Genomic DNA, 139,265 nt, shown 5'->3' with positions numbered 1-139,265 from the left:
ACATCCGGCTGTGGGGTGGCGCGCTTGCGGCGCGATCGGCGTTTCCTCCCCGCAGACGGCTCCGACGGGCCGGGCAAGATCACATCCGGCGAGTCGGGCAGCGAGGCAGGAGTGGCTGAGAGAAGGTGAGGTGTGTGCCGGAGAAAAGCCTGTATGGTCGGAGGAAGTGAATTCAGTAGCCATGGCAGGCCGGAAAAGAGACGTTGTAGCCGACCTTCCACGGCGCGGCGAAGCTCGTACGGAGGATTCTCCAGCCACAGCCCGAGGAGGATCTCCACATTGTAGCCGATGTCATCCTGGAGCTCCTCGGACGGATTGACTGCCGCTGGGTCCATGGTGGCTGGTTCGTTCTGTCACGGTTTGCGGGGCAAGCCGTGTGGATTTGTAGTAAGGACCCAAAAGGCGGCAGCTCTGGTGCAGGTGAGTGTTTATTTACAGCAGTGGGTACAAACAGCAACGGGGTGTGAACATGAAACCGAAACCTAAACTGGGTAAACTAACAACACAAACCAGGAATGACGGTGCAGGGAGGTCCGGGGAAATACATACAGGGAGACCGAGGGGAAACAACACAGACGAACCAGCAACTACTATGACAGAAGACACAACTTAAATACACTCAGAGAACACAGGGAGATTACATACAGGTGGGAACACAGCTGGGAGTAATTAACATGACGAGACTAGGGAGGCAAACTGAAAACACTCACATAAGACACAGACCTTCACAATAAAACAGGAACTTACACATGAAAGGACACAAACTAAGAAACGCGGACTAGATACAGGAACACACGGGCAGAACAGAGTAAACACTAACCAGAGGAAGAACAGAACCAAAATCGCGAAGAGAAAACACAAAACGCTGGGTCAAAAGGACCCAGGATCATGACAGTAAAGAATTATTGCAGCCGTGGAATATTTCAGACAGTAGGCTACTGAGGACAGCTAACATAAGAGTTATGAGTTATAAGATATAATCTAAGTCGTAACATTGCTGTATGGAGCTGCAGATTTGGTTGCAGGTTAACATAGCTGGACTGGCCATCGGGCATACTGGGCATATGCCCGGTGACTTATTTTTTATTATTTTTGTAACGGCATGAACAATGAGAGGTGGTGGGCTGGCCAGATGCAGGTCGATGTGTAAAAATAACTCAGTGGTTTGGTGGTGGCTATGGCGGGGCTTCCACAGAGGCCAGCAGGTGGATGAGGGAAGGGGAGGCAGGAGGAGAGCCCCGAGGCAGCCGCCAGTCCGAGTGTCAGGTGAACTGAACTTCAGGGAAGAAGTTATGACCTGCAGTCTATCTGGGTCAGATATAAACCAAGTTTAGGTGGAGTTTATTTTCGTTGTGCTGACTTTTTACCGTCAGTTGCAATAACTCGTACTGCGTTCTAGCCAGCTTGATGGAGTTTTTATACAGCTGGGTGGGTGCTATGATGTTACTGATAGTGAACTTTATTTTATTCATAAGGTTAGTAGAGTTGCCAACGGCTCCTTAAAAAAATGGGATGGTCCCTCATTCAGAGAAAATATTACACGTTTCGTATTGAGCTGAGAAGAGATGCAGTTTGTCCAGGACTTTAGCTAGAATGGAAAAAGACACAAAGCTGGAGTTATTCTGTGTGTTTACGCTACACAGCTGCCTCTTCTTCTCTCATCCTCTCACCCCTCCCTCTCCTGTTGCTACTTCAATCATGAAACTGATCAATGAGCAGCTGATCGGCTTTTCTCTCTTGTTTGTTTATCGCCCACTTTGCGCCAGAAAGAGGAAACCAGCGGATGTGGCGCTAAACAACAGCAGCACGTTTAAGCTTGATCATCTGTTGTCAGAATTTATTTAATATTAATTTCTAGTATCAGCTGATGTTTGCTGGAGCCACAGCTGTAAAACTGCTGGTCATGATGTCGGTTTGTATATGTGGTGAGAGGGAAACATGAAGATGAAACCAGGAGATGTCCTTACTGAACCATCAGAGCTGAACAGGTGATGGAGAAACAGATTTACCTTTTAGGTGACATGAATGAGTTGAAGGGAAGTTATAAACTGTTTCTGAGAGACAAATAACACCAGGATCCTTTTTCTACGTAGCTGACAGCTGGTAACTGTGCAGGGGCGGGTCTAGGAAGTTTTTGCCAGGGGGCCAGGTAGGGCATTAACAGGGAAAGGGGGCACAAAGAAATACTTTTCTTTCTTATTCTCATTTAAAATATCTAGCTTTTATTAAATAATTATCTAAATCTTACAACCAAAGTTTTTATCTGACGTAAAATGTATAGAAATCATACATATACCAACAAGACGGTGTACATCACTGTCACAACAGCATTTGTTTTCATTCAAAGTCTTTATGGCTTTAATACCTGGTGGGCCGGTCTGTAGTCAAAATGCCAGATTTTCTGTCCCAGTCCAGCCCTGCAGGTTATACTGGCAGTGTCACCATGCCAGCTGACTGTATTTCATCATCAGCCAGTGTTGTTCTTGATCAATATTACCAAAGTTGACCATAAGGCAGCATAGAAAGTATTTACTTGCTTTCAGGTTTTATTCAAATGTTAGTCTTTTCAGTTGTTTCCCCACTTTTTTCCTGTTTCAAAATCAAACACCAGTTTGTGAGAAGATTATCTTCTTTTCTTAATAGGCAGATAAAGTTTTGCATTGGAACTGGCTAATTTGTCAATTGTTTGTTACAAATGTTCGTATTTTAATATTCAAAAATGTTTTTGCCCAAAACATATGTGCACTACATGTCAGTAAAAATACTATGCAAATATTGCTGTCCTTGAATGCTGAGTAAACACTGACAAAGCACTGATTGTATCTCTTGTACTTTATCAACGCAGTATCTAAAAACTTTGCACCGTAGTGGTTAAAATCTCATTCTAATAAGAGTTAAAAGTGCATTTGGTTATTAGGTTTATAGGGTTATTGAATTATGGTTAATGGTTGGTAGAATTTTTTTTTAACATTATCTACCAATTACATCTGCCATCCTTCTCCAAATCTGTGCCCCTACCTGGCCCCCCCAACAAAAATTTTCTAGACACGCCACTGCCTAGGGGGGGCGCAGAGCAATTGCAGGGGAAAAAAACAAAACAATGCTTGGACACTGCTAGCATCTGCACCTCATCTGCAAATGTTAAGTAACTGAAGTGTTCACACTGAGCTTCTGCATCACTGTTTACAGGTTGTAACAGGGCAGAGCATGCAGCGGTGAGTGTTCCTCTTTAAAAGAAATGCTGTTATTGCTCTGATCTGTCATTTTAAGAATAAGAATTGCATCTTGATTTTTTTACACTCGTAAATTATTCATAGAAGAGATTTTCTTCTAACCAGGGGTGCAAAGCACAGCTGTAGCTGTGGATTTCCTCACCACCTTGGAGCTTTTAAAGGAGACACCTGACATATGATCACATCACACCCTATATCAGCTTTTCATCTTCATCTTTGAAGGTGTCAGAGAAAATGATTGTGTGTGTGTGTGTGTGTGTGTGTGTGTGTGTGTGTGTGTGTGTGTGTGTGTGTGTGTGTGTGTGTGTGTGTGTGTGTGTCACATATATACAAAAACACCAGTGAAAAGAATAAAGTCTCAGATTTTACCATCAGGGCCCTATTTCAGGAAGCTGGTTTAGAAAACTTAGAGTGAAAAACGATACGCAGGGTTGAGTAACCCCGAACTGTCCAACTCGGAATATTCGGTTTCAGAAAGGCTGATAACAATTAGTTCAATCAACGCGGAGTTGCTTTAACCCCAAGTGAAGCGCGCGCACGAGGATACATAAAGCCCTGATAAGCGGAGCACAGAGTAAGCGAGTCACCATGGAGACGGAGGGAAAGAAGGCGCAGTCAATGTATTTCACAGCGCTTGAGGCCGAAATTCTGATGGCAGCATATGCTGATAACATGCAAATTTTGCAGAAAAAAAGGTAACACAGCCTCAGCTGCAAAAGAAAGGGAGCATGCATGGCAAAACAAAGCCGACAGAGTCAATGCGTGAGTGTTAATATAAACATTGATCTAGGGATTTCCACCCATTTAACACGTTATTTTATCATATGTTATTTTATTTGTTATTTTATACATTTTATTTTGTGATGTGATGTGAGCGCAGGTGCAACCCAACCGGCCCCAAACGTTCCTGGCAGCAAGTAAAAATGAAATATAAAAATATAGTCCAAACAGGTGAGGTGTAATTGTATTATGAGCCATAGTGCTTGGTCTGTTTGTCCCATGTAAATCAATTGCAGTTAGAGGCTACATTAATTTTCTTTCTGTAAGCACTTATTGAAATTATCTGAGCACATTACAAGTACATATTTGCTTACTCTGTATGCTCAAATGTGACCCGTTATAGCCAACAGAAAAAAAGCGGAGGCCCGAAAAACAGGTGGGGGTCCTCCACCACCACCACTCACAGAGGCTGAGCAGTTGGCCCTCAGCCAAAACAGTGGGCGCCCTGTGGCCGAAGGCATCTCTACGGGGACATCCTCTGAGTCAATAACCCCGCAAGACACAAGTGCCTACATAAGGGGTAAATTCAAAATAATACATGATGTGCATACATCCTTTCTTCACAGTCACCTTTGCAGTGCGACACATTCATTTGATAAACTCTTTACCATAATGGATTATTTTGTAGTGAAGTTATTTTCCTACTGATTTTGATTCCCTCAGTCTTGGTTGTCTTTGAGAGCATAATGACAATGAAGTGTAAGGTGCTTGGTATGTTTGTTAATTGCCATTTGGTCCCTTGTAAGTTATAAGTGACCTGTATAAACCTCATATTCTATCAGTTGATGGTGGTGGTGTACTGCATCTGGTGCAGCCTCCTGTTGAGCCAGACCAACATGCAGTTGTGAGTAATACTCCACAGATTATATGAGTTTACAGTAGAACAGCAATGTTGTTTATTTCTTTACTACAGGAAAATAATGAAGAAACATTGACAGCTGTTACAGAGGAGGAAGCAACAGAGACACTTTATGAGGTTTACATCTTTTAATACTTTGTGTACAGGAAATACAGGCGACCAATAAAGCCAGTTGAACAAAAAATCTGTTTATTCTTCTTTCAACATGTTGAGGTGATGGGTCAAAAGAAATGATTGTGACATATGGTGTATCTGACTGCGCTTCCATCTTGTATGTCCGTGGGAGGGTCAGGATGTTCATGGTTTGGATCACTGCTGATGTCTGGTTCAGAAGGACAGTGTTCTCCTCTAATTGTGGCAATGTTGTGAAGAATCACACATGCCACAATAATGTCACATGCCCTTTCTGGGGTGACCCTGAGTCTTTGCAGGCACTGGAACCGGGCCTTAAGCATTCCGATAGTCATTTCAATTCTGGCTCTTGTCCTGCAATTAGCCAGATTATATCGCTGCTGTGGGCCCGGTTCAGGGTCAGGGTAAGGGGTAAGCAAATAGGGTAAACATGGATACCCCCTATCACCAAGCAAGTAGCCAGTGAACTCTCCTAAGACAGAAGGATACACTTCAGTTCAAATGTCCCTGTAGCAATTGGTCTTTATATATTTTAAAGTATTTTCAACTCACCATGTCCAAATTTTGTGCTCAGTGTACATTCACGGAATATTTGTGAGTCATGGACAGAGCCTGGCCACTTGGCTTCCACATTTGTGATAATGTTGGCAGCATCACATATGATCTTCACAGTGCAGAGAACACAAATTAGCATCCATTACTATAATGAAATAATTTGTTAGTTTGAAATGCTACAGGGAACTATGTACCTGTACATTAATGCTGTGGAAAGACTTCCTGTTCACATAGTCTCCTTCATTTACTGAAGGAGCAATGATTGGAATGTGAGTGCCATCTGTACAGCCAATCACGCCTGGGAACCGTGAAAATAAATGTAAAATTTAAGTAGTAGTTCAAGTATCACCACATCATAAATTAAGTTTTGGTCATCCTGATACCTGCAATTTTGTGGCATCCCTCTTTGATAAATCTTGTGGGTCTATGACCGGGGAACACCACACACGAGTACAGGAGACGTTTCAGTGCAACTGTAACATTCCTGACTGCCCGACAGACGGTAGCCTTGGAAACGTGCTCAGCGTCACCAATATTGTACAGAAAGCTCCCGTTTGCAAAGAAACGGAGTGCGGTACAAAGAATATGTAATGGACTGAGCGCATGTCCGCGATGTGTCACATGCGTAATATATGGCCTGAGGATGTTATCCAAATAACTTATTGATTGTGCTGAGAAACGGTAACGTTCGCACAGGAAATCATCAGGTAATGATAAAATGTCCAAACGCGCTCTGATCACTCTCTCCCGGCGGAGAGCTCTGCGGAGTATTTGGGCTTCAACATCTACTGGCTCTTCAAGGAAGGGACACGCCATATCTGACACTTCCTACTGTCAGGTTTCCGACAAAGAGGCGGGGACAGTCAGGGTTAGTTGAAGTAAACCTGCTAGGGGGCAGGTTAGCTTCACGGAGTGTGTCATCATAGTGACTCACTCAGGCTTCAGCTGAACTCGCTTTGTGAAACCGAAAAACCAGAGTTTTCGTTAACTCAGGGTATACTTAGTCAGACTTTGCACTAAACCGGCTTCCTGAAATAGGGCCCAGGACTCCTGCTGCTCTTTATTGTTCTTGTTTGTATCTGAAGAGCACTGATTTTGAAGTGTCAGGGTGACAAGTTGCTAAAGGTTCTCACATGTCCTGTCCTACCTGGAGCCACCAGACACTCAAAGATCCTACAAACTAAAACACATCTTTTGTTTATTTATTTTTCAGTTGTCATTTATTGATTAAGAAACAAAGTTTGGAAAGAAAAAAAAACATTACCACTTTAAAATATTTGGAATATTGAATTCTCAAACAATTCTGATCAAAGTTATAGGAAAACAGTAAAGAAAAGAAAAAACCCCTCTTTGTTTTACATTTCTTTACCGTTTAACTTTCACTTTCTGAGTGTTTTTAATAAGGTTCTTACACATTTTATTACACTAATAAAAGGCCGGGCGGTCTTTATCCTTCAAGCTCGGGTCCTCTACAAGGGCTTGAGAGTCTCGTGCAGTATCTTAGCTGCGCTCTTCTGGACAGATCTCAGATGTTGTTTCTGGGATCTGCCGAAGTCACTCGTCTAGCTTGGGCGTCGCTGCATGGACTGCTCTGATTACTACACGGACCACTGTTCACCCTCCACATCTTCTCGAGCTCTTCTCTGAGGCCTTGGTACTTAAAGGCAGACCTTCACAGTTTAAACGATCTGTAATTGAAACTAGACCATTTAAAGCTGCTGTCCACCTCGTCCTCATCAATCAATCAATCTTTATTTATAAAGCACTTTTCATACAAAAAAAAAATGTAGCACAAAGTGCTTTACATGGTTAAAAGCAGCCCACCCCACCCCACCCTCCAAGTCACTCCCCACACTCTCATTAACATAAACGATGTGAATGCACACATACCCCCCCCCCCCCCCCCACACACACACACACACACACACACGCACACATGCACACTTAAAGAGTAAAATTGGGCTGGGTACGCATGAGCCAAGTGAGGAAACACTATAACAGGGAGCCGTCTGCACCGGGAGCCGGTCACAGACCGCAGCCTCCAGGCTGGGCACACAGCAGGAGGGAGGCAAAGAAGCCCCCCAGCCAGGCTGAAAGGACCCCAGAGCCACAGCAGCCACGGTCGGTCACAGCTCCGGTACAGAGAGCGCCCTCCGAGGAAACACTGGAGATATGACACAATAGGATATATACAGGGTAAAACGATAAAATAAATAAGAACGGGATACAATATAAATATAAATAGAGTAAGAAGATTAAAAAATGAATAAGAATAAAATCAATAAATATTAGGTAAAGCCTAAATTAATAATAGAATAACAGGATAGAATAAATAAGCATAAAATAAATAAACGTTAAGTAAAAGCTAAATTAAAAAGGTGGGTCTTGAGCCGGTTCTTAAAAACATGTACGTTCTCTGCGGCCCTGAGCTCCTCCGGCAGGCTGTTCCACAGACGAGGACCATACCACTGAAAAGCTGCCTCTCCGTGAGTATGTGTCCTGACTTTAGGGACGATCAAAAGGCCAGCACCAGAGGACCTCAGGGTCCGCGAGGGTTCATATGGTAGAAGCATTTAACATTTAAAAACCAATAAAAGAACTTTAAAATCGATCCTGAAACACACGGGGAGCCAATGCAGCGATTCTAAAACCGGTGTAATGTGGGCCCGCCCTATGGTCTTCGTCAGCACACGAGCTGCCGAGTTTTGTAAAAGTTGTAAAGGTGGAATATTCTTTTTAGGAAGACCAGAGAGCAGGGCATTACAGTAATCAATGCGACTGGTAATAAAAGCATGCATCAGCATCTCCGTGTTGACCCGAGAGAGAATAGGGCGGACTCTGGCTATATTCTTTAGATGATAAAATCCAATTTTGGTTACATGTTTAATATGTGGGAGAAAAATGCATTTAGTCAGACAATAACAAACACTGGGTGTCTGTGACAGATTCTGAGATAAAATACATTTTATCATCCATTACATGGTCACATGAGGTCACATGATATTTTAAATCTTTATACAATACTTTATATATGTTGACAATAAACCAAAAACTTGTATGAACTATAATTTTTAGGTTAAGGGGTTTTTTTTTGTTGATCCTGGTCCTATAAATCATTACCTCAGTTTTGAGTGTCTTGGCAAAGGCAGTAAACACTTATGTACATGTTGTGTTTTTGTTTTGTATTTTTTAATAATAAATCCATTTTGGAATAAGAATGTAGCAGAGAGCTTCATTTCCAAAACCAAGCAAAACGTTAAGGATTTAGTTCAAGCTGTGATTGGGGTTATGTCATATCATAATATTAATGATGTTTCAATAAGGAGAGTATTGAGATTATCAGCGTGGGAAAGTGGTAGTGATGTAAAGAATAAAAAAAGCAGCCTAACAATGACTAATGACACTTTCCACTGATTCCTTTGCTTCCTTACCTGAGTGAGTCCTGAAGTGCATTTCTAGACTTCCTTTAAATTCTTTCATGCAGACTTGACATGTAAATTCTTTCCTTTCCTTCACATTTTAGCACTTAACCATCAATCAGGTCAATTAGGTGTCAAAACATGTTTGTGTGTCCCTATATGGAGGACGAACAGAGAACATTCAACAGGTCCAGAGACCATAACCCTGTCCACGTATATATACACACACAAACATCTTATCTCCTTTCACTGTGTGCAGCTGTCACAAAGCAGCAATCAGTGGCTTTGCGATCTTTGTTTCTTGGACCCAACTGGCACCTCTTTCTCTTCTGCTGTGTGCTTCTTTCCTGTTGCCAGATCGGAGCACTTTTTGTCCCTCCACACCTTCCCATTGCTTTAGTGATGTAGGTTGGTAGGGTCGGGGTACCTTCCAGTCGACTGTTCATGTGAGGTGTCACAAGCGACATCAATCATGTTGTACCAAAGCACCGTGGGCCACCTTTGCGTCTGGCATTTGCAAATGTAGTTGCCAACCATCTGGTCCATAGTATCTACTCCTCCTTTGGTCTGGTTGTAGAAGAGAACTGCTTCTGGTTTTTGCTTCGGGCTGTTTTCATCCTCCATCTCGCTGTGGTGCTGAGCAGCAGAACAGCCGTTCCCTTTTTTCTCCCATAGCTGATCATGGTCACACTGCCATTGAACCCATATTCAGTGCCGTGGACCTCTCTAGACCTGGAAGCCTTCATAACTGGAGGAGTGTCTGGCTTGTTCTGTCGCAAAGTTCCCACAATAGTAAGACCCTTCTCCAGGAGATGCTCTGCAAGAGGCACGCTGGTGAAGACGTTGTCAGTGTTGATGTTGCGACCTGTGTGTCTGAATCCACTACACAACTGATGGACAATGTTTTCCCCCAGATTCTTCTGGATGTCTTCCCCTGGTTGTCTCCCTAGGTACATGATCCCATCAATTGCATATGGGGTGGGTGCATCACACACCCAAAAGATTTTAATGCCATACTTGGCAGGTAGATGTCTAAGGGGGACAGTCAGAGATGCGAAGAATTAAAGGTTCATAGAAGATTCCATAGGAACTGCTCCGGGTCATTTTTGACACCACTTGTGAAAGAGTGAGGTAGTGATACAAAAACTGCAATTTACTTAAATTAATGAAAAAAATACATAATTATCAAAATGGTCTCATGTCACAAACTCATTTTATGAGGAATACCTGGAATATGAATATATTACACTGGACTGAGGTGAAGCTTGTCCAAGGAACAGTTTAGCAAATATAGAGAAGTATAGCTATAACAAAGGCATGTTAATAATAGAGTCTGAAACTTTTGTCATCATCAAGCCTCTCCAACAGTCACTGGACCCATCTGTAGCAGTTGTCACTATGGAAACTTCAACCACAGATGCCACAGAGGTCAGGTCTCTCTCCAGAGAAGAATCAGTCTACTTGTTCTTATTATTAATGATGCAGAATAATCATATAGAAATAAAAAACCTGAAGTTGTGCGCTATTTGAGCATGTTGCCTGACTGGAACACTAAAGGACTCGGCAAGAGACATCTGTCTCTCCCTAGCAGCACCTGTCCCTCTCCTCCTCTTCAGTTCGCCTCAACATAAGCTCATCATATTCTGTGATATGATTTGAGGTTTTTGACGAGGTTAGTGGTGTTGCCACCGCGTCTTGGCTGTTTGTGGAGGTAAAATACGTCCACACATGACTCCGTCACACACACATTGTTGTGAGTGCGCACGCCAAGGGGCTGCGACACATTTATACAGCCATATTTTGCATATGACTGTGAAATGTGTAAGAAGAAGTAGTTCCTTCTAATTTAGACGATCCGAATGATATAGTTTCTTTCCACTGTGTTCCTGTTAAAGAAAAACTACAAATTTTCCCCAAAGTACTAAAATATCAATATTTTAATACGAGAATCGATTCTAGAACATAAATTACTGGTAAAAAAAAAGTCAATATTTCAATATGCCACTAACGGGCAGCTGACCCAATCAACTCAATATGGAAAATGATAAACGCACATTGGCCCTCTCAATGGGAAATTTGAGTATTTAAAACATAACAAGATGGAACAATCGACCAACATAAAGTATTATGCACGTTGTGCAAGAAGGAATTTTCTTTTCACCGAAGCACCTCCAGCTTAAAATATTAGTGTATACTTACTTATTAGTACATAGTTTTTTTAAGGTATATTTCACAGCAGAGAACCTGTGCTAAAAGATTGAAGAAAACTACACAAATCCTCTTTGAATTTAAGCATACATTCTTTGTGTTTATTCTGCATTTACTTCATTATATTGCATAAATGTCAGTTACAAGCTTAAATATAAAGTTGAAAAAAAATGTATATGCAACCAGGCTGTTGATCAAGTATATGCCATTAATCGTGATTAATTACAGAAAATTGTGAGATTAATTAAGGTTTGTTTTTTTTAATCTACTGACAGCAATAGTTTGTTTATACAACATATGTCTAAGAAATATGGACCAGAGCCAGAGTTACTCAGCGCAATGTTTACTGTGTCCTGACTTCTTAGTTCTTTGGGGGAAATTCCCAACAATTATTAACTCGTCCAGCAGAACACGGCTCTTTACTCTGCCTTCACATCGTGCTTTCATTGCTGCAAAATGTGTCTCAGGACTCTTGGATTTGTCCTCGTTTTGTTTCCTGGATTGCTTCAAGGTAAGAAGATTCAATTCTGTTATAGTTTGTAAATGTGAGACTTATGTGGGATTTTAAACAATTTTCTTTATTGTACATCAGCACAGGGTTGTGATCCTCCCAGACTGGTTCATGGTAACTTTCTCCCCAGACAAGAGACTTACTCTGACAGAACCACGATCACTTATTCCTGTGATAACGGATATAAACCTGTAGTGGAGGGTTGGTGGGCAACCAGTACCTGTGAACGTGGGAAATGGTCTCATGAACCGCAATGTATAGGTAGGTCAGTCCCGGGAATGGTGAATTCTTTTACCATCTTTTACCAAAGATGAAAATGAAATTCTGTTCTTAAGGAACAATGTAATTAGTTTAGATTTGCTAAAAAAAAAAAAATCAACTCAATTGAGGAAAAAGAACGATGAAATCTGATTATTTCAGTAAATAAATATAAAAAGCAATAAAATCCAATTGAAGAATTGTGAAGTTTAATTTAATGTTTTTGTGTCAAGTATAAAAAAATTATATTATCGTATTTTTTAAGAATTACAAACTAGGAATTTCAGTCTCTCACAAGGAATAATAACGAAAACTTTCTTCCAGTAATTCCTTGAATTAACTATTCACAACATTTAATGCGGCATGTTGCTGTTCGCAATCAGAAAGTTGTAATTATAGTTACTCTGTAAAATCTCAAAGTGTTGATGGTGACTCTGGTCTGTTCTTCCTCAGATGAAAGCGCCTGTTTTGGACCAACTATTCCCAATGGAAAGTACCCTAAAAACTCAAACGGCTGGTATGAGGATGGAAGTACACTAACGATAACATGCGATGGAGGATTTGAGCACCAAAACCAGATCAACACCACTACCTGTGGAAATGGAAAATGGTCCTCTGCACCAGTCTGTGAGAGTAAGTCTGCCACATGTTTGACTCCAGTTAGCTGTTCAACACTTTTTTTCTGCTTCTATTCATGACTTTTTCTTTTTACAGGAAGTATGAGTGCATGCAGTGCACCTCCTAAAATCCCCCATGCAGTCATCATTCATGGATACCAGGAAGTGTTTGCAGCAGGTTCAGAAGTGCAGTATGAGTGTGAAGATGGATACACTGCACACACCGAGAAATCTGTTTGTATACAGGGAAACTGGACACCAGTGCCAACATGCAGTAAGTGGTCATGAGTTAAAATTCTTGACTCACTATAACATAATATTATAATAATATAGTAGCCACGTAGTACAGATCAATGGTGTGACTTGATCTTCACGGAAGAGCATTTAGGCACCATTATTGACAAGTTTGTACCAATAACTCCTCTCAACCTGCAGACAGAGGAAGTATTAAACCATTTATTTATTCTCTTTATAAAATATAGATATACCTTGTAGCAATGTTTTGAAAACACTCATTCACACATCTTTCTTTATTTTGACTGACAAACAAGACTTGCAAATCATTAGTTATAGAACAACACCAGTTAGTAAGCCACAAAAGAAATACAAATGAAAATTGGGGGTGGACTCAAACCATGAAGTAGCCTGGGAGAGAAACAGAATAGGAATGTCCTTAAAGCAAGCACATGTGTATAGTGTTGTGGAGGTGAAGAGAGTGTCAGACAGGGTCCATCCATCCATGCATCCATCCATCTTCTTCCGGGGCCGGGTCACGGGGGCAGCAGCCCAAGCAGAGAAGCCCAGACCTCCCTCTCCCCAGCCACCTCCTCTAGATTATCCGAGGGAATACCAAGGCGTTCCCAGGCCAGCCGACAGATATAATCTCTCCAGCGTGTCCTGGGTCTGCCCCGGGGCCTCCTCCTGCTGGGACATGCCTGGAACACCTCACCCAGGAGGCGCCCATGAGGCATCCTTGTCAGATGCCCGAACAACCTCAACTGGCTCTTTTCGATGTGGAGGAGCAGCAGCTCTACTCAGAGCCCCTCGCGGATGGCTGAACCTCTCACCCTATCTCTAAGGGAGAGGCCAGCCACCCTTCAGAGGAAGCTCATTTTCGCCGCTTGTATCCCCGATCTCGTTCTACTACCCACAGCTCGAGTAGGGACGTAGATCGACCGATAAATTGAGAGCTTCGCTTTTACGCTCAGCTCTCTCTTCACCACGATGGACCGGTGCAGCGTCTGCATCACTGCGGCCGCAGCACCAATCCGTCTGACAATCTCTCGCTCCCTTCTCCCATCACTCGTGAACAAGACCCCGAGATACTTGAACTCCTACACTTGGGGCAGGAACTCATCCCCGACCCGGAGTGAGCACTCCACCCTTTTCCGGCTGAGAACCATGTTCTCAGATTTGGAGTTGCTGATCCTCATTCCTGCCGCTTCACACTCGGCTGCGAACCGTTCCAGTGCATACTGGAGGCCTTCACCCGATGAAGCCAACAGGACCACATCATCTGCGAAAAGCAGAGATGAGATTCTGAGGCCACCTAAGTAAAAGCCCTCCGCCACTTGGCTGTGCCTACAAATCCTGTCCATAAAAGTTATGAACAGAATCGGTGACAAAGGGCAACCCTGGCAAAGCCCATCACCCACGGGAAACAAGTCTGACTTATTACCGACTATGCAAACCAAGCTCTTGCAACGGTTGTATAGGGATCGAATGGCCCATAGCAATGGGCCAGACAACGCGTACTCCCGCAGCACCTCTATGTCTCAATGAAATATATGCAGCATGTACCATATAACTAATGAGTTATCTGTTCTCATCAAGTAGAGGAACTACTGGACATCAGGGAGGTACAGCTAGCAGCAGGACTCATTTATAAGTCAAAGAAGTTTATAAAGTGATTTCACTAACAAGGACCACATCCTTGGTAACAATGGGCGATGGGGGATAAGGAAGTGTGAATAGTGCTGCAGTACCAGATAACTAATGAGTTATCTGTTCTCATCAAGTAGAGGAACTACTGGACATCAGGGAGGTACAGCTAGCAGCAGGACTCATTTATAAGTCAAAGAAGTTTATAAAGTGATTTCACTAACAAGGACCACATCCTTGGTAACAATGGGCGATGGGGGATAAGGAAGTGTGAATAGTGCTGCAGTTTGGGGAAGGCCTTTTTTTTTTCTTTTTTTTTTGGCCTGTCCCGTTTGGCTCTTTTGCCATCAGAATTGTTGTCTAAAGGCAAAGAAAGATGCCCAACGGATTTACTTTACCAAACTGACCATCCCAGCCTTGCCGTAATGGTCCATTTGATTCACCTTTTATTGTTTATTTTATTTTCACTTACTGAATACGGGACAGACTTGACTGGGGGAAAGGAGGGGAGAAAGAAAGAGGGAAAGAGAAACAGCTGAGAAGAGGGACGGGGGAGAAGGGCAAAAGACAAAAACCAACAGAACGGGCAGAGAAAAAAAAAATGCATATATCAATCACCTGGATCACCTGCTGAGAAAGAAAAAAGAAAACAAGCAGAAGAGAACAAGAGTAATAGAATAAACAACATCACAATGATATATGGGAATATGACAGTAAATACTAAATGTTAAACATTATTGTGCAGCACATAAGATCAACAGAACACAGTGTGCTTTGAGGTAGGAGCCAAAAAGGGTGTAGTTTGTGGGTGTGATCACCCGTGTGTACACCTGTGAGCATGGACGCGTTTGTTTTTTGTTTTTTAAAAGGTTCCTTCATGTAATAATCTGCTAGAGGGTGTGGGGGGGCCACAGCCCCGTCCTCCAGGGCGTGAAGCAGGTGTGGAGATCAAAACTCCAGATATCCAGAGGCCCCCAGAACACAAGAGACCAAGGAAGACCAACAGAGGGGCAGCCGCGCCACTGTCCCGGAAAGAGCTGAGGAGAGTCCCAGATGAGGGCTCACTCAGCAGCCGCGGAGCAGAAGCCAGGGGGGAGTTGCATTGACACGCCCGTGAGCTCCGCCGGCAGCCAGCCGCGCCTGAGTGACCGAGCCCCAGGCCGGGAGGCCGGGGGCACCCCCCCTCCGAAGTGGCCCGAGCGAGCCCCAGGCCCCGATAAGCGGCCGCCAAGGAGTGAGCCGGTGTGTACCTGGACGCCCATCCCCGGACACAAAGAACCACCAACGCACCGATGTCTGAGGGGGTCCACCACTGGCAGGGGAAGTGGTGGTAGGGGGAGATAGGCCTCCAAACCTTGCAGCATCCACACTTGTTCCAGTTGCCCCCAAATCACCACAAAACAGTTTGTTATGGTTACAAAACACACAATGAAGTAACTTAAACAAATGTTAATGTGGAATAAAAGTAAAACATGAGGAATAAAAGCAGTCTGGCTCTTTAAGAACAGAGAGGATTTTCCTCTGTAGGTTTATCTTTGAATGCAGTGAATCAGTCCTCACTGATAAAGTTTATGGATCTGAGCTTCTAACTGACAAACTATCTGCTTCTTTTTTATTTTTTTGATTTATTTTCAAACAAATATAGTTTCTTTGAAATAAATGTGCTTGATGTTTTTCACTCAGCTGTTGTTTGTTTGTGTTTTAATCAGCCTGATTGCAGAAGATTCGGAGAATCCTACTGACAACACAACCTTTCTGAAACACTTCAACCAGAACCTGCAGAGCAACAATGAAACATGTTTCTTTTCTTTGTCGAGTTTTGGGGCTGATTGTTCTCTAAACACCAAACTGTCCATAAATGATTTGAACTTTTCATGCACTCAGTACATGATGTGTACATTGAATCCATAAAGTGTCGATGGCTGGCTGAGGTCTGAATAAAATGTTTCGTCATCAGAGACGTCTTTGTATTGCTTTGTCTGCTAACTGTGTAGAACAGTTCTTTTACTATGCACACCAAAATATTATTTAATAAATAACAATAACGGAAACACTATAGTAAGCAGACAGGAACAAGTTTATTGATTTGTTTTACTTCATGATGGTGTTGGCTTTGGTTAGTGACCAAAGCATGCAGAAGATTCAGTAAGAGCATAGGGAGATATTTTATTTTAAGCCAACATGAAAATAATCTCAGGAAATAATTTAAACAGATATTATTAACACATTTATATTTAAACAAAGATTTTTAGTAGATATTTGTCCAACTGATATTTAGGCTTAAAATGTCAGAGGTCTGTGATGGCAAAAAAACACTCATTTGGTGTCCTGGTCCAAGAAACAGGAGCAGAAGATTTAAAGAACTGACCATCAGACACAGAGAAAGTTCTTATATCCAACCCAACATTTGAGCCAAGCCCAAAGATTCTTGTGCTTCACAATATCAAAAGCAGAAAGCAGCTAATGTCCAAAATAATGAGGGCTGTGATATCTCCTGAATCTAATGTGAGTCACAAATAATTGATCACCTTCAACAAAGCTTTTTCAGAACTATGAAAAGCTCTGAAGTCTGACTGAAATAGTTGCTGTATCTCATTTGAGAAGAAGTCATAACAAAATCACTTTTCCCAACACTTTTGACATTAATTTACAATTTGTAATTTATGTTAACAGGACAATGATTTCTTAGACTCAGCATAAAGGTTGAATTTTTATGTGTAAACCCTGAAATACAGTATTCTTAAAACATGCAGTGCTTTAAAAAATTATTTTCATATTGTAATATTCAACAAAGATATCCTGAGTAAATACAAAATCCACTTTTATTAAGAGATATAAAGCTATTCAAACCCACCTGCCCCTGTGTGGAAAAAGTAAAAGCAATTAGATCAGATTAGATGATTGGAGTGGAGCAATGATGTCAGCACTGACTAGGACACCGTGAAAAAGTGGAAGTGACGTGATGAACAGACTAGCAGCCAAACAGCCAAGAAAGCAGACAGATGAACACTTACAGATCGTCCTTACTGAACATACACATGATAACGTAGGTGTAAGTGTAAAAATGTATACAAGTGTAAGTATACTGAATTAAACTGAACTGAATTAATACGCCACAACTGCAGACAGACTGACGACCTGTCCAGGGTGTATCCTTCTCTCACCCTTGGATCGGGCCCAGCACCTCCTTTCTCCACTTAATGTACTCATAACATGTCATCTTCATTCTTTATTATATCTTATCATGGCAGCCTCTGAGTCCTGCATTTGGACCCTAATGAATAAGCTCACAGTGACTAAGATGCAGAAATGTTTCACAGCTCACTTTTGCATGTACTAAATGCGTGGTACAGCCACTAATTTGATGTGACATTAAAGTTTCAATCCCATGGCTGTTAAGCTGTGGCCTGTTAAAGGCATCACGGTGACCGAGTCCCTACTTGAACTTTTTCTAAAATAAACTCGGCCACAGGTTTATAAAATCCAGCACTCAGGCATGCAGACGTCAACAAACATTGTGAAAGAATGAGTCGCTCTCAGGAGCTCAGTGATAGGATAGGATGCACCACCCGTGCAACACGTCCAGTTGTGAAATTTCTTTGCTGCTAAATATTTTACACTTAGCTGTTATTGGTATTATAACAAAGTGGAAGTGATTGGGAACGACAGCAACTCGGCCACAGAGTGGTAGGCCATCTAAAATGACTTTGAAATTTGGACTGTAAATAGTTTCATTGATTTGATGTTTCAAAGTAAATATTTCGAGTCGCTTCAGAGAAAATGTCCCAAACACAACATCCACTGTGTGATTAATAAAATCAATGCAAAATATGTGTTGCTCTATTCATTCAATACGCACTGAAATAATAAATGTCATGAATAATGTAATTTGAAATCACTATGTTTAAACCAAACTAATCGGCAAAGTAAAACCAACAATTTTCTCTTCATTTTCTGGGTGATGAGAAGTTTTGTAGACATCGGGAAGATGTTGGTGTGTGCATGAAATCAACAGATGTAACGATATGTAACAAAAGCACTGAGAAAAGAAGCTGTGGAAAACCCCAGTCTCGATAAATTAGCTGTAAAAGAAAGAAGTTCATGAGTTTTAGATCAGAGCTCTAACATTTATATATATTTTATTATATATATATATATATATATTTATATTTATTATATATATATTTATATTTATATATACTGGTTTTTCTCCCGTTCTTTCTCAAAAGTTGTTTTGGATGTGTACGAACTTTTTTCCATCCCACAAAATGGGAAGGGCCAAGGTGATTGCACAAACTTTCGGGTGACAGTTGTGATAAGTAGCTGGTTCTCATGTGGATTACCTTTAACTGCTGGTGCTGCTTTGTTGTTGGACGATTTAAAAATGTGCATCAAATATTTTGCATTTGCTCTTCTTTGGTTTCCTGGAGTGCTGCACGGTGAGAACAACAAGTAACTTCACAGAAAAACATTTACCCTGGTTGATAATGTTTTGCACTTACTTCAGTGTTGTGTTTCAGCACAGAGCACCACACAGGCCTGTGATGCTCCCACACTGGACGGTGGCTTCTTTGCCCCAAAGCAAGAGACTTACTCTCAGGGCACCAAGCTGAGCTACACCTGCAACGAAGGACGCATGCTAGCAATGAAGGGTTGGTGGGCAACCAGCACATGTCACAATGGAAAATGGTCTCATCAGCCACAGTGTATAGGTAAGTCCTGCCAATAGCTCTTCTTTCTTTGCTCACCCACTTAAAGAAATCTGGTCGCCTTCTTTCCAAGATCCTTAAACTGCTAATCTTAAAAGTAGAGAGGGTGTCTGTCTCCTCAATCTAAACTGGGAGCAGGTTCCACAAAAGAAGGGCCTGATAGATGAAAGTGCTGCCTCCCATTCTACTTTTAGAAACTTTAACTCTTTATTTAAGACCTTTTATGTCAGAGGAGGAGTGTCAAATTTAATTCTGCATTTTAAAGGAGCCAATAAAGGGAAGATGATACAGGAGACGTATGATGATAGTACTCTTGCTATAGCAATTTGGATTAACTGCAAAGTATCTGTAAGTATCCGGTTGGACACCACAGTCTGCACACTATGATGAAAACTATTGGTCAACCAAATTAATACTGGTCAACACAGAACAAATTTGAGACCAATGCTGTTAATAAAGGCATTTTATGTAATTTGTTTACAGTAGCAGGTCCTCACTTTTCTTTGATCCATAACTCAACTCACAGGAGTTTTTATGATTAGTGTTTAAGGACTGTAGGTTTTGTGGGTTTGATCCTGTGAATAAGCTACAAACAAACGGCCCTGCTCTGGGATTAATAACGTTTTTGAGTCTAAATCTAATTTTACAGAAAGCATGAATGCGTGCAGCGTGCCTCCTAAAATCCCCCATGCAGTCATCGTTCATCAGGACTACCAGGAAGTGTTTGCTGCAGGTTCAGAAGTGCAGTATGAGTGTGAGGATGGATACACTGCAGAGGGAGCACACAACACAAAATCTGTTTGTACACAAGGAAGCTGGACACAAGGCCCGACCTGCAGTAAGTGGACATGAATTCAACTTCTTGACACACTATAACATAATATAATAATAATATAGTATCCATGTAGTATAGATCAATGATGTGTCTTGATCTTTACAGAAGTGCATTTAAGCACCATTACTGACAAATTTGTAACAATAACTCCTCTCAACCTGCAGGCAGAGGAAGCATTAAACCATTAAACCATTTTCTTGATCATTAATATGCAAATTGTCATGACCATTGATCAACAACTACTGATCAAAAACCATTGATCAATGGCTATGAGTAGCATTCACAGAGAGTTGGGGAATGGCTGCAATCACAGCACTGAAAGATGCTGAAAGATGTACCCTTAGGCTCCCCCCTCAAATCAGAGATGGTCTTTCCCTTTTCACGTAAATGGCCTCCTTCACACCCCACTCAAACCAGCGTTCCTCCTGGAACGCCAGGAAGTGAACCCCCTCATGTCCACTAGCATGTAGGTGTTAATAGACTGCAGAGTCCTGGCCTGACACTTTCACTCTTTGATGTACCAGCAAAAGAACTGTGATAATGCAGGTGGAAAAGTAAAGATGCAACGAATAGAAGTAGTAGTGGAGATACCTTGGGTCAACCAAAATAACAGATGGTGCAAAAGAGAAGTGAAGAAGATTGCATGCAGGGTGGAGTGGGTGGAGGTGACTGTCTTGTAGTGAACTCTGACACAATGATAGCAGCAAGAGAGAAAAGGAAGGTTTACCAGACAGTAGTGATACCAGCTCTGATGTATGGCACTGATAAAAAGACAGGAGCTGGAGGCATCAGAGTTGATTTTCATTAGGAGTGCCCAGGAACAAGATTTGACGAAATGAGTGCATCATAGGAACAGCTCAGGTTGCTCAATTTGGAGATGAAGTCAGAGATCTAAGATGCTGAAAATGGAGCTGCCAAGCAGGGAGAAAAGAGGAAGACCTCAGCTCATGGACGTGGTGCAAGAGGAGATGCAGAGGGTTGTTGTGACAGAAGAGGATACTGGGGACAGGATGATTCACTGTGATCACATATCAGGGAGGTACAGCTGGCAGCAGGACTGATTTGTAAGTCAAAGAAGTTTATAAAGTGAAGCTGACTGATGTGTTGTCTGTATATGTGCGTTATCTGCTCTGTATCCTGCAGCATCTTCTAGCACCTCTGATTCAAATAACAGAGACAACAGTCTTATACCAATAAACAGTAAGTTGCTCACAACCTTTCCACTTAATCAGCATATACATCAAATTCAGTTTATATATTTAATTTAGTTATATGAATGACAACAAGCAGCTGGATTGGAGTTAGAAGCCAGCGTTAATGAATGAATGAATCGTTGATCACTGCAGAAATGATTGATGTTGATTGGTTCAGCACGTTGTACAGGAATTCAAAGATTTGGAAAACTAAACAGCTGAGTAAACAATGATCATTTTGTTACACTCACTTTCTTTTATTTTAGTTCAGTCGTGTGGAGCCCGCCCATACATTGAAAATGCTGTAATTGTGGAAGAAGGTCCAATGCATTTGAAATACCAGTGCAATCGTTATTACAAACTAGCTGGTCCAGAGGCTGTGAGTTGTTACAGTGACGCTCACTGGTCCAAACTACCCACCTGTGAAGGTATCAAAAAAATAATTTTCACTCTAAAAGTTTATTAAAAATGTTCTTAAAATTCTTTTTATGTTTGGTTTTTACTTCTTGTTGTTTTTGCAGAAGCGTTCTGTGTGGTGGATCCTGCTAGATATGCTCGTTATGGTCTTGTAAAAACTTCACCTGAATACATGCGGGAAGGAGAGACGAAGCCTTTCCCTTGTACAACAAAAGACTATTATATCAATGTTCGGTGCACTAATAGAAGAATATTTCTGAGCACATGTAAGTATATAAAGGATCTCTTGTTTTTCTTTCAGTTTCTTTTTTCCTGTAACAGCTAACATACATAAAACTTCATTCTCCAGGATCTAATTAACACATCATTTCAAGAAGAATAGTAAGAGAAAACCAGTAAATAAACATTTCCCACACAGGAACATAATGAAATAGAAACCTAACATTGCTGATTTGTGAAAGGCTGCAGCTGATGTTTGCCTATAGAGTCGTTCCCAACTTCCAACAGCCAAACTCATGTCATGTCAGAGACATTATTAGACAAATATTGAGATAAATATAGAGATATAGGTATAAATACAAACATAAATATATATATAAATATAAAATATGTGTGCAAATATATGCTATGGTGTACAAAAGTAACAGAGTGCAGTTAGGTGTGTTTGTTCTGCATGTGTGGATCTGACCCAAGTGGATGAATTAAAGAGTCTGATAGCAGCAGGAAGGAACGGCCTCCTGTAACGTTCCCCTCAGACAGTGAACTTGAAGAAATCTGTTCCTGAAACTGCTCTTCAGATTGTGCAGTGTGTTATGGAGGGAGTGGGAGTCATTGTCTATGATTGCAAGCAGTCTTGACAGCAAATGATAATATGGAATAAAAGTAAAACATGAAGAATAAAAGCAGTCTGGCTCTTTAAGAACAGAGAGGATTTTCCTCCACAGGTTTATCTTTGAATGCAGTAAATCCGTCCTCACTAATAAAGTTTATTGGGTCTGAGCTTCTAACTGACAAACCCACTTTGTTGCTTTTGTCTCATTATGTTTAGGTTGTCCAACAGCTGACATTTTTTATGTAAGTGTAATTCTTTGATTTACTTTTCAAATATATACATTTCAAAGAAGGATATTAAATTGTAAGTAACATTTACACAGCAGTTTGAAAAATATTGTTTTATTTGTAATTTAATCAGGAAGTGTGCAGAGTATTCAGAGAACCCAACTGACAACACGACCTTTCTGAAACACTTCAACCAGAATCTGCAGAGCAACAACGAAACATGTTTCTTTTCTTTGTACAGTTTTAGTGCTGATTGCTCTTTAAACACCAAACTGTCCATAAATGTTTTGAACTTTGAATGCACTCAATACATGATGTGCACACTGAATCCCTAAATTGTTGACAGCTGGCTGAGGTTTGAATTCAATGTTTCATCATCAGAGACGTCTTTGTTTTGCTTTGTCTGCTAAAAGAGTGGAGCTGGGGGGTTTGTACATACCTAGAACATCTACAAATGACTGTTTAAATATTGAAACTAGTCTTTTAGGCAGTTTTCGAGTAGAGGTTTGGATTGTGAGTTCTACACAATGAACACTTTCATAGATGCTGCAATGTCAAATTCTTCATGTGTGTACATGCACAGACCACATGTGCATGTACATGTACCACAATTTGTTATTCTAATTTTAAAAATGTAATACATATAAATTCAATACAGTTTTTAATAGACACCGTTCAGAACACAGCCTGTGCCTGATTCTCATACTTGTATTCGTTTAGTCATAATGTGGAAAATTTTCAGGAAAAAAGCAGATGAGCAAATCTGTAGCTGCCACCTGTCCTCTAGGCTTCACCTCCGCAAAACCTGTGTCTCTGAACTGGATCTCAACAGTATTTGTGGTCTCATAAGCTCTCCTGTGAATTTTAGTTTGCATACTAGTTTGCATGCTTGGAATTATTATTATTACAGGCTTTTCCACAATAGATATAAAAGTAAAAGTTAGTAAACCTCTATTAAAGTCTGTTGTTTCTTAGATTCAGCAATGAAACTGAATTTAAAACAAAACATAGATGACATTCTGTCACCTCGGCAAACACCATGATCTCACTGCCTAAAGTCATTCAGTAACTCTTATTGGAGAGTGTTCATTAACATCTTTCACTAAATATCAAAGTTTTCTACCTGCCCTAGTTTAAATTATAAAAGAAATTATTATGCATGAGAATCTCTAGAATGTTGAATACTTTTCCATTAAACAGTCATCTTCTACTTTAGTTAGGGTTTTTAACAACCATTTATTAAACTTATATTTTGCTTTTGCTTTATTTTTTACTGCAATTTCTGTACAGTAGCTTTTATAGTGTTAAATCAGTATATGCTACAAAATAAAAGCCTTTCCTTTACAGTAGGTTTGTAGGCATTTTATTTTGAATTGCTCCAATCATGGCACTTCAAAGGAACAGCCCGTGATGTCAGAGTGAACATTCTACTGGAAAAATCCTTAAATAGGAGAGAAACTCAACCAACTTTAGTGGATCTCGGATGGCAGAAACACACAACAACCTGGTTGTTAAAACTAAGATAAGGCAGACGCAGAGAAACGCAGACACAAACGCTGAACCATCGACAATGGCAGAAGCACAAACGAAAATGGTCATTGCAACAATGAAAACAACAATCCTGCAAGGACCAAAAAATGAGCTTGAAAAACCCGGAAAACCAAATACTGAAAAATCTCCCGTGGCACAAGCTCAAACAGAAACGGTCAAGAAAACAAAGAAAGCAAAAAAACAGCAAAGAGTGGCTGAAGAGCCAAGAAGACCGTTTACTCAGGCAACATCAGTCCAACATCAGTCCAATCCCAGATTTAGACCCCATCAGGGCGCAGTCCAGTATAATCCATGGGACGAGATTGCTGCTCTCAAACAGCAACTGCAAGCCTCCCAAAACTATCAGAACGACATTTATTGGCAAATGGTTGGTGCTAACAAGAGGGCCTCTTATCACCAGTTTCAGCAGAGCAAACTTCATGCACAAATGTACGACAACAACAGAAATCATGAGGAAACAATTAAAGACCTCATAGAGCAGCTGGAAGAGGCTTCTAGAAATAAGCCCGATAACAAGAGTGAAACAGAGGCTCTCACAAATGACAATCAAGCAATTGAAACTGGATGAGGTGATGCTATCCCTGCAGGACCAAATCAGCCACCCTACCACAGAGCAGTGTGTGGAGTCTGCCACTCCAACCGCAGGCACTTCACACGCCGACTCTGTAGGCCTAAAGTCCTCTAAGGAGGCTGAATTGGAGGTCCAATGTAGGAATCAATGAGAGCAGATAGAGATGCTCCAGAAACAGCTGAAAGAGCAGGCCATTAAACATAGCCAGGAGAAGGAGTCACTCAAGACAGAAATCAGTGACCTGAAATCCCAGCTGCTTTCCAACAAGGCCCTTCATGATTTGAAGGTAGAGTCTCTTGACCAAGAGCTGAAAGAAGCCAGAGCTTCCTACCTTGAAGTCACAAAGAAGCAAAAAGAACAAAATTCTGCCGATGCAAATAAAATGCAAAGATCCGAGCTTCTGAAAGAAAATGGCACTGGAGGACAGGAGAAGATAGAGAAAGAGGACTCGCTACCATCGACTGCAATGTCTCTGCAGGAGACTCTGAAAGAAGAAGACACCCGACGACGAGAAAAGAAAGAAAAAGAGGACTGCATTGTGCGTCCAGGAATCTTTGCAAAGGCTACGAGATAAACAGAAAATCCTTACTGCCAAGGTGGCTGAACTCGAAACCGAAGTTAAGAGCCTGCCAGAGATACCGCAAATTAAGAAGAAGAAGAAGAAGAAGAAGTGGAACTGGCTGCTTCGGCTTTTCACCTAATTTGGTCTCAACATCGTGTCCTAAAATTCATATTTATATTTGGGGCTTTTTTAACACCAACCACTTATAAGCCCACTGGCATCAATTTTAGGACAATATGTAAATGGATGGAACTGAAGAAAAAAACACGTCTTCCTCCACCTCTGTTCCATCTTAATTTTCACCTCTCCTCTGTTCTCTCCCATCTCCGTCCCTTTAACTCCTGACACCTTCCCCATCTCCCCCCCCATCTCCCTCTCTCTCTCTTTTTTCAACCTCACCCCCCAACCAGTCCCGACAGTTGACTGCTCCCTCTAGAGCCTGGTTCTGTCATAGGTTTCTTCCTTTTAAAGGGAGTTTTTCCTATTCACTATCGCCAAGTGCTTGCTCAGAGGGGATTGTTGGGGTTTTCTCTCCTCTATTCCCTCCTTTCTATCCCTTTTTTACCTCTTTTTTCCCCTTCTAATCTTCTTTTACCCTTTTCTTTACAACCCCCACAATTTCCTCCATCATCTCCCTAACCTGTGTTCACTTTTGAACAGACAGGTTAGGGAGGTGGGGTGGAACAATAAACACAATTGGCTACATTTTACATGTGACTGATCGATGTATTCGTTCAAGAATAAGTTGTCTTAAGTATAAATACAAGAAATGGGTGATAGCTGCATGTGTTTGTATGTGTGCATAATATGAATACTTGTTAAATCCAAATCCCAGAAGCAATTAAATAAAACAAGAAGACAAACAAAACCAAAACAAAAATACAAAGAAAAATCAGAGAGCTGTTTTATTTCTTTATAACATTTGTATTAATAAGATATTCTTTTGTGTGTGTTTATAACTCTGAACTGGTAACCAAATTTTCTTTTTTTTTGGGGGGGGGGGGGGGGGGGGGTGCGCACGTGTGTTTTAATTTATTTTCATACTTATGTTGACCCTGTCTGTGTTTACTTTATGGTTAAATGGAAAAACACACACACAAAAAAGAAGAAGACAATTTTTGAAATGAATTAAAATGTACAGCTCTGCTACCACTTCCAACATAAATGAAGACAGAAAACTAAACAGCAGTGGCGTTTGCAGGGTTACTGAAGTTGGACTACCTGGTATATAATGTTGTGCTACGTGATTGCTAGCGACACAGCTATGTTAGCATAACATTAGCACAGTGAAGCTGGAGGATGAACACCAACATTTTTTCCACTCGATAAAAGTTAACGTGAGGGATTCTGGTGGTCAGGGACAAATGCAATCGCATAGCAGGATGCTATCCGGTTGTTCAGTGATGACACGACGAATCCTACTTTCGGGCCTAAAGTAGTCTGCGTTTAATATGGCTTTTGTGTTGTTAACATGGTTAATGTTATGTATTTTCTTCTATTTAATCTCAAAAAGCTCTTAAAACAGTCAGTGATCACTGTTGACCTCCCTCGGCTTTTATTACCGCTAATCATTTGTTTAAGCTCAGTTTTTAAACCCTTAGGATGTAACTACAGCCCAGCCCATGCAGCAGTATATTAATGACTAACCTCGTATTGTGGATGGATTATCTCAGTTGTTCTCCTGGCTGAAGTTTGGTCCTTTTACAGCATCCTGCCATGCGATTACATTTGTTCCTGACCACCGAGAACACTCACGTTAACTTTTATCGAGTGGAAAAAAAGTTAGCTTGTTTATATTATGCTAACATAGCTGTGTTGCTAGCGGTCACGTAGCACATCATTATATACCAGCTAGCCCAACTTCAGTAACCCTACAAACGTCACTGCTGTTTCGTTTTCTGTCTTCATTTATGCTGGAAGTGATAGCAGAGCTGTACGTTTTAATTTGTTTCCAAAACCCTGCAGTCAGGACATGCTATATTGTATTTAGATAGAAGCTAGCGAGCTAACTCCCTGCTAACTTCTAACTCCGTTAAATGTCATAAATTCCGTTTTCATGGATGCCTGGATGTTAAACTCAATTGTTACACCTGGTAGAGCAGAACGCTGATCATTTTATTAAAGATGAAAGACTTTAGACAGTTTTTCAACTCTCAGTAATGCCACAGTGATCGTTTGATATATGGACCTGCAGCGGAGTTTAGGTCCAGACACGGCTAGTGACGTCAGACTGAACAACCGGATACAGGGGCCAAACTTCAGTCAGGAGAACAACTGAGATTATTCATCCACAATACAAGGTTAGTAATTAATATACTGCAACAATATGGGAACAGAACAGCTGCGAGAGATTTCAACATTAATGAATCAATGTTACGGAAGTGGAGGAAGCGCAGTTTTTGGCTTTCCCCATATTTCAAAAGTGCTTCATCTCTTTGCTATGACTGTCACCATAATTTGCAGACGATAATAGTTTTAGCCGCCGCCATGCTTTCGACCAAAACAGGCGCAGCTTGAGGACATCATCAACATGCGCTATCGCAATAGGGCTTTGGAGTTGACGTCACACCGCAGTGCATTGTGGGATCGCGGCACCATGTCAGAAGGCCACAAATCAAAACAAACACACTGTGTTGGAAGCGGGACTGGCAGAACCTTGCTTAAAATCAACGCAAAAGACAAAGGGCTGTATCGCGACCGATTGCGCCCAGACGCCAAGAGATGGTACTTGGAAAAAATAGCGTGCATCGGTAATGTGGACCCATATGAAATAAGGCAGTGGAGTGGAAACCCAGACAGCCTACCGCCGTTGTCCTATCCCGATATCTTCGCTTACCCGGTCTGTGGAGTCAGCGCATACACGGCGAATCATTTTCGGAATTATAAATCCCTGGAGACACACATCTAGTTCACAAACGGTTGGGTACAAGATTTAGCCGTTTTTAAGCCTCCATGTTGTGAGTACATTGACCATATGACCAAGATACAGCCAGGTTGCCAGCTGTGCGTTGCCATGTAAATAGTTTGCATTTCATGTGTATGTACTTGCTAAGTACAGGTGAACAGATCTTGAATAAAAGAAATAAACATACTTTTCTTTTCTGTTTCATATTTCATATGCTGGTTTGCCTGCAATAATGCCAAATAATAAGCTACTCCGTCAACATGACGTGATTCTATAGCATCACACATTACGATGTTCTATCTAATTATCTATGACCTCAGCGCATTCAAAATACACTAAAAGCCTATTAAGAGAGATATGAATTTATTTAGAACTCATCGGAAAGAAAATGCTGCGAGCAAAACAACAAAATAATTTTTAAAAAGAAATGTTCATTTACCTGTTACTACCACACACCAAATCAGGTCGTTGGTACTTGCTGGCTTGTGTAGCCACTAGGTAACAAAAGCTCAACACTGCCCCTAGCATCCTAGAGCACTTCTGTTGTCTTTTGTACGTGTTTTGAGTTTTTATGTGCTTCTTAGTTTTTACGTGTTTTGCAGTTTGTACGTGCTTCGGAGTTTGTACGTGTTTTGGAGTTTGTACGTGCTTCAGGGTTTGTACGTGCTTCAGAGTTTGTACGTGATTTGAAGTTTGTATGTGCTTTGTCTGTAGGGGCCACCGTAAATATACTTTTATTTATTCACTCCACATAAAATGTAATAAATAAATCATATAATACAAAAATCAACTATTCCCAGTTCAACTTTGAACTGTTTAAATTTTCAGCTTTTTCCTTTTACAAATTTAAAGTGAAACAACACAAAACACTGCAAACCACAACACAATTAAATATAAATTATAATATGAAAACAAAAAGAACATGCATATTCTCTGTCATATGGACCTGCATAAATAAACTTTCTGAATCCTTTATCATCTGCAACTGAAAATAGTTGTGGATGATTACTATACCTTTCTAATGTGACGTTGTTGTCCCTGGCTCTTTCTCTGTCTCTCCCTCCTGCTCTGTTCCTGTGCTATTGAGTGTAACTACCGCCCCTCCCCCCTCTTCCCAGCGTAAAGCACAAGGCTCATGCTGAGTGAAGCGGGAAAAAAGTGCGAGAGAGAGGGTGAGAGAAAGAAGAAAAAAACAACAACCCATGGCTCGCCATAAGGACCCGGCTCTAAGAGCCATTTCATTCGCGACCGACCCATCACTAGTCAAAATCTCTATCGTTGGCCAAATTTATATCGTTTCTATCGTATATCGTTTATATTGCCCATCCCTACACTCATTGTGTAATTAGGATTGGCTTATGTGACAGTACATCACTGCAAGCGCCAGGCACAAAATGCACAAGAGGCTTACATGTATCTAAATCCAGATTTTATACCGAAATTTTGTTAACCATAATGGAAATATATACTCCTTAGCATAAATTAACCACTGGATGTAAAACAACATATACAAAAGAAAAAAATCTGAATCACATTTAGTGTTTTAATTCAGTGTCGCAATCATTCTATGACTGAGTAGTTTAGAAATCCAGCAGTTAGCAGCACTAACTTCAGCTGCTTCAATTCATTGACATTTGCAAGCAATCCTTGATACACAGCATTTCAGTCAGGTTAAGGTCTGGACTTCCATTCTGTAGATTTGCTGCTGTGCTTGGGGTCATTATCCTGTTGCATGGTCTAACTTAGGAGAAGCTTTAGCTGTCAGACAGACGGCCTCAGGTTTGACGCTAGAAAACTTTGGCATACAGAGGAGTTCGTCAACTGCAAGGTGCCTCTCTCTTGTGGCTGCAGAACAAGCCCAAATCACCACCCTTAAACCAGCATGCTCTACATTTGGGTTGAAATATTTGGACTGTGTTTGATTTTTGCTGAAGGTACTGCTGTGCATTATGGCCAAACCTCCACTTTGGTCTCATCTGTTAAAAAGACGTTTCTCCAGACGTCTCCTTCAAGGGCCCAATCACTTGTGTGTGTGTCCGTCCCCAGCTACTCAAGCAGTTGGTTTAGTTCAGCTCTGGTTTCTAGCAGTCGTCACAACATGTCAAAAGTACTGTTCCAATGAGTGGTACAATCCCAAAACAGAGTTTTGCAACACCTTTTGATCATCTCTTACAGCATGTACCAGTTTTCTTGCTTTAGTTATGACTGAATCAGCAGTTGGGTGTTTCATAGCATCGTTCATTGTGAGTTGGAGTGTGCGGTAGGCACGGCTTTCTGTGGAACTTGCTGTTCATCCCATCTTCTTGCAGCTCAAAGTATTAAAAAAAAGAAAAACAGTTAACATTTAAAGATTATAACATTATGAATGTAGAAGCAACAGTCTAAAAATGTTATTCTATTTCCACTTGAGGTATTTATTTCATTAAATAAAAACTACTTGTTAAACTATGGTCATTAGTTCCAGTTTATTCCAGATTATGCTGCAGGTATCTTAAGTAAGCGGACCTGTAAGCGGCAGAGGAGAGCAGCTTGATGACATCATCACCCGGGGCAGAAGAGAGCAGGTTGCTGACATAAGCAGCTGATAAAGATCTGTGGCTATTCATAGTCCACCAAAGTAATTAAGTAATAAATTTTAAAAAAGGAAAAATTTGAAAATTCATGCCTTTTCAATATTTTCAATATTGAGTATATAGAAACTTTTTAGTGGGCCCAGAAAATATATGGGCTCAAAATGTGGTCATAAATATTTTGTACTTGTAAAAAAGATTTGTATGTGTAAAAAAGATTTGTGTGTGCGTAAAAAAGATTTGTATGTGTAAAAAGAATTTGTGTGTGCGTAAAAAAGATTTGTGTGTGCGTAAAAAAGATTTGTATGTGTAAAAAAGATTTGTGTGTGCGTAAAAAAGATTTGTGTGTGGACTTAGAAAAAAAAACCCTGCAAGTTACAAGTACGGATTTTGACCCTATTTTTCTTCCTTTCATCTGATTGGTCAATGTCATGTCAATCACAAATGTAACAATCCAATCAGAGAACAGATGGGTTTGGCTGTCGGAGGGGCGCTTTTTTGAACTGCAGGTCCTTGAAGGGTGATACAGTTTGAAGCTGGAGGATCGCTATATAAATATCTGATAGCAGCTAGGTCCCCTAACTTTCAGTAGCTGTTGAAAGGAAAAAGTTGTGGTATATCAGTGGTTAGAAATACCATTATTACTTTAGGATTAGTTTAACACAAAGTCAGGGTTGACCCAGGACCATTGCTGTGAGTCACAGTGCGCAGCATAAAAGTCCTTTCACATCGGACGCAGGATGTGCTGCTAATGCTAACTGCTAACTAAAAGCAAAGGATCCAGAATTTGTTACGCTGGCTGCTGGGCTCTGTGGGTTTTTGCAGCAGATCTACCTGTACTAGATGCACCTGCTCCTTGTCTTTTCTATCTCTGACTTTATGTCCTCTACAAGAGTTTGTTTTTTTTGCTAGTTCTTCAAATGTTCAATAAAAATATGTATGCTAATTCATAACGAAGAAAGCTTTGTAATGAAGACTGTCATTTCCAAAACACTGCCCGCCCCCACCCCGCGGTCCGGAAAACGCTGGGTTGGCATGTAAAAGGGCATTTATTCCCTTCAAAGACCTGCAGTTCAAAAAAAGCGCCCCTCGACAGCCAAACCCATCTGTTCTCTGATTGGATTGTTACATTTGTGATTGACATGACATTGATCAATCAGATGAAAGGAAGAAAAATAGGGTCAAAATCCGTACTTGTAACTTGCAGGGGTTTTTTTTCTAAGTCCACACACAAATCTTTTTCACGCACACACAAATCTTTTTTACACATACAAATCTTTTTTACGCACACACAAATCTGTTTTACACATACAAATCTTTTTTACGCACACACAAATCTTTTTTACGCACACACAAATCTTTTTTACACACACAAATCTTTTTTACACATACAAATCTTTTTTACGCACACACAAATTCTTTTTACACATACAAATCTTTTTTACGCACACAAATCTTTTTTACACATACAAATCTTTTTTACACGTACAAATCTTTTTTACAAGTACAAAATATTTATGACCACATTTTGAGCCCATAGAAATAGGACAATTTCTTTGAATTCACAGAAACGATCTTGTTTTATAATTACTGCACAATCTGGGCAACGAGCTAATTTAATCAGCCAATTTTCTTTGGTCATTTTACACATTTATTTATTCCAATTTATGCTCAAAGAGTATCACTGAAATATTTATTTCATTTATTACAGCAGCATTTTTTTATTATGTGGAAAAACTTAGTTGTACTGTTCAAACAGTCGTTTGTTTTTCTTTCTTACGACGTCTCAGTGCTTTAAATTTTTAACTAAACTTCTTTTCACCGATGGACAGTTTCACTGGTCGAGCCCACTTTAGATCAGTGGGCTATAGTGCCACACAATGTAAGATGAGTTTGACATCCCTGAATTAGACTCAAACACACTTCACAAGATTAATGTTGGATTCTTTTAATATGTAATACTGAATTTAATAAACACCGGCAGCCTTGCAGAGCACGCTGACAACAAACTAATAGTAATTAATAAAAATGATGCACAGGTTTTAAGACGCTGTAACAAAGCCTATATTCATCAGCATAGCGATGTGTCAGGATCTAACAATTTATATAAACTGCTGTCCTGTGATTCCCCTGAGATGTCACATTTATCCAGAGAAAGCTCCGAGCTCTCAGCCAGCTGTCAATAGAGTGAGAATAGTAGGAAACTAAAACTCATATGTAATTCATCCATTACTATTTTGTTTTTTTAAACAGCTGTCCTTTTACTTAATTTTACTTCAATCTACCCAACACATGTCCCTCAAAAGAAAATATAGAGAGCATGCAAGGATCAATAAGAACTGAATCTTTCACCGCAAAACAAATATCATGATAACAATATTACTGAACACAGTCAACATCCTTTTTGCTTGTTTTGTTTCTGGCTTTAGGATTCAGTCTTTGCTGAACGTCTGTGCGTTGACGTGGCTGCTGTTTGATGTTTCACAATGTTGAACTCTGATTACGGCTGTCCGGGAAGTCAGTTTGAAATCTGGACTGTAAATAACCTCATAGATTTTTGTACAAAAACATTATCTGACAAATGCAGGAGGAAAGAAATAAATACAAGCAGTTCCAACTGAGCGGTGTTTTCTTAACGTTCACTATGTGTACAAAATGTGTGTCTGCGTACTTTGTGTGCATTTGTAAGGACCCCAATTTAAGCTCTATACATTTATAAAATGTGCACGCAGTGTCTATTTGTGAATTGATTTCAACAGCAGCCAGAATTACTCAGCCGTTTGTTTACTGTTTCCCAACTTTTAGGCTTTGATGACTAATTATTAACTGGTTCAGTAGAACAAGGTTCTACTCTGCTCTGCTTTGTGAATTAATTCCTGCAAAATGTGTCTCAGGTCTCTTGGATTTGTCCTGATTTTATTTCCTGGAGTGCTTCTCGGTGAGGACATTTATTTATTTATTTGAAGTTGTTGGTTATATATCTAATGTGCGTTTTTATGGGGCTTGTTTGTTTGTTTTTATTGTATTTCAGCACAGCGCTGTGACGCTCCCAGGCTTCATGGTTATTTTATCCCCGAACAAGAGACTTACTCTGACAGAACCACGATCACTTATTCCTGTGATAACGGATATAAACCTGTAGTGGAGGGTTGGTGGGCAACCAGTACCTGTGAACATGGGCAATGGTCTCATGAACCACAATGCATAGGTAAGTGTTACATATATATGTCTATACTGGGAATGGTAAATGTGCTTAAAAACTTAAATAAATATATATATATATATACATATATTATTAAAAGATTGTGTAATCAGTTGTCTCAAAACATAAGAAATAAGCTAAAAATCAGACTGATCAGCAAATAAAGACAATGTTCAATCTTATGTCAGGATGGTGAAGCTTTCATTTTAACTCTAAAAAAGTTATAAACTAAATAAAAAATAATATTATGAGGTACAGGACATACAAATCAGAGTTTGGGACTCCTAATTCTCTTTGAATTAACCGTTCATGCAGGGACACATTTTGCTGTTTGTGGAGTTTTAAAGTTAAATACCACAAATCACAGAAGTCCAAGCCTGTCAAGAATCATTCTGCCACGAATAAAAGAAAATTGCATTTCTTCCAAGAAAATACGTGTTTGTTAGGGTTTTTGTTTTGTTTAGTTTTTGTCTGTTTGTTCTTTTTTTGTTGTTGTTTTGATTTGTTTTGTTTTGTTTTTTTCCCCTCCACTGTGATTAAGTTGTATTGTTGTTCATGTTGTATAAATAAGAAAACCAATAAAACATAAATTATAATTAAAAAGAAAATACATGTTGCTTGTCTTCATGGTTAAGATGGGAATTTGTCATTGATCGTGACTTTTATGAACACTTACACTAACCCTGAACCCCAACAGTTAATATTGTTAAACTGTTGATGGTGACTTTTGTCTGGTTTTCCTCAGATTTAAAGGAACAATTAAAAAAAACTTTCTTCCAGTAATTCCTTGAATTAACTCTTCACAACGTTTAATGCGACATGTTGCTGTTCGCAGTCAGAAAGTTTTAATTATGAATGTAAAAGTTACTCTGTGAAATCTCAAAGTGTTGATGGTGACTCTGGTCTGTTCTTCCACAGATGAAAGCAGCTGCCTTCCACCAACTATTCCCAATGGAAAGTACCCTAAAAACTCAAATGGCTGGTATGAGGATGGAAGTACACTAACGATAACATGCGATGGAGGATTTGAGCACCAAAACCAGATCAACACCACTACCTGTGGAAATGGAAAATGGTCCTCTGCACCAGTCTGTGAGAGTAAGTCTGCCACATGTTTGACTCCAGTTAGCTGTTCAACACTTTTTTTCTGCTTCTATTCATGACTTTTTATTTTTACAGGAAGTATGAGTGCATGCAGTGCACCTCCTAAAATCCCCCATGCAGTCATCATTCATGGATACCAGGAAGTGTTTGCAGCAGGTTCAGAAGTGCAGTATGAGTGTGAAGACAGAGACACTGCACACACCGAGAAATCTGTTTGTATACAGGGAAACTGGACAGCAGTGCCAACATGCAGTAAGCTGACTGTTTAATGAGATCTGCATTTATGTATTTACTTTTTATGAATTGGCAATAATCCACAGTAAGTTTAAAAACAACTGATTACATGACACTTGTATCAGTGCACAAATGAATGAGAATGTTTAGTAAGATAAGATAAGATAAGATAACCTTTATTAGTCCCACACGTGGGAAATTTGTTTTGTCACAGCAGGAAGTGGACAGTGCAAAAGTTATGAGGCAAAAATTAGAATACAATAAGAATAAATACAATAAGAATAAATACAATAAGAATAAATACAGTACACAACTGTACAGAATAGAATAAAATAAAATACTATATACAGTAGAATAAAATAAAATAAATATACAATAAGATAAAAATAGAATACAAATACAAATACTATATACAACTGAGTAAAAATACAACGATGACAGAAAGGATTATTGCACTTAGTATTATTGCATATGTATGGATGTGTGTGCTTGATCAGTTAAAGTCTTTATTATGGAGTCTGACAGCAGTGGGGAGGAAAGACCTGCGAAATCTCTCCGTCCCACACCGTGGGTGCCGCAGTCTCCCACTGAAGGAGCTGCTCAGTGCTGTCACAGTCTGCTGCATAGTGAATGATCAGGTGGTCAGAAATATAATAAATAAAAAATAATAAGTAGTCTGCAATCAATCGAAGTTTACAGTCTACAAATGATGCACGTTTAAACAGGAAGTGGACTGTCAGTGTCTGTTTACAGTCTTTTCTGCTGTTCATAGTGAAATTTAATAAAATACAAAAATACAAAAAAAACCAGATATTTAATACATATTACAGTGACTTTATCCTTTTATTTCTGGGTGTTTTTGAGCAGTAAAAGTTCTTGGATGCATATGTAGTGTGTGTAGAATATGTGATGTATTTTCTGTCTCTCTGACAGAGATTGAAACCAGACCAGGTGGTGAACATACTGAATCAACAGTTACAGAAACAGGAGACGGCAGTGTGATACAGCCAGGACATGGAGGTAGGTTATGATTTACATTATGTCTCAGTGGGGGTTAAAAGTTCTCTAGCATGAATACCTTGTTAACATAAAAATGACTGACAAACTTTATAAAATAATAATAGAGAAAATGTTCAAATTGGCCTAATCTCAAAGCAAAATAACTGTTTTGTATCTTTCAGGATCTTCAAATGAGGGAGATACACGTCTTCGTTATACAACAAGTAAATAAGTACATTATTTTCTCCTTGAATTTATTCATGCTGACCAATCAGAATGTTAAGTGCATTACCTCGGCCACAGTTTGGTATGTTTTCAGAAATATTCCTGCGTTTTCATTTCAGTTCAAAGTTGCGGAAACTTCCCTGTTATTGAAAATGCTGTTGCTCAGCAAACTTCACGATACCATTTGACATACCGATGCCAACGTTTGTACAGATTAGTGGGTCCAGAAAGAGTGAAGTGTATCAGCAGTGGCATGTGGTCAGACTTACCTGAGTGCAGAGGTATAAACACATCAATGATAATCATTTTTAAGGATCTCTTAAAGCGTTGGGGAGAAATTTTAATTTAATGGTTGTTTCTTGTGTCCAGCTAACTTCTGTGCTGTCAACACCAATGACAATCCTGAATACAAATCTGTGGGAACTGTGCACCTAGAAAATGGTGAGGAAGAGAGAGTGGAGTGTGTGAAACCACACAGGTGGTCGTTTGAACATTATTCTAAGGTTCGATGCATCAATGGAAGAGTGGAGGCAACTAACTGTAAGTATTACTGTAAACTCTCTATGTTTGAACGTGTCAGTCAGAAAAGAGTTTTCAGTGCTGTGTTGCCTACATGTTAACACGTTTTTATTACCTATAAGAAAGAAAACTTTGAAATAAATAAAACAACTGAACATGAATCGTTTTAATAACAACTACATTTTAAAAGCACTTAATGTCTCTGTGTGTCGTCATATCCAACCAAGCTTTTACAACTTTAAACTCCTTTAAACACACAGAAAAAAACTGCAGCAACTCTGCTGATTCACTGATTCGTTGTTGCCTTCATTACTTGTCACCAGAAGTACTGCACAGGCACCTGTCACACCTTGTAGTGTATGCTGCTGCCCTGACAGCTTCCCTTTCCCTGAACTAATGCCTGTGATGTGGAAATTATTAAAATGAGTAACAGATATACACAATAGATCTTATAGACCCGATGAATATGTATTTCTTTAACATACACAGGAAAGCTTTAAACAGAGTTTACTGTGTGATCACCTTTAATGAGGCTGATAAATATGTTGTTTACTTTGTGCCTCGTGTAAACACACGGGACTATTTAGTAAACAACCATATCCACTTCTATAGAAACTTCTGCCTCATGCAGTGATTTAAACAGTATCCCAGTAAAGTCGATTCAACAAATTATCAAACCTGATAAAAAAAACTGCCAGCAGCTTGTAGACATGTAGAAAACTGAACACACCTCATCTGCAAATGTTAAGTAACTGAAGTGTTCACACTGAGTTTCTGCATCACTGTTTACAGGTTGTAACAGGGCAGAGCATGAACTGGTGAGTGTTCCTCTTTAAAAGAAATGCTGTTATTGCTCTGATTTAACGATGTTTCAATTGAAGAATGACATCTTGACTTTTATACTTAGTTTTCACACTTTCGTTATTTTCTCCTTTGTTTTTACATTTTAAAATTATATTTGTCATTTATTCATAAAACATCTGTTCTTCTAACCAGGGATTGTGTGACTAAACCTGTAGCTGAGGATTTGCTCACCACTTTGGAGCTTTTACAGGAGGAACCTGACTTATGATCGCATCGTCACAGCCTGTGTTAGCTTTTCATTTTCATCTTCAAAAATTTAAGAGAAAATGGTTTGTGTGCTCTTATTTGAGACACAAACACCACCAAACTGAATAAAGTCTCAGATTTTACCATCAAAACTGCTCCTGCTTTGTGTGTGTGTTTTATTTGTTTAGTATCTGAAGAGCACTGATTTAAACCTAGCTGTTGTCAGGTTTATATAATGGATTGTCATTTATGCTTAGAAATATTTACTCATACATGCTTATGTAACCAGGGGACTATTTTGTAAACAAACATATCCACTTCCATAGAAACTTTGTAGAAACTTGTAGACATGTAGAAAACTGAACACACCTCATCTGCAAATGTTAAGTAACTGAAGTGTTCACACTGAGCCTCTGCATCACTGTGTACAGGTTGTAACTGGGCAGAGCATGCAGTGGTGAGTGTTCCTCTTTGAAAGAAATGCTGTTATTGCTCTGATCTGTCATTTAAAGAGCTTTCATATGAAGAAACACATCTTGGTTTTTTGTTTGTTTGTTTTTTTTTTGGGGGGGGGGGTGTTTTCTTGTTTTTTGTTTTTACACTTGTAATTTATTCACAAAATATATTTTCTTCTAACCAGAGGTGCAAAGCACATCTGTAGCTGAGGATTTGATCACCACCTTGGAGCTTTTAAAGGAGACACCTGACATATGATCACATCATCACATCTTCATTGTCATCTTGGAGAGTGTGAGAGAAAATGATTTGTGTGCTCATATATGAAACAAACACCAGTGAACTGAATAAAGTCTCAGTATTTACTATCATTACTCCTGCTGCTCTTGATTTCAGGGTGTTCCTTTTCAGGGTGACAAGTTGCTGAAAGTTCTCACATGTGGTTTTCTTTTCTGGAGCCTCCAGACAGTCATACACCTACAAACTCACACATTTCTCTTTGCCGTTTGTTTGTTTTTGCAGTTTTGATTTATAGATCATGGCAAAACGTTTGAGAAAAACTTCATCACTTTTTACAAATGTGAAGAATGTTTAAACTATCGAATTGTCAAACAGTTCTGACCAAAGTTACGGGAAAAGCCTCATAAAAATAATAACTTTGTTTTTATTTCTTTACTGTTTTTAACCCTTTAAAGCCGGTCGGAGCGGGCACGCTCTGTTTTGCGTAACTATTTTTAAATCCTGGTAGCACTGCAACCACTTAAGCTAGCGCAATAATTTTTTTTGCATATGAAACCGGAGGAGTTGTGCTTACATCTTATGCCATCAGCTTGTCCTAGGTCACAGTTTCCTTCCACATATAGCTTTGCAAAAACTGCAGAAAAAGCGCTTGCAGCAACAAAAACATAATATTCCAGAAACACGCTTTGCCGATCCGATCAGCTGTTTGTAACACTTCCTACATTGGAATAGACATCAGTGCAAACTTTTGCATGTCCGCCATTACCTGCCCGAAACCGGAAGTGACGTCATTTTCGCGGAAATGTAGTTTTTTACCATCAGGGCCTCATGAGTCTATACTGGTGTTTTTAAAAGTTATCTTTGACTTTATGACTTTCTGTGTCGTTTCTGGGATGCTTAGGACTCATATTGCACTGCTGGAAATAGTTTATTTTGATGCATATGCTGCTTTTTTGCAAATTTGCAGTATAATATTTATTTTCGTTTTTCCTGCAGTGTATAAAAATTGGTGTATTTCAAAAATAAAACTATGAAGACACTCAAAATAAATTTCCTGTGGGAGGAAACTATTTTGAGCAACTTTTTTGTATTTACAGTTTTGAGGGATAAGCCTCTTAAATTTCTCTATTATTAGAACAAGCTCTGAGCACAAGCTCCATAGAGGCTGGGGTCTATCACACCAGGCAAGACCCCAGGTGCAGGCTGTGTAAAGATGCCCCAGAGACAATCCAGCACATAACAGCAGGGTGCAAGATGCTAGCAGGCAAGGCATACATGGAACGCCATAACCAAGTGGCCGGCATAGTGTACAGGAACATCTGTGCCGAGTATAACCTGGAAGTCCCGAGGTCAAAATGGGAGATGCCCCCAAGGGTGGTGGAGAATGACCGAGCTAAGATCCTGTGGGACTTCCAGATACAGACGGACAAAATGGTGGTGGCTAACCAACCGGACATAGTGGTGGTAGACAAACAGAAGAAGACGGCCGTAGTGATCGATGTAGCTGTTCCGAATGACAGCAATATCAGGAAGAAGGAACACGAGAAGCTGGAGAAATGCCAAGGGCTCAGAGAAGAGCTCGAGAGGATGTGGAAGATGTCCAGAAGAGCGCAGTCCTGGGAACAGCCAACATACTGCGCAGGACCCTCAAGCTCCCAGGCCTCTGGTAGAGGACCCGAGCTTAAAGGATAAACCGCCCGCAGGGGCGTGCTGGGTGTTTTTATATATATATATATAATATATATAATGGTTGTATTGATGTATAGCAACTTGAAATGCTCCCAAAAATTGCACTACAGCATTTAAAAATATAATATAAGCTCTGGCGGACTTTGTTCTATGGTAGGTCTTAAAGGGTTAAAAACTGAATAATTTCCCAATTATCAAAACACTTTCTGAATGTTTAAAAAAGGTTCTTAAACATTTTATCGTACTGTGTGTGTGTGTGTGTGTGTGTGTGTGTGTGTGTGTGTGTGTGTGTGTGTGTATATATATATATACATACATATACACACATATATATATATATATGTATATCTGTATATATATATATATGTGTGTATATATATATATATATATATATATATATACACACACACACATATATATATATGTATATGTGCATATAAATAAAAAAATTCACCTCTCGCCCTGCGGGCGGTCTATCCTTCAAGCTCGGGTCTTCTAACAGAGGCCTGGGAGCTTAAAGGTCCTGCGCAGCGTCTTGACTTTCCTTTAAATTCTTTCATGCAGACCTCACACTGATGCACAGCAACTTTCTGCAGTATTTATTTATGCAGACAACAAAAGAAAACAACACTTGCCAAAGTTACAGGCTACTCTGGAAAGGAGAGAGAGAAGCCGGTGACAACAACAACACCACTGCACTAGAGAACCAGCCCGTGGTTTGTATAACATACTTCTGCCAGACTTTCTCTCCCAGATGAACACTTCTGTAGTGGACTGTCAGGTGATCATGGCATCTAATGCACTTGCCACACTCCTCACACTGGTGTGCTTTCTCACCTGTAATAGAAATGGGTACAGTTAAAATACTGTTTTTAAGTGTTTTAACGCTGTACCATGTGACTGTGTGGAGGCAAAGCCACGAAAGTAACAAGTAAAACTAGAGAATAGCACTGCCATCCCTTCCATGCTCACCAGAGTGTATTTTCTGATGTTTGGTCAGGTGATCGTGGCGTATGAAGGTTTTCCCACAAACATCACACTCATACCGCTCGTCATCATGGTGGACTCTGAGGTGAAGCCTGTCCAAGCCAATATAGAGAACTATAGCTATAAAAACGGCATATTAATAATTGAGAGTTTGAAACTTTTGTCATCATCAAGCCTCTCCAAAAGTCACTGGACTCACCTGTAGCAGCTGTCATTATGGAAACATCAGCCACAGATACCACAGAGGTCAGGTTTCTCTCCACCCTGAATCATCAAGTGCTCCTTTAAGGTTGTCCTGTGATGAGAACATTTCCAGCCATGTTCCAGTTACTCTGGTATGATGATTTTATAAATGTTCAGTTTGGCGCACCTTAAAGTCTTCTTTCTGAAAAATGGGAAAAACACAGATTTTGCCAAATCCTTCCGCCTCATATGAATTTGGTAAAAACAAATGTTCTTACTATACACCTGGAAACATTTTTAGTTGCTAGGCAGCCACGCCAAACCTGTTGGGATGCTGTAAACTCAAGTAAAGGAGAATCTAACTGTGCTTTCTTATATTTTCCCTCATTTTCCCTGATATCTGTTTCTTAACAAAAACACAGAGCTTGTAGAGATCTAGCTGACAATCAGAGAAACTCTGATTTTAAATCAAACACACATTAACCAGAAAACCTGTGCTTCTACATGTTTGATGTTTCGTAATGGTGACCTCTGATTACAGCAATCCGGGAAGTCTCTTTGAAATCTGGGATCTGTAAACAACCTCATAGAATTTATCCAAAACATTTTCTGAGAAATTCAGGATCAAATGAATAAACATGGACTTTTTCTGCCATATAAAAGTGAAATACTGAAGTGTTTTCTTGACAATGACTGCGTCTCACGGTCAGAAGGACTAAATATTCACAGTAAATGAGACAACAGGAGTAAAAAAAATATGAGTCTTTGTGCATTCATTTGTCTTTATTTTAGTCCTGTCAAAATTAACGCATCTGGAGTGCAGAATGACTCAAAATTCCTGAAATGTTTCTGTCAACGCCTTTCGGGCAGTTTGTCCAAACAGAGTTACCTTCGCACATGCGCAAATGGGCAGTTGATCTGGTAGTGACGGGCAGCTGAACCAATCAACTCAATATGGAAAATGATGAACACACATTGGTCCTCTCGATGGGAAATTTGAGTATTAAAAAAATAACAAGACGGAACAGTCGACCAACGTAAAGTATTATTATGCACATTGTGCAAGAAGGAATTTTCTTTTCACTAAAGCACCTCCAGCTTAAAATATCACGGGGACGCAAAGCATACGTTAGCCGGGGATGCTGCTAGGACTTTGGTTAACGCGTCACTCAGCTTGCTACAAACCACTCACGGAGCATCGGGGACTCAGTAAGTCTACCTCGGAAATATTGACTGACACAATTGCCAAGTGGATTGCAAGAAACTGCATGAATGATGCATTGAATGATATTTAATCGTGATTAATCAAAATGAATCCACAGTAACCCTGTGATGAATCTGATTAAACATTTGTTTGACAGCAACAATACATATTATATATTAGTGTAAACTAACCTATTAGTATATAGTTTTTTTGTTTTTGTTTTTAAAAGTTGTATTCCTATGTTCTGCCTCTTCAGCAATAAAGCTGCCTTTTGAGTTTATTCCCTCGTGCCTGTGAGTTTTGCATTTTGGGTCCTCCTCCTGCCTGCCACACAGCCGAGCCTTGACAGTGTTAGTACAATACACATAATGACAAAATATCCTTTTCACTACACAAAATAAGTGTTTCATCTAAATAAATGTTTCGTTCACAGTTACTGCCTTTCATAATGTTATCACTATAAAATTTTTGATTTGCATCTCTTATTATTCAGTTTAATACATTTGTCTGTCATTTAATTCAACTGATCTTAATGTTTAATCAATGAATCCTTCATTATGTCCATGGATTTTCAACTTGACTGATTGTTGTCTGGTCATTTGTAAGTTACACATTGCTGCAAGAGCTTTCAATCTAGAAACACTATAATTGCTAATTGTTTCCCCCTGATGATCACAATTAGTTACCATATAAGTAGAACTGTGTTTGAGACTTTGCACTGTTCAAATATGGAGCAGGATAGACTCGTAGGGAGAGGAAACCTTCATCGAAGAGGTGGTGATGCTCCTCGACAGAGAGGTGGTCTTCAGAGAAATGTAGCAGAAGACAACGCACCATCATCTCTAATGAAGTCCGGGCCATCATTGTTGACCATGTGGTTAACAGAGGCTTTACCATGGCTGAGGCTGCCAGGTTGGTACAGCCTAATTTACAAAGGTCAACTGTCAGCTCTATCATCAGAACTTTTTGCCAAGAAAACCGATATGTCTGCTATAGCAACTTCACTTCTAAAATATAGTACTCTATTGTATAGATGAACAACATGTAATTGTCAGTTTACAGTAATGTAATTTGTAATACTTCAATATTCACAGTATATGATTGTTCTCAGAATTAACAGGAGACAACCTGGTGGTGGTCGCCCACGTGTTTTGACTGACCAACAGGAGTTGGCTGTGGTGGAAATGGTCAGGGCAAGGAATGACATGCGGCTAAAAAAACTAACTAAATTATGATTTTAGTGGGTGATGGAGCTGGACGCTGCTGTGAATCATCACAAGTATATTTTTGTTGATGCGGCCGGTTTCAATCTGGCAAAAACTAGACGCAGAGGACGTAACCTTATTGGACAAAGGGCTACCATCCAAGTCCCTGGACAACGTGGGGGAAACATCTCTATGTGTGCAGCTATATCTGAAGATGGTGTGGTAGGCTGTAGACTCTAAGTGCCCACAACAGCATCAAGCTTCTCTTGATCTTATCCATGCTGCGTTTGATGAGCACATTTTGAGAAGTCACAACTTGTGCCACGGTTTCAATCACAGCGGGCAGCCTTGTGGGGCTTTGATCAGCCATTTCCGCTTTCTTCAATTTCCGATAAGCTAGGGCCAAGCCAGCTCCGATCAGCAAGAACCCCGTTATCATGCTTCCGAAAAGGTAGATGTCTTCAATGTCCTCAATCGACAGTCCCGCCAGGCACACGACCCTCTAGTTCCTCCACCCATCCATCGTGTATCCGGCGGGGAACGTCCCTCCAGGACACTCGGGCTCACCCGAGCCCAGACTTCTCATTGAAAGGAGAGTGTGAATTGCATTTAGGGACCAGTTGATCAAATCTATAATTCCTCTTTAAGGTTTTAACATATGCAGAAAGGCTTTAAACAGAGTTTACTGTGTGATCACCTTTAATGAGGCTGATAAATATGTTGTTTACTTTGTGCCTCGTGTAAACACAGGGGACTATTTAGTAAACAACCATATCCACTTCTATAGAAACTTCTGCCTCATGCAGTGATTTAAACAGTATCCCAGTAAAGTCGATTAAACAAAATATTAAACCTGATAAAAACTGTCAGCAGCTTGTAGACATGTAGAAAACTGAACACACCTCATCTGCAAATGTTAAGTAACTGAAGTGTTCACACTGAGCTTCTGCATCACTGTTTACAGGTTGTAACAGGGCAGAGCATGCAGTGGTGAGTGTTCCTCTTTAAAAGAAATGCTGTTATTGCTCTGATCTGTCATTTAAAGATGCTTAAATGCAGAATCACAACTTGATTTTTTTACACTCGTAATTTATTCATAAAACATATTTTCTTCTAACCAGAGGTGCAAAGCACAGCTGTAGCTGAGGATTTCCTCACCACCCTGGAGCTTTTAGAGGAGACGCCTGACATATGATCACATCATCATTTTCATCTTTGAGAGTGTGAGAGAAAATGGTTTGTGTGCTCATATATGAAACAAAAACACAGCTGAACTGAATAAAGTCTCCTCCTCATAAAGACTCCTGCTGCTCTTTACTGTTCTTGTTTTTAGTGTTTATATCTGAAGAGCATCGATTTAAAATCAATCAGTTCTCAAATTGTGACCAAAGTTATAGGAAACAGTAAAGAAATGAGAAGAAGTAATCCTTCTTCTTCTTTTCTTTACTGTTTAAAAACACAATTATTTCCCAAATATCAAAACAAGTGTATTATTAAGGTTATTGCACATTTCATTACACTCATATGCAGTGAATCTTTTTCAACATTCACCTACGGTAATGTTATAAAAACCACGCTGTTGCCTTCCTGTTAACACACACCTGAATGCTCTAGACCTGCAAAAAGCCAAAACCTCTGCTTTGATAGATGTACTTCACAGAACCACATAGTGCTCTGAAGACTCTTTTTTTCACATGACTGTACAGCATTGAAAACACAAAAACATTGCATATGTACAGGTTTTAGTGCGGTTTATGCTCCCACCCAGAATAGGTCTTTTTCTGGGAAGGTAAATGGTAAATGGCCTGTATTTGTATAGCGCTTTTTAAATATGCAAGGAAGGCCTTGCATATTTCAACAGGACAACACTAAACTGCATCCTGCACCATCTTTACAGCATCACTTTGTAGTGCAGGAGTCTGGGTGCTGAATTTGCCTGCAGTTTAACTGAAGGGAAATATTTGAGACAAAACCAAAGACAAAGACGCAACACAGCTAGAATCTTATATCAGACAAATCTCCCAGAGGTTCCAGCTGCTGGTCTCCTCGGGTTCCCAGATGTTTACAGACATCCGAGGAACTGAAGGAGGTCAGGGGTATATTTGCACCAACCAGGTGATTTCCAAAGAGATATTAACTGAAAACTTATCTTTAAAAAGACTTGTCTGTTGGTGAGTCTTCATCTGTAAAAGAAACGCAGTGTATGCCTAATTATTGCCCTCAAATAAAGAGTCATTATATGTTATTCATTGTACACTTGTTTTACTTTATTTAACAAGCTTGAAATTTGTTCATGAAACATCTCAACTTAAAACCAGATGTGTAACTAAAGCTAAACAACAAAGGTTATTCACACCTACAGCTGTTCAAGCTCACAAGTGGCTGAAAGCTCTCCCTTTCACCTACATTACTCTAAATCATAAAACTACATCAAGTTTTTAAAAAGAAATCATTGTGCTTGTTTTTGACAAATTGCACACATGTATACTGCAGTCACAGTTTAGAATTCCTCTAACCACCAGCGATTATTATTTTTATTAGAAGTTTATTGTGTATTTGGTGAACCAGCATTAATTATTAGAAGTTAGAACCGGCAAACTGTTTGTACTAAAAATAATTACATGATTTGTCTATCAAAAATCTCATCATTCATTTTAAAATGAATCCGTTAAAAATGACAGTGACCGTGCTAATAAAAACTCTGATATGAAACGGTAAACACTTCAGTAACAGCAAAAAATCCTGCCTAGACTTGGACTTGCTAAAGTAATGTTTAAAAATGTTTCATTATTACCAGAATGTCTTTTTTTAAGTTTAAATTAGATTTACAGGTTTTTAATCTTAAACATGTCACACAAATCCATCAAAATCTGGTTGGATTTATTTTTTTTGTCCTAAGTTTAGATGGCACGTGAGTCTGACTGCGAGTCACCGCCATGTTAAAATACAAACACACTGCAGAGGTGACTACGTCTTTGGTTCTCCCTACATGATTTCTGTGCCAAGTTTGTTGCGCTGTGCCTTTAAGCTCCAGTTTTTTGCCAAGGAGCGTCAGTGGGCATGATCAGAGGTGGCCAAGTTCTGCACAGAGGAAGATGAATCGAGTCCAAGCAGCGTTCCCAGGTAGGACTGCTCTCGGTGGTCCAGCATCTGATCCGACCTCACGGGGTGGACGATGTTGCCCGGTTGAGGTGTGAGGGTGTACTTCTCTAAGAAGGCCATGTCCGTAGCCTGGTAGCCAGAGTTTTGCTGCTGTCCTTGAGTCTGCAAGCTAATGACTGTGTGAGTCTGTGAGGAGTGAGGTGGAGGCCTGTGAATGGTCAAGTCGCCCTGCGCTCCTCCAGCCATCTGGATGGGAACTAAAGTGACGGGAACGCACACGTTTGTAGGAGCGGGGCTGGTTTGGTGGCTCGACTTGGGCTCGGCATGGTACGTCTTTGAGCTTTCCTCAAAAGTAACCGACACTATTTTTTCTTCACCGATCGAGCTGAGGGGCTGCTCGGCAAAGCGCGTGCTGTGCACGTGGTCGACGTGGTACTTGAGCTTGTCTTTTCTTTTAAAAGTGGCGCTGCAGTGGGGACAGTTAAAGGGACGGACGTCTGAGTGAATCACCATGTGCTTCGTCAAAGTCTTCTTGATCCGAAATGTCTGATGGCACTCGGGACATCTGTGCGGTTTCTCACCTGTTACACATAACACAGAAAGACAGACATTCACGTCTACGGCGCCTTTAATTTAATAATAATCATCTTCTGTCCTGATGGACCCTGCATCAGAACACTGACTGTCAGGCTTTCAAGACCCCCCGACTGTTTGTAGAGGCGTCTTTTGTTATCACTTCTCAAAACCCAAAAAGTCTTTATTTCATGGTTCTTCTAAATGTTGTCTACTCGACACAGCTCATACAAATGAAACTGTTAAACAACGAATGCACAGCTGTCAGCAGCAGTTAGTGGTCTTGTTATAGTTTCTGCATCCAGGAGTCTGCTCAGATCTGTTTGTGTCAAAGTGACTTAAGTTTTATCATGAGACGGTGAGCGCGGAGCTTACAGACACATCCACGGGGCTTAAAGTGAGATTCAAAGAACAAGAATGACTACTCATCCAGATATCTGTGTCTGCATCCAAAACAGAATATAATCTCCAGTTGAAGCTGCTCATGTTTAAAGGATTCAGTTTATAAAAAAAAAGAATAAAACAAGCCTAAAAACACTCATTAAAGATCCACTTCTTTTCTGTTCTCATACAGGAAGTATTTTCATGCAAATGTAGACTTTCCACTAATTCATTTGCTTCCTTACCTGAGTGAGTCCTAAAGTGCATTTCTAGACTTGACTTTCCTTTAAATTCTTTCTTGCAGACCTCACACTGATGCACAGCAGTTTTATACCTGAGAGGAAAAAAATCTGTCATTAACACACAAAGGGAACGTTTACCAAACCTCCAGGCTACTCTGGAAAGGAGATGCAGAGAGAAGCAAGTGACAACAACAACACAACTACACTAGAGAACCAGCCCGTGGTTTGTATAACATACTTCTGCCAGACTTTCTCTCCCAGATGAACACTTCTGTAGTGGACTGTCAGGTGATCATGGCGTCTGAAGCACTTGCCACACTCCTCACACTGGTGTGCTTTCTCACCTGTAATAGAAATGGGTACAGTTAAAATACTGTTTTAAGTGTTTTACGCTGTACCATGTGACTCTGTGCGGAGAAAAAGCCACAAAAGTAACAAGTAAAACTAGAGAATAGCGCTGCCGTCCCTTCCATGCTCACCAGAGTGTATTTTCTGATGTTTGGTCAGGTGATCGTGGCGTATGAAGGTTTTCCCACAAACATCACACTCATATCGCTTGTCATCATGGTGGACTCTGAGATGAAGCCTGTCCAAGGAACAGTTTTCTCATTAAAGACAAGTCTACTATGAAGTTATGTTCATAAGGTCATAAGATACCTTTATTAGTCCCACAAGTGGGAAATTTCATAGTAGAAAGTTTGAAACTTTTGTGATCACCAACACCAAACGGCGTCTCCAAATCTCACAGGACCCACCTGTAGGAGCTGCCGTGACGGAAACTTTGGCCACAAATACTACAGAGGTGAGGTTTCTCTCCACTGTGGATCCTCAAATGCTCCTTTAGGGTTGTCCTGTGATGTGGAAACTCAAATATGATCATCTATGACTATTTTTTTAAATAAATAATCATTGCCGTATAACATAGTGCACTCCCACATAAAAACGGGCCATGTGGGAAATGTAACAGGCACAGACAGGTGTACCTTTCTCTTACTGATTTCCCACAAACCAAGCAGGTCCACTTTCTTTTGCCTCCATGTGTGCACTCGATGTGCCTCTTCCTGTTGCCGGTGTCATTAAACTGACGACCACAGATCTCACAGGGGAAAGGACCTGAAAATGAGGCAGGACGAAATCGAGTAGATCAATTGCTACTTCAATATGGGTTACAAAAGTACACCCTGGCACATTCAGATAACCATTCACTCTCACATGAACAAATACAGTCAATTTAGAATCACTAACTTAACCTAAACTAACCCGTCTGCATGTCTTTGGACTATGAGACGAAGTTGAAGCACCTGGAGAAAAACGTTAAAGGTTTGGATTTAATATAGTCTGAAAACATGAAAAACAAAAACTTTATCTCCTGAATATTCTCTATTTAAATACTTATCTGAGATTCAAAAATACGTTTAAATATATAAGTGAAACAAATAGTTCTCACCTAAGTGGAACTTCTCTTGGTGTTTCAGCCTGGCAAACCTGGATTTAAAGTATTCATCACAGAAGGAGCATTTAAAAGGCCGGTCTTGGCTGTGCAGGATCATGTGCTCCTCCAGATGAGGTTTGCGAGTGAAGGTCTTGAAACAGATCTGATACAGAGAGTTCAAAGGTTACAGGTAGGATTAATTCATCATTACAGCCCATATAAAAGTCATGGGTGTAAACACTGGTTATTTCACAGATATACTAATATAAAGAGTTTCTTTAAATATTGACACAGGAAAACATTGATCAATGAGCTTAATCCATTATTATAACTTTACCACAAGACCACAAACTATCCAGTTTAGCCTACAGCTGCCATCCTGTATAAACTCTGAGCAATAAATTATTATCATTTAGTCTCTTATAAAAGACATTTCACAATAAGTTGTGTAACATGTAAATTTCCATTTTAACAAATGTTACTTGCTGAACAGTCCTTGTCTTTGAAAATAATCTGTCACCTCCCTCTCCTCTCCTTCTTACATCTTTCTCCATTTCTCAGATTAAAACGATCACACACTAACTTTTTTCTCTTCAAACACAACAACTGTTGGAGCAGCAAACAAGAGAGACTGTGTGGCAAACGGCACAGACACTTTGTGTTTGGTGACACCTGTTGAGCTGTCTGAAAAGCTGCATTTGAAATGACATGCCACATAAAAAAATGTATGAATTAAAAAACAAATCATCTTTGTTGATCCTCACTCCTCCTCCGTAGGACTAGCAGAAGGCTTGAAAATAAGTACTGTAACTTTATTGACATTTGCATGCATGAATGCATGACAGAGACGAGAAAGGAAAACGTGTTCAAAGAGTTTGCAAGTGGGACCACAGTGGTTGTGCGTTCTGGTCTGATCAGTATCTTACCACATCAGCTGCAGACTGCAGAATGAAAAATTAACTCATTTGATAAAGGGAGGGAGAACCTTCAGTTTTCAGGCCCCTCTTCTGTGGAACCAGCTTCCAGTTTGGATTCGGGAGACAGACACGATCTCTACTTTTAAGATTAGGCTTAAAACTTTCCTTTCTGCTAAAGCATATAGTTAGGGCTGGACCAGGTGACCCTGAATCCTCCCTTAGTTATTCTGCAATAGGTGTAGGCTGCCGGGGATTCCCATGATGCAGCTGCTTCTTCAGCCACCTTTCTCACTTACTATGCGTTAACAGACCTCTCTCCACTGAATCATACTTGTTATTAACCTCTGTCTCTCTTCCACAGCATGTCTTTATCTTGTCTTCCTTCTCTCACCCCAACCAGTCGCAGCAGATGGCCCCGCCCCTCCCTGAGCCTGGTTCTGCCGGAGGTTTCTTCCTGTTAAAAGGGAGTTTTTCCTTCCCGCTGTCGCCAAAGTGCTTGCTCATAGGGGGTCATATGATTGTTGGGTTTTTCTCTGTATGTGTTATTGTAGGTTCTTGCACCTTGAGGCGACTGTTGTTGTGATTTGGTGCTGTATCAAATAAATTGAATTGAACTAATATTATTGTTGATTCCACAGACTATCAGTTAAAAAGATAAAGTTCTTAAAAAGTATTTAATTTGATAATAACTGATTGTTTGATTGACTGAGTCTTGGAAATATATTATAAAAAATGGATGTGGGCTCATCAGGAGAAATACATTTGCTAACATCACTGTCAATAACATAAATATTTCTTCAAAACTGAAACCAGTCCTCACAGCACATTTCCAGCTTTCACTCTTCCTCTTCCTTTTGGTAAGAAACTCTTGGATGTGGTCTGGATGAAACCTGACAGGAAAGAGAAGATACTTCATTACACAGCGCAACAGCACAGCAGCAGCTCAGCTGATGTTGGTGTTGTGTGATGTTTGTGCTGCACAAATGACTTAACTATAATATCCGACCTGCACTGGCTCCCTATTAAATTTCGTATTGATTTTAAAATCTTATTGCTCACTTTTAAAATCATAAGTAACACCGCGCCCAGCTATCTTACGGATCTCCTCAGCTTTTATATCCCTGGGAGAGCGCTTAGATCAGCAGGCCAAATGCTCCTGGTGCGACCTAGATCTCGGCTCAAGACCAGAGGTGACCGCGCATTCGCCACTGTCGCACTCTACCTCTGGAATAACCTCCCCCTAGCTATTCGGGCATCTGATTCAATTCAATCTTTTAAATCTCGATTAAAAACTTATTTGTTTAGTCTTGCTTTCCCCGCCTCCTAGAGCCCACATTTTTAGTGTACTGGAACTTATCTTTATCACTTTGTTAATGTTTATAATGTTTTAACCTTCAGCATTGTGTGCAGACTTCACTGGTGCCTACTATGCCTGGTGTATTATTGGTTAGTTATGTCACCCGCCTGTTAGTATATTTTATTTGTATTTTCATATTTGTATTTATTATTGCTCTTAACTCATTCTGTGAAGCACTTTGGCATACCTGTGGTTTTTTTAAATGTGCTATATAAATCAAATTGTATTGTATTGTATAATATCTTAACTAGAATTTAAGTAGAGCCAGAGTTTTACAAATATGAGCGCTATAGTGCTGGTGACACTGCTTCAATCATTTTAATTGTATATTAAATCCAATAACACGGAAACTGAACATGTAAAATGATAGACTGCCAATCTCAGACTCTTCACCACGAGGCTGATCTTTCTGGATTTATTTTTAACTATTAGTGTATATGAATTATCATTCACTGCACTGCACACACCATATACACTGTATGTACATGGATGCAGTGTTATAGCTTCTCTTTTTTGTACAAAGCAAAGCCTAAATACCTCACACACATGTATGCTGATATCTTGAGCTGGTGATGATTTGCAACCAGAGCGACAGGGAGTGGTCCAAACATACTATACTTGCACATTTACATCCATTTTCTTACCCTGGCATCAATCATCCCATGAACATTATGTGAATTTATTACAATACCAAAGTAAAATGGCCATCTCTCACCTCCTGACGTGCTTGGCCAGGGTTTTCTTGCTGGCATGGAGTTTGTTGCAGAAGGGACATTTGTGCTCCTTTTTCTGGAACGGGACGTCGCTGGCGTGCTTCTTCTTGTGTACAGTCAGGTTAGACTTGGTGGAGTAACGCTGCAGACAGATGTCACACTGGAAAGGTTTCTCGCCTGTGTGCACTCGAGTGTGGCTCTCATATTTCCCTGGAAATATGATTTATACTGTATTAGGAACACATCTGGGTCATAAGATAAACACACACTACAGACGTACCTCTACAAGAAAAAAACCCTTTACACTTACAATACAAACACAGCAATGCCTTTTAGAGGCACTCTCTAAAGACACTTTAGAGGCCACAAAAAAATCTATTTATAAACAATGGCCATGTAAGTTTGGATTTTTTTTCCTTTAATAATAAGCACCTTCATTTAGAAACTCTTGTATTTACTTGTGTTATCTTTGTCTAATATTTACATTTGTTTAATGATCTGAAACATTTAAGTGTGACAAACATACCAAAAAACAGAAAATCAGTAAGGGGTTAAATCAGTTGAATAGTCTTCCACACTAGTTGTGTTATCACAAATCCTGCTTTCCTTGGTTAAACAGAATCTAATATTAAACACTTGCTGAACATTACAAACTTACTGTATTATAAATATTATGAAACAGAAGGAACCATGGCCAGGAGATGAGACTCGTATGAAAATGTAGACAAAAAAGAAGACCCTTCGTATGACATAACTTGTTTTACTGTCTAACAGGTTAACCGTGTTAATGGTGTATATATTTTTTTTTTTACCCATGAAATTATGGGGGGTGAAATGCTGCAATAAAATTTAAAAAGTGCAAACTACAACTCAACTCTATTAACTTTTAGGGTTACAAAGCGCTGATAAATAAACAAAGTTTTACAAAATCAATTTTGACTGATCTTCTATGGAATGACCCTCAAATCTTAGGCTGTGGTAATTCATGATGAGCATTTATAGCTATTATATGTGTGTGCCGACCAAACACTGAATGACATTACAAAAAATAATTATCTCTGGTCTTATCTGTTAACCATGTAAGATAAGAATAACACTAATAATCTAGATCTTATTCCGTGGTTCCCACCTGCACGGTCAAACGTCTTTTCACATTTGGGGCACTTGAGGATCTTCTTGCTGGAGTTCTGTATGATGACTGGAGCCAGACCTTCAGGATACACTGGACTCTGGTTAGAGCTTCCTGCTGCTGCTCCAACATGCATCTCCACCCTGTCAGCAGCCTGCTGCTCTGTCCTCTGTAGATCTGAATTCTGCAGATCTGCACGGCTCTCTGCCTCATCAGCTGTCTCAGCAATAATAGCGGCATTTGCGTCTCCTCTCTCTTCCTCCTCCTCTTCCATATCCATTACATCGTCACCCTGAACTGGTTTAGATGCCTTATTCACATCCAGCTTGGCTGTCACATTCACTTCCCCTTTTCCTTCCAGTCTGTTTTTGTTGTGCTGCCTTGATGATGCAGTGCTTTGTTTTTCCTTGGGAGCACTGCTACTGTACTCACCATCATTTCTTTTATACTTAGTAGGTGTTCTCCTCCTACGAGCTGATCTCCGTGTGGTAGCACTTCCCTGACCTGTCGTCTTTTCTTCCTCATTTGAGGCCTCCTGATGTACATCAGTGTGTACACTCTCAGCCAATTGACCCTGATTGGAGTTATCATGACCGAACAGGTTTCCTTGAACATCAGCTGGACTGTTGATCTCTGTATCAGCTCCTGGCGAGTTATTGGAGGTAGTTTCCACTTTATGAGAAGCTATTGTCTCAACCTGGGTTTGTATTACACTTACAGGTTGTACTTCACCGTCTTTACATAACAGCTTTAATATATCCATCATGTCCAGGAATCGGGCCGCTTCAGTTAGAGCTGGGAGTGCTGTCTCTGCAACAACACACTCAGCGGTGTACAAGAAGCTGAGCAGGTGCTGGAAAACAGAGTCCTCCACGTGCTCCAGAGTCACATGAGTTTTAGCAGAAGGATTCTTGGACAGCTCAGCATGGAAATAGCTGCTCCCATGGGCCAAAACCACCTTGTGAGCACTGTAGGTCTTCCCACCTACAGACACAAACACATCGCAGAACTTCTGCCGGCTCCGGTCCTCATTCAAGAAATTGAGGAGGTTGTTACTGTGCTGTGACATGATCAGATGTCTCATTTGTGGGGCTGACTCCTGTAACGTTTCAGAGTTTGTTGGGATGTTGGATGGAGGTACACCGTCACCACTGGCACTGGCCTGCCTGCCACGTCTGGGACGGAGCATAGTGCTAGGCTTTTTCGTCATTAATATGTCTGCAGGTCTACAAGGAATCCCTCCTGGAGAGAAGAGGAATGTCATCAGAGCTGGGACTGAACATGTATAGCTGCTGACTACTTGGTTTTTTATTCAGATTTCACAGGAGCACGTTAGTCAAGAGGTTCCACAAATGGTTTGGTATGTAAGTGCAACACAGTGCAGCAAAGCTGACTGTAAAAGGAGACTGTAGTCATACATATGCATAAACACACATAAAAAGATGCTAAGAGATTTCTCGTGCTAATGCGAAACACAAAACTGCTATTCGTTATAAACAATGCATTCAACACAATAAAGGCCTCAGTGGCCTTAAATGTGAAATTAAGCTAACTTAACTCTGCTGCTAATCTAAATTGTTAACTGCCAGGACAGGGGCATTTACATATTCGCTCCCCACCTCAAGGACCCCTAACATTGTGTTATCGGAGTGACGGGCGGGCCCCCCTCCGAGGAGAGTGTTGACAAACGACCTCTGATGTTACCCTGCAAAGTATCATTTCATACGCACTCGTATTTTAACCAAACGTCTTACCTAAGAGTTGCGGGACACGTTTACAAGGCACCGCGTACCCCCAGCTTGAATAAGAAATGTGAGAAATAAACGAAGGAATAATAATTTCCTGGATATTTGTAACGCCCCACCAGACACCGAAACAAGCCGTTTGCTCATTGGCTGCTCCAGCTTTTGTTCTCTAACGGTCCATTTTTATCCGCGTAAACACAAGCAGCAGAGAAATAAACCTCAACAATTACGACAGTTCATGCCCGTGTTACTTCATTTTCTATATAATACATGAAAAGTCAAAGACGAAATAAACAAAGGCTGGGGTGTTTTTTGTCGATTATCATCGTGAGCTCATAACACGACGGCATCATGGGTAATGTAGTCCAACAGCTAATGGCATATTGGCTTTCTTTTTTTTCTACTTTCCAACTACATTTATCTGACAGCTAACATTTAAGATTTTTTTTTAAACCGTTGACAACATATAAATGCAGTATTTTGTTTTTAAAAATGTAAAAATTCCCAGCCAATTGCAACAAAAATATAATATAAAGTAATATTGGAGGAATCGTGGTGAGATGGTCGGCACTGTTGACCCACAGCAAGAAGGCCCCTGGATGTGAATCCACGATTAGGCTGTGGCCCCTCCAGGTGGAAGAATTTACAGAGTCACCCACCTCCTGCAGGGCAATTTGGTTGTACTGTATATTTAAATTTGAAGTACATTGTTAGCACTGTACTTCTGAATTCACTAAAGTGAATGCATGGCAATACGGAGTATTTTGGTAATATTTTCAGTGAATGAGTTTAAGGGTTCAAAACCCTCATCATAGGGTGGAGTCCTAGGTTTATCAGCCTGAGCCAGACCAATGGTAAAATAAGCAACACAAACAGAGCATCAAGCCCATTAGTTGTACCAGAGACCAAAGTGAATGCTCTTAGAGTTAAATGAATTGTGGTTACGTCAGAGGCATTTAAATGACAAAGATGCTTCCCAGATTAGAAACACTGGCCTCAGTTTGCCTCATTCAAAGACTGGAGCCTTGATCCAACCCACTGCAGCCAAACTGCACTCAACCTGCAGTGCATATGTGTGTGCACGTGCACACATCCATTTGCGTTAGTGTCCATGTTTCAGGACATGTGCATAAAAGTGAATGGAAGGACTGCTTACCTCTACATAAACTTAATTCTCAAACTGAATTTCAGTTGTGCCCAAACTCTGGCACCTCTGGCATCGCCATCCCTTACATAAGAGGACATTAGAGTTCTGTCCAGGGAACATGCTTGAAGTTGTTCAGATTAGCCTCTTGGGTGCACCCCTCCCTTCCCCAACACGTTTAACGTGTAAGACATTGTAAGTGCATTAGCTTAATCCCTCCTATCTGGCGTGCAGCGATCCATGCATTTCAGTGAACGCACACAAACAGTGGTCCTCAGGCAGTGAAGATGGAGGTGCACATGCAAGTATTTTCACCTGTGTTTGATCCAAGATAACAAACCTGCCAAATATTGAACAGTTTGTAGGATTGTAAGGGACAATGTTGAGATTCAGCGTGTATTTGTGCATGCTGTGGTTGCTTTTTGCAGGTAAATATAACTTGTGTGTTGTTGTCACAGGTCAATATTAGAGTCATTAGTATGTTTTTCTGCTCTCGTTCTCACCTCGTCATTGGCACATTTGAAGTGAAGTGAAGTGTACTGAAGTTTGTACAGCTGATTTTTTTTTGTATGTTTAAAATTAATTCATTTGTGTAGACGCCTTACGTGCCTCTCTGTTTACACAAATATATGTATAAAAAGTTATAATGAACTATAATCTGTTCTCTAGACACCGTCTCCAGCGAGGACATCAGTGGATGTGAACAGCAGCCATGCCAAAACGGTGGTGTATGTGAGAGCCACAATGGAGGATTCAGATGCCTTTGCGCCTCTCAGAGCCAAAACGGGCAGCTGTATGGTGGACAGAATTGCACAGTTGCACTTACAGGCTGTAATGAGAACCAGTGTGAGAATGGAGGAGTGTGTTCTCCCTTATTTGTGAACGATCACCACAGTTACACATGCATCTGCCCTGCTGGCTTCACGAGCCCTAAATGCCAGACTCCTACTGTTTTCTCATTTGAGTCCAGAGGCTATGTGTACATACAGACGCCGCTCCTAGACCAAGAAGCTCCTCTTAACGTCACCTTCAGCTTCAGGACGGAACAACTGGTTGGCACCCTCTTACAACGCAGGGTGGACGATCTGCTCTTCAGCATCGAGCTGATGCACGGGCATCTCTGCCTCCTCAGCCTGAGAGGCCAAGGCTCCAGCACATTGGTTCAAGAGCTTCCAGGATATTTGTCTGACAGCAAGTGGCACACAGTGGAAGCATCTCTGGGTGGCGTGGTCAGTCTCATCAGGCTGCTATGCACTGAAGGAAGTTGCACCAGAGAGTCCAATGCTGATGTCCAGCTGCTTGAACAGGCCTCCTCTCTCCCTGAGCCCGGAGCAGTTCGTCACAGCCTCTTCATTGGAGCAATCAGTGGGAACTGGACACTGGGCAGGGCAGTGGAGGAAGCAGACTACCCTCCTGCTTTTCTGGGCTGCTTCAGAGATGTGTTTGTAGACTCACGGCTGTTATTGCCGGTTATAGCGCCAGAAGGTTCACACATCCAGGCGAACATCACTGTGGGGTGCAGCGACAAAGACAAGTGTGACGACAGCCCGTGTCAGAACCGAGGCCGCTGTGTTAGCCAAGGCTGGAGGGGTTACCTTTGTGAGTGCCACAGGCCATATGAGGGAAACAACTGTGCAGAGGGTAAGACTTACATATACATTAACATCATTGCAAGCTGTGTAAATTTTTTAATTAGATTCTCAAATAAACTCAAATTGCTTGTTAGTTCCCAGTTTTTCTTCCTATTTGCTCCGCCATCCACAAAAACCTTGTCTGTCCCCACCTACTGTTCAGGGCTTCTCCTGTGTTTGTTTCCTTACCTGCAACATCAAATACTGCATAAAGTCATGGCATTAAAAAGCTCTGCATCCAGTGTTTTGTTGACCTGTCTCTCCATCCCAGCCTCCTCCCTACATAGTATTTTTATTTCTTTAGGTACAGAACCTCAAAAAACAAATTTTCTTTCCCACAATGAAACACAGCAATGGAGGTCCTCTTTAACAAATGGCTGTTTCAGTCTGAGGTTATAACTTTTAAAAAATATGTAGGTTTTGTGAGCAAAAGCCTTTTTTGGCCTTGTGCAACTTTTGGTTTAATAGATGTGGTGCGATTTCCATTGAACCACACCCATTAGCGCTAACCTGATCTCTGTTAGGTAACATTTCTGAATCCTGAATAACATTTAATTTAGTTGATGACAAATTATTGGAGATACCCTTTAAATATAGGTGCACTGGTTCAAGTTCAAGCTCAGCCTGAGTCATCTTGCTGCTCAAGTGTCAGTGGTGAGCTGTGAAGAGAAGCACCCTGCAGGATAAAATTAGTCGGCAGACGTTAAAGGAGCTTACGGAGCTGGTAGAAATAGCAGACTGTCAAGTCAAACAGCCATGCTTTTAGAACATACACCTGCATCGAGGATTAAAAAAACGTGGTGTTCAGTAATTGACCGGGAATGCCTTCAGTTTGCCAGATCAGGGAGTCTTATGGACTTGTGTCTTCTTTGGTTGCCAAACTGAGGAGCTCCTCCTTGTAATGACCTGCGAGCCTTCTTCATTGTAAAAACCTTTTACTGAAACAATAACTCGTTTAGTTCCCATAACACTGACGACTGTACAATAATCATGGCATTCTTTTGCTTAAAAATGAGATTAGAGACTAATTGGTGTTAGATAAGACGATACATCTTTTTATCACTTACATAAAGACTGGAGATGCTGCACATTTTTGATTTTACTGGGATTGTACATGTAAGACTTTACTGCTCCTGTTAAGTAAATTATGAATTTCTCTCTTTCTCGTGCTTATACAGAGTACATCACAGCCAGGTTTGGAAACAAAGACCTCGAGAGCTATACTGTGTTCTCATTGGATGATGACCCAGGTGATACTGTGATCATATCCATGTTCATCCGCACCAGACAGTCCAGTGGTCTGCTCCTTATCATGACTAACACCACAAGCCAGTACCTCCGCCTGTGGTTGGAAGCGGGTATGATCAAAGTTCAGGTCAACAACTTTGAGACCCTGGTCGGTCGGGCTGTGATCAATGACGGCCATTTCCACCTGGTGACTCTGAAACTGGAAGGAGTGGTAGCCACCTTGTTCCAGTCAGCCCAAAGCCAGGGCTTTATACCCATCAGGCTCATCCAGGTCCATCCTGGGGATATGGTTTATGTCGGGGGGCTACCAGACTCAAGGGCATCGGCTTCTTTTGGCGGGTACTTCAAGGGATGCATCCAGGATCTGAGGATTAACAACAAAAGACTGCAGTTCTATCCAATATCAACTCCGGTAGAATCGTACAACCTGGAACAACTCATCAGCGTTGCAGAAGGATGCAGCAGCGACAACGCCTGTGCTGTGAGTTATGGCAGTGCTGCCATATCGATAACGCTGTTGTGCATGAGCTGCTACCCCTTGCGACCCTGGTGTCTGCACTAACACTGAAAGAGTGCTTTATAATTAATTGATACTGTCTTCTCTGCATTAGGTGAACCCCTGTCTTAACGGGGGAGTGTGTTACTCCATGTGGGATGATTTCATTTGCAACTGCCCCCCCAACACTGCAGGGCGGCGCTGTGAGGAGGTGAAATGGTGCGAGCTGTCTCCCTGCCCAGCTGCTGCAATGTGTCAGCCCCTCTCTCAGGGTTTTGAATGTAAGTAACCTGATAACAGGTTCCAGTCATGCATAATGCATGTCCTGAAAGTACATCATCAGGGAGGAATAAAGACTCTTTAAGAATTCATTTCCCATTCATGGCACATGCAAGCATTTGGAAGAATTTACAAGTAATGTGCAAGCGAACTGACATCCACTGAAGACATCATCAGCACTGCACGTCCCTTTAGGGGACTCAATGGTGCACACACAGTTTTAATTACAGCACTGTTGATTACAGCAGGGAACACAGTAGAGGCAGGGATCCTGCATGGGATTCCTCTAAGGCGTGGTAATCCCTGGTCAGATTAACTCTGCTGCCACATGGCTGTGGTAGTTTATGATGACATGTCTTCCTGGAGCAGTCACATGTTCACAGAGGGGAGGGGAAAAACAGTAGCTTTTTAAACAGTTTTTGAGCTAATTTGCTGTTTAAATAAAAACAAACGGTAAGGACAGTGGGGTTATTTCACACTGGATGTTTTTGGAATTATGTTTTCGTTGAAGTTATTAAAAGGCTCAGTCAGAATAAAGTGGAATCATCTCCTTCTGTACGCCAGTACAAATCAGTTTCCGCTGAGGCAGAGTTGGTATGTTTGTATTTGCTATGCTGCCAGGCTACTGTCAAGTGTGGTTGAACTTACAGAGTCCTGAAAAAAGACATTAGCTTAATTAAACTCTAACCTTGTGACTACACTAGGAACTTCCCGCTCACAGGGTGCACTTTGTAAAAGCAGACCAGACTGTTTTTTTATTAAACATGAGCAGTATGCAGTTCTTAAAGAAACTGGTTTAACGCTTTATAATACAGCGTGCAACTCAGCATGTAATTCCCCTGTAATTTAATGGAATGTCAGTGGTTTTTTTATTTGATATTACAATGTAATTATAATAACCTACACATTCATAAAGGTAGGAATACTAGAATAATGCTTTTAGAGGACGCAAATAAATAATTGTTGTAAATAAATTGAATAAGTCTGTAAGTAATTTTTAGTAATTAGTAAGTAACTTTACATAGTGCCACAATTCTGGGTATTTTACAGGAAAGGGGATAAGTCATACTCTAAGTAATTGCTGCTCTAAGTGCAGCATAATTTCTTGGTAATTTGACAGTAAAACCAATAACATGTCCCAATCTTACATTGTAAGTAGACTGTAGTTTTAAGGGTATTTTATGGAGTGGATTAGCCTTGACTAACCTCAAGGTACTTTACGGGGTTTGAGACACTCCTTTTGAGAGATGTGAACAGTGATTTTGAAAGAAAGAAAATTAAATTCACATAGGCCTGCAAATTTAGATGGCATTTATTTTTTGTTTTAGCATTTGTAAGGGAGAAAAGTTCTTCTCACATCTATATTGGATAACTGAAAAGGAAAAAGGACAATCGAGTAATACAAAATCTACTGTGTACATGTGTTAAAAATAAAGGAAATTGGGAAAAGATTAATTTGCTCTATAATATGGCCCACGCCCCAAAATGTAGAGCATATTTACAATGGGTTGTGTCAAACTTTCAGCCACAGGGAGGACTAAGAGCAATGTGGTATTAGGTTACTCTTCAAGACCTGAAAACATGAGTCTTTAATGTTCAGGGGGGACTGTAGTCTGTATGGGTGTGATGCTTTGAGACTGCAACAAGTAAGCTGCTCCTCCCTGTCTCTGCTACAGGCTTGTCTAATGTGACATTTCGGCTTGGAAGCAGCATTCCACAGTACCGGAGCAATGGAAAGATTAAGCGCAGCCTGACCAGTGTCTCCCTCAGCTTCCGCTCAAGACGGCTTGCTGCCACATTACTGCATGCACGCAAGGACTCAAACTACCTGACGGTCTCTCTCCTGAACTCTCATGTGGTCATGGATCTCCAGGTTGGGGGTGACAAGGACAACGTGTCTATTCAAAGCCAGACTCAGTTCAGTGATGGAAAGTGGCACACTGTGAAGCTCAGCTTGGAAACCCAGGCATCGACCTCCAGTTGGATCATGGTCGTGGATGGAGGAAAGGAGGCCATTAGCATGCCCAAAACAGCTGTGGGTGACCTGGAGTTTCTCAGCAAGGAAGCGGACATCTTCCTGGGTGGTCTAAGCCTGAATGCTGGAGTGGATCTGTCTGGCTGTCTGGGTCCTGTCGAGATTGGGGGGCTTCTTCTCCCTTTCCACCCCGATACAGAGCTGAACCTGCCCAGACCTCAGGAGGAGCAGTTTTTGAGGATAAACAGCAATGCTCCCCTGCTGTACGGCTGCTGGGGAGCCAGTGTTTGCACACCTAACCCTTGCAGGAACGAGGGTGTCTGCGAGGACCTGTTTGACCTGCATCAGTGCACGTGTTCCTCCGAGTGGACGGGCCACCTGTGTCAAGACTCGACAGACCCCTGCATCTCCGGGCCCTGTCTCTACGGCAACTGTGTCAGCCTACCTGGAGGGTATAAGTGTGCGTGTGAGCAGGGGTACAGCGGCGAGCAATGTGAGGTAGAAGTCGATATGTGTGAAAAAAGCAATTGCAGCCACGGCGCCACGTGCCTCAAAGGCTTCCAGACGTACTCCTGTCTATGCCCTCAAAATATGACCGGCCAGTACTGCGAGTGAGTTCCTCAAGAGTTGATTTCAATGTCACCAGAGATAGCAATGTCACCAGTTGTGCTGATTTGCAAACTTCTCTATTACAGCGAGAAACTCCCTGAAATCCCATGGTACATCGAGACCAATCCGTAAGTGCTTTTACATCAAATTCAACACACTTCACTTAACCAAGTAAACAACAAATCAACCATTTCTGAATTAAACAGTGTTTACTTTCTCTCTTCTGATGTTTGCCCAGACTTCCTCGGTTGCCCGTGTCTACATGCACGGGTACACGGTGGAACTACAGCTGCTTTAATGGAGGAAGCTGCTCCGAGGCTGATGATGCTTGTTACTGCCTGCCTGGCTTCGCGGGACAATGGTATGACATGCATAATGATAGTTAATTTGCACGCAACTTGTGATTTTAAAAGTCCATTTCAGTGCAGCTACTGCCCCCAGGTGGCCAAAAACAGAACTTTTTTAAATTTTCCTTTCAGGTGTGAGAAGGACGTGGATGAATGTGCCTCTGACCCCTGTATGAACGGAGGTTTCTGTGTCAATTATGTGAACAGTTTTGAGTGCGTGTGCGACATGAATTACTCGGGGATTCACTGCCAAATAGACGTCAGCGACTTCTACTTGTACCTCTTCCTGGGCCTGTGGCAGAACCTCTTCCAGCTCGTGTCCTACCTCGTGATTCGTCTCGACGACGAGCCAGAAATTGAGTGGGGGTTCCAGATCAACGATTAGACCCTCTTTATGATGAATAAAATCAGACCTAGCTCGATGTGAAGGGTTAATCAGTCACAACAGCACATCTACTGGAGGAGATCTGCAACATCTTTGGGCTGTATGAATCAGTTTTATCTCTTCCTGTGGGAACATACACGTCCACAGACATTGCGAGCAAATATATCTACCTACATAGTCTCCGTGGTAAGGGGAAACTGTTCTCCTTTGTGGCCTCTTGTGATTTAGGTTGATAAACCAGGTGTATCTGCATTAATCTACATAATACCTGCAGTATTTAAGTGGTCCGTGTTGCAGATACACAGCTCTTGGTTTCAGTGTGCACTCGTAAACATGAGACTTTTATGAATGTTTGAATTTTTTATGAAGACAATTTTTTTTAAATCTCAGCTTTACAACGAGCTGCTAACGAGGAACAGTGGCTGTTGATATACGTTACGTATTCGTGTAATGTATTGACAGGGTCAGCAATAGAGATGTGTCTGTTGTGAACAGGTTTATTTGGTTATGTTGAACAATACATACTCCATCGTGTTTTTGACAGTGTGTGAATCTGGTTCTAATACTGAAAACTACACTTTAGAGAGCTCTGTGTGTGCCTTAAATATCCACTTTTTGATCTGTGCGACAGCTTTTCTCTCACTGGGTTTTGTAACTGTTCCTCGCATAGTTATAATCAAGTGGATGAAACTGAAATTACAATATATGTATCTAAGACGTATTTACAAATATTTATGTAACGTAATATAAAATAAGTTGTCCTGCATACAGTATCTGATCTTGAAAGGGAATCCATTATGCTTTTCCTTCATTTCTCAAACATAGCATCTACAATTGTGGATGCTCATGTTAAACATGGATAGAGACTGAACTGGTGAGGTCAGCAAATGCAAACGTGAGTTAAACACTCACTTTTATGCATTTTTTTTTTCTACTTTTGGCACTGTGTGATGTGATATGCCTAATATGACTATCAGGCACACCTGACGGGCTGCAAAAGGTCCAATATGTGATTAAAAAAAGGATCATACTGAAATATGAATCATGCAAACCTACTCTGAGTCACAGGAAAAAAACATGTAGATGGAAATGAGCATCTTTTAGGAGAAACAAATATAAATAAATGTGAAATGTTTGGAAAATGACAGTTTTTATTTAAATCCTTTGTATACATATTGCTCATCTGAAACAGGCACATTCAAGAAAACACTACTTCAATTCACTCATCTGGTGATAACAGGTCAAATCTGATGCTAACAATGGTGCCAATAAGATTCACAGAAACATAGTAGCTGCCAAACGGACACAGGACAGGACAGACTCCGTATGGCTCCAGGTAAGTCCACTCGTCTTCTCCTCTCAAAGACATGCTTGATTAAATACTGATCATATGCAGTAGTTACCAAAATGGATGAAAATGTGACCTGACGAGTGAATTATATTTCGCAGCAGGGATCGTATTTTCACATTATATACATAATGTAAGGCCGCTGTGGAGCTGCTACCACAATCACACCCTACACGATGTTGTCTGTGAAGGTTCTCAGTCATCCTTGGACCAGGTCATCGTAGTCCAAGGAGCTTGGAAAGAAAAGCATCTGGACTTCTTTAAGTTGCTTATTATGTTATTTTTATACCAAAACACATCCATCCAACAAGTTAATGACTCATCAGTCCTGTTCATGGAGCTTACAGTCGCAGAGCTCTTTGTAGATCCTCTTTCGTATCTTTGGTATGTCTTTTTGTGAGAAGTGGAGGGGTCTTGTCAGAGCAAGGCATCTAGAATACTGTAAAAGAGCAATATCATGTAGTGAGCAAGCAACAGAAACAAATCTGAAACGATCATGCACGCGAACAAAGTCGCACATACCTCCAGAACAAAAACTCCGCAGTCGTTCTCGTTGGTCTGCTGCGGGACTTTCTGCGAGGAGCAGCAGGGGGAGACAGCACATCGTGTCAGTGAGAGCGAGCGTTCAAACAGGTAACAGTTTAAACCAGGACGACGTACCTCATCGAACGCCACCGTCCAACCGCTTTCAAAAGCAGTTTGCTTCTTTTCTTTTGCTTCGGTCATCAAGTATTTCAGGATGTTCTGTTGAGAGGAAAACGTTTAGATAGAAAAAGTATTTTGTCAAAGTAACTGCGTGTACGTGAAGTGTGTAATTACCCTTCCAACTTTCTGGAGCCCGTTCCCTTGAGAGTCATAAAGGCAGATTTTCTTTTGGACGATGTCGGCAGTCACCAAACACCAGTGAACCTCCAGATGGATAGGCACCAAAAGAAGTCTCTTAGAAAACAAATCCACCTGGACGAGACACACGAGATCACAGCCACCCATCCCACCCACTCCTTAGTTCTTTAGAGACTTTTTTCATACTTTTCATTGCATAGAAATAAAAGTTATGTTAGTTCTTTTTGCTTCTGGGAGAAACATGGCAATAGAAAGCTGCATGACTAACAAGGGTATCACATCATTTCCATCTAAGAGCTCACCTGCTTCGTCCATCGCTTAACACCATCGTATCCTTTGGTCATCAGCTGCCGGTGGAAGAAACTGTTGAGAAAATGGACCTAAAAGCGAAGACAAACAGAAATCATCAGTTTATAACAATTAAAAATACGTAGATTTAAAAGTTCTAGGATCAAACATCGCTTTCAAGTAATAGGATAAATATTGGAACGATATCTACAGTATTGTCTCATATTGGGGTACCAGTACTCCTAGGGGTAGTCCACAGCACTACATGGGCTACTAGCAAGGAACCTGGGGCCTACTGCACCAGCATAAGGTCTAACTGTAGGTCTGTGGATTTCATCTCCATATCTAACAGCACTCAACGCAGCACTGGCTAACAAGCTGAGCCATGTTTGACGCTCAGAGGCTATTCGTCACCAGAGCATCACTGACCGACTGCCTAACCAATCATCCTGGCTGATGCTGCAGAGAGTATCACGTTTGGATGATATCTTCAGACTCAGGTCTGCTACACAAGTTCAGTGAATCTGCTCTCATGTGTGAAAAGCGACAGGTGCCAGTGGTCGACTTGCCCGTTCTGGCGATTTGTGGCACCGAAAGCCAGTCGAGCTGCACGAAGATCATCTGTGAGCTCCAACTAAAGGACATTAGGTTCTCATGCCACCCTCATAGAGAGCAGCTGGAAGTCATTTTGTGGGGCTCCTGCTCCTCCTTGTACAGAGGAGCAGAAACTGTTCCTGAAACTGGCTTGATTCCCTCTCCAGCTCTCCTCCCCCTCCATGCCTGCCTGCCCGGCAGGGTGACAGCAATACTCTGTCAGCCTTTTACAGCAGAGGGGTAAGAAGCATTTTAAACAGTCTGGAGTAAATAAACTGACCTCGTTAAATAATATAGAAATACATACAGCCTTATAGTCCCTTTAATGAATAAGTCCAGTAGGTGAAATCTTTCCTCGCTTAGCGTTCCGATGCAAGAAAAATTCCAGCATTTTTAGATCTTCATTTAGAGCTTTGTTTAATTACCTTCTGATGGGAAGAATCCATGATCAGTTCCCCGTACATGTTCATAACCTTCAACAGAAACAACAAAGGCGTACATACACCCGTTACATTGATCTTAAACATTCACACACCAGTGAATCCAGTAAAGCATGGCGTGTTTGGTGTTAAAGATGATGCTAACCTGGTCGTTGAGCCAGTTCTGATCTGCCAGCGTCAACAAATCGTCCAGAGTCAACGTGTGTTTCTTGTAGACCACCTGAAAAGACCGGACGGGCTTCTGGAGGATCGCAGCTCGGTAGCTGGTAACCTCAGAGAGGACTGTGTTTTTCCTGAACAGACACAAACGGGCAACGCTCAGAAAGCTCCCACTTACTCTTTACCACAACAACAGAATTCTGATTTACCTGTCACTTAAACCAGTGTAAAACTTCCCCTTGAGATGCCTCAAGACGTCGTTCTTACGTAATGGGATTAAGCTTCCATATTTCATGTAGAAGTCATCAAGAAACTCTGGAGAAACACAGAAACTCTTAACAAACGGCCCAGAGAAGAAAGTTGCACCAAATGTTAACGATGCACATACCGTGGATGTCCTTCGTCAGTGCCTTCAGGCTGACATCAGTGTGAGGGGATACTGTTTTTTTACTACTGATGGTCTCATCAGTATCTGTGACTGTACTCTGGTCCTGGCCTGGAGTACCAGCAGTCTGTGCTGATGGGCTGCCGACCTCGAGTCTTTGTGCAGGAGTTGTTCCTGGTACCCTGCTCTGTGTGACGTCTTCACATGTGTAACTGTCTGCATTTAATGAAGATTGGATACTATGACAGTGTCTTAAAGGCTCTCTAATTTCACCAATGTGTACCAAAGTTTCTCCTGTAATGGTTTCACCATCAGTACCTGCAGCAGCATCTGTGTTCACATCCTGGTTCTGTCTTTTAAGGGGATCCTCTGAACCTCCAGTATCACATCCAAGAGCTGACACAAGGACTGATGTTTTCGCTGCATTCAGCGCGTGGTACGCTTTCCTTTTATTTTTTTGTGTCTTTAAACTGAGGCCAGGGCCCGAGCCAAAGCGTTTTTTAGCTCTAAATATCCCAAAGTGGCACTTCTCTCTCCACTTCCTCCACATCCAAAGCTGTAGTTTACAGTACAAGCGCCTCTTGGCTCGCCTGGACATGTGAGAGACCCCATTGATTAAAGAAATGGATCCCTTCCTCCTCTTCAAGTATTTCGCTTTGCTCCGCTGGCTCTGTGCTCGGTGCATTTGGCAGAGAGTGAAGAACGCTTTCCGGAGAGCCAAGTGTGAGCGAGGCGGCTCAAATGTAGCAGCATTTAGCAACAAACCAACACACGGAGCTACATGGTTTCCGGGCCATGATCCAGCCGCTGTTAGATGAGACAATTTCACCTTGAAGTGGAAAGGTGAAATAACATGAGGTCTGAAGAATTCACAATTTGACACGATCCTCACAGCTTACTTAGGGGTCCCTGTCCTGGCTTTGGTTTCACAGTCTGACCATCTGCTGCGACACAGAACAAAAGTTTGATTACACATGAGCCTCACTTTGATGAAAAAGGATTTCATAAATAGATCTGATCCTACGGTGAACCGATCAGTGGCTGAACGCTGGTAAATTCTTCTCAGGTAGAGAAGAATTTTAGTAGCAGGCTGCTACTAACAATGTGCATATGGACTAATTACTTACTGCTTCTTTTACCAAGGCAAATGATCTGAACAGGTCTTCCATCACAGTTGTTGCTTTTGCACTTGCATCAGCTCTTTATACTGAGAAGGAGGCCTTTTTCAGAAGTTGTCAGAGGTCTGAGAGTTACAGACCTGCCTGCAGGTGCGCGTGTGCAGCACATGTCCCCACATAGAAAGACACACATTTTTATTTTTACAAGCAATATTATTTTGTTACCTCCAGGCTGTCGGAGCGGGTACAGGTCGCTGTTTTGCCCGCCTTGAATTGCTTTCTTCCAGACACGTGTTTCCAATCACAGACCCTTGCTAAAAAAAAAAAAAAAAAAGCCGGCGATGTTTAAAGACACCCAACAATTGCCTGCAACAAACGAGGAGCTAGCCACACACTCACGTAGCCTCGCAGTTTCCCCCTCGTTTGGCTCAATGAAACCTCGAAGCGGAGAAAGCTCTTCGCGGACACGTCCTGTCTGTGTGTGCGTTCACATAAATCAGAGCGTTTTTTATTCAGAACACGGCGTTTGGAGCTAAAACTCTTTAGCTTACTTAGCATTCAGGTTAGCCGATGCAAGATTGGATCACGCAGACGGACGCAACGTGAGCGACGTCTTGCTGTGATTGGTTGTTAGACTTCGGCTTCATCCAATCCGTTGACCGTTAACAGTCACATGTAGTCACGTGCCCCTCTCATCCTGACCAATCAAAACACGATCTTCTTCTTTAGACGTCCGTTTAGTTACATTAAAGTGTGTCACTGCCCCCTGCAGGCCCTCTCTGTGCGTTCAGGGATTTTATTTTATAGAAATTTTATAGAAACAAGTGTTACAACAAATCTTGATAACCCGGGTAAATATACCGTATCTTCAACTTCAACTTATACATCCCTTTACTTTGCAAAATAAGACCACAATAAGTTCTTCTTTCTAGTTTCCATTACTCTCAACACTCTTACCCCTTATGCTTTTTCATCCATCATCCATTTCTGTTTTGTCTTTAAAGTTGATCTTGCAATATCATTAAAACACCAGTCAAAGAAATCATGTCTCATTAATAAATACAAAGCTACAGAAACATCAGAATAAAAAATGTCTTGTTTGCCTTCCAACCTTCTGCAGTCATTGACTATTAAACAATTCCAGAATCCACAAAACTAAACATGAAAATGATAAGCCAAACAAAAACATTATGGACTTCCCTGCAGTCTCTGCACGTAGCAGAGGCTGCAGGAAGTCTTTTAAAAATGAAGTCCCAGCCACAAGATTTCAATTTTAAAAGCAGTTGGGAAAAATCTAAACTATTTTCAGGAGAAGCCAAACAAACTTGGGAGGTTGTTCTTGTGGCAGGCTGCTACTAACAATGTAGCCTAAAGATACAGTTTAAAGGGCTCATTCAAAGCTAAATCTAAAGAAATGGCCGTGGCTCGAGACGTTTGCACGGTACTGTAACATATCTGTGATTTAATGCTGAATGGAAGTGACCGTGTGTTTTTACTAAAGTTATTAAACCTCTAAGCTTTGTGAAGTATTCTAGAGGGAATGGAAAGACTCTGCGGCGGTCCTCAGTCTGCACTTTATTGCTCATTTGAGAAAACATTTGAAATCTTCTCATCAGTATCTCTGTTTGCGGCCTGCTGCTGACCTTGAGTGACACTGGTGTAATAAGCAGATGGTCGCTGTCCCCCCCAAAACCTGGCAAACATCCTGTTTTTTTCCTTTTTTTTAGTATCATTGAGCAAGTCCGCAGATCCCTGCTGACAGTGGGGCCCAGCTCTGTAGATGACCAGCGTGACCTCTGTTGAGGGAGACAGCTGGTTACACAATACGAGTGAACCCAAAGATCTTCTCACATGTAATATTTGATATATATTCACGGCAGACATAGAGACAGGTGTCAGTATATGTTGCAGGAGTGTGACACTAAAACTGATTTGAACTAAAGGCTGCTCGTCCCACGCTAGACTTTGTGAGTTTCCATTTGCTTTGGCAGTTATCCTTTAAAAAAAAAAAAAAAAGAGCAGCACCATGTGACGCAAGAGTCAGGAGGGATGAACATGGTGTTTAACTTGGCTCTGTTTTCATGTTTAAAGTACAGGATATATAAGCAGCGACCTGCACCAGCTCTGCCTCTCATCTTTACCAGCATCTGCTCGTCTGTGATACCTTATTTTTGTTGCATTTCACACAGAAATGAATCTCCTGAGCTTCACTGTGGTGCTGGGACTGTTGGTGGGGACATGGGCTCAACCCATCGTGCGAAGGCCTCTGTGCGACTCCCCCGAGGCGGAGGAGGCTGCTCTGGTGGCGCAGGATTACCTCAACGCCCAGCACCATCATGGCTACAAGTATGTACTGAATCAGATCGACGACATCAAGGTCTACGCGAAGGTAAGTCAGCAGGTGGAGGTGCTGTTTAGTTACATACAGAAATGTGTGAACACAGTAGAAAAGAATAACGTTTACTGGGCAGAGAAGAAGGATAAACACTAAGTGTAGCAGTCCATACTGCATCATGTTATAGACAGTTTTGTTTATGGTGCCCCTCTCTTTCTAACTTTTTAGGACATTTTCAGACTAAATCAGAAGCAGCTATGTGCTCTATTTTTGCTAATAGGAGCTCTTATATGTTCACCTGCATCTGGAATAATATATACAGCAGAATTTAGTCAATTACCATCTTATGCACTACATTTTTTAAAAGTAATGTAACAATTGTGCAGTGATTTGTATATATTTTTGCTTTTTTAGCCAGACGGAGATGAATACGACATGGAAGTTGACCTGCTGGAGACAGACTGTCACGTGTTGGACCCGCTGCCTCTTGCCAACTGCACAGTCAGGCCCAAAGTACAGACGGTGAGACGCAGAAGCTCTCAGGCTTCGACTCCTGTAATTCAGTCGATATTAGTTCTGATCAACCTACTTTGATTCTTCGTTCTCTTCCAGGCGGTAGAAGGAGACTGTGATGTGGTGCTGAAGAAGGTTGGCGGTGTTCTGAAGGTCATTGCATTCAAGTGCAAATCAGAGGGTAAAGATCACAGATGCTGCTCTCATCCAAATGATTACAAAGAACAAACCACAGCAGTGTCCATACATACTGCATGTGTCAATAACCTGTATGTGACTTTCCTGCTCGACTTGTAGTATCCACAGAGGATTTTTGTTTGGGCTGCCCCAGCCTCCTTCCCCTCAATAACACCGATGCACTGGACTTTGTTCATGCCTCTCTGACAACCTTCAACAACATGACTGTGAACACGACACACGTTCTTCTCGAGGTTGGAAGGTTGTCATCACAGGTCAGACAGTCAGGATACTTTTTACCAGATGTAACACAGCTGCATGCTTTAACCTGCAGCTGTCAGTTCATCAGTGCTGTTTAATACTCTCAGGTTGTGTTTGGTGGGCCCATCTTCATAACAGAATATGTGGTTGTTGAGGGAAACTGCACCGAGGATCCCTGCGTGCCTCTCAACGATGCCATGGCTGTGAGTACACAGTAGTAAAAGCACTCAGTTTGTTTTCAGGCCTGTTGATCTGATCTGAGATGGAGAAATGTTCAATCAGGTCACCAGATGTTGAAAATGAACAAAACTGAGAGCTGTGCCTCTCTCTCCAGGCTCGTGGGATTTGTACAGCCAAAGGTACAATCGCCCAGCACAGTGTGGACTGCAAGATGTTCTCCACTCTGGTAAAATACTGCATCTGACTTCTAATATGTTCTGATTCATGAAGACAAAACAACATTCACCATCTAACGTTCACACAGAAAACATTAAGAACTGTTTTTCTCTCACTGATGTCATTTTTTTAGATTCCCATTGTAGATGCCAACAGCACTGCAGCTGCAGACCCCGTCCTACCACCAGTGGTTCATGTGCACACACACGGCCTGTCACACAAGCACGGCCACAGCCACCACAAACTGACTGCTCTCCACAACCCCCATCAAAACGTCCTGTTATCTGCAGAGTCAGCAGAATCAGATGAAGTTGTACCTGTCGTCCCTGCTGCTGCTGCTCCAGCTGCAGATCCAGCTCCAGCTGCAGATCCAGCTCCAGCTGCAGACCCTGCTCTCGCTGCAGATCCTGCCCTTGCTGCAGATCCTGCCCTTGCTGCAGATCCTGCCCTTGCTGCAGATTCTGACTCAGCTGGAGAATCTTTGACGAGTAAGGAGCCTCCTCTTTTCTTCTGGAAGAGAGATGTATCTGCTGCAGCTGCTGCCGTGGTTGATGCTCCTGCTGTTCAAACAGGACCAGTTACTCTCGTGCCAGTCTGCCCAGGAAGAGTCAGGTTCTTCTAAGTGTCCAAGTCTCACAGACTCTATACTTGCTTTCATTTGTAGCAGAGCACCTTTGATACATTAGCCATTTCCAGTAGATGTAACAAAACACCAACCAATGAGAAATAATTCATTGTTTTAAACTGTCAAATCAGACAAGCTTCTCTGTCAAATTGTCTGTAAAGATGTTGAATAAATCTCAAGTGAATTTACAGGGTTAATGAGGACACACTGATCATTTGTACTGTAGTTCTTGCCGTCATTCTGCAAAGTCCTCTAGAACGATTTCAAAAGTCCACAGTGCTGTTTGCCTGTTGTGTTGACTCATGCCAACGACCCTCCTGTGAACCGGCTGACATTTCTGATACAGCCATGAACAACAGCAGCTTTTCCTCTGCACATCCATGCTCACCACAACTCAACATTTCAGAAATGAATGAAAACACCAGGATACTCATACATCCAAGTATGAAAGAGTTCACACTTCATAATCATAAGAGGCTATTTAAAGATTTCAATGTGAAAATGTTGATAAGATATTTTATCCCATCGACCTGAGTTTCTCAGGTTACAGACAGACAAACATACAGGTCAATGCTGGTGAATATGGGCAAAGTCTATTAGTGAATTTACAAGAATGGATCAATATTCAGAAAGCTGCAGTTCATGGTAAAGGACAAATTAGGTAGACAGCCTCAAAAATGCTGTGAACCCTCTGAGTCTAAAAAGCGATATGATGCCCCCACGGGCTAAACTGATAAGAGAAGCAGCCAAATAAAGAAAAAGTTGTCCTTGGTTACCCACACACGAAGAGATAAGATGATTTTTATACCCAGCTGCTCTAACACCCACTTTCCAGATGTTTTAGACAGTTGTTTTGAACCCATAAACATCAAATTCTCAGCTTAAAAAAAATTAAAGCACAATTTTGGTTACTGAGCCCGTAATGAGGCATTCACAAGAGTCCAAACAGTAAGGTTGTGATGTTGGTCAGTATCCTCCGGACCCTCATTTAGTTTCCTTTAATTTATATGGAAAACCTGGAAGTTGTGGGGCAGCCACCTTGAAAGGTTTGAAGCTTGATGAGGATCAAGTGAAATAGTGGGTTTATACTCACTTTTGCTCAGTGTTACTGTTTGCCCTCTATTTCCAGAGTGTACAACCCATCCTGAACAGAAATATACATGTTTTTTCCTCTTAAAGGCAGAGAATCAAACAGATATGCACACCGTATCGTTTCCTATAGACAGGTTGAATAATGAGCAGAGATGACCACACCTTCAGGATGTCCGACTGTGCTGAAAGCACATCTGTTTGAGGCCAGAGTTCATGGCTCCCAGCTACCGCTCACTGTAAACTTCAACCTATTAAACAGTAACTTTCCACTTAATAGAATTTGCTGGATTCTTAGAGTCACCCTTATCCAAATCAAAAATCATTTAGATGCCAAAGGAAGCTTTCATACTGAAAACACATGCACTGCTCCTCAATTTCCACAGCTAATGATATAACAGCTCGTTAGACTGAATATATTCACTTTTCTTTATTGTTTATACTGAGCACTGCTGTTAACAGAGGACGACTCATTTTAATCACTGCAACATTTAAATGTTTGTAACAAATTGTGGCTCAGGCCATTGTACAAGTCTACATGAATTAAATGAGTAAATTAATTAGCTTTAAATGATGAACTGGGACAGAGTACACAGACAAGTGACACAAAACTGAAACAAACGTGTCCGATCATGAGAAAAACTTCCCTCATGAATCCTGTAACAGAAAATATGACTGAACAGAAGGTTTTGCTTCTGTCCTGCAGATGTCTTCCTGCGACACCGCTGAGGCTGGCCTTAAGACTTTTATTGCACATGTTGTGACATAAAAAAAAGAGGGACTCGAGTCCTTTAATGGGAGTAAGATGTAAGCTGACATGCACAGCATAAGAGCCTAACATAACTTAGTCTTTGTAAAAGTCACGCAGAGTTTGAAAAAGGAGTTGCAGCAGAATCCAGGTAATGTTTATGTACTTAGTGCTGGTCTTAAACATGAAACAGGACTTTTTTTTTAAATGGGGAGACGAGGGAAATTAAATTTAGCTTTAATTTTGGAGACGGGAGGTCCACTTTGCTTTTATGAGTATATACAGCAGAATTTAGTCAATTACCATCTTATGCACTACATTTTTTAAAAGTAATGTAACAATTGTGCAGTGATTTGTATATATTTTTGCTTTTTTAGCCAGACGGAGATGAATACGACATGGAAGTTGACCTGCTGGAGACAGACTGTCACGTGTTGGACCCGCTGCCTCTTGCCAACTGCACAGTCAGGCCCAAAGTACAGACGGTGAGACGCAGAAGCTCTCAGGCTTCGACTCCTGTAATTCAGTCGATATTAGTTCTGATCAACCTACTTTGATTCTTCGTTCTCTTCCAGGCGGTAGAAGGAGACTGTGATGTGGTGCTGAAGAAGGTTGGCGGTGTTCTGAAGGTCATTGCATTCAAGTGCAAATCAGAGGGTAAAGATCACAGATGCTGCTCTCATCCAAATGATTACAAAGAACAAACCACAGCAGTGTCCATACATACTGCATGTGTCAATAACCTGTATGTGACTTTCCTGCTCGACTTGTAGTATCCACAGAGGATTTGTGTTTGGGCTGTCCCAGCCTCCTTCCCCTCAATAACACCGATGCGCTGGACTTTGTCCATGCCTCTCTGACAACCTTCAACAACATGACTGTGAACACGACACGTTCTTCTCGAGGTTGGAAGGTTGTCATCACAGGTCAGACAGTCAGGATACTTTTTACCAGATGTAACACAGCTGCATGCTTTAACCTGCAGCTGTCAGTTCATCAGTGCTGTTTAATACTCTCAGGTTGTGTCTGGTGGGCCCATCTTCATAACAGAATATGTGGTTGTTGAGGGAAACTGCACCGAGGATCCCTGCGTGCCTCTCAACGATGCCATGGCTGTGAGTACACAGTAGTAAAAGCACTCAGTTTGTTTTCAGGCCTGTTCAGCTGATCTGAGATGGAGAAATGTTCAATCAGGTCACCAGATGTTGAAAATGAACAAAACTGAGAGCTGTGCCTCTCTCTCCAGGCTCGTGGGATTTGTACAGCCAAAGGTACAATCGCCCAGCACAGTGTGGACTGCAAGATGTTCTCCACTCTGGTAAAATACTGCATCTGACTTCTAATATGTTCTGCTTCATGAAGACAAAACAACATTCACCATCTAACGTTCACACAGAAAACATTAAGAACTGTTTTTCTCTCACTGATGTCATTTTTTTAGATTCCCATTGTAGATGCCAACAGCACTGCAGCTGCAGACCCCGTCCTACCACCAGTGGTTCATGTGCACACACACGGCCTGTCACACAAGCACGGCCACAGCCACCACAAACTGACTGCTCTCCACAACCCCCATCAAAACGTCCTGTTATCTGCAGAGTCAGCTGAAGTTGTACCTGTCGTCCCTGCTGCTGCTGCTCCAGCTGCAGATTATGATTCAGCAGGAGAATCTTTGACGAGTAAGGAGCCTCCTCTTTTCTTCAGGAAGAGAGATGTATCTGCTGCCATCATGGTTGATGCTCCTGCTGTTCAAACAGGACCAGTTTCTCTCGTGCCAGTCTGCCCAGGAAGAGTCAGATTCTTCTAAGTGTTCAAGTCCCACAGACTCTATACTTGCTTTCATTTGTAGCAGAGCACCTTTGATATGTGAGCCATGTCCAGTAGTAGCAGTATGAGTAATTTGTTTTAAACTGTCAAATCAGACAATCATCTGTGTAAAACTGAATGTAATGCTGATCATTAAATCTTCAGTAAATGTGTTTATAAATCAAAACAATCGACTATGTCAGTACATTTACAGGCCTAGTGAGCACACTTATATGTACCATGATGCATTCAGTCATCCCTGCAAAGTCTTTCAGAACAAGTGCAGAAGTTTACAGTGCATTCAATCCTGCTGTGAACCCGCTGACACTTCTCATACAGTCATGGAAGAAGAACACACACACACACACACACACACACACACACACACACACACACACACACACACGCTTTTTAAAAATTTCATTACACAGTATATTTTACTGACAAACATTGCGTGCTAAAACAAATGAGAGCAGTGGAACACTTGATTTTCAAGTTCACCACACAAGCACTCATCCACCCACCCCCAGGCAACTGTTTATGAATGGGCAAATTCCATTTATTGCATTTACAAGAACGGATCAATGCATATCATGCTAAAGCACAAACAAGCTGGACAAACAGGTTCAAAAAAGGCTGTGTACCTTCCAAGTGTAAGAAGCGGATATTATGGCCCCACTGGGTAAACTGATAGCAAAAGCAGCCAAACAGAGGTCGTCCGTCACGACCTACGTCACAGCAGATATGAATTCTATGCCCTTCTGCCCAACACACACTCCAGAAAAAAAAAAAGTTCAAAGCACACGTTTTGGGTAGTTGCACCATTTATTCACATTGCTAGAAATTGCTGCTTTCATGCTTCCAACTTCAATGCTTCTTCTGAAGGAGTTCAAGAGACATTCGTACGAGTCCAAACAACAAGGGTAAGGAGTTCAACACCTGCCTCAGCTACACACTACCACCAGCTTAGTGATCAGCTTCTCAGCCCCATCCTTGAAACATCTTTTGAGCATTATGGGGTGGAAACCTGTTGCTGGAGCCTAAAGGAGTCGAGAAGTCTTTAAAGGATTCGTGGAATTTTAGCTTTAACTGTGCTGCACCTAAAGGTGGCTTGTAGAGGGGAAATATAAGTGGAGGGCCATCCGTAGTAGGAGAAAGGAATGGCAGACCGGAATTGTTAATGTCATCATTATCCTCATTTTCATTATCATAATCATCACCATGGTTAGCATTACCAGGCGAGGGAGTGGGAATACCTTCCTCAAGCCACTTGGAGAGTTGTTCATTTCCCTGCAGGGGCTTAAAATTCAGTGGAGTCTTAAGTTTACCATTCTGCTTTTTTGCAAGATTTTGGGTCATAAAATTTAAATCAACAGTCGGATCTCTGTAAAGCTCAGAGGAATCCACGAAGCTGTTGGGCTCCCTGCCTGGTGGTTCACGCTGTAGCAGCACATAATTCCCAGAATAGAAATTTAGAGTCTGCTCATGTTTGGAGTTTGAGTCACTTATGAATGGTTTTAAATTGTTCGGGAACACAGAGTTGTTATAAGTGGATACAGGAGCGTGCTGAAGCCTATCGAAAGGAACCATAAAATTATCAAGTTCCTCTCCAGGTGATTTATTGTGTTGCTGCTGTGAATTTGGGTTGTTAGACATAAAATTAGGCCACGTTGGACGGTTCAAGTTCCCAGTCAATAGTTGACCGTTTACCTGCACTGGGGACTTAATGTTATTCAGCTGATATCGCCCTGCTGGGTCATAACCTGAAGGCAGAGGTTCTGAGGATTGGCTGTGTAGATACGGCCAGTGGGCATGCAGTGAATTAGGTGCGGGGTTCACGCGGTTCAGTGGTTCATGATTTGCAGTCCAACTTGGATCATTTCCTCGTGGTGTAGTAGGGTTGCCATCTGGTGGCTGTAAATATAATTGCTTCACATTTTGATCTGGAAAGGGGTGCAGTGAGAGGGGCACAGAGGTGTAAGATGAGGCAGATTGTGCTGCTTCAGTCGGCTGTTGAGGAAGTCTTGCAGAACCCACGCCAAACTCAAAATATGAAGCTGTAGGTGGAAATGAAAGATCTGGAAACAAGTGAGGCACATCTGCACAACTGCCAACTCTAGCTGGAGTAATATGGAGAAGCTGATAAAAAGTCATTTGTGTACAGCAGTTAGACAAGGAGCACACAGGTTGCATATATGCAGAGCTGAGCTGAGGATCTTGCGGGGCTGTATAACTATTGATAGTTAGTGGAATTGCAGATTCAGGATGTTTTTGTTCACTGGGTTTAGCAGCACCCTGTGGCTGCAAATAGGTAGCAGAGGGTAATGTCACAGGCTGTAGCAGCTGGAGCTGCTGTGGGTAATAGAGCTGGTTAAGTAGGTGATGCATCTGACCCTGTGGATATCTGAGAAGAGGTGGTGTGCTTTGGACTGGATTTTCCTCATTTGTTCCAGCTGGTGTCTCAGATATTTGACAAAGTTTGTACACTTGTCCCAAAAGACTTTCAGCTGCTGATGCCAAAGCAGCATTTGGATTTCTGGCAGGCTGATTTTCAGGGCACAAGTACATTTGCTGGTGTACCTGACGCTGAGGGGCTTCAGGCTGTGGTGGCTGAGGAACAGTGGACGGGTTTGTAGCAGGCTGTGCTTTGGGCTTTGGTTGGGGGTAGAAGTGATAGAGGTGGGAAAGTTGGTTCTGTGCTTTGGGTTCTGCTTCCTCTGGTTTTTCAGGTAATTTGTGATATGGTGGATGATCTTCAGATGCTGAAGGCTGTGAGTAAAAAGAAAATGAATATGGGGGTTTTTTGTCTTGACTCTCGGGTTGGCTTGCAGGAGGTTCCTGAAGGAGACTAGGCCGTGGGTTGATTGGGCTGGGAAGCAAATGTTCTTCAAACTGACCTGCTGGTGGTTTAGTTATTAGTGACAGTGTAGGGGCAGGTGGCTGAGAATAAAAAGGGGGAAAATGTTGCCATCTTTTCCCTGCATCAGTTTGGACAACTGGAGATGAAGCAGGTCTAGGATTCACTGCGGGTGCAGCAGGTGTATTGACCAGACTTGCAGAGTAAAAGAAAGTGGGGTGGAAAGGACGATCCGTATCTTCTGGCCACTGATTCAGCATATCTGAGTTCTGAGGAAGAACCGCTTGATGAGGATCATGAGGAAAAGTCGACGCATACACACCTTTGCTCGGCGTTTCATTTTGCCAATCGGGATCCTTTGCTGGGTTTTCTGTGAATTCAGGCTGAGCTGGTAATTGTGACGGACAGGAAATTGTTGCTTCTCCATCTCCAGCAACTTCCAGAGTATACAACCCATCCTGAACAGAAATACAAGTTATCTTTCTTCCTAAGAAAGGGAGAAAAATCAAAACAAACATGCACAACATACCTTTTTCTCTAGGCAGGGCGCATAATGAGCAGAGATGACCACACCTTCAGGATGTTCGACTGTGCTGAAGCCACATCTGTTTGAGGCCACGGTTAGTGGCTCCCATTTACCGTTCACTGCAAAATAAATGGCAGGCAGGAACTCACCTTAGGTTTCCTACTCCTAAAGTCATCTTTTGGCAAACTAAGCTATCATTTAGAAAATATAGAAAGCCACATAGAAAGCTAAAAAGTTTAGACAAAAAACAAAACACACACACTGGAGTTTGGACCATCAGTTAACCTTAAGAGAATCTAAAATACATGAAAATTAAGTGGTTGTCATAGTCACACAGGGTTTGGAAAAAGTATTTGTAGGCCAGTTTAGCCAACATGTCATGTCTTTAGTGCTGGTTTAAAAACAAAAACAGAGACATGATGAGGACCAAAAACTCACACTTAACTTTAATATTGGAGACGGGCAGGGTCCACTCCGTTTTTACGAGCATGTCCGCAGTATTGCAGGTGACCATCGGAGGATTCAGTGACAGCGAGCCCATGAAAGGGCACGACATCCTCACTGGTATGCCCCACCAAAGCAGTGGGAGAACATAAGTGTCCTCCTGAAAGCAGCAAGGAAGCTATTATACATAAGCACGTGGTTAAAATGTGCAGTGCCTTCAGATCACAGTGACCCACCTGGAGAGCGACGAAGCAACCATCATAGGGTGCGACTAGGACCAGATCTCGTCGTGTCGAGCTGATGGTGTAACCGCAGCTCGAAGGTAACTTGGACAGGGGCAAAGGAGACAAATGGCTTCCTGGGGGAGACGTTCAGCAGGAGGAGGGTGTAAAAAGCATTACATGGAACTACTACGCAGACCTTAACATAACTACTTACCCCTGTCCACGAAAAGCAGAGATCCAGGGGTAGAAGCAGCATCATGAACCTGAAGCGTCATGGAGTCTAGCGTACATTCAACCTTTGGTTTCATCTTAAGGAGTCGTTCCATTGCCTCCAGGTCGAGACCACCATATTGTCCATCTGGTTGTTTAGCTTCCTCCCAGGCTTTCAAAAGTAGGGTTTGAAATTAGTTTTAGAAGGTATGCAGTCGTTTACTAGAGGCCCTAAAACACTATGAACACAAAATCCTTTACAAGCATAAGAGACCAAATGTTGGATTTATTACTTTTAAAAGCCATGGCTCACTTTCAATTTTAACTTTACGTACCCACGTCTGCCTGGTAATCTGTTTCAACATCCCTGGTGTTGTTTGTGGTCTTGTTTCTGTTGGGTTTAGGACTTCGCAGCAGCTTTTGCCCAATTGAAAGTTTTCCATGATGCTGATGACCTTTAGCTCCACTTTGACTAAGCGTTGAGTTTCCACCTAGTTCATCCAGGGCTTTAAGCCTCGTCAGTGTTGCGCATTGACAAAGTGAAGCAGAAAACAAAAAGAGCCCAAAATACAGTGAGCCATTAACACCCCTGCTCTCTCTACACGCCATTGGAACAGAGGAAAAAGCACTGCCCCAGGACTGTACCACAAAAACTGATCAGTCCTCTTAGCATGTAGTGCTAAACCTGGTCTTAATTTTGACTAATCAAACACCTAACCACAGCAGCTGGTGCCAATGGCGCAGTTAAGAGCAGGAGGTAGTCTGTGGCTCTGACAAGACAACAAGATTTACAACAAGTTACCCTGCTGCCATTTTTCTAACAGAACTTTTTTGCTGCTCAGTTTTCCTTCGGCTGAATGATGCTATACAGATTATATTTTATGGTAATATAATTCTTCTACAGCTTGTTTAGTGGCCAATTTTCAGACTTTTTGTTGCTTCATTTTGTGTGAAACATCTTTGAAACTTTTTTAAAAGAAAAATTGAATAAAATCTCAAATCAAAACTCCACTGCAATAATAAATCACATATGGATTGTGTTGCTGTCCGTGTCTCCTTTATTCTGGTCAAAGTGTGGGTAGTGTGGGTTTGGTGGGCAAGCAGCAGCTGTACTAAACTCAATGCTAAGCAGTCAAACACTGTTTAGAACCACAAATTTTACTGAAATCTAGCGCTCGTCCCGAGTTTCCAAATTTGAGTCCCACTCTGAGGAAATGTGCCTGATATGGTGCATATCTAAAATCTAGTGTGTTTCTTTAGTGTAGCAAAAACACATGCAGCTAGTCTTTATACAAGACAATGATGTCGTGAGACTTTTTTTTTTTGCCAGTGAGAAAATGAGTAAAGACATGACTGATTTTGTCTCAGAGATTTAGAGCTGTGTAGCCAGTTTATCCTTCCTGTCTAGCATGTTTTCTTTCCTTTGGTTTGATTAGGAACTGGTCTGAAAGTAAGACAGATTATCACCCAAATCCCATTTAGATCAACACTTTATTTTATTGTTTTAACCTTAAAAGTTTGTCCTTAGCTACTGAAAATACCAAAGCAGCCCGAGCAGATCAAAGCGATTTCCCTTTGATGGCAGCCTGCAATTTATTAAAACTCTGTAATTCCTACAGATTTTAGTCATTAAACACTTCAGCAAGTTTATTTCTGGGATTTGGCAAGACTCGAGTGCATTCTCCTATTAAAGAGTGGAATGTGATAATTCACACATTAAGTGTAGCAGTAGCGTTCTCCTGTTTGATCATAAGATCTAGGTCAGTGTTTTCCCAATCAGAGTATGTACTGTTGCTAATTCAGTGTATCATTAGCACAATAAATTCAAACTGCCCCAGTTACAGCTATAATCACTAAAACTCCTGATTTACTCCATTAAACAAAGATTGAAGTGATGAGGCAACAGACTGGACATACTGGCTTTCCCTCTGGTTGGAATAATGTTTATTTGATCTGTCTGTAAACAAGACGTCTCATCGATGCATGGCATTTGAAACAGCAGATTTTGTGGCAGAAGGAAACTTCCCACTCAAAGAAAAGTGGACAAAATATTCCAAACTTTTTTCCCCCCCGTCGTTTAATTCTGTACATATTCCACAAAGTCTGGAGATTACTGATGCCAAAATATCCCTTAGGAAAAGTGCCATTAAAAGTTACTTCTTGCTGGGGCAGCAGTTTAAAAATCCAACTTGTGGTAGCAACAGATCATCAGATATTGATTTTTTTTTTTTTTATGGCACAGAATACACAGTTATTCTCAGAAAAAAAAAATTCACAAGACAACTTACAAATGTTCTTATTCCAACCAACACCATTTTCAATATGTTTAGTGTACACAGCATCTTTTTTTTTTCTTTTAAATATACTTCTACGTACCGTACTATGACAATTTGTGAATACACCTTTGATGACTAAAGCACAAGGCAAATAATCCCAAGGCGCTGGAGCCCAGCAGCCTCAGTTTACAGTCAAAATGCATTCATACTGTAGTACAATGACATTTCAGTTTCATCGGTTAATGAACAAGAAGTTAGCGACAAATCAATTAGTGATGAGAAGTTTAAGTAGTGTTGAAGTCTAAAGAAGCAGTTACATGTTTTACAGTCATCTCAAGTAGTCGTCTTAATGATTTACAGTCAACAGGTGATGCCAACAATCATCCATCAGAATAAGCTGAAGGAGCTCTGATAACCCTTTTATATTGACAATTGGTCCAAAGGGAGGGAGACTTGTGGGGGAGAGGGGTGTGTATGCATGTAGTGATTTTACAGCAAAATTTACAGATAGCAGGAGATGACAGACGTCTCAGCTGGCACAGAGGTGGAATGTCTGCAGAGACTCCCGAAATATAGTGAAGTGAGACGACGACCTCAGTAATGGGTGACCTTACACAACAGCCCAACACCACATCGTTAAACTTTTAAGACCACATTCAGGTACAACAGCAAAGAAAAGCATGTGATGGAGGGTTGAAGAAGTTGTGCGGCGAGGGCGGCGAATCGGTACACACATACAGGACTTTAGAGGAAGTTTGTCATTTCTTTAATGGAAGCAGATGAGAAGATGGTTTTGGCTGGAATACGGCGCTAGGACAGAGGAGGGAGCCGGGCTGGGATCCAAGTGTTACAGAGAGTATGCATGCAACTTTTAAATGCCAACATGCTGATTTAAAAAAAAACAAAAACACAGCATCTTTTAGTAATGCTCAAAAGAAGGGGAAAGAAAATGCGTAATTATGCACCTTCACATGTGTACTTCCTGTTCAAATACTAGCCACTTGCTGCAGTGAATGTTATAGAAGGCGAGTCCAAATTTGTTGAACGCTTTTATTACACTTTGCGATCATATTTGATGCACACTTGTGGTTAACATTTCAATGAACATGCCATTACTGTAGTGTCAGAAACATCAGAAGTACAAAGTTTAAGTGGGGAATATTAAAAAAAAATAAAAATAAATAAAGAGGGTGGTGTTGGGAGGGTTAAGCAAACAAAAGGTTGTGTATAAAAGTAGACTGGATAGGAAGTAACACTGTATGCCACCTAATCCTGGAAGTAGTGTCAACACAATACGGTGAGTGGTAGTGAGCTGCTAAGGTGACGAACGGGTGGAGAGGTTGCTTAATATCCAGACTTCCTCAGGTACTCAGCCATTGCATGTGCTTTCTTGTTAAGATTTCCACCATGGACCGCCTCCTTTCCCATGACTATAACCAATACTGGAGCACACAAGGAAAAAAAGAGAAATGAACAGAATTGAAGAGTCTCCCTCCCCCTACAGGATGGATGGGGGAGGGGGGAACAAAGGTGACACAGCATCTTACCACTCTTCATTGCTATTAAAAGTTTCCAAGACATTTGACTGCTTTCAGGAGAAATCTTAACAGCAATATTTCTTTTCTCTTCTTTATGTCCCTCAAATTTTAGCTAAGTGAGCTTGAAATCATTAAAACCCTGAATCCCTCAAGTATTTTGCCATTGAGTAAGCCTTCTTATTCAATCCGCCTCCATGGACCCCTTCTTTGCCCATTACAAGAACCAAAACTGGAAAAGAGAAGAGATAGAAAAGAGACAGTTAAGAAAAAGAGGTAAGAGAAAAGCAGTAAGAGTGTTTTCCCACACACAGGTTCTACTTGGGCGGGCCACTCAGGTATATTAACAGCTACCTAAATGTGCCTGATAAATGTTTTTGTTCAATTTTATTTTCCTCATTGAGTCCGACGTCATCTCTGATCAAGTTAACACTAGAAAAATTTCTGCACTCTTATTTTGAAAGGTCAGTTGCTGATAACCAGCAAGCACTGACCATTTCTCTTCGCACGTTTTCTCTGCTGCAGCTTTCACCTGCTGCTCAGTGGATGTGCTTTTGAAGATCCACTGTGAGCTGGAGGTTCACACCTGCCAGAACCTGCAGCAGGTGGAGAACTGGTTTATGTGGCGCTACACCGAGCTCACTGAGGCTGCAGGGAATAATAAGGGCTACCAGCTACAGTCTAAAAACTATGGAGTCATAGTTCAACTGCAGTATGAGACTCACTGAAGATACAGCTGATGACATTGCTTAAAAAAAAAAGCAAAAAAGCAAAAACCCTTGGGTCAAAGTGCAGACCCAAGTTGCATAGAAAATGCTTATAATTTATTATTTAAGACAGCTCCTCCCACTTTTACACACACACTTATCTCCCGCCACAAGTGGAGCACAAGTATGTGGGAAACACTATTAGAAATGTGACATCTAAGGATATTCAACTGAAGTGCAGTTTTATTATTAGCATTATTCATGTTGCTACTTGACACAATACAGCCTCTACACATGTCCTGTGTCACTGAACCATTGATTCAAATCTGCCAAATTCATTAACCATAATTTCTAGTTCTGTTAAAGACAAAACAGTTACGGATGAGTGAGCAGTTTCCTGCACAGCCCTCGTCTTCAGTGCACTTTTAAATATTGGTGTGTTTTGCACTGACAAACTGCAGGAAGACCAGTGCACTTGATTAGACCCATTTTCTCAGCTTCTGCTGACCTCTGCGTTTACCAACAAACCAGATGTGATTCGCCCAAGAGATTTAGGACAGAATCGCTCCTTTTTTGAGGGTCCTGGCTCTTTCTGCTAAAGAAAGATAATACCAAAAAAGAAAGACACTAATCAAGGTGCACTGTACCTTCCATACAGTTAAGACTGTAGCACCTCCATGCATGTGCTGTTGAATCAAATGTGTGCATTATTTCTTTGACTCTTCAAGTGAGGAACATGCAGAGAAGTAGAATAACAGGTGGAAATAGCTCGTGCTTAGGGAAAGAAGAAAAAAAACCCAAAAAGAACAATACAACTTATAGCTGAGGACAAAACAGTAAATGAAAACAGAATCTGGTTTTCATTGCAACCAGTGTTTCTCACCTTAGCACCAGGTTACAGTCATTTTTAAACAAATCATTTTCAAGTGAGAACTGATTTAAAAGTATTTAAATGTTTTGGATGTGTGCAATTAGCGCGCACGCGCGCGCACACAGGCAAATTGAAAGAAGCGGGGATATCGTGGCTTATAAAGCTGTACTAATCTTGTAATAAATGCAAACACTAGAGTAACCGTAACTTGAGTCAAAGATACTAAAACCATGTGTTTGAGGCCTACAAAAGATTTAAATCATCAAAATAACACAATTTTCTGCCAACACAAAACTTGTTTCTTCACTAATGTTAAACTATTTCAGTAGTTTTGGCCATCCTGTATCATTTGACCTTTATAGAACAAATGACTAATTAAGAATATAAACTATTAATGAAATACTGGGAAAAATATAACTTTGTGCATCCTGTAGATCTTATTCTGGCTCAGGTGTGGATTACAACCATAGCAATGAGATAAGGAAGTGATGTCATGCTGCAAGAGAATGAGCCTGACAAATCTAATTTAAGACATTGCTCATACCCATGTGTTTATGGGAAACAGTAGTGTCTTAGCCTAAGTATGCATTCTGATAGCTGCAAAAAGCTAACCCATAATACGCCTTTACCTTTGCCGGCTCTTCCCACAGAGATATTGTATGTAGGTTCTCCTCCTTGGCTCTTTGTCCTGATGTCCATTGTCCAGTCGCCCTCATCCTGGAGGCTGTCTCTGAGGACTGAACACTTCTTTGAGCCCAGAGTGAGACCGCTGGTGTAAAAGGTCTCCCTGTCCTTACCGATAAGGACGTCTATTTCCTGAGACTGAGGAGAGAGAGAGGGGCAAACAAAAAAAGAGACACACAAAGCAACAGGATTGAGGCGATATTAGTCACATGCCCAAGAAGTAGATGTGGTTCCAGTGACATGGCAAGCATAATCCCATTTCAAATAACACAGTATTATTAGTTAGATCAACTTTAATGCATGACTTCTATGCACACATGAATTCCGCACAATAATAATTGAGGGCTATTTTAAAAGAATTGCACATGTCTTGACTTTTGGGGATTCGTTTCCATCCTTGTAAACACTGTTTTATAATTCTTTTGTGAGAATTGGGTGATTTTTTTGCAAAGACATATTCCAATTCTGTTCTGGGTGTCAGACAAAATGATAGAGGCCTCAATTATCTAATATTTTAGAAAGGCACAGAGAAAAACAAAAGGTATATTATTAATAGTAGCATTCCGGCACCGGTCACGTGTGACCAAACAGCGGCATTAGGAATTACAGACTAGCATCAAGGGAAAGGACCGCGTTGAAACCCATTCTCTGAATCCTAACACGCCCTGTCCCCAAACCAGGCGATAATATGATCGGGATCCTCTGCCTGCAGGGACTAGCGGAAGTAAAGCGGCGTCTATGCACCGGTCTACCGCTCAAGCAATCCCAATGAATGAACTGAAAACGCTCATTCCCTATTAAAAGACGAGCATTTATAATTGCACTCGTTTCTTGCTCGCACTGATAACACTGCGGATTTACCCCAGGCTGAACCAAACACCACACATTAGCTTTTAAAAGCACCCGGAGCCGGTAAAGCAGCAGCTTAAAGTTAGCTAATCAAAGCAAGCGTGCACACAAAAGCATGCACGCTCCCTTCAATCAGACACAGTCTACTCGCTGGTCTTAAATTAGCTAAGTGTTGTTTTACCCGGGTTCCCTCACCCCTTTATTTTGATTATTACAAGACAGCACGCCATAATCATCTATTTGTGTGTGAAAGCCATTATACGAGAAGCCTTCTCTGAACCACATGAGGTCTAATCCCAACGTTTCCTTAGCTAGAAAAAGCCGACACAGGCCACTGGTGAGCTAGCCAGCTAGCCCATAAGCTAGCTCGGCACCGTTAGCTCGTTAGTCGCTCAGATCCTGCGAGGTAACGGTTTCTGCGCTCCTCTGGCTGGTGAACGTCTGCGTGACAGATAACATTACTGCCAAACGAAACCACACTCTCACACCCCCAAACGAGCTCGTTTTGACTTCTTACCGTGATATTGTTGAATGTACCACCGGCATGTGCTGCCCAAACATATTTGGCGTCCATATAACCAACAATGGCGCTATCCTGACAGCTGCCATCGGCCATCAGGTTTTCCACGTAGCTTTGCCAAGACATTTTCAAGAAACTGATGATATAAATATATTTAATTTAAAAAACTACACCTATTTTTTAGTGTTGTCGCCAAATAAGAGGCAAGACAGAATGAAAGAAAGCCCGCAGACTAATTTAGAGTCTCCAATCTAACCCACACTTCGACGTTGAGCAACGCGAAGGCTGGGGCAGCAAAGAAAGCCAGGGCAGTGAGGCAGCGGCTGGGTGTAGTCCGTATCAGATCACTCCGCACAATGAGCTCCCTGGCGCTTTTATGGCAGCAGGCGGCGGAATAAAGAGGGACTTATCAGCTCAGCCAACAGTCAAGTCTGAGGGACTGCCGGGGTGGAGATTTACTGATTCTTCCATTAACTTCAAGTGTTTTCATGTTGTATGGATGACATGACAAAGAGCGTCAGACCAGACACCGTGTGGGCTTTTACCCGCAGTACACAAAAACAACACGCACTGAGATGCACGTGTCTGATGGATTTCGCGATTATTTTCTCACCTAACGATCCTTCATATTATTGCTACTTAAAATCTGCATTCACCGGCCACTTTGTTAGGTACACCTGTTCATCTGCAAGTAATTGCAAGTATCTTATCAGCCAATCACATAGCAGCAACTCAATGCATTGTAAATATGGTCGAGACGACATGCTGAAATTCAAACCGAGCATCAGAATGATGAAGAAAGGTGATTTAAGTGACTTTGAACGTGGCGTGGTTGTTTGTCTCTGTATTTCAGGAAAAAAATATCGGGGTTTGGGTTAGGGTGAAAATGCCTTGTTGATTTCAAAGGTCGGAGGATAATGGCTAGACTGCTTTGAGGTGATAGAAAGGGAATAATAACCCAAAAAGGCCATTCATTATGTTCATTATTCATAATTCATTATATTCTGAACACACAACACTTTGACCTTGAAGCAGATGGGCTACAGCAGCAGCCAAAGGGTGCCACTTCTGTCAGCTAAGAACAGGAAACTGAGGCTCCAGTCAACAAGATACTGGAAAATGTTTCCTGGTGAGTCTCAGTTTCTGCTCCAACATTCTGATGTAGGGTTAAAAAAAAACAAAAAACAAGAAAGCATGGCTCCATCCTGCATCATATCAATGGTTCAGACTAGTAGTGGTGGTGTAATGGTGAGGGGGATGTTTTCTAGGCACACTTTAGGTCCCTTAGTACCAACTGTGCATCGTTTAAACACCACAGCCTGCCTGTTGTTGAATGTGTCCATCCTTTTTTGACTACAGTGCATTCATCTTCTGGTTGCTTCCAAGAAAGATCATCTCAAATTGCTTACTTGAACATACTAAGTTCACTGTACTCAAATAATCCCCACATCACCAGATCTTAGTCAAATCAAGCACCTTTGGATGTGCTCATGAACGTGCAGCCAACAAATCTGCAGTAACTGTGTGATGTTGTCATGTCAATATGGGCCAAAATCTCTCAGGAATGTTTTAAACACCCTATTGAATCCAAGGGATGAAGAATTAAGGCAGATCAGAAGGCAAAAAGGAAGTCCAACCTGGTACTAGCAAGTGATGACTACTGAGAGATATAAACCAGTCTCCCCTAAGAAATCTGATTATCTGAGATAAGCAACCCGTATATGTATTATCTGTGTTCTGCTTGGGGTCCTGGAGACAAACTCAGAAGCCCAAGACTGCTTAACATTATCTTATCAGCTTGGAACTTTTCATGACATCATTTTAGATTCTTTTATGTGATTAATATAAAAAATGTGCTCAGACTCTAGCTAACACAAATATATGGAAAATTAGAATTATGTTTGGGAATTACAGTGGAACGCCTTTTGCTCATACTTATATACATTACCACATCTATTTGATCAAATATGCTGTCCCAGTTGGACAAATCATTGCACTCGCTTTAAAAAGGTTCAGGATTATGAGATTAGTACTGTTTTTACTTACACTATTTGAAGCATAGCTTTGTTTGTCTCAGACTAAAAAAAAGACAATTTCTGCATTTAAAATATGCTTTTTCTTTAAAAACAAAAGTCATCATTCTTGACTACTTAAACATTAGATGATGCTCATACTGCCTTTTTTGCCTTGTCATCCTAACAGCAGCATGAATGTCACATTAACAAGTATTTAACCTTACATCCTTTTCACTGCGTCTAAATGTTTTTAAACAAGATCAACAAAACAAATAAATGTGATTATTCTACAGTCCATTGTAAAAGTGATGACCAGTAGTTCACTATGTCCATTTCAGACACCCCATCCTCCCCCTTCTTATCAAAATCAGGCCCAGATCGTTCCACTTGGTATATAAGTCACTGTGTTGGAGACAGTGCAAGCTAAACCTAATCTTTTCTATTTTGGACCCAGTTAAACAGTTTTAATCACAGACATGTACACTGTTTGAAACTGCAGGGTTTTTTTTTTTTTTTATCACACCACTGTTATTATTATAGCGGACGTAAAACAACCATTACTTGATATAAGCTAAATGAAACGGTGAAGGGTTCAAGGTTCACCCAAAATCACCAAAAAAGGAAAGGGAAGGACCTCTTTGAATTCAAAACTCATTCTTGGCCACCGGGGGCAGTGTTCTCTATGATTTGGGAAGCCTCGTGGTCTGTGAGAAAAAACATGTTTCGCTGGTTTCAGAGCACGTCTTTTTCCTTTCGGTGCTTTTGAGAGATATCCTGTAAAGTTCCTGTAAAATTGAAACAGGAAGCATTCTGGTTAATTCTTAATTAGATCGTTTCTATTTTTTTTATTTGCTCATATATGTTACAAGTATGCATATTTTGTCGTATTGCTCCATAACACATTTAAACAGAATACTGGGTGGATTTAGTTTGTTATTGCAGCTGATCATCAAATAAGGCATTTTATACCTCATGCTACCTGATATAATAGCCCAGTAACAGCTAATTAAGGCAAGGTGTAACTAAAAAAAAAGAAAGAAATAAACTTTACAGCGATAAGAAAAGAGTATTTTGCTCTGAGGGGCAGGCGGTAGCAAACAAGCAAGAGTGTTTGGGAGTGTTTTATCAAGACATCCATCTATTGTGATTTATATAAATCTGACTAATCGCATAATCAGCTAGACTGATAATGAGGAAATTATGAGCTAATTACGTTTCACAGTTTTCCAAAGTCCAAAGTAATCGGTCAAATAGATCCGTTGTCTGAATAGTGACAAATAGAATATAAAAGGTTAAATAGTCATTAGAGTAGCACTACCCCGACAACAATTTCAGGGTAGTGCTACTCTAATGAGTAGTCTAAAAACAAATGTCTGAAACATTTCTTTTTACTCTTTCTGTGCGTGCAGTTGTGAACGTATTTGTTTTTGTTTTTTTCCGAAGGCCCGTGAAGGCATCATTAGGATGGATTCTCAAAAGCCTGGTACGTAAACGTCTTTTGCGCTCACTACCTACCCACGATGCAGCGCGGTCGCACACAACATAGCCATCTTGTCAGGAGTGACTGAGTGAGGGAGGCAACTGTAGACGCTGTTTAGAATATCATTTGGGGTTTTTTTTATTAACGCGTCATATTTAAGAGCCCCTTTCTCCCTCAACCGTAGTCAGCGACGGAGTGAGTGTCGACAACGAATGACTTTGAGCTGGTGAAGCGAGAGGCTACGCAGCGCCGCTTTCAGAAGGATGTCTCACATACTTGTTCCGACGTAGGGGGAGTGTGCAGCAGCCAGTTGGCTTGAATTGTTAGCTAGCTCAGTGAGTGGAGGGCTACGGGCCCTCCTCAGCTTAAAGTAGCCCCTACAGCTGGGCAGCCCACTCTGCGACAACGGCCGCTCGACAACTGGACAACCGGGACATTAGCGGGCCGAAAGCCGCGGATCGGTCACCGCACGGGCTGTTGGTAATCGTGTCTGAAGCCCTGCTGCTGGACAAGACGACACGAAGTGTGGCATTGCGTTATGAGCTCTTGAAACGCAACAGGAGTCCGAGAGAGGAAGAGGATGGCGCAGATACATCTTGATTACAGTTAGGTAGGCTAAAAAGAAAACTAGCTCCAGGTCTGCTGCTTATTATGCTCTAAGCTTTTAAAAGCTGCAGCCAGCTCGCCCCTTTTTGACTGAGGATAAACATAGCCATACGGGACTTGGATTCAGGCTGTCAATATGTCGAAAATGCCGGCCAAGAAAAAGAGCTGCTTTCAGATCACAAGTGTGACTCAGGCCCAGGTGGCGGCTGTAGGTGCCGCCGACGACACGGAGAGTCTGGACGATCCAGACGAGTCACGGACTGAGGACGTGTCGTCGGAAATCTACGACATGCCACGGGCTGATTATGAGCCTGCGTGTGACATAAGTTCATCCGAAGAAGCTCTGAATAATGTTGTGGAGCCAGAGGCGGTCGGAGTGATGCCACCATCAAGCGTACCTCATGCCAGTCAGCTGTCAGCGCTGTCAAGCAACCCCTCTGGGGATTTCAGAAAAGTGGGAGTGTCTGGTTCGAGTCAAGGTGGTCAGCAAGCACCGGGGATTGGCGCTGGGGCTGGTTTACCCCTTATCACTCAGGCTGGGCCAGTGCAGCAGCAGCAGCCTGCTTCTGCAGCCAGCGCTGGGCCAGCGAGTGCGTCAGTGAACACATCCCAACCTGCTGCAGTGCCCAGTTCAGCTCCACCTCCTGCCACCTCCACGGTGAGTTGCTCCTCGCGGTTCAGGGTCATTAAACTTGATCATGGTACTGGAGAACCGTTTCGGCGAGGCAGGTGGACGTGCACGGAGTTTTATGAGAAGGACTCTGAGAGCTCTGTTGTTGGTCGGACTGTGGATAGCATGAGACATGCCAACACAGCACTGGACCCTGCTGCAGACAGAGACAGTGGGCTCGGGCTTACAGGAGGATCTGCCGCAACCTCAACAACGCCCTCGAGTCATGGCTTGGGCTCCATGGCGGACTCTTCTCTCTCTTCTAGTCGTGTGCACTCGGTGGAGGCGCAGCCACCGCAGCAGCAAATCCACCATCAAAACTACAGCGCCCGCCAACAAGGTGTGAGTGGGTCGGTCACGCACAGTTCTTTCTCCAGGCCTACGGCTGTTCCGGCTCAGCCAGCAGTGGCAGGTCTGCAGCCTCTTGTTCCACAGAACCTGCTGCCTGTCGAGCAAAACGGCCCACCTCAATCCGGTGTCCTCATACAGAAGTCTCCCATCATGCCTCTCTCTGTCCAACCAAGTCCTTACCCTCCTCAGCAGCAGCAGCAGCAACAACAGCTTCCTGTGGGCCAGCACCTGGCCGGCCAATCACCTGGACTGATGCAGAACCAGGCAGAGTACTATCAGCAGCACCACTCTGCACCCCTGCCACCAGGGCTTGCCTCAGGCCAGCCCCACCCAGTGTCCAGCCAGGGACAAGGACCCACTTCGGTGATGCCTACAGCCTCTGGAGGGGCATCTGCGCCAAGTCAGGCTGTAGATGTTCTTGGAGCAGCAGTAGGAGGAGTACTTCTACCTGCTGGACAGCCAGCTCCAACTGTCTTGCAGCAGCAGACTGTAGGGATGGGAGCTGCTGGAGGCCCCGTATTGGTTGGTGGATCTGCTCTGAAGCAGCAGACTGTGAATCTTTATGCCACCGCTGGACAGCCTCAACCCCACGGCCACCCTCCATCCTCTGGTGTACAAAACGTGCCTGCCATTGCAGTGAGTTCCAGTGTGCCCCCCACTGTGCCCACTGTTGTGCCCAGTGCCTCCAGTGCAGCAAAGCCAAATGTGACAACCCCGAGTTTGCCTCCAGGTCAGATAGCCCACAGCAACACTGCAGGGGCTTTGGGGCCACAGGGCCTCCCAGTGACTGCATTTGGTCAGGTGGAAGCTGGTGGTGGGAGGAAGTCAGATGGAATCATCAACATACAGTCTCCAGTTGTCTCTGTGAAGGAACCAGCTAAGCCCTTCATGCCTGAGAGCCTGCAGCTCACCACTCCGACTGTCAACAGCATATTTGCAATCCACATACCTGTCGACGGGGAGGAGGACAGGTAATATATTTCCAAGTCTTTATATTAATATCCCTATCCCTGTTAAGCTTCACATCATCACTGCTGATCCTCTCTAAAACTACCCGTAATGAACACCGCTCAAAAAATCACAATGACCATGCAAGGACTAAACATGCTTAATTTAGTCCACAGCAGGGGAGAAGTTTGTCACACGTTTAGCCATTTGCAGAAAGATGAAAAGCCGTAACAAACAGCAGCACTGTGTGCTTGTTAATACGGACAGGGTTTTCCCCGTAGTTTCAGGGAGGTATTGAGGAAGGGGAGTATGACGAGGAAGAGAGTAGTGGCACACAGGAAGGAAATATGTTTGCTGTTTTAATATTGGGGCCTAAAGCAGTCAGTGGAGTGTAGCACACTTCCCCAGCACAAGAAACAACTTGTTAAATACACATGGCTCCTGTATCACAGTGACTCTGTGACTCCTTGTGTGTAAGGGTGTGTGTGTACGTGTGAGTCTCCAGCTTTTACTCCAGCTATCACCCTCTAGGACAGTGTGTGAGGTGATGGCCTTGGCTGCAAACCTCACAGATGTTTTGCTGGTTGCTACTATGTGTAAGGTTAGTTCAGTGTTCAGTTAGCCAGGCTAACTGAGGCTGCACTGCACATGTACAGCAGATTTTATTAAGTCAGGTCCTGTTTTAGAAAATCCGTTCTGATACAAACATAATGAAGAGTATTTTATTTTTTAAATGTATTTTGGGGGGGCATTGCTACAGTTAGCCCCACCAGGTACTGCTCACTAAAAATGTTTAGAGAAGTTTTGGGCATTTACATTGTTAAATTTGTGATGTGGTGTCACATAAGGAGTCTCTTTGTAAGCAAATGTCATCTACAAAAGATATCACAATTCCGCATGATTTGATTTGTGAACTAAAAAATAGGAGTATGTGAAGTTTGCATCTCTTCCAGAAATGATCTTTCTCTCAGTAGTAGATGGCACACATGAGCGGAAATGATTTAAAGCCTGAAATCTCTCAGTGGTTTCCATTTACAGTCTTAGAGATGTACCAGAATGTAGACCAGACAGGATACGCAGCCTGCAGAGCACTGGCACTACTTTCTTTCTTCCTCTCGAGCTGTATGTTGAAGTGTCAGTTTGTAATGTGCACTTCAAGGAAGTTTAAAGTGCTTCGATGACTTCTGTCATTTCTGTGACTGGCTTTTATTTTGTTTTATTTTTTAAAAATCCTTTATTTGTTTACATTTTGGCACTTATAAATCATTTTTGAATTATTTATGGATGTTATTTCTAAATGGACATCGGAGATTATCTTACTAGATACTGATGAGTCTGTGTCACACAATAACATAAATACATTTGCACAGATATCACTCATGACATCGAGAACAATTTATTTTCTTGATGCAAATGATTGCAATTGGACTCAAAAAGCCTTCCAAACACTTTAGCTGCCACTATGAGAAATACATGTCAGCTTTTGACTCATATAAGCATGTCCAACCAGCAAGCCAAATCATACAACTTAAGCTTTGTTTTATCAGTTTCACGCAGTATCTCTGCAGTATGTGTCCATCCTGAAAGTCTTTCGCACCATGAGAGGGAGATGAGCTTCGCAGGTTTATATTCAGCTCTTCACTTGATCTGTTTAAGTTGTAATGACCACAAGCCAGTTATTTTGAGTGCACTTTTTTAATATCAGGTGACATTTCAAAGGTTATTAATGTCTGTGATAATGTCACTCTCTTCGGGCGCTAGATTTTTGGAGCACCTATAGTTTGCTTGTGAGAAGACCGAGCTCCCGGGGTGATAAGAGCAGGGGTCTCTTACGACAGCCAAGCACTATCAGACACTGAGCAGTAGTTTTTCCACTGTGCCCCTGTTTTGCCGATAAGAGACCTCACAAAGGGGCGTGTCAACCAACTGTGCGTTGTCACGCAATGGCCCCTTTCTTTTGCAATGCAAGTTTAGGCTAAATTACCCTGTTCTGTTTAGAGCCTTTGGACAGGAGCAAACATACATGTTTCATAGTAAGGGTTCACACTCATCTGTAAGTCATTCAAAACACCGGCTAGCGTACTGCTCTCTGTTGGTGTGGTCAGCATGCTGTCTGCCCCTCTGACTGACAGAAGAGGCATCACAGTTGCTCACGTACAGATGAAGTGTTGAATGACATTCCTTTACTGCAGCAACTGAGTTAAGCACAGAAGAGGAGGAAGAAGTTGCGTACTGAAACCTGCTGTGCCTCTCTTTAGTAGGCATTTTAGCTATGCCTGGCACACGTAGCTTTAAAAAAAAAACAAACAAACATGTTTCCATTCTTAATTTCTACATTTCTACTGCACTGTTTGTTTCTCTCCATACTCATGTGTCAAACAACAAGAAAATTCATGCTCATTAAACTTTCTCTTTTTTTCTGTAGACACAAATTAGGCTTTTTATTGCCAAATAAACAGACTGTAGCATAAGTGTGAAAAAAGTGAGACCTTTCCCGACTCTCTTGGTTGACTCACCCCGTGGAGTGCCTGCTGTATGAGGTATTTTGGACAGATTTTTGCACAAAACTCACTCCCTAGTGCCTATCCTCAGTGCTTTCTCTTCCTCTCCCAGCAGTAACAGTGAGCAGCGCTAGCTAATGGTAGCTCAGAAATGATAAGGCCACTATGGAATAAGTCATTCATTTCAACAAAAGGCAGGGTGTAACTGTCCAGTTACAGTGCCAATTCACATCAATCGCTTCTGCAATGCACTTTATTTAGTAAGATCCTACAATATTACAAAAACCCAACAATCAGACGACCCCCTGTTAGCACTTGCCGAAAGTGGGAAGTAGGGCTGTGCGATATGAACAAAATCTCATATCCCGATATAAGAATTCTATCGTCCTGATAACGATATAAATCACAAAAATGTAACATTTTCTGTAAATTCTGTGAATCTCGGGCAGCTCGACTTGCGGGAAGTGTTTCCAGCTGCGCGTCATGTAGCTGGAGTCGAGTGTTTTAACCGATGCATGAAACTCGACATTTTTAGACATAAGTTGTAACGGCCGACGTTTTCTTTGTGAGTATTTATTACACAGCGTGCTGCGGGGAAAAGCCTGTTCTGACGTTTGAGTCTAAGGTTTGTTTTTTAGCACCTGACGGCTCTTTTTTTTTTACTTCTCATCTGTAAATAATCTGCTCTTTCACGTGATTCAGTTTATTTTGAAAAGTCTCAACAGGATCTTGTGCTTTATTGTGAAAGGTTTATGTGGAACATAAACAAGCGGACACACGATGGCGTTACCGTCGTTGTTGCTAACCACAACGCATAAAAACAGGCGCTTGTCCTTCAATAGTGTGGTTATATTAAATATAAGAGAAAGAGAGAACTTTAAGAAATTAATATAGCCACTGCAGTGAGCATCAAAACGATGAAAAAATATTGCCGTAAACAGTTTATTTTGCGACACCACGAAACAAACGATAGTGTAAAATGAAACGATAGACGTTTTTATATCGTCATTTGATATATATCGTTATATCGAACAGCCCTAGTGGGAAGGAAAATTTCCCTTTGAAACAGGAAGAAATCTCTGGCGAAACCAGGCTCGAGCAGGGGAAGCCATCCAGCCCAACCAGTTGAGGGTTAGGGGAAAGAAGAGCAAAACAAGACTAAGACATTCACAAGGTGGTTTTCAGTATAGTAACGTATACTTCTTTGTGACTAATGTCACACTGGGGATTGACAGCAACTATTCACCAACTGGTCATGGAGTACACACGTTCGTTTAGGTACAGGTGGTTACCAGGGGGCACTGATTGACCTCTAGGTCAGCATGACTGGGGCTTAGCAGTCAGTTTCACTGTGACTATAATCGGGGACTACACGTCTTTCCTGACCTGTAGTTACCACTGATTGTTGATCGGTTTGATTGGGGCCTTAGCCATCTTAATATATCCATTTGTACTAGATATGTGTAACATGTATACAAAAGTTCAGGGTCTTTTGTATGTATGATTTTTATGCATGCAGTTCATTAAAGGTTTTATTAGTAATGGCAGCTTTCTTTCTTATGCTGAGTGTTAATATCAAGTGTCTTAACACCTCCCAATAAAACATGCATTACATAGTATTTATTGCATCTTTTAAAGGGTTATAGACTTCATAGTGCAGAAACTGGAAAGACTCTTACATTTGTCCATAGCTTCCTTCCCCCATTTAGTTTTGCTCACAAGTAATTAAAATAAAACAATGGCTATATATACTCGAGACTGAAGGTGCTGTTCTCATTTTTAGAATATGGTTTTCTCAGCTTAATGTTTCCCAGATGGCTTCAACAACCGAAGGCATAAAACAACATTTCTGGATTGCCATAATGTCTTTGCCGTACTCACAGAGGGGGGGATGGCTGCTATTTTGCAAACTCATCATAAATGTATTGCAACTGAAGTCTGTATGTAATTGAGCCTCATGCTGGGGGGGCATGGTTTATTGTCCTCACATAACGGGAGCTTATGTAAGATCAGACTCCTTAGGAGGTAGGAGAGAGGAGGGGAGTCCAGGTTTGCGATATAGTTACTGCCACAGTGAATTGAGAGACTGTGCTCGTGTGGGTGGATAAGAGGTGTGTCTTTAAGGGGATGGCTGGACTCCATGAGCGCTTGCGTATGTGTGCACAAGTATCCATGCTGGGGGTGGACGTGGATAAGAACTGCTTATTCATTTTTAGTCATAGTGGAAGTGGTAGCTCTGTGTGTGAGAGTGAGTGTGACACAGAGACAGCATGTACCACAGGGTCTTTCCCTCCCATCGCTGACCTCTCCTCTAACTGCTGTATCCTGTTTTCAGTCACAGTCGCTCACACTGCTCTCCACCTTCTATTCATTTAATATTCCTTAGCTGACTCCCTGCTTCCGCACTGGGGCTCCCTGGTCATATCATATGACATTTGGTGGGTACATTTTATCCACAGTGCTTCACTGAGGTACAAGTCAACACTTAAAAAAAAAAAAAAAGTGGCTTTGATTGGAATGAAAGTTTTTAATCTGCCTTTCGGCTGTAATACCCTTTGAGCTGCACAGCAGCGAGCAGTAGATCTTTATTTGCATTTAACAGCAATGTAATACTCTCTTTTTCTGGCTGTAAATATTGAAATGGAGCCTCAACTTTAGGTGTGTGTTTCTGTGTGCACTAGTCAAGTTGTTCTTCCTCTATGACCCCAGCCTAATCTCAGCCTTTGAGTTATTTTTATAAAAGAAGGGTGTATTGTTCTAGTTTGACCGGCACTATTAGTCAGTTTGTCTGTAGGCTTTGCTGCAGTCATCCACCCCTCCACCCCAGGTGTAGAGGCTCAGAATCCATGTTGACAGGTTGTGTTTTTGTTTCTTTTTTTCTTTGAGACCAGTGGGATTATCTGAAATAATGCAACGGTCTTCTTATGTCAGTCTCACCACCGGTGTAGAAAGAAGGCTAGCATGTGACTCGGGCGTGCAAAATGTCAGTTTTATGTGTGCAGCCATTAGAGAAGCAGGCATGTACGGATTAAAAAGAACTGATAAGATTGGAGGGGTTGTGTATTTTGGACTCAGTTTTTAATTTGCATCCCACCTGAAGCTCTTCATTTTTCTCACAAGCAGAACAGCTTCACCAAGTTGGTCCGGTGTTTAACTGGGGATGTGCTGTACTGTGTTATAGATAAGCTTAGCTCACAGTGTTCTTTTTATCTTGCTTGTGGAAAGCAAAACATTAACAAGTGACACAATAATTGAAAAAGTCTTTAAGCAGTTTTGTTCTTTGGTCAATTAAATACCAGCTTCTTTTAGCCCAAGTCTTTTAATCTACACATACTGCTGCTGTCAGTTATTTTCCACTACATGCAATTTAGTTTTCATGTTTTCCTGTGCCTGCATGGGCTTCCTCTGGGTGCTCTGTCTCTCGGCTGTGGAAGGAAACCATACTTGTTGGGTTAATTGGTGATTCTAAAGTGTGTGTAAGCTTGTCTCTCTCTATGATTGGCAACCTGTCCAGGCTGTACCCCGCCTCTCAAACCCAAGCTGAATAAGTGGTTCAGAAACTGGATACAATCCACTTTAAGATCTACGCATGTGGGATATGTTTAGATACTCCTAAGGCTCCATCTAATACCAGGAACTAGACTCTGGAACTAAAAGTTGTTTTATTTTTTAATGTGCTATTTCCTCGCATCTCTAAAAGTAGCTTGATAAAAGCAGATTTAAAAGTGTTCGGTTACTCTTGGGGAGTGCCCTAAAAGGAGCGACAAGATCAAAAAAATGCAACTACCTAGTTTTGCTATGCTAAACATGAGGTTATAAATTAGTTTGAACGCTAAAATCCAGGTTTCCAGTCTCCTCTGGTAGCTCTGCTGTAATCGTGCAGTTGCTCTGGGTCCTTCTTGCTCTCCATCTCCCTTGACTACAACCTAAAACCTGCTGAAAGAAATCTCACGAGGCCACTGAAATCTAAATAGTTTTGACCTACTTGTGCTGTGTGGCAGATATATGGATTTTGCTGAAAACCTGATTCCTCATGTGCACCAACAATGAGAGCTTTCAACAGCCCCTTATAGCCTCTCCCTCTTCTTTGTGCACAACTTGCCTCCAGATTACTCTACCTGTCCAGTTAGTACCAACACTACCAGTTTGTTAGTGATCCCTCAGCCCCCTTTTTATAAACTCAAACACTCTCTATTCATCCAATGGCCATGTTTTTGATGGAGGGTAGAAAGGGGATGATTTGCACTGCAAACAGAAGAGCAAACTTCCCCACCTTTGTAAAACTCTGTAGCTCATTTGGCCCCGGTTTGAAGTTTTGGTGCTTCTGCTGTGAGGGGGACCTTGAGTGAACCATGCCACCTCTGCAACACCTTGACTGGAGAGGAAAATATCTAGGTTGACACCTTTTTGTAGTCTTCGTGTTTCCCTCTCACACTTTTGCTCTTTGATATTTTCTCCTCCTGCACTTCTGCATGCTCTCGCTCTCCAACTCAAGCTTCCTACCCCGCTCCCCCTTTGCTTCATCACTTAAGGCTGTTGTGGGTTTTTCACATGCTCAGCTACTTAGCAAGGTTATTAAGAGGTTCAACACCGTGACCTAAACCTGCAAACCACTGGTTTGCAGAAACAAGGGGGGGGGGGAGAGATAAAAATAAATAAATAAATAAAGAATGCACGTGTCATGCCCCAGCTTAATGTGTGACATCAACCAGCAAAAATGCATCCAGGAGTTATTTTCAGATTATTTTCTGCTGCCTGGTCATACATTAGCTTTAGGGTCGTCTCGAGCAAAGCCTGAGCATGTGCAACCTTCTTTTTTTCAATCAGGTAACCTTGTGGGATCTCAGAGAGTGGTTAAAAAAGAGGGGGGGTATTTTCATTGTGTGTGCACATCTGTTGGGTTATGTGTTCCCTCCTTTTGTATGACACACACATATACACACACACACTCTGGATTTTGGGGTTTATGGAGGAGGCCGCATGTTCTCAGCTGCTGAACACGGTGACTGTCTGGTTTACAAAGAGCAGCTTTCATAAAGGGATATTGACATGTTGCCTTTTAGACTGACAAAGACAGCCTTTGAGAGTCGAGAGTTTGCTACTTGAAGACAGAGAATGATGACTCTTCTGGTTCTTACCTCATTCATCAAGAGGCTACCCAACTCCAAGTCATCTGACCTTGTTGATTTCAGTCGATATAGGACTTGTGCAGAGCTTTAGCCTTGAAAAACTGAGGTTTTCCTGTGGAGGCGTGCCTGGCACACGTGTGTGGGTGTGTGTGTACAGAGATTTGCAGGCCACAAAGTAATATTAAGCAGAGCCAGAGCTAGTGAGAGTGTTAAGTCATGAGGTAATGTGACAAAGGCAGTTTGTGCCAGAAATTTCTAGGAAAAGAGCCTTGGCTGCTATAATATCCACACGCATGCTGTAAATCTACACTTTACTGTGCGTGTGTGTGCACGTGCAGTCAGTGCGCATCTGTGTTCGTGTGAATGTGAGAAAGAAGCAGTCTTAAAATGCACAGACTGAGAGTGAATGAAGTATATCTGTGTGTCTGTGTGTTGGGATTGGGGGGGGGGGTACGGGGATTTCCTTTGCCTTCCCCTCATGCATGTGTTGTTAGAACACAGTGTACTTGTAGCTAGTTACCAGGAATATGGGGGGTAGAGTGAAATTGAATAATGTGATTGTATTTGACTCAAATTAACCAGGAATTGATCAGGAAAAAGATCCAGCTTCATCCTCATCAATACCAATATTTGATCATGTAAAAAAAAAATCAATATTCTGTCATATCAGCCGATTATTTATTTATTTATTTATTTATTTATTTATTTAAAGACACAAACTGTTAACAGGTTCTTCTAAAAATTGCCCACCTCTGCTCAGTTACAGTCGTTTTTGTGGCATTTCAAACACGTCTTGACATGAGGAAATTTGTAGAGTGCCCCCTGGTGGGCTGTCTGTGCAGTATCCATACGCCTGGCATGATTGAAGGGTGTTTCTCGCATCTCTTTTTTTGCTTTTTAAATGTTCATTTATTGGCCAATGTAAATGCAGATACAGATAACATCAGCCCAGCAATAAAGCAGTTGTGCTCGTGTATTTGTGTGTCTATAAAATTTGTTGTCGTTTTTTTGTTTTTTTCTAAGGTTCTTAAAAACATTTTTTTTAAAGGTCTTCCCACCAGCAGAATTTGAAAACTGCTTTCTAGTGTCATTAGGCATAAATACCACTCTGTTCACTGGGAATCCCTGCCATTCTTGGAAGATGCTCACCATTCCCGTCACATCTACTCTCCTACGGCTGCATTGCTAAAGATAAATTGGCCAAACGTTTGGTGTCTGTCAATATCCTCCATTTGGAAAGATACTGGCCTGTTAGCAACTGCAAGGACATTTATCAGTGTCAGTTGCAGATTGTGTCACGTTAATTTTACACTGGATATATGTTCAAAGATAATGTGAGAAGAAGCTAAGCAACTAACAGATATTTATTTAAATTAACATTTTAGCATTTTGCACTTCCCTTATTTCTGATCTGCAGCGTAGCAAGTAGTCATGTGTTTCTTCTGTTTTTGTTTGTCAGTGGTAGTTGGCAGAAAACATTTGAGTGCATTCTGGCAATAGAAACTGCATTGTCAGGTTTTTATTGGCTCAGAATCGTCTCCAGGAGATGATTATGTAAGCAAGGATAGTCTGCTTAATGTCTGTTCTGTTCTGCTTGCCTAAATGAAGCCCCGATTTAAAAAAGGCTATTTAAAAATGCTAATTTTACTAATTAAACCAAAACCTTTGTTATATATCATCAAGGAAAAGCATATATATTTTTGAACTAGAAGTAGTTGCGCAAGTCATTTGAGTTTAAAATATATGAAATATTCTTACCATCCCTCGTCTGCACATGCACAATTCTGCAGTGACGTTCAAATATCCAAGACAAATGATATTTACGTGTGTGTGTGTGTGTGTGTGTGTGTGTGTGTGTGAGTGTGTGTGAGTGTGAGTACAAGTTGAGGGTGAAATCAGGGAGTACAACTGAGTGATCAGCATGTTGACGGTTAAAAGCTGGAGGGAGGTCCTTAATGTGTTTGAAGCTGTCCCCACCTTTGAACATAACTTCCTGTGTTTAATTGAAGACCTCAGACCTTTGCTTTACTCTCTTTGAATCTTCCCATTAAGACTAAGAGCCTTAACTCTAGTCATGTTTACTGCTAGAGAGTTTTGAAGATGTGTGAGAAAGCATTTGTAGGAGTCAAACTTGAGTCTGTTTTCACTGTCGCAGCTCTTCACTCTGTCTCTTCTCTCTTCCCTGAATGCGGTTGACACAGGAATCCCTCCAAGGCTTTCTACCAGGCCTTCCAGTCTGGCAGCAGATTAAGAGACTCAAAGGCGCACATTGATAGGTACAGTACTGGATTGGTCCGGGCAGGCCTGCAAGAGTGTAACATTGTGTGTGCAGTGTTCAGTAGCAGCGAGCTTTGCTTTTTCCACGTGCATGGATTGAGTTTGGAAACGAAGCCTGGCTGCAAGCGCAGGATTAGCCAGTAGATTTCTCAACCGGCATCTCTTCGCTCTGTTATTTATTTATTTTTCCCACTGCTTCTCACTAGCAAATTAACGCAGTCTCTTTTTAAGATGTCATATATTGTGTGTGTGTGTGTCACTTAAACGTTGAAATTTTTCAGTCGGCCACTATTAATCCAACAGCTGACTGTGTTTCGTAGTGCAAACTCTAGGATAGTCTGGTAGTGTACACAGTTGTTGATCACAGGAATGGAGATGTCCACACTGTAGCCTTCTTCTGTAATGCTAAAGAGCAATATTGTGCTCTCAAACATCAAATACATCTAACAGCGCTTGACACTTCTAAATGTCATTCTGGTTTAAGTATTGTGAAGTGACAACAAAGAACATGAAACAACTCGATCAGAGCAGTTCTGCAGACTGATAGGACTTTTAAGTTGATGTTCATGGTTTAAACATGCATACAGTTCCGTGTAAAGCAGTAAACTGGTCTGGTGGCTCAGAGATGACTCGAAGTTCAGCGAAGTTTATTTTATTTTATTTTTTTTTTAATTCTTAGAAAGTGCCTCAAACTATGAAAACAATCCATTGAAAATACTTTAAACTTGTTGTTTCAGCTTTAAAGTGGCTAAAAGAGGCGTGAAGAGTGTGTGCATGCTCTCTGCAACACTGGAGTTAAATATGAACCTGAGTAAAGCCAGGTTTCTAGTGCGCTCTTTCTGCACTCTTTCCTGCCAAATGGTTTTTATTCACGGTTACATTTTAAATTCATCATGAAATGATTCATTTCCTACATGACAGCGAGGTAAGTAGATGGCGTAGCGAGACAATCGGAGGGGCGAACATTTTTCTGATGCCATTTACAAAAATGAAAAGAGAAGCACATGAAACCATATCTCAGTGACAGGAAATGAAACTGTTTTAGAGAAATATACAGCTGACACACAACCAGCCGCTGAGGAACTACTCGCTCACACACATGTACGCACACACACACTTTCATGCGCGTGCATATACAGTAATGTCAGCCCTTTTGGCGCCTTAGCTGCTTTGATTTAAATTTGAAAAGATAGATCAGCGTTGTGGTGGTGTTATCTAGAGTGTGATGCTGCGTGGCGTGCACGTGATTTCTACTCTTGGCTGAAGGCAGCAGCAGTGTAAGATGGCACAAATGTTTCGCCCCATGCATTCTTTTTTTTTTTCTTTTTTTTTTTCTCTTTCTTCTTTTGGAGCGCCGTTGTTGTGGGTACATTGTCCCATCAAGGACTGCTTTTGTTTCCTTGGATGCAAAGATAACCAAAGTTTTGTTTGATAGATTTGGGCGATGGCCGTTTAACACGTGATCCGACTCTTTTATACGGTTGGTTTGGGATGATGTGTGAGGCGACCAGATGAAGGCGGAGAAAGTGAAAAATTAATATCCTGAAGGTCTTTTTTTTTTTTTTTCTTCACCCGTGTGTTGGAAATGATGTTCCAGATGACACCCATCCGCTGGAATAAGACCACATGGGCTGCTATATCATAGCATCATTCCTGCATTTCTTTTTGTATAGAAGTGAAACCATCCGTTTCATGTTTGTTTACAGAGAACTGTGCCTCATCTATACTTCCCTAACATATGCAACCCTACCATAACTCTGCTTTGTACTTTAAAGGGCCGTTTACATATGAAGCACTCAGGCCAAAGACAGTCAGCAACATAATTTAGGAGGGTTCAGAGTAAACTTCTTAACTTCTTGGCAAGTGATTGACGTGACTACCAATGACCGCGATTGACATATGAGGGGGTGGTAGAGGGTTACCCAGCCAACCAGAGCCTTTTGTCAGCTACTGACCAGTCGTAAGGGCGATGGTGGAAATGCTTCCTGTGTGGAGGCCTGTTTAACCTGAAAAACCTCCTCAAAGTAGATCTACATCAGTTGTATAGGAAATTCACCCATTTGATCATCTCCATGGGTCACATGTTCCCAACAGAAGAACGCATGTAGGGTCGCCTCTGTCTCCTGCCAGGTTTTTCATTTTGTTTACTTTTTTCTTTAATATATTTTTATATTTCCAGAAGAATCTGTTTTAGAAGAGCTTAAAGGCATGGCACCTATTGACCCCTGTCAGACCTGTGGGTGTATTATACAGATATTAGGGTAAACACACTGATACATTTGACAATATCAGCCTTGTTGAGTTATCAGCAAATAGAACGACATTTACAGATAAAGAGAGCAACAAAAACTTGATGTCTTAAAAAGGAAAACGTCTCGTCAGCTGTCAATTTATTTATTTATTTTTTAAATATCAGACCTGGTTCAGAATATTTACAGTTCCTGGTATCATTATCCATTCATGACCCAATATGTGTTCATTTATTTTTGCATGCTGCCAAAATCGATCAACACATTTAAAAATGTCGTTAACCACCAAGTCAAATAAAGCCCGTCAGCTTTCTTGGGTAATAAATATATACTGCTGCTTCATAATTACACCAAAGCCACGCTCGAGTTTTGAGGCTTGCTGTTTGGTTATAATTATAGCACTTCCTCATTTTGTTCTCTGTGGCGGACTGCCTTCCTACAGACACAGCTGTCTAATGTAACTGTGGAAGTTCACAGGTCTGTGATAAAAATGAAAGTAAATATTTGTGTGGTTGCAGTACCAAGCTGCTTAGAAAGAGAACACAGATTTCCCCCTTTAAATTGGGGCAATATTGTCCCGTGCACCTGTTGTCCTTGGGCACATGATCAGCCTCGCCTTCACCTCCCAAGCTCTAAACTTGTATCATCATGTCTCTTTTTTTTCTCCTTTTTTTTTTTTTGCTAATGTTGCTGAAGGAAACTTAGTGGTCTTAAATATGGCAGCAGTTCTTTCAGGGAGAAGGAATGACAACTATTTGATGTGCAGATGACTTATGCATGCCCGCCGCTCCACTTGCCCTGGTACTAGTGTAAACCTCTCTAGCGCTAATGGACTTTTTATTGGCATTCCTGTTTTACAGCTAGCACTGTAAGGGAAGCTGCAAACTTCTGCCGGGAGCTTATAAACTTCAGTCCTGTTGGTGTAGAAGGTGAAGTTTATAGGAGCGATCGGTTGTATAATCAGCGGCAGAGTAAGTTCAGACCCTCATCTGAGCCCAGCCTTTAGGCCTCCGGGATTTGACCCCACATACATCAGCGGTCGTACAGTGCTCGCTTTGTAATGCTGTCAAAACGGAGGAGGCGGCTCCGCCGAGCATTTAACGTGATTTGGTTCAAAGTCAGGCGCTCAGACTAGTTCTTGGCTTTCACAGGAGCTCTAGAGACTTAAACAAGATCATGTGTATCAGCAGAGCTCGTACCAGTGCTCCAAAACACTACTGATGGTGCAGTTCCCAAAAACCAAAAATCCCCTCCCTCCCTCCCTCAGTGCCAGTTGTTCTTGGAAGTTTTACTTCGAATACCAGATGGTCTCCTAATATGGTTTTGACTTGTTGTGAGTGTTTTGTTTTTTTTTGTTTAGTTTTTATACATGCCTGCTTCAGTCTGTATGTCCAGTCATAGTCGAGAGGAGCTGCCCAAACCATCATGACTTAATAGAATCATATTTACCCACTTGTTCTGACAGACTCTTAATAAAGGTTGATTGTATTATTGTTTTCCAGTCTCCATAGTTACAGTTTGCTGGCTTGTCACATGTTTCCCCTGACAGTGCACATGGGGTTTTTTAGAGTTTTCCCGGACGTTTTATTCTCTGATTTGATTACAATAGTCTCAACCCAGCTGGAGGAAACCAGCTGGAGGAAACCCCAGGAGAAAATGCTTCATACCCCCCTGCTTTAATTACAATGAGGTCATTTAAAGGCACTACAGAGGAGTATCACATTTAACCTTGGATGACAGTAGAGCTGAAACCAGGCTGGAAGTTAATCTGCAGCAGTTTTGATAGAATTTGCACAATATGGCTCCCTCCATTAACAATTGTTCTGCCATGTGAGTTGTCACATGAGGGTTGGACCCAGGTTTCCACCCTAACTGTAGATTTATCCAGAAAATATGGAAATTTACTGTATCCTGTATAATCCACAAAGCATCTGGCCTTAGCTGTGAACATCTGTCATCGTTTTCCTGTCTCATCCCCGTCACATTTACAGTTTTTTCACATCAGTTTTATCACATCAGTTTTATCAACTTGACTTGCTTTTCTTTTAAGAGATTATATCGGCTCTTCTTATTTTGTCTTTGGCTGGTCCAATTGAAATCCTGCCGTTCGTCTTTCTCAAAAGTATAACTTCATGCGTGGGTATAAGCAAACTTTGGGCTCTAACAGATTCAAACAAGCCTGTATTTATACATGTGCAGCTGCAGAGTGTGATCCTGTTATTAGCAGAGCATGTTTTTGTTTGCTGTACTATCTGAAAACCACTGGTGAAGCAACAAGGGTGTAACCCAGCGAGTCCATTAAGGCTCAGTATTTTATAGACTGAGAGATTCCTCTAGGCACAGGCCTATTGAAAACTCCTGTTAGGGAGGAAAGCTATAGGAGGTCCTGAGTGCGGCACCACGTCTAAATTAAAGACACGTTTGGTACTGGGTGAAGCTGATGTTATTTTCCTTGTTTAAAGTGTTTTGCTTGTATAAGCACTCATGGTGGGGGTCACATAATGTCTGAGGGAACGACATAAAGAGACGTTAATGAGCGAGTGCTGAATTTTATTTCGTGAAGTGATGGGCGTGATCTGCGCCTCTAGCCATGATTGCACCATGTGCATCTTGTTCATAACATCTGCATTTTTTTATTTATTTTTTTCCCCCGTCATTGTGTGACATGCTGGCTTGGAAGTGGTGTTTGACATTATCATATCTGGCAGTGACCAGAGGTAGGAGTGGAGGACAGGGGTGTGAGTGACGGTGTTTCCCAGCAGCAGGAGTATGGGGAACATTCCTTCCACAGTACAGCCTGCTGATAAAGATCATCCGAGTCTTTCTGCCGGCCTCTCACACCCACACTAGTTACATGTAGAGGAACAGAACAACAGTAGGAGTCTACATGTATTTGAAGGCACCTTAGTACCGCGTGGTGGCAATGATTTTTTTCATAGCTTTTTGTTGCAGGTGTAAATCTGCATCTTATTACAGCTGAACTGATCCTTTTGTTTGTTTATGAGATCAGGAATCTTACTAAGACACTAAGTGATAATTAAAAATGAAAACACTGCTATAATAAGATTTTTCACCAAAGTACAGAGTTAGAAGATATACAGCTGGACAGCTAAGCTCATCATGTCCCCCTGGTGGAGAAAGTATGTAATAACATCTTACTGATTTCTTAAAGTGCTAATTTCTACTTTCTGTATTTATATTGTTTGACTCAGCTAGAGCAGGTTTGCATGTTTTAGTTTCACCATTTTCAGCTCCTCTTAAGGATGAGGCCAACTTTGATTGGTTCCCTCCCACAAACAGCCAGACCTGTTTATGCCTCTGACATGGCACAAAGCTCACCTCATTATTAGAAACTTTAAACATCATTAACTGAATATATAAGAAATAGAAATAAATTCCTTATTTGGTTACTTATTCTTATCACTGATCACCGGGATAACTTCAGTGATAGCAATGTCTGTAAATCAATCCACAGTTAAATAATTCAGCGATATTTCGAATGTTCTCAATAAACCAGTATATATGTTTACTCCCATGAGCAAGATGGAAGATATTAAACAAAGTTAATGGAACAAATGTGGATGGGGGAGGTGAATCCCAGAGGAAAACTGGGTTATTGTGCAGCTGTTGCACATATTCTGCAGACACAGCATATGCCTGCTTATAGCTGCCTCTGTAACATTTGGATGTAACAGTGGGGGATAATTGGTTTGATCAGCAAGTATAGCTTGCAGTGGATCAAAATTATATTTTAAAGCACGTTCCACCTCGGCCATTTAACTTGCACTTGTAGCCCTGCCGAGCACAGTCGCTGCACTTATCAGTCACTATGAAGCCATCAGAGCCAGAAATAATTTCAGACATGTGTCCCCACCTCCTTCAGCTCCTCGCACTTCTCCTCCCATCGGCTCGTGTTTCATTATTCTAAATGCGGTCACAGTTGCCCAGCTAAACCGCCTCCGGTAGGCACCGATGACCTTCTGTGCGCTGCTACCGGTGGAGCTCCAGCAGCGCCATGCCGTGCACGTTTTCCTACAAACCACCGGGCTGCCCTGGGGACCCGACCCGGCTCGCGAGCTGCGATCCGCTGCCCTCCTACCGCACACGGCGCACGTAAGAGCGCCGCTCCTCCTCCCCGCGTGGTTGTAGCTGTGTCTTCACGTTGTAATGGATTTACAGGAGTCAGACCAAATAGCGCTTAATCATAGCTACACATTGATGTGAATCTGGGTGCATGAATATTTGTTTCCAGCGGTGGGGTTAGCTGGCAGCTGCCTTTGGAGATTTATCCGCACGGTCCAGTCATCATGGCTGTTAAACAAACGGATGCATCATTCAAACAAACTTGAGCCTGTTGCCGGGGCCCGGTCTCGTGTCATTTCTCCTGTAGGTGGCCAGGCGTAGATGTGAGAGTGGTGACTGGTGCTTTTGTGTGATCTGACCTAGATGCCTGAGGCGCCTTGTTTGACTGGTCGACCACCAATGTGTCATCTGGTTTCGCTTTTTATCTGGGGTTCTGCTTTATTTCAAGTTGGATTAGTATTTTTGTCCATTTCAATAGAAGTCAGTATTTTCCATGTTTCCGATGTGTTTGGGAACACAAAAGCAGGAAGAAGTCAAATATAGAAAGTAATCATGATGCGATTGTTTGTGTAACTGTACTTTATCTGTCTTTTCTTTTTTTGCAGTGCCTCTGGAACCAATGTTGTTGCCATTGATAATAAAATTGAACAGGCTATGGTGAGTATTCATTTTACCACTAATCATATATGCGTCTCTTTTAAATGAAAAGCTTAGGAATGAGTTCAATGTAGAGAGTGTATACATGTAATAAGACAATGGCTCCTACCACTGGTTAGTTCCCACTTCATGTTTCCCTCTGCTCTCCTTCAGGACCTGGTGAAAAGCCATCTGATGTATGCAGTGCGCGAAGAGGTGGAGGTCTTAAAGGAGCAGATCAAGGAGCTGTACGAGAGGAACTCTGTGTTGGAGAGGGAGAACGCCGTGCTGAAATCTCTGGCCAACAGCGAGCAGCTATCTCAGCTGTCCACCCAGTCGACCAGCAGCTCGGGCGCCGCGGCTTCCCAACCAGGACTCAGCCAGCCTCAGCAGCAAGCCCAGCCGCCGCTTCAAGTTCAGCCTCCATCGCAGTCGCACCCCCAGCTTCAGCACCACCCCCAACCCCAGCAGCTCCAGACTCAGCCGCAGCTCGATCCCAGCCAACAACTGCAACCCAACGTCACCTCTGCTTGAAAGCGCATCAAAAACCAACAAAAGAAAAGCAGAACAGCATCTTCTCTACAACTTATTACAATTAGTGTATGTGAACTTCTTAGCCACCAGCTTGACCACAAAGAGTACAGTGCTTCTGTGCGAGTGTGAGTGTGTGTGTGTGTCCGAGTGAGGAAGCAAGACTGTGAATTGGTGTTAGAATGTGTGCGTGTATGCATCTGTACTGTGGGCCTTTCCAGTGTTAATGCAATCATCAAGAGTGCAACAGACGGACTGAGACAAAGTGTTCAGAGTAGAGTCGGGGAAGGTTGAGGGTTTTTTGTTTTGTCTTTTTGGTTCTTTTGTTTTTTCCATTTTGGCTGTATTCCCAGATTGGTTAACAGCTGGGCTTGTAGAGAGGATGTCTTTTCTTGGACCGGGCCCGAGCCAAACCAACCTGTGACCTGACCCGAAACCAGTAGTTGTTGTTGTGGAAAGCGAGGGGTTTGCCGGACAGACGGGGAGTGATTGTCAAAAAGAGAGCGATTATTTTTTTAAATGAGATAATTGAAGGGGAGGGGTATTTTTAGCCTTGCCGTTTCATGTTGTAAAGAAAAAACTGGGAGTGTTTTTTTTTTTTGTTTTTTTGTTTTTTGTTTTTTTGTTTTTGTTTTTTGTTTTTGTTTGTTTTTTTTATTTGTTTTTTTTATTTGTCTCCTCCTCCTACTCCTCCTTCCTCGGAGCGCCACGCCGCTGCCGTTACTAAGTCCAACTCTTGCATCACTCTTTTGAGTTCTACTGTTAAGTGTTTTTATTTATTACAGGGCTGCTATTTTTCATAAATGAACAATTTAAACAACAAAACCTATTTAACAGGAGCCCAACGACTTGTTTCCTCTCTTGCTTTTTTTCCCCAGTGTTTGAACAGATTGGCCACACATCCCAGACAACAGCTTTATATATTTGTGAAATGCCGACAAACAGAGAAAAATTCTGACAAATGTTTAACACTAACCCAGATTTTTAAGGCTGCAACTGCCAGTTCGTAGCTCAGTCCAGATCCAGTTTGAGTGTATATTTTTGTATAGCATGATGGACTTTTACCCACCGATATCAAATCTTAAGGCCTCCGGTGAAAATTTGATAGGCAAAGGTGAATTAGTATTGCCACGTCCCCTCACTCACTCACATTTTAGTTCTCCATTGGTTTTCCTGAAACGGGGTAGGTGGGTGGGGGCACGGGCACGGTGGCAGTAGTAAAAACATGTACTTTGTAACCAAAGATCCAAAGCTGTGTAAATGTATTTTGAAATGCACACACACCTTTTTCTTTTCTTTTTTTTTTTCTTTTTTCCCTTGGTTCTCATTTGTTACTTCCTCCTTCACAGAATATTTTTGTTGCTGTTCAGCATGTTCTGCATGATCTGTAATCTTCAAACCACTTTCTTACCTCATTTTTATTCAGCACTCTTATTGTAAGATAGTCTGTGAACAGTGTAAATGGGGACGTGGGAGAGGGTGGGGGGGGGTAATGATGCGCAACAGCGAGCGGAGTAAAATAACCTAGTGTTACCAACACTAGTCACAGCAAAATGAAGTGAGCCATGTTTTGTTCGTTTAAATGGTGTTTGAATTTCATATGCCAATAGTTTTGTTACATTGCAAAATTTTAATGTATTTAAATAAAAGCAATATTCAGATTCCAAACGTGTCTCACCTTTTTGTTCAAAAGTTTAGTGTTTCTGTGTTTGTATGAATAAACAATCTTTTGAATGTGTCCCCAAGTGCAGTCACAAAAACCATCAAGCGCTACGATGAAACTGGCTCACACTAGGACCTACCAGGAGAGGAAGACCAAGAATCACCTCTGCTGCTGAGGATGCATTCATCTGGGTCACCAGCCTCACAAATCGCAAGTTAACAGCACAGATTAGAGCCCAGATAAATGCCACACAGAGTTCTAGTAGCAGACACATCTGTACAGCAGCTGTTCAGCAGAGACTGAGTGAATCAGGCCTTTATTCAATTTTATTTATATAGCACCAAATCACAACAGTTGCCTCAAGGCGCTTTCTATTTTACAGTAGATCGTACAATAATAGATTCAGAAAAAACCCAACAATCATATGACCCCCTATGAGAAAGCACTTTGGCGACAGTGGGAAGGAAAAACTCCCTTTTAACAGGAAGAAACCTCCGGCAGAACCAGGCTCAGGGAGGGGCGGGGCCATCTGCTGCGACCGGTTGGGATGAGAGAAGGAAGACAGGATAAAGACATGCTGTGGAAGAGAGACAGATTAATAACAGGTATGATTCAATGCAGAGAGGTCTGTTAACACATCATGAGTTATAAAGGTGACTGGAAAGGAAAAACTCAATGCATCATGGGAATCCCCCTGCAGCCTACGTCTATTGCAGCATAACTAAGGGAGGATTCAGGGTCACCTGAACTACTAAGGAAAAGGAACAAGCAGAAGAGATTTGTTTGGGCCGAGAAACACAAGGAATGGTCACTGGACCAGTGGAAATCTGTGCTTTGGAAATTATTTTTCCAAGAAGGAGAGTGACTGAGTGCTGCGCCGTATGGCCTGGCCTCCACAGTCACATGACCTAAACCTAATCAAGATGGTTTGGCATGAGCTGGACCGCAGAGTGAAGGCAAAAGAGCCAACAAGTGCTCAGCATCTCTGGGCACTCCAGTAAGACTGTTGGAAAACCATTTCAGGCAATGACCTCATGAAGCTCATCAAGAGAATGATGTTCTTTTTGGGGCTTTTAAAAAGATTTTGTAATGTGGTAAATGTTGCAAAAGTGTATTATCCCGGTTGGTTATAGTTTTTTCAAACCAAACTGCTAAAAAAAAAAAATCCTTGAAAATTAACACAAATATTAAACTAGAATTATTATAGTAAAAAGTCCATTACCAATGTTTTTCAAGTCCTTTCAGTGGGCGTGCATGTTCACCAAAGAAATAAAAACAAAGCAAAAACCTGTCACATGCACAACTTGACAAAATACCTTAACCCAAAGTTAGAATGTGAGTGGTAAAGGTCTGAGGTGTTTTCTTCCCACTCATCCACCAACTGGACACGGCAGATGGCTGCAGCTTCACGAGCCTGGTTCTGCCGGAGGTTTCCTTTCTGGTAAAAGTGAATTCTTCCTTCCTTCCTGTCAACATGTACTTACTCACCTGGTTGTTAGGGTTTCTGCTGCTATTGTACCATCTTGAAGTATTTGCAGTATACAAATAAAATTGGGAACTGCACTGTAATAGTTCCCAAACCTGTCCAAATGTGAGCAGGTTCACTAATGACCTCCACCAGCATCATGTTGGCGAAAGAGTTAAATAAATCAGGACTTTAACTCATATATGTCATATGATGGTCCAGTTCTCTGCTTTATGCTACCTCACCGACTTCCTTATGCATTTAAGCAACGGCTTCAACTTCACTGGTCAGTTGTAGATATGAGTTAGATATGAGTAGTTATGGCAACAACAGCTACAATTTCTGAAGCAAGAACACCAACACAATGATATCAGGGAGTCTTGTCGGGCATTAGTGTGCTACCCACCAATCAGAAGCTGTAATAGTCTTTAAAGAGAAACCCATTTATTTAAAGAAACATTACAAAACAACTCTCAAAAATGTCAAAAAAGGTGAAGAGAACATACGTGCCATTCTAGCAAATGCATAGAGGTCCATTCTGAAAAGAAATACTCTGAAGCCAACTTTGATTAGTGTCAAATGTCCCAAGACCAAATGGGGGGGGGGGGGCTCAGTCATTTCCAGTACAGAACGTCCACAACACAAACAGCTGAGGACAATGATATGAACAATGATTGGGGGCTTCTTTTACAACAAACTCTTTCATACTCAAGTCCTCACAGTTGTGCACATCATCCTTGTTTGTCCTGTGGCTTTTTGCCTTCCCTCCAATTAGCAGAGCGAGGCATTGGGGTCTGCACTGTCCGCTCCATCAGAGAGGTGGGGTTCGCCGTGTGAGTCTGAGCAGGACAGAGGAGCGTTTGAGTATCATCTGTGTCTTCCTTCCGGTCAGCTAACCAACAGTGACGAATCTGCTGCCTTTACTGCTCTGAGCTGTGGCAGAGCGTCGGTCTTTTAGGATGCGGAATCGCTCGTTCAGAGTCATCGACGTTTGCTGTGGGGAGAAAGGTCCGAGGTTACAACACTGGAATGAAAACTGTCCTATATCTGTGGATTAGACGACACTCAAGCACACTCTCACCGGTTTTCCAACACTGTTGATGTCAAACTGCAGAGGCACTCCTTTTGGTATCTTCTTCTCCACAGTTTCCATCTTCACGGGGGCAACACTGGCAGCAGGGGGATGCAGGGTCCAAGCTGTTGGGGGCCTAAGTACAAGGCACAAAGACAGTCAGACAAAAGGAAGAACTACCTTCTGTCGACAGGAGGACATCCTTCAGCAAGGGGAAAGACACAAACAAATAGTGCAAACTAGATACTACAGGAGAGTGGGTGACATTTAATAATGGCATAGAGACATATAGGAAGAGAAAAGAGGTGGACCTGAGGAGAAAAGCTCAGTGCATCATGGAAAGTCGCCCAGAGGCACCTGATCCAGCCCTATAGGCTTTACCAAAAAGGCAAGTTTAAACTTAAAGTACTGTCTGGCTCCTAAATCCAAACTGGGAGCTGGTTCCACAGCAGAGGTGATAGCTGAAGGCTCTGCCTCCTATTCTACTTTTGGAAACCATGAGCAAGCCTAAAGGGAAGGATTTGAAACTCAGTCATGGATTAAACCAGAGCCAATAGAGCGAAGCTATTCCCCATTAATACTCTTGCTGCAGCGTTTTGGATCGTCTGAAGTTCTTCCACAGCAAGCGAAAACCCTCATTTCATTCACAGCGAGGTCTAAAATCAGTGTGTACTGCAGAGATCCTGCTGAGTACTCACTCAGGCTGTGTCCTGGCTGTGGGGTTGTCTATTGAAACAGTCAGGATTCCACTGCTGGCTGTCGATGTGCGCCACCTGTTGGACAAATGGAAAAGGTGCCTCGTGTTACACAAACAGACACAGACCCCAAAAACGGACAACAACGGTGCCCTTTCCCTTCTAAATGATTCACATCCTCAGTGCGAGTTCCTCTTCCTCACATATGAACATACAACGCAGGTTGTCAGAAGTATACTCACTGCCGTGTTCTGACTGGAGGTGTGCGGGGAGTTGGCTTCTGCACTTGGGCTTGTACCTGTTAAAACACATGAAGCACAAGCAGAATGAGAAGAGTCCACATGGCCACGAAGACCAGCTTCACTGCTGGTTTGATTTAGACAACAAACACACTACGTAACCTCTCAGATACCTTGAGTCCCCTGCGAAAAAGAAACGTGGCCTGTCGTGCTTCCCTCTGAGTCTGCTGGACAGGCGGCAGCGGTCTGGCATTAACAGAGCACAAATAAAATTTAAAAATCTAGCTGTGTAAACTATGTAGGTGAATCAAAGCTGAATAACATCGGTCTCTCCTCCTCTAGAGCTGAAATCATAATGAGTGATAAAAAGCAAACATTCTCACCGTCGCCGCAGTTGAAAAGGCCTCCTGACTGACGGGGCGTTTGGGCCTCTCTGTTGATCTGGCTGCCTGTACAGCCGCCTCTGTACCTCTGGCTTCCTGTACTGGGTTTCAGTGCGCTGAAAGAAGGGCCTTGTTTTCTGTCTTGTTTTCTGAAAAAAGATGTGAACGGCATGAACTTTCAAGTACAGCAGACTTACTCAAAGGAGGAATTATTTACAGCGAGACACTAGTTGTTAGTAAGCGATTCTGTGTAACATCAGGTGGAAAAAGTTCGCTAAAATATGGGACTGCTTTTTCACTTCAGAAGATGATACTATCCTGAAAATAGTTTTTTATTAAGGGGAAAAGCTATCCAAACCTTCCTGCCCTTGTGTGAAAAAGTAATGGGCTTTCAGGGACCAAAATATCATGTGGAAGGTTTTAGTCTAAAAAACTAACACAGTATTTCATTAAGAACATCATACTAACAGTCAAACATGGCGGTGGTAGTGTGACCGTCTCGGACTGCTTTGCTACTTTAGTGCATGGATGACTTAATGCAACTGATGGAACCAGGAATTCTGCTTTCAATTAGGTCAGGGGTGGGCAACTCTAGGCCTCAAATGCCTGTATCCTGCAGGTTTTAGATATCACCCTGGGTCATCATACCCAAATCAAATGATTAGTTCATCACCAGGCCTCTGTAGAACTGCAAGACATGTTGAGGAGGTAATTTAGCCATTAAAATTAGCTGTGTTAAATCAAGGACACGTCTAAAACCTACAGGACACTGGTCCTCGAGGCCTGGAGCTGCCTACCCCTGACTTAGGTTCTGCAGCAGGACAGTGATCGGAAAGATACCAGAAAGTTCCACCTCTGAATGGCTCGAAAAATCATTCTCAGTGTACTGGCATCCTCAAATCTGGACTGAAATCAGACTGAGAAGCTCTGGCACGACCTTAAATGGGCTGTTCTGGCTCAAAGACCCTCCAATGTGGTTAAATATAAAAAAACGTAAAAACCTACAAAGAGCCACAGCGATGTGAAAGACTCATTACCAGTGATCACAAACATTTGATTGTAGATTTTGCTTCCAATGGTGGCACAACCAGTTATTAGGTTTAAGGGCCAATTACTTTTTCCACACACGAGCCAGTTAGTTTTTTTTCCCTTAACAAATAATCATCATTTTAAAGCTGCATTTTGTATTCACTCAGGTTATCTGTCTAATATTAAAATGTGTTTGATTATCTAATTTAAGTGTAACAAAAATGGGGAGGGGGGGGGGGAGAATCAGGAAGGGTGCCAATACTTTGTCTGTGCATGTCAAATGAGGTGTTTATTTGTTGAATTTCACTATGAAAGAGATCAGATTTGGATGTATTTTTTCACCAGGATTTTGGTAATTAATTGTGACTCAAAAAGAATATTTCTTTCTCCATTTGATCTTAATATACGTGCTCTGTTTGTAAACTTTCTGTTTGACAAAAGCATAATATAAGAAAGATTGTTAACTTTAACCTTCCATATTTTCATTATCGGGAACCAAATTATATCCTTGATTCATGTCTGCACTCCCAGAGCTCCAACATAAAGTGTCTGGTCTCACACATGGGGACACTTTGTGAAAAGTAGGCAGTTTCCTTCACATTTAGGTTTTTGGCCCACACTGGGGACCACACAGCATCCTGATTTCATGGAGGTTGTGGTAGAAAGTAGTAGTACTTAGCAGAAATTTAATTTTGCATGTGTACATATTGTAAAGCGATGCTAACGCAGGAACTTCTCTGACTTTTGTATACCTTAAAACAGGCAAAATGATTTCTACCAATCGATGCAGCGATCATGTGAAATAACTAAAATGAACTAAAACATTTCTGAACTTTCAAAGTGTGCTACCTCCTGAGCACGATATCCCTCTTGAGAAACACTCTGGAACAGCATTTAAACAGGTCAAACAACCACAGGGGACACGGCTAACGAAGAAAGTTTGACGTTCCTGGACAACATGCAAGAGATGCTGATGTCTGTTGCCAGGCAACAAGATTGGGAAAAATAGCTACCTCTGGTTGTGATGAAAGTGGGCCTACTGGTACATTCAACAAGCTATACTGACTTTAGGAAAACATAATAAATGGAACCAAATTTTAAGAGATTTATATATTTTTGTCCACTTTAGAAGTACTTTGAATATGATTTACAACTAATACTAGCAGGACTTAAGTTGATGAATTATTCCAACATTGCTTTATGAAGGTGTAGCGTCATTTTCCAGCATGGCTCCATTAAAGCTGTATGTGTTCCAGGTCTGGTTTCTCAGTGTTTTGCCCCCTAATAAGGCCTCAAAAGCTGGAGTGATTCCCACGCTTTAATAAAACCACAATACGGTCTGCGCTTGCCAGTTAAGATGGCAGGGCAGTATTATGGACTACAGCTCATGTCTCCTCCAGTGCAGTCCTCCAGTACCTGGTTGAATGCTGATCTGTTCAGTGTGCCGGCTCGCTTCAGCAGAGCCGCTGGTCTCCTGGCCGCCAGTCCCGTGATGACCCCCTGACCCCGTCTCCGAGCCACTATTGGTGGGACCTTTCTGTTTCTCAATTTGGGACCTCCTCCTCGGGGAATGCCACCTCCTGGTAAGTATTGGAATAGCGACATTAGATAAACACACTTGTTTCAACTGGGGTGAAAAAGAGAAGCATACCTACGAAGCTAATAATAACTGAGAAAACGTAAGCGAACACACCTCTCTGGGCTGGTCCTGCAGTCCTCTGTGAAACTCCCTTTCCTTGGATTAAGCGGCCTTTCTTCTTCACTGGTCGGAGGTTCACATTGGCCTGTCTCCTTAACTGTTGCTCTTTTTTGTTCAGCCGAATAATGTCATCTGTTAAAATCATCACACGAGCAGTGATCAACATCTGCGAGCCCTCTGACAAGTGCTGCCTGTCTAGCCTAGCTAGCTACTGGCGACCTCCCAGTAGTTAGGTGCTAGTAATATTAGCTTGCAATCTATTTTAGTAACGTTGCTCATAGCTGTGTGAGGGCCTTACCCAAGGACATGTCGACTTTATCCGGTATAGGTGTCCTTTTCCCTCGGTCTGCTGTGAAATCCCCCATGCTCATACTTCAAACCACAGCGAACAACCCAAGTGGACACAGAAATGTAGTTAGCAGCCGTGCTAGCTATCCGCTCCTTTCCTGTATACGCTAGAACAGACACAAACCGCCTCTGCCGCGCATGCCCCGTGAAGACGTGACAGACATGCACTGTGGGAAGTGTATTTCAATTCAATGAAAACACAGCGTTACAAAACCCGGACCAGCGCGCTCATGTAAGTGGTTGTGTAAGAGAAAACGCCGCGGGTTTCAGACGCCTGGCTGCTGCTGTCACGACGGCTACTCAGTCTGTTGTTTATTCGTTTAATTTCACGTTTTGTTGTCCACTCGAGCGGAGCCTGCATCAGTTGAAGCTTCCCACCCTGTATGCTGCACTGTGTTTGGAGGAGGTATGTGTCCGTAGAAGGAATCACTATAAACACGTTTAATTGAGCTTCCCCGTTGACTCAGTTCTTGTAGTTTGCAGTGTCGCTTTGTTCATAGAAAGTTTTCCAGTCTGTAACTGTTTTGCTCACATCTGCAAAAACTCTGAATTTTGAGTTTCGCTGTTTCTATTCGATTTCCTGCAGCACATCACCTTTTTCTGCACCAGGGCGCTTCTTAAAGCTTCTTCCTCACCATCATCAGAGGCCCAGCAGCCCCGCACTCTTCTTCCTGACCAGTTTCTTCAGCTGCCAGCCCACCATGTCAGGCACGAAACGCAAGGCATCTTCTGCAACGGCTGGAAAGGATCACCGTGCCAAGCAGCAGAAGCTGGCTCCCGTCAAGCAGGAGAAGAAGGAGAAAGTTGGGGGCTGGCTGCAAAGTCTTGTGCAGCTGCAGAGATCAGAAAAGAAAGACGTGAAGTTCAACAAAAAGCGCCTGCGTTTTCTATCTGATACTGAAAAGATAAAGCAGGGCTCTGAGGGTGTCCTCTACTGGATGTTAAGAGATCAGAGAGTACAAGGTGACCCATCAAAGCAGAGCCAGCAGTGCAGCAATGGCGCAGCCTCTGTTTGGTTTGCATTTTCTCACTGTCTCTTCTCATGACGTATGTGCGCATTCCCTCTGTGTGTTTAGATAACTGGGCACTGATCCATGCCCAGCGGCTCGCTGTGAAGGAGAACCTCCCTCTGCATGTCTGTTTCTGTTTGGTAGTGCCCAAATCAGAGCTGTCTACTCTGAGACATTACAGCTTCATGCTGAAGGGGCTGGAAGAAGTTGCAAAGGTACAAACATCAAAATGAACATATAGTGAATATAATACTATTCTTTTAAAGTAAATACTGCACGGGGGGGAGCTCTCTGAGTGCTTCTTGTTTTACATGTGTAATTTAAAATGCATTGTTTTATAAACAGAGCTTAATAAAAGGATCTTTGTGATAGAAACTTGTATCTATTGTTATATGAGAAATATTTCGTATATTAGTTGTGCAGTACTACACCAGACCAGAGGAATCGCTCTTGTTTGAGTCTAGTTGTAGTTGCAGGTACATCATCAGTGAACCAGCCTCACTCTTGCTCTTCTGCCCATATAACAGGAATGTGAACAGTTAAACGTCCAGTTCCACTTGCTGCACGGCGCTCCGGAGAAAGTTCTCCCCGGCTTTGTGTCCGACCACAGCTTTGGGGCCGTGGTGACAGACTTCTCTCCTATCAGAGAGCCGCTGCAGTGGTTGGAGGACGTCAAAAAGAAACTTTCCAAAGACATTCCCTTCATACAGGTATGAAAAAAAACCCTCACTTTCTGAAATCCAATTTGCAGGAGGTGTGTGCTGATAGGATGCTCTGTATCCTGCTTATTGTCTGTCCCCAGGCTGTTTTCTCTCTTTATTTGTTCCCCTGATTCCAAAGTAATAGGTATGAAAACTGATGCAGCAGACCTCATTCTCATTTCATGCGTATTGACTTTGTTTTTCCTGTCATTATTTCTTGAACACTCTATTTTCCTTTTATAGGTTGATGCCCACAATATTGTTCCCTGCTGGGTAGCTTCACCTAAACAGGAGTACTCCGCTCGGACGATCAGAGGAAAAATTACCAATCTGTTACCAGAGTTCCTCACTGATTTTCCCCTGGTAGACGCACACCCACACACTGCTACGAGAACCGCCAAAGTAAGCGCTCGAGAAACAGTGAAGTGAATAAATGTTGAATGTACTGAGAATAAAAGCGGCGTATTTATAATTTATAGTGAGTTCAAAGACTTTTGGATCAGTTGGTAAACAATTACAATTGATCTTCTAGAGGTCATGAAATTATTCATTGCTTTGGGGTTGTTGTTCTAAAATCAATTGCGAGGCAAGTAAGCTGTCAGGGAGGCTCATCGACGGGGAGCCTGGAAGTCGAGCTGCTGCCAGAAAGCACACACTTTTACCCTTCAACTCTATCCTCACTTCCACACATTATTTATTGATGACTCGGTATAAACTGGAATTTTTTTTAACTGTCCAAAAGTTAAAGCTCTCTTTCCCCTTGTAGTAGTTATTAAAGCTGCAGGGGTATGTGCTTTTGCTCCAGGGTTGAGATTGATATGCTACACACAGTTTGACTCCCCCCCCCCCCCCCCCCCCCCCCCCCCACTTGATATTTTTCTAGCTGGATAAAAAAAAAAAAAAGAAGAATTTTCTCCTTTGCTTTTGAAGTTGTCAGATCTCTGTAGCACCACTGTATATGTTTAAACTCATCCCTCTCAGCTGCGACTGATCTTTTCTCCTTTCTCGCTTCTTTACCTCACAGGGAGTAGACTGGGACAAAACCCTAGCCTCCCTGGATGTTGACAGAAATGTAAAAGAGCCAGAATGGGCCAAGCCGGGCACCAAAGCAGGGATGGACATGCTGGAGTCCTTCATTGATGTACGACTTAAACTGTTTGGCAGCCAACGCAACGACCCAAACGCTCCCGCCCTGAGCCAGCTTTCCCCCTGGCTCCGCTTTGGTCAGTATTCTGTGTAAAACTCTGAATTTAAAAAAAGAGTTTTCTTAAGGACATGACTCTCTAATATTATTCATATGCTCTAGTTGATTAGTCCTGCCAATTCTGCTTTTGTCCTGCACTTGTCCAGTTTCTTCAAAATGTCTTAAGGACACACTGCACAAGATATGACTAGTTTGGAGCTAAAAGCTTTTTAGGAATCATGTTGCTGGTGCAAAAATACTATTTTTTTTTTTTATGCCTGTCAAACAATGACAGAATTGGCATATTTTTTGTAGATTTAACAAAATAAATGGGAACAAATGTGTTTTCTGACAGGCTGCTAGTTGCAAAGTGCCTAAAGATACAATTTAAAGTTGGTTCCTTACTAAGTTGTCTGTTATGCGCAGACCAAACACTGGTTCATCCCTTGAGTTAGGAGGCTTTTTTATTCTTGAGTGAGTCACAGTCAGTGTTAAGTGGCTTAACAAAGCAGTCCTCAGGACTAAAAACGAGTAAGATAAAAAGAAAAGAGAAACTTTGAAAGAACTTCAGAAAACTTAGAGAACTTTTGCACAGGACCACTTTAAAAATAACAAGAAAGTCTGGCTACTTGGAAGCAAAATATGAATACATGACAGGTGGCTTAAGACTTTAGTGCAGTACATCTGGAGAAGAATCCTTAATAGCATCTTGGTGTTCTGTTCAGTCTGTTCGTCGCGCAATAACTGCTGTAATCCTCTTCAAGAAAAACTTGACTGCCTTCTTTGTAGATCTCCTTGAGACTTTTGATAATGTGGGTGAGTTCAGAGTGTTGCTTTTATAGATGGTTTAAAATTATGTCCCTAAATGATAAAAGTGTCCTACACACTTCCCATATGACCTCCCCCTTGAGTTCATTGCTTAAGACAGCAGTTATACTCACAACTTTTATTGGTCCGGTTATCTCGGACATCCAGAAGGCATCAGCACGCCTGTGTTTTGAATATTAATGCCTTTCCTTCACGGCTCCGCAGACACTGAACATCTTTACAAGTTCAAAGAGAGCAACCGTGGCACCACATCACAGAACAGTTTAGCTCTGAAAGATTGCCGCACGTTCTCTGAACCGGGAAAGACATTTTAATTGCTTCTCCTCTCCATATCTGCCTTTTTGTCTTCCTGGTCCTTTTAGGCCAGATTTCGGCCCAGCGTGTGGCTTGGCAGGTTCAGCGCAACGGGAAGAATGCAAGTCAGTCCGTACCGGCCTTCATCGAAGAGCTGGTGGTGCGTCGAGAGCTGACTGACAACTTCTGTTTCTACAACAAGAAATACGACAGCGTGGAGGGTCAGTGGAGACCTCATTAAAATTGCATCCTGTCGATTGCTGTGACGTCAGTCGGATGGATTGCAAGCAAATTTCGTTGAATAGAAGTTATTCAGCTTCACAAGTGTTTTTGTTTAAATATATTTGTGTCTGCGTCTTATAGGTGCGTATGAGTGGGCTCAGAAGACCTTAAAAGACCATGCCAAAGACGAGAGGCCGTATCTCTACACGCGTGAGCAGCTGGAGAAAGCAAAGACTCATGACAAGCTGTGGAACGCAGCTCAGGTACAACGTTCAGTCTAAAATGAAATGTTTGAACACATTCGGTCCATGTTGTGCTTTTTCTAACTGCTGCATCACCACCATTAGTACCAGATGGTTACAGAGGGGAAGATGCATGGTTTCTTGAGGATGTACTGGGCCAAAAAGATCCTGGAGTGGACTTCTTCCCCAGAGGAGGCGCTCTCCATCGCTCTGTACCTAAACGATCGCTACGAGCTGGATGGTCAAGACCCTAACGGCTTTGTCGGTAAGAACGGATTTATTTTGACTTATTTGATCAAATATGCATTCGTTTTCTCCCACACTCTCACACACTCTGCTGCATTTTGGTCTCGTAGGTTGTATGTGGTCTATTTGCGGCATCCATGACCAGGGCTGGGCGGAGAGAGCCGTATTCGGGAAGATCCGCTACATGAACTACAAAGGCTGCCTTCGGAAGTTTAACGTGGCTCAGTTTGAGAGAAAGTACTGTCCTAAAAGTCTTTGAAGCACGATATGTTTGGAAGGATGCGTTAAAAGCGCTCGACAGCGTGGATCTCTTACACCTTGGCCTCAGGGACATTTTTTTTCTTGTTACAGCCTTTCTGTTTTTTGTTCTGTTCTTCACAGCTTGTTTTGTTCAAAACATTCGCTCTATTCTTGCTTGCGTCGACACTTTTACTAAATATTCAGACGTGTTCATGCATAATAAAACTGTAGGCTGTTTGTGGCATTTTAAAGTGAGCTTTAGAGAAAGCACTTTGGGCTTTGTTAATATAAAAGCACCATAAAAACAATCACATTACTACCGTCGTTCGGTTTTTAATACAAGTTTGAAGTCATTTTCTGTCCACTTGTATCATTTCCAACTCTCTCACTGTTATTTCTTTAAACTTGAAATAAAGCGTGTTTCTTTAACAGACTGAACTGCTCTTTACTCAAAAGCATACTCCCACCCACAGTGACTGAGACGTAATTTAATTTGAATCCAACTCTTTCACCATTTAGCCAAGGTTTTCAGTAATGCTGCCTACAGCTATGTTTGATGAGAGGCTTTCCCCATAATCTAATCAAACCGGTCAATATGTGTTTTGTTTTTGGGTTTTTTTGTAAACACATCTAGCATAAACTGTCAGCAAACAGATGGAAAAATAATGCTCTAGACTAGAGAACCTCACATGATCCAAAGTGAATCTAAATGAAAAGTGTTAATATTCTCATGTTTGCAGCCACTGGGTTTCATCACAGCCCTAAATGTGCTTTTATTGAGCTCAGATGTAATTAAACAGAACCAAAACCCATTCTATCCAGCCTAATTAACTGCACTCCTCAGTAGTGGATAAAAACAGCCCACATAGGTAATGACGTGCTTAACACCAAGTCACAAATTGGCATATGAAAGCTCGTCCTTGCGATGGCCTCTTTTGTTGTGCTCAGTTCATTTCAGGGGAGAGAGATACTTCACCTGTTTTTCCTCATTTAATTAAAATGAGCTCAGAGAAGTAGACTTTTACAGGTTACAGTCATAAAGGATATACTCTCACTGCTAAACTTTATAAGGCATGCCTATTCTGCTGCTTGCTTGTAGTGCAAACATCCAATCAGCCAATCGCATGGCAGTAACTCAACACGTTTAAGTATGTAGACATGGTTAAGATGACCTGCTGAGCATCAGATTGGGAAAAAAATGGTGATTTAAAAGAGGCACAGTCGTTGGCGTCAGCAGTTTTACTCGGGGATATGATGAAACAGGTTTCCATTATGGATACGCAGCTGACAAATCTGCAGCAAATGTGTGATGCTGTCATGTCGACATGAAGCAGAATCTCAGAGGAATGTTTCCCGTGTCTTGCTGAATCCATGGCGCAAACAATTATGGAAGTTCGGAAGGTAAAAGGGGGTCCAATCAGATACTAGCAAAGTGTACCTAATGAAGTGGCTAGTGATAGTGTGGTTATATGACAGCGAGTAGGGCTGTGAGTCACGTTAACAGCTGCAGAGATGGGAGTTATTTTCCTAGAGTAAATGGCTTGATTGATCTAAACAATTTCATTGGTATCTAATTATCTCCTGAATGACTGACCTTGTCTAAACTTCTGGCAGGATTATCACTGCTGATATTTGATATATAAATATGCTGCTGACTATCACAGAATTATAAGGAAACATTTTCAAAACATTTAACCACACACATTTTTTGTGCTAGTGCTGCTCTAGTGACCTTCAGTAGCGTTTTCACATGATCGCCTCAAAAAAAGGCTAACGAGGCTGACAAGCCCTTTTAGCCTCATAATAAGATTAACAGACAGCCCACATGGACACCTCAGCATGGATTCTCCAAGTCTCTACTGATCTCCACTGAAGCTCTAAATCTAAAACCTTCTCTAGGTGTTCATTTGAGCGAGGTCATACGTCATCACATAAAGATCGGATAGCAAATGTGCCCTCTTGATGATCACCAGGTGGGTCAATCCCTGGTCTAGCCAACTAGTCAACCCGGTGAATTGTTGCTGATAAGCCTCAGCCTTAAAAAACTGCATTGCTATCCAAAGAGATTCTAGCATGATTACAAGTATTAATACGCAGTGATGGGCGAATAGTGTTGGTCATTTGGACAGATGGAGTGTTTGCAAATGGCTCAGTCAGTCACGGTTGTTCGACTGATAGAAGCCTGCTGGAAAGTCTTTGCAACTGGATTAAGTACCTTAAACCTGACAGCTATCTTGCTTCATTCTACTGCTTAGTAAATGCAAATCCTCCTTGAGCTGACCCCGGCGCTGGCGTACTAAGGTGTCGCTTCATTGTGCTCTGGCCTCTCCTCAACACATCAGGTCAATGACACTTGGAGTAACGTTTTTCTCAACTGTTATTAATGTAAGAGAGACCTTTGAGTTTGAGACAGCCCATCTGTGTCAGTCCCCATTCTCACAATATACTTAACCTCATCTCATTATGAAGCACTTCACATCATCCTCTTGGCAGGAAATCATATCTCCACTTCCATATCCTTCTTGTCTCTGATACTGCTCTGCGCCTTGACATTATCTCCTGTCCTAGTACATTTCCAATTATCACTTTGCTATTAAAAGAGGACTGAGTGGCACTGTAGCCTTTAAGTTTCCATCTCTCCTCATCTTCTACTGTAATAGAAGTGGCCTTTAAGTTTACCGTTGTTGCAGAGCCAATTAGATTTCTAAGCTCAAACTCGTAACTCACTACCGTTTGTTATTTTGGGAGCTCTTGTCGTGTCAGGATGATGGATATAAATTACCTTTTCAAAGTTCCGTGTCTGTTGAGTTTGATCGGATGATTAGTGTCCCTCACCAGTCTTCCTTCCCAGAACTCCCACTGAGCATCGCATGAACTTTCTATTGTTTCCAATTCTTGGGCCTCGGGACTTTCATCGTGAGGATGATTCCATATTTCTGTGAGTGAAAATGAAACACATTGAATTTCTAATTTCTGTGATCTGTCCTTTAATGTCTTAATTTAAAAAAAATCTTTCAAAGGTAAATGATGTTGCCTGCCTCGAAGTGTCACATTAAAGTCCCACAGGAGTCAATCATTACCCCGGTCTTGAGTGTCTGTCATTATTTGGGCGACGCTGTGATGTACCCTTTTTTTTAATGGGCCAATTTGCATAGCCAGTGCGTAAACGCTGCATTTTGTTATGTTGATGGAAGCTGTGGGTAGAGGGCCCTTCATCTGTGCTGGTGTGGCACACTGATAACGCTGTTTCATTCCAAAGCGATTTGTCAGTATTGAACAGATGGCTCATCTTTGTCTGCTTTCACATCCTGCTTCATCTAATCATTCATTAATTCTTTGTTCCATATTATTGACCCGGTGACATCATCTTTCCTCCTAGCTTCTACCCCTCATCATCATCTTCTCCATGTATACAAATGAGTTTTTTCCTCCGCGCTGTGCGTCACCTAAAGTTGAGATGAGACATCCTGTCGGAAGGTTCTCGTGGCTTTCGGCACGCCTCGTTATTGTTCACCCCGACACTTTTACTGCGATGTATACACAGAAGACCTTTGCCTCCCGGGGCCGGTTGCACTATAGGAATCCAAAGAAGACAAGACTCGGTGTGATCTTTTCTTTCTGAGTGGGCCTGCTGACACATCTTACAAGCAGCACTGATATTCAAAATCAGGTCTGTTTTAATGGTGCACACCATAAAAAGATATTGTAAACATGTCATATGTACACATTGTGCATCAAAAAGTAATTAAAGCAATAGGTAAACAATAGCACCGCTTACCAGCAAAGCAGAAAATGAATGGGACTGAGCAATAACCATATGTCAAATTATGCTGCAGTGAAAACTTAAGCAATATGTAGAGTTACTAGTCATGTACATTGTATACAAGTCCATAATATACGTATCAATATATGTGGAACCTCTGTGGCAACTGCTACATAATATCAATGATTCTTTAGTATTTTCAGAATATAATGTAAATACTTGTGTCATGATTAGCGTCCGCAGTGGTTATAAATATCAAACCGTTTCATGTACACTTCGTTGGCTTTCATTCACAGACAAATGTATTCAGTGTTACTGCTGCTAGGAGTGTGTTAATGGGCTGTAGAGCAGCATGTAGGCAAGCCTGGAAATATTATTCATTGCATTACACAGTATGTATGTAATAAATACATTCACATCCATTTCCAATAGAAAACGTTTACTTTTGATGCATTTGATGGGATGCCAATGCATAAAAATGCTGCTGCATCATCTATGTGGCAGTGCAGTAACCTCAGTGTGCGGTCTTGTTGGTCTTCACTCTGAATGTAATTTCAGTCATTGTTCTTTTTACACTCTGGGACTTGTTGATAAAAATGATTATAGAGTAAAAGCATGCAGGAGGGAAATATGCTTGTTTTCTCTTAAGGTGAGGCGCCTCAGGAACCACCTTTTAGCTCATCCGGCTGAAGGACCGTCTATTTCTGTCCATCCACAGTTCACAAGACCTGCTGCTCCCCCTACAGTATTTGTCAGATTTTAGTGTAATATTTGTAGTTTTTTGGGCAATAGCCTGTGAATTGTGTTCATTGTGAGTCATATCAGCTGCTAAGACACAGATTCTGGTTGTGTTCGAGATCTATATGAATGCAGGAACATCGTTTTCCATAATGTTAGTGGTGCTTGGTGCAGAACTCTTGTTTATTCAGTTTTTCCTTTACTTCCTTTGTCTCCTAAAGGCTCAAAAGGCTCCAGAAGTCATTTTGTTACTTTGGGATGTTTTTTCACGCAGGGTGCTGCGTTGAGTCATCTGGAAGCTCCTCGAGTGTTCTCTCCAGCTGTTAGAGTAGCAGGTAATGTGGCTAAACATTTCTCTGAACCTGGTGGACATGAGGTTGTAGAGGATGGGGTTGACGGCGGAGCTCAGGTAGAAGAGAACTCCAGAGATGACGTGGACATGCTCGAAGATCCTGCGGTGCTGCTCGTATGATATGTTGATGTAGCTCCACATCAAGCGATCGATGTGGAAGGGAGCCCAACACAGGCCAAAGACAACCACCAGCACACCTAGAGCAGATGGAACAATGGATGTGATTCATGGGGCACATAAATTTTGTTTTGGGACACCAGTAAAGTCTTTAATGGCAGATGACTAGTTAAACAAAATATTGTAAATAATCTTAAAATAATGAATTTAAACACAAACATTTCAGAAATGTTGACTATGGGGTCTTGATTTTTGTAGGGTTAGGGTTGTTGCCAATTTAATTTAGAATAAAAATATAGTAAAATAACACCTACATAGCATTTTGGTTACTTGCACATTTCGTTTGCTCAGCCTCTGATTGTGGGAGCTGGAGATACTTTCAGAACCGAAGCCACAGTTAGTATCCACCGTGGTCAGCACCCTCTCCCTGCGCAGCCTCAAGCCAATGAGCAGGTAGAGAACGCTAATGATCAGCATGGGGAGCAGGAAGAAGACCAGCGTGGAGATCAGGATGATTAAGTTGTACATCCAGATGGGTTTGACCAGATCTGAGGATATATATAAGATAGGATAGCAAGAGAAACAGAATAAATCTGAGCAGTGCAAATAAAAATGTCTAACGCAGACTTTAACCTGGCAGCTGTCTTCAAGGTTTCTCATGTGACATCACGTACACAGTACTTGTTGCTAGAGAAAAATATTTGTTTCCCGACTAGTTGGAAGTGTTTCCTGGAGGTTGCTTGCTCTGGCTGGGTGAAATCCAGACAAAGACGGTGCTGCATCAAAGACCTCTGAGAGATTGCTTTGATTTCTAGCAGATTCTAACTGCTGCCTGTAGTTTTTCATGTTTCTTTGCAGACGCTTGTTAACCGCTACTCAAGCTGGAGTAAAACTTGAAAAACTGAGACACAAACATGAAAATGGAGTAGGTTCACCTTTAGATTAAAGGTTGAGCCTCAGCACTGCAGTCAACATGCTTCAAAATGCATCATTTTTACTTTGAAGGCAAATGGTCTTCATTTTCAGTTTGTGCCACCGTTTTTGCAGATTACCTACACCTCAGAGAGTAGCTGGCCAGTGCATCACTTCCATGCAAACTTTGGGTGATCACAGCAATAAGACAGCGACCGAAGCAATCGTGAGGAGGGTTTTGTGAACTGTTCGAAGAAGATGTATTTTCCCCTAGTGATGGAGACTGGGCTTTAGCAGGCATTTTCCTAGCAACCTCCAGCAACTAGTGGGGGAGTACTCAATTTTCTTTCACTACCGGTGGTTGGCACAGTCACAACCTGGTCTCTAAGCCCGTGTGACTGGGTCCTATATCATTTTCTCCATTGTCACTATGGCTATCACATCCAAAATGGCCAACAAGTTCATGTCATATGATTAGCAGTCTGTAAAATGCTATTAGCATAAAGTAATGGTTGCTCGTGGACATGTCTGAACCTGTCCTACCTTCGTTTTGCTCTAGGCCAAATTATTTCAAGTAGAAAGAAGACGTCTAAAGCAAATTCTCTTCTATCTGTCTGTTGTATATTCAAAACGGCAACTTCATACAATGCTTCAGCTTGATTCCCCGAATATTATCCAGAGCTCATGCTTGAAAATGATTATAGATCACAATTCCAGGTATACCATTACTTTTAACTGTTAATTTGCTAGCTGGGACCACATCCTCATTTAGGTTTGACAGTGTTTCTAGAAGATAATAGCAGATGGTCTGAGCATAAATTGAAGGTGCGGTTTGGGAAAGGCCTCAGAGGGGACTGACGGCGGCTCCTGGGTCAGGCAGATCCCCATGTTTTAATGAGAAGTGAATTAATTGAAAAAGGGAGGGAGGATGGGACATGAAAACAAGAATGAATAGCTTGTAGTGCTCAGGAGGTCAGATGTATGGAGGTGTGGTCCTGCTCCTTAAATTCAGGTAAATTATTTCCAATACGCAGTCAGGTTTCTGGGTTTTGTTTTGTTTTTTTACCCAAACTATAACCATGAAAATGTCTGGTAACAGTCTGTTAGAAAAACCACTACTTTGTTCCAGACTGAAATATTGCAAGAGCTATAACGTAGATTGCCTCTTGCAATATTAAAGCTACTTTCAGCTGCTCTCTTAGTCATAAAGGGTCATAACAGCAGGTTGTTCTCCATATTTGATTTAGCAGTTATATGCCAGATACCCTTCCTGACACAACCCCCTAGGGATTTGTGGTCTCATAATCTGGCAAGCCAGGTTAATACTGCTGCTACCAAAGTGTAGTATCACGTACTGTATTCAGTGTACTGGGACGAACTTTACAGTAGTGATCCCAGACAAGATTTACTGATATTGCTCAGGACTTGAGTAAAGTGTTTCAACAGTGATTAAATGATTAATCACTGTTACAGATGGCATCCAGTTATCTATGTGCAGCTCAGGAAGGTTCGCTTTTTCTATCGAGCACCATCACCAAGCCCAACACTTTGGTTTATGAATGAAAACCATTGGTTTTTGACATCTTACTGTACTGAGTGGTAAAGAGTAACCCTTATACCTGCTTTAAATCAGCAGGTGAACACGCTTACATTACCAGAGAGCTTCTAGCATATCTGCAGACCACATAAAGTAAAACTAAAATATAAATTCTGTACATACGGCAGATAGCAGATCGGGGAAACTGTCGACCAAACTGTGGCGGCAGCACTTCGATCCCATGCAGACTGGTGTTTGGCAAAGCGCACAGCATGGACAGCCCCCACAACATGAGGATGACCCTCTTAACGTGAGCACGTGTGGTCAAATGCTTGACTTTGAGGGGGTGCACCACCGCCACGTAGCGCTCCACGCTGAGTGCAGTGACATTGAGGATGGAAGCAAAGCAGACAGTTTCAAATAGGAAGGTTTTAAAATAGCATCCCCCTTCTCCGAGCAGGAAGGGGTAGTTCTGCCACATCTCGTAGATCTCTAACGGCATCCCCAGAAGCAGCACCAGCAGGTCGGACGCAGCCAGGCTCAGCAAGTAGTAATTGGTTGGCGTTTGCATCACCCTGTAGCGTAAAATGACCGCACAGGTCAGGGAATTGCCCAGGACACCCACGATGAAGATGGTGAGGTAAGTGACACAGACAGGGAGAAACATGGGGGATTTTGATTCCCCCAGATTTTTGGATAGGTACTTGTCCTCAGTCAAGCAAAGCTTTTCTTCCAGATCTTCTTGAGTGGCGTTCGTCAACACCCAGGAGATATTCATTCCACACACCACAGCAGAATCGGGGCATCCTAAGTCACTGAGTTCTCTGTCACCAGTTAAAATGGCTGCAAGAGAGTTGAAGGTGCAGTTAGGTATCGGCATCGTGGTGACTGGACAGCAGGTTCCTCAACTAATATAAACCTGATGGAAAAAGAAAAAGGAGACAGTGTGAATTTTAAAGGATTCCTTAAACACTCATGCGTCAGAAAAGGGTGAAGGCTCTTTAAGCTGCAGCCTTATTCACAACGTGGTTCGACAAAGCAGATGGATCTGCATATTTGATTTGACATATTGTTACACCAGATGCCCTTCCTGACACAACCCTCCCAGAGATTTGTAGCTCCTTCTGTTCTAAAAGGATCTTTTATATGTTAGGTGAGCGCAGTATCCGCTACACTATGGAGCCAGTCAGGAATCTGTAAAAGTAGAAAGTAGGAAGTTTGATATTTAACATCTGATGGGATCAACTAGTGTTGTGATTTTAAAAAAATCTGAATTAAAAATGCAAACAGTTCATAATTAACGGTTGTTGAAGTGAAATAATACATTCATCTATGAGGCAGGGAAATGATACTGAAGATGCTGCTCCTTTGTATCTTGAGAACTATAGGATCCTGCTGTTTGAAGCTTGGCAATTAGCTTTATATATAAGACGTAGCCCCCATGATATCATGTATCAGTCAGTGTGCTGCAGTTTTGGCCAAGAACTACATGTCATCAGCTAATATTAGCTGCGTTCATAGTGTGGCACATTAGTAACAGATGTAAATAGAATAATAGCAGAAATTCCCTCACTGAAGTTGGAGTGCAGACTTTCTTTAACTATCTCTTCGACAGCACAACTGCACTGTGAATCCTTTTATCTGTCAGCGACTTCAATTAACTGAGGTGACACCAAGCAGACAGCTAGATGATAGCTGCCTGTCGCTCACTCACGCATAATCACATGTAATTTTAGACTTCAGTATAATTAAGACATCTAATTTAAAAACAATCCCCCCAAAGTAGTCTCATGGCATTACAGGTTGGCTTCAGCCCAGGCAGCTGTTGCTGGAGAATAAATGTAGGCATACCTTGTCCTTGGCTACTGTAATGTCCAACCTTGACATGATAAAATTTCAAGCCTCTGATTTAAAAAAGAAGAAGAAGCTTAGGTTCAAGTACAAAAGAAAGAAGTAAGCTCAGTGACTTTTTAATATTAATATAACTTTGATTGGATGTTTGCATCCTATGTGTTTTGTATCTCTACATAAAGAAAAGACAGTTGTTGGCTTTCATCTATAGCAACTAGCAGCAGCCCAATCAGTTCACTGAATCCCTGATATGATAAGAATGTTCAGCACATGCTTTCTAATTATCTTTAATATGTTTAATATCCTCTCTGGTCCTCTCGACAAAAATTGATTTTACGATTAACAGCACTGTCACAATATTGCCCTGTTAGAAATTTATGTTCAGCAGAATACAGACGCCAGGGAGGCTGTTTAGATGTGTTTAGGCTGTGTTTGGATTCCCCCACGGGGATTTCTATATCGTTGTAACAGGCAGCGGAGTTGTTAAGATAACTTCAAATGAGGTACAAACAAAAAGGACAAACACTCACCTGCAGTTTGTGGTCTTTATACTCTTCTTATCTACAGGATTCGCAAGAGCTGAAGAAATGAGGGAAGATGGGTGATTGTCATGTTTCTCTGCATCCTGGACTTTTTTCTGACACTTTATCTTGACCGCCTTGGTGCCTTAGTGCGTCACAACTGGCTCGGCTTCCCGTATTTGATGGCTGGTGTTCAGCCCGCCTCTCGCTCTCTCTCTCTCTGTCTCTCTCTGTCTCTCTCTCTCTCTCTCCATCTCTCTTTATCCCTGGAGTATCTTCTCGCGTCCATCCATCACTACATGCTTTATCTTTCTCCTCCAATTCAACTTGTTTTCATCTTTTCTTCTCATCTTACTCTCGACACCGTGATACACACTTTCATGAACCTAGCCTGCACAGACACTACCTGCCTTGTGATCCTGCATTATATTGCTTTCACAGATATTGCACCGGTGAGAAAATTAAAGGTGAGATTGCTTTGACCCTAAAGCCTGCGAGCTGAGTACAGGTATGTGTGGTGTATGTGTGTGTGTGGGTGTGCTCCCGTTTCCACTCATTTCAAATCAAAGATAAAACAAACACTCTTTTTCATTAGTAGAATCGGCAGCAACTGGCGAGGTGCACATCTGGAAACAAGAAAAAAAGGCTGTAAAAATATGAAATTTTGGGTTTTTCCATCAGAAAAGACGAAAAAGCTTTTGTTTTGATTTGTGCAACAGCTTTTTCTTAAATACTTTTTGCAATTTTGAAAAAAAAAAAACCCAAAAAATGTTAAAGAACCTACAGTCTGCAGAAGGCAAATGTGAATGTCTTGGATGTACCTCGGTGATCAATAATTGTGACGTGCGTGTTGGCATGACTGCTTTGCCGTTGATGTTCATGTCCCTCACACGATGAATCATAACTACTTTGCTAATCTCTAATCTTTTTTCCCATCAGTGTATTAAGATTTAAACTGATCCAGAATGTTGGTTTTTGCTATATTTTAGCTGTAAGATGTTCCCACAGTTGTGTCCATTTGCATAGTTATTTGTCTATGCAAATGTGTTCGTCCAAAAACCCACATAGTTTGACTGTGCATTGGTCAAATGATGATTGATTGATGAGTGGGCCGGAACAAGGAATGGAGCAACAGTGGAGTTCACCAGGAACACGAGAAACAGGGGCTGCACTGGACACGTTTTATTGTTTCAACTTTTTGTAGTTTATCATTTCACTCTGGGTGGTGGACCACCTAAAACACAAGCAAGAGTGGCCCACCTTCCAGTTGTACCTCATACCTTTGGCACTGCCTCCATCTGGCAACAGGCGCTCTCTGCAGGAAGATGAGCAGTCTGCAGCACCCCACGGTCTACCAACGCATTGCCAATGTTCAGCCCATTAGGACTCCGAAATGCTTCTGCTGTGCTTCTAAAACAGACACGTTGTAACTGTTTGCTGTCACCAGGGGTCAGTGTCACAAACAACCCATCTGTGGGTTACTCTTGTTTGTGGTGGTGTTGATCCAACATATTAACCACATGCCAGGGTGAATCAAAGACACACTTGCTTAATATTAGCACTTTAGCGCTATGCAGCTGTTAGCATTTAGCTTGAAATAACCTACTAGTGTCACTAACAATATTGGGTGTAACTATTTACCATGCAGTGACACACAAGGATTTTTATAGAAAGTGAAGAAGTCAACCTATCTCTTTAGAAAGACACGTAGGACCAGATTAAAACTTGCTACCCTCCAGTCAGTCTCCTGTCCAGTCCTGTGAAACATTACTGCTTTCAAATCACAGCTACTAATAAAAAAAAATGGCAACAGCTGACTGAAGAAATTTGCTTGAATAACAATCAGCCAAGTAAGCAGGAGATAGGAAAGAAATGACAGAAACGCCTACAACTACAACAACGTCTTGCTCTTTGCAAGCATCTGCACAGACAGCATGCTAATGCTAAGCAGGCAAAGAACCCAGAGTGATGATAAAGCTGATTGAATGCAGACCCCAACCAAACAGCCAGAACCTGAATTTCAACAGGTAACAAACGGATGAGCAGTCAGACTGCATCCTCTGTTTCTACCTGTTCATATTTCTAAAGTAGAATCACTGTGACAGCAACGTTATAGTCTCTTTGTGCTGGTTTTCATCTTTGCTTTGTGTTGTCGGCTTTGTGTTCATACCCAAATACTAAGACAAATATCATATGTGTCCTCATTAGGATAGGGATTTTGGTTGGACTGTAATACGAATCACGTTGTCTTGGTAATTATGAGACAATGTGTTTCAGGTAAGTTTACAGAGAAATGCAAAAGTAATGTAACGAGTAGTATAACACCTTACTTTCTCCTGGATTATTGTACAAAAAGGCAAGAATGCGATGGTAAAGTGCAAACTCTGTTCGACTTGACTATCACCATTTGTACCAATGCAGCTTTGAATGTTTCTAAGCAAAGGCAACATAACAGCCCAACCAAGAGTGATGCACGAGCAGAGTGCACGATGATCTTAACCAAGAAGTAAAAGCTTGATTGTCAGCAGGTAAGAAAATCATGGATGACAAGTGAGGTTTTACTGTTATGAGATTTTTCCTTGAAGTTCTCTTCTACTATCTCTGCTGTTAGCTTTGCCTTAAAATGTATATACAAAAACAAAGCTCTGATATATATGACCTCCTAATTAAGACTGAATGAAACCACAATGAGGAACTTTAAGCAAATTGCCAGTGAGACGTTTTCTCCTTAGGGATTCAGACAAAAACACTGTTGTTATATAGCAACACAGCGATCTTGTAAGCAACCAGTCACATAATCAATTACAGGAGAAAAACCTTTAAAGGCAAACCACTCCACTTCTTTCGTCAAGTACAGTTAATCGCAAGATAAACAGTAGTAGTACAAAGTACTTGTTGGATGATATTGCATTGTATTGCAGCAGCCTCAACCACCCACTTTTGTGGTACCCCCCCCCCCCCCCTCACTGGCTCTGTTCCAGGAAATGAGAGCTGTGATTTTTTTCTTGCTGTGCCGCTTTCAGCGTGAACGTGTCCTCTCTGAACTGAGTAATTAGCGAGTCGTAACGAGGGATAAAATCAAAAACCCTGCATCTCTTTCTGCTAGACCAGTAATAAGTACAGTGGTCTGTAATGTACTATTAACATGTAGTACGGCATGTTTTTAACATCAGACCTCGAGCTTAATCCAAGCACTGCTTAATCAGCACAGTCTCGTTACACCTTATTTCATCACTCACTGCTATAGTATGAAAAACAGGGTTGATGTATTTTAACGTGGGTCCTTGATTTTAAGTGGCTTGTGGGGGTTTTTGTGTTTTGTCTTCCTGCATTAGGCTGAGGATATGTGAGTCATCAAGTGTGTTCTTGTGCTGTATCGGGAAGTGAAGTACTCCAGTTCTAAAGGCTGAGATGAGTGCTTTTATTACTGCAAACCAAAAGCCTCATTAGCCAGAAATCCAGGATTTAAGACTATTTTTGCATTTGTGCAGAGAAGAGAAACTATTCCGTACGTGAGGATTGTCTAGCTAATGCAGCAGCTCACTGAGAAACATCCTACACAATACATTTACAGACTAGCAAGGACGGAGACAGATAAATCATCAGCGATGCTTCTGTCAGAGAGCAGAAAATTTTGCCAGTTGAACACGATCGTATGACTGTGGCTTGCCCCCCTCCACTCCTCCTCGTAACCCTGCCTCCCTCTGCGATGGTGACTAATTCAATCATTGCTTTTAATCCTGATGCTGGAGTCCAACACTTTCACAGCAGGGAACCGATATGT

General features: G+C 41.8%; 12 protein-coding genes, 1 long non-coding RNA gene and 1 pseudogene across 25 annotated transcripts; 7 read left to right on the top strand and 7 right to left on the bottom strand.

Moving 5' to 3' along the window:
* The first annotated feature begins 11,545 nt into the window (after window positions 1-11,545).
* Window positions 11,546-24,012, top strand: LOC113010635 (complement factor H-related protein 1-like). Its single transcript, XM_080292560.1, has 9 exons — window positions 11,546-11,697; window positions 11,779-11,958; window positions 12,409-12,588; window positions 12,670-12,846; window positions 21,141-21,197; window positions 21,457-21,618; window positions 21,712-21,873; window positions 22,656-22,681; window positions 22,800-24,012. Exons 1-9 carry the CDS (start codon window positions 11,643-11,645, stop codon window positions 22,830-22,832), a joined length of 1,032 nt encoding a protein of 343 aa, XP_080148686.1. The 5' UTR covers window positions 11,546-11,642; the 3' UTR covers window positions 22,833-24,012.
* Window positions 24,013-33,367: 9,355 nt separating this feature from the next.
* LOC113010623 (complement factor H-related protein 1-like) lies at window positions 33,368-45,423 on the top strand. Of its 5 annotated transcripts, XM_080292559.1 has the most exons (11): window positions 33,368-33,509; window positions 33,631-33,763; window positions 33,857-34,033; window positions 34,946-35,125; window positions 35,207-35,383; window positions 36,299-36,385; window positions 36,547-36,588; window positions 36,709-36,870; window positions 36,959-37,129; window positions 37,901-37,926; window positions 38,105-38,988. In XM_080292559.1, the coding sequence occupies exons 2-11, from the start codon at window positions 33,709-33,711 to the stop codon at window positions 38,117-38,119; spliced, it is 1,092 nt and encodes a 363-aa protein (XP_080148685.1). In that variant the 5' UTR covers window positions 33,368-33,509; window positions 33,631-33,708; the 3' UTR covers window positions 38,120-38,988. The 5 variants fall into 5 exon arrangements, with proteins under 5 accessions (XP_080148685.1, XP_080148682.1, XP_026005577.2 ...); XM_080292556.1 differs by lacking the exon at window positions 38,105-38,988 and having other exon boundaries at window positions 36,959-37,211; window positions 37,258-37,920; XM_026149792.2 differs by lacking the exons at window positions 33,368-33,509; window positions 37,901-37,926; window positions 38,105-38,988 and adding exons at window positions 45,087-45,112; window positions 45,244-45,423 and having other exon boundaries at window positions 33,613-33,763.
* On the bottom strand, window positions 41,351-42,166 carry LOC145421779 (uncharacterized). Its single transcript, XR_013903146.1, has 3 exons — window positions 41,730-42,166; window positions 41,516-41,622; window positions 41,351-41,380 (listed from the first exon to the last, which is right to left on the bottom strand). It is a non-coding gene; the product is annotated as an uncharacterized LOC145421779 (long non-coding RNA).
* Window positions 45,424-46,367: 944 nt separating the features above from the next.
* Window positions 46,368-56,041, bottom strand: zbtb41 (zinc finger and BTB domain containing 41). Its single transcript, XM_026150019.2, has 11 exons — window positions 55,723-56,041; window positions 53,969-55,210; window positions 52,842-53,049; window positions 51,590-51,659; window positions 49,868-50,015; window positions 49,404-49,533; window positions 49,176-49,271; window positions 48,900-49,006; window positions 48,659-48,764; window positions 48,424-48,512; window positions 46,368-47,805 (listed from the first exon to the last, which is right to left on the bottom strand). Exons 2-11 carry the CDS (start codon window positions 55,176-55,178, stop codon window positions 47,174-47,176), a joined length of 2,796 nt encoding a protein of 931 aa, XP_026005804.2. The 5' UTR covers window positions 55,179-55,210; window positions 55,723-56,041; the 3' UTR covers window positions 46,368-47,173.
* A 1,061-nt stretch (window positions 56,042-57,102) lies between these two features.
* On the top strand, window positions 57,103-64,969 carry LOC113010572 (protein crumbs homolog 1-like). Its single transcript, XM_026149689.2, has 8 exons — window positions 57,103-57,285; window positions 57,527-58,498; window positions 59,667-60,217; window positions 60,348-60,513; window positions 62,188-63,097; window positions 63,182-63,223; window positions 63,334-63,456; window positions 63,575-64,969. The coding sequence occupies exons 1-8, from the start codon at window positions 57,237-57,239 to the stop codon at window positions 63,825-63,827; spliced, it is 3,066 nt and encodes a 1,021-aa protein (XP_026005474.2). The 5' UTR covers window positions 57,103-57,236; the 3' UTR covers window positions 63,828-64,969.
* On the bottom strand, window positions 64,961-69,712 carry LOC113010602 (sentrin-specific protease 5-like). Of its 5 annotated transcripts, XM_026149756.2 has the most exons (12): window positions 69,402-69,712; window positions 69,228-69,316; window positions 68,203-68,828; window positions 67,888-68,100; window positions 67,709-67,814; window positions 67,486-67,633; window positions 67,326-67,373; window positions 66,321-66,398; window positions 65,995-66,132; window positions 65,836-65,919; window positions 65,698-65,748; window positions 64,961-65,614 (listed from the first exon to the last, which is right to left on the bottom strand). In XM_026149756.2, the coding sequence occupies exons 3-12, from the start codon at window positions 68,567-68,569 to the stop codon at window positions 65,498-65,500; spliced, it is 1,350 nt and encodes a 449-aa protein (XP_026005541.1). In that variant the 5' UTR covers window positions 68,570-68,828; window positions 69,228-69,316; window positions 69,402-69,712; the 3' UTR covers window positions 64,961-65,497. The 5 variants fall into 5 exon arrangements, with proteins under 5 accessions (XP_026005541.1, XP_026005538.1, XP_026005539.1 ...); XM_026149753.2 differs by having other exon boundaries at window positions 67,888-68,828; window positions 69,402-69,710; XM_026149754.2 differs by having other exon boundaries at window positions 67,888-68,825; window positions 69,402-69,710.
* Window positions 69,713-69,986: 274 nt separating this feature from the next.
* On the top strand, window positions 69,987-73,520 carry LOC113010616 (alpha-2-HS-glycoprotein-like). Its single transcript, XM_026149780.2, has 7 exons — window positions 69,987-71,391; window positions 71,752-71,859; window positions 71,950-72,031; window positions 72,148-72,302; window positions 72,396-72,491; window positions 72,623-72,694; window positions 72,818-73,520. The coding sequence occupies exons 1-7, from the start codon at window positions 71,194-71,196 to the stop codon at window positions 73,304-73,306; spliced, it is 1,200 nt and encodes a 399-aa protein (XP_026005565.2). The 5' UTR covers window positions 69,987-71,193; the 3' UTR covers window positions 73,307-73,520.
* Window positions 73,521-75,475: 1,955 nt separating this feature from the next.
* Window positions 75,476-77,139, top strand: LOC113010638 (alpha-2-HS-glycoprotein-like; annotated as a pseudogene). The gene is made up of 6 exons (XR_013903145.1): window positions 75,476-75,631; window positions 75,722-75,803; window positions 75,920-76,072; window positions 76,166-76,261; window positions 76,393-76,464; window positions 76,588-77,139. The product of XR_013903145.1 is annotated as an alpha-2-HS-glycoprotein-like (transcript).
* Window positions 77,140-77,758: 619 nt separating this feature from the next.
* Window positions 77,759-82,120, bottom strand: LOC113010569 (uncharacterized). Of its 2 annotated transcripts, XM_080292551.1 has the most exons (7): window positions 81,549-82,120; window positions 81,218-81,385; window positions 81,016-81,137; window positions 80,774-80,939; window positions 80,339-80,454; window positions 80,132-80,267; window positions 79,584-79,721 (listed from the first exon to the last, which is right to left on the bottom strand). In XM_080292551.1, exons 1-7 carry the CDS (start codon window positions 81,820-81,822, stop codon window positions 79,708-79,710), a joined length of 996 nt encoding a protein of 331 aa, XP_080148677.1. In that variant the 5' UTR covers window positions 81,823-82,120; the 3' UTR covers window positions 79,584-79,707. The 2 variants fall into 2 exon arrangements, with proteins under 2 accessions (XP_026005473.2, XP_080148677.1); XM_026149688.2 differs by having other exon boundaries at window positions 77,759-80,267; window positions 81,549-82,064.
* Window positions 82,121-83,140: 1,020 nt separating this feature from the next.
* Window positions 83,141-89,166, bottom strand: LOC113010667 (profilin-2-like). Of its 2 annotated transcripts, none has more exons than XM_026149849.2 (3): window positions 88,653-89,166; window positions 87,232-87,424; window positions 83,141-85,256 (listed from the first exon to the last, which is right to left on the bottom strand). In XM_026149849.2, the coding sequence occupies exons 1-3, from the start codon at window positions 88,779-88,781 to the stop codon at window positions 85,159-85,161; spliced, it is 420 nt and encodes a 139-aa protein (XP_026005634.1). In that variant the 5' UTR covers window positions 88,782-89,166; the 3' UTR covers window positions 83,141-85,158. The 2 variants fall into 2 exon arrangements, with proteins under 2 accessions (XP_026005634.1, XP_026005633.1); XM_026149848.2 differs by having other exon boundaries at window positions 83,141-84,931.
* Window positions 89,167-92,212: 3,046 nt separating this feature from the next.
* Window positions 92,213-112,816, top strand: LOC113010579 (TSC22 domain family protein 2-like). Of its 2 annotated transcripts, XM_026149705.2 has the most exons (4): window positions 92,219-94,748; window positions 104,557-104,631; window positions 111,570-111,621; window positions 111,775-112,816. In XM_026149705.2, exons 1-4 carry the CDS (start codon window positions 92,893-92,895, stop codon window positions 112,132-112,134), a joined length of 2,343 nt encoding a protein of 780 aa, XP_026005490.2. In that variant the 5' UTR covers window positions 92,219-92,892; the 3' UTR covers window positions 112,135-112,816. The 2 variants fall into 2 exon arrangements, with proteins under 2 accessions (XP_026005491.2, XP_026005490.2); XM_026149706.2 differs by lacking the exon at window positions 104,557-104,631 and having other exon boundaries at window positions 92,213-94,748.
* A 2,865-nt stretch (window positions 112,817-115,681) lies between these two features.
* Window positions 115,682-120,874, bottom strand: LOC113010629 (UAP56-interacting factor). The gene is made up of 9 exons (XM_026149800.2): window positions 120,675-120,874; window positions 120,371-120,508; window positions 120,094-120,257; window positions 117,649-117,797; window positions 117,439-117,511; window positions 117,269-117,324; window positions 117,030-117,104; window positions 116,341-116,467; window positions 115,682-116,253 (listed from the first exon to the last, which is right to left on the bottom strand). The coding sequence occupies exons 1-9, from the start codon at window positions 120,745-120,747 to the stop codon at window positions 116,152-116,154; spliced, it is 957 nt and encodes a 318-aa protein (XP_026005585.2). The 5' UTR covers window positions 120,748-120,874; the 3' UTR covers window positions 115,682-116,151.
* Window positions 120,875-120,890: 16 nt separating this feature from the next.
* Window positions 120,891-126,124, top strand: cpdp (CPD photolyase). The gene is made up of 10 exons (XM_026149721.2): window positions 120,891-121,130; window positions 121,311-121,687; window positions 121,801-121,949; window positions 122,262-122,444; window positions 122,679-122,837; window positions 123,460-123,658; window positions 124,809-124,961; window positions 125,104-125,225; window positions 125,310-125,469; window positions 125,561-126,124. Exons 1-10 carry the CDS (start codon window positions 121,108-121,110, stop codon window positions 125,707-125,709), a joined length of 1,674 nt encoding a protein of 557 aa, XP_026005506.2. The 5' UTR covers window positions 120,891-121,107; the 3' UTR covers window positions 125,710-126,124.
* Window positions 126,125-129,295: 3,171 nt separating this feature from the next.
* Window positions 129,296-136,452, bottom strand: LOC113010612 (neuromedin-U receptor 1-like). Its single transcript, XM_026149775.2, has 4 exons — window positions 135,491-136,452; window positions 133,293-134,028; window positions 130,975-131,208; window positions 129,296-130,740 (listed from the first exon to the last, which is right to left on the bottom strand). The coding sequence occupies exons 2-4, from the start codon at window positions 133,987-133,989 to the stop codon at window positions 130,415-130,417; spliced, it is 1,257 nt and encodes a 418-aa protein (XP_026005560.1). The 5' UTR covers window positions 133,990-134,028; window positions 135,491-136,452; the 3' UTR covers window positions 129,296-130,414.
* Between the last annotated feature and the right edge of the window lie 2,813 nt (window positions 136,453-139,265).

Source organism: Astatotilapia calliptera, chromosome 18 (genome assembly GCF_964374335.1).
Source record: "Astatotilapia calliptera chromosome 18, fAstCal68.1, whole genome shotgun sequence".
NCBI classification, from domain to species: domain Eukaryota; kingdom Metazoa; phylum Chordata; class Actinopteri; order Cichliformes; family Cichlidae; genus Astatotilapia; species Astatotilapia calliptera.
The sequence above is the reverse complement of the archived record's forward strand: the minus strand, read 5'-3'. Positions and strand labels throughout refer to the sequence as shown.

Coding starts and splice junctions, on each gene's coding strand:
- LOC113010569 (XM_026149688.2), bottom strand. CDS start 81,822: ATGGCGTGTAGAGAGAGCAGGGGTGTTAATGGCTCACTGTATTTTGGG. Junction 81,138..81,217: donor TCTGCTTTTCGTGGACAGGG/GTAAGTAGTTAT, acceptor CGTCTCCCCCAG/GAAGCCATTTGTCTCCTTTG. Junction 80,268..80,338: donor CGCCCTGCCTAGAGAAAAAG/GTATGTTGTGCA, acceptor ATTTCTGTTCAG/GATGGGTTGTATACTCTGGA.
- LOC113010635 (XM_080292560.1), top strand. CDS start 11,643: ATGTGTCTCAGGACTCTTGGATTTGTCCTCGTTTTGTTTCCTGGATTG. Junction 21,619..21,711: donor CAAACTACCCACCTGTGAAG/GTATCAAAAAAA, acceptor TTGTTTTTGCAG/AAGCGTTCTGTGTGGTGGAT. Junction 21,874..22,655: donor AAGAATATTTCTGAGCACAT/GTAAGTATATAA, acceptor CATTATGTTTAG/GTTGTCCAACAGCTGACATT.
- LOC113010579 (XM_026149705.2), top strand. CDS start 92,893: ATGTCGAAAATGCCGGCCAAGAAAAAGAGCTGCTTTCAGATCACAAGT. Junction 94,749..104,556: donor GTCGACGGGGAGGAGGACAG/GTAATATATTTC, acceptor CGGTTGACACAG/GAATCCCTCCAAGGCTTTCT. Junction 104,632..111,569: donor TCAAAGGCGCACATTGATAG/GTACAGTACTGG, acceptor CTTTTTTTGCAG/TGCCTCTGGAACCAATGTTG.
- LOC113010629 (XM_026149800.2), bottom strand. CDS start 120,747: ATGAGCATGGGGGATTTCACAGCAGACCGAGGGAAAAGGACACCTATA. Junction 120,258..120,370: donor TGCAGGACCAGCCCAGAGAG/GTGTGTTCGCTT, acceptor AATACTTACCAG/GAGGTGGCATTCCCCGAGGA. Junction 117,325..117,438: donor TTTTTCGCAGGGGACTCAAG/GTATCTGAGAGG, acceptor GTGTTTTAACAG/GTACAAGCCCAAGTGCAGAA.
- zbtb41 (XM_026150019.2), bottom strand. CDS start 55,178: ATGACGAAAAAGCCTAGCACTATGCTCCGTCCCAGACGTGGCAGGCAG. Junction 49,534..49,867: donor CCAAGAGAAGTTCCACTTAG/GTGAGAACTATT, acceptor CCTCATTTTCAG/GTCCTTTCCCCTGTGAGATC. Junction 48,513..48,658: donor GGAGAGAAAGTCTGGCAGAA/GTATGTTATACA, acceptor TTTTCCTCTCAG/GTATAAAACTGCTGTGCATC.
- cpdp (XM_026149721.2), top strand. CDS start 121,108: ATGCTGCACTGTGTTTGGAGGAG. Junction 121,131..121,310: donor CTGCACTGTGTTTGGAGGAG/GTATGTGTCCGT, acceptor GATTTCCTGCAG/CACATCACCTTTTTCTGCAC. Junction 124,962..125,103: donor GAAATACGACAGCGTGGAGG/GTCAGTGGAGAC, acceptor TGCGTCTTATAG/GTGCGTATGAGTGGGCTCAG.
- LOC113010616 (XM_026149780.2), top strand. CDS start 71,194: ATGAATCTCCTGAGCTTCACTGTGGTGCTGGGACTGTTGGTGGGGACA. Junction 71,860..71,949: donor TCAGGCCCAAAGTACAGACG/GTGAGACGCAGA, acceptor GTTCTCTTCCAG/GCGGTAGAAGGAGACTGTGA. Junction 72,492..72,622: donor CTCTCAACGATGCCATGGCT/GTGAGTACACAG, acceptor CTCTCTCTCCAG/GCTCGTGGGATTTGTACAGC.
- LOC113010602 (XM_080292553.1), bottom strand. CDS start 68,569: ATGCACCGAGCACAGAGCCAGCGGAGCAAAGCGAAATACTTGAAGAGG. Junction 67,374..67,485: donor AGAACTGGCTCAACGACCAG/GTTAGCATCATC, acceptor TTTCTGTTGAAG/GTTATGAACATGTACGGGGA. Junction 66,399..67,325: donor TGGATTCTTCCCATCAGAAG/GTAATTAAACAA, acceptor CTTCGCTTTTAG/GTCCATTTTCTCAACAGTTT.
- LOC113010612 (XM_026149775.2), bottom strand. CDS start 133,989: ATGCCGATACCTAACTGCACCTTCAACTCTCTTGCAGCCATTTTAACT. Junction 131,209..133,292: donor TCCCCGATCTGCTATCTGCC/GTATGTACAGAA, acceptor ATATATCCTCAG/ATCTGGTCAAACCCATCTGG. Junction 130,741..130,974: donor GCAAGTAACCAAAATGCTAT/GTAGGTGTTATT, acceptor CATCTGCTCTAG/GTGTGCTGGTGGTTGTCTTT.
- LOC113010667 (XM_026149849.2), bottom strand. CDS start 88,781: ATGTCTTGGCAAAGCTACGTGGAAAACCTGATGGCCGATGGCAGCTGT. Junction 87,425..88,652: donor GTACATTCAACAATATCACG/GTAAGAAGTCAA, acceptor CTCTCTCCTCAG/TCTCAGGAAATAGACGTCCT. Junction 85,257..87,231: donor TGTGGGAAGAGCCGGCAAAG/GTAAAGGCGTAT, acceptor TCTCTTTTCCAG/TTTTGGTTCTTGTAATGGGC.
- LOC113010623 (XM_080292556.1), top strand. CDS start 33,709: ATGTGTCTCAGGTCTCTTGGATTTGTCCTGATTTTATTTCCTGGAGTG. Junction 34,034..34,945: donor TCATGAACCACAATGCATAG/GTAAGTGTTACA, acceptor GTTCTTCCACAG/ATGAAAGCAGCTGCCTTCCA. Junction 36,386..36,546: donor GATACAGCCAGGACATGGAG/GTAGGTTATGAT, acceptor TGTATCTTTCAG/GATCTTCAAATGAGGGAGAT.
- LOC113010572 (XM_026149689.2), top strand. CDS start 57,237: ATGTTGAGATTCAGCGTGTATTTGTGCATGCTGTGGTTGCTTTTTGCA. Junction 63,098..63,181: donor ATGACCGGCCAGTACTGCGA/GTGAGTTCCTCA, acceptor TCTCTATTACAG/CGAGAAACTCCCTGAAATCC. Junction 63,224..63,333: donor TGGTACATCGAGACCAATCC/GTAAGTGCTTTT, acceptor ATGTTTGCCCAG/ACTTCCTCGGTTGCCCGTGT.